The 144,179-nt window shown below is 44.3% G+C and overlaps 5 protein-coding genes and 3 non-coding genes across 8 annotated transcripts; 5 read left to right on the forward strand and 3 right to left on the reverse strand.

The window, feature by feature from the left end:
- Positions 1–17,226: 17,226 nt before the first annotated feature.
- LOC138768738 (achaete-scute homolog 2-like) lies at positions 17,227–17,733 on the reverse strand. The gene has a single exon (XM_069946693.1). It carries the CDS (start codon positions 17,731–17,733, stop codon positions 17,227–17,229), a length of 507 nt encoding a protein of 168 aa, XP_069802794.1.
- A 32,285-nt stretch (positions 17,734–50,018) lies between these two features.
- On the reverse strand, positions 50,019–56,919 carry N6AMT1 (N-6 adenine-specific DNA methyltransferase 1). The gene is made up of 7 exons (XM_069947845.1): positions 56,666–56,919; positions 56,170–56,302; positions 54,559–54,645; positions 52,737–52,827; positions 51,278–51,361; positions 50,964–51,105; positions 50,019–50,743 (listed from the first exon to the last, which is right to left on the reverse strand). Exons 1-7 carry the CDS (start codon positions 56,814–56,816, stop codon positions 50,631–50,633), a joined length of 801 nt encoding a protein of 266 aa, XP_069803946.1. The 5' UTR covers positions 56,817–56,919; the 3' UTR covers positions 50,019–50,630.
- RPL18A (ribosomal protein L18a) lies at positions 56,920–62,186 on the forward strand. Its single transcript, XM_069947846.1, has 5 exons — positions 56,920–57,028; positions 58,386–58,565; positions 60,282–60,411; positions 60,523–60,632; positions 62,045–62,186. Exons 1-5 carry the CDS (start codon positions 57,011–57,013, stop codon positions 62,135–62,137), a joined length of 531 nt encoding a protein of 176 aa, XP_069803947.1. The 5' UTR covers positions 56,920–57,010; the 3' UTR covers positions 62,138–62,186.
- On the forward strand, positions 57,431–57,562 carry LOC138770204 (small nucleolar RNA SNORA68). The gene has a single exon (XR_011359441.1). It is a non-coding gene; the product is annotated as a small nucleolar RNA SNORA68 (small nucleolar RNA).
- On the forward strand, positions 59,337–59,469 carry LOC138770203 (small nucleolar RNA SNORA68). Its single transcript, XR_011359440.1, has one exon. It is a non-coding gene; the product is annotated as a small nucleolar RNA SNORA68 (small nucleolar RNA).
- On the forward strand, positions 61,656–61,788 carry LOC138770202 (small nucleolar RNA SNORA68). Its single transcript, XR_011359439.1, has one exon. It is a non-coding gene; the product is annotated as a small nucleolar RNA SNORA68 (small nucleolar RNA).
- A 14,145-nt stretch (positions 62,187–76,331) lies between the features above and the next one.
- Positions 76,332–110,261, reverse strand: LOC138769495 (insulin-like growth factor III). The gene is made up of 4 exons (XM_069948012.1): positions 109,964–110,261; positions 83,391–83,565; positions 80,030–80,158; positions 76,332–76,812 (listed from the first exon to the last, which is right to left on the reverse strand). The coding sequence occupies exons 1-4, from the start codon at positions 110,012–110,014 to the stop codon at positions 76,799–76,801; spliced, it is 369 nt and encodes a 122-aa protein (XP_069804113.1). The 5' UTR covers positions 110,015–110,261; the 3' UTR covers positions 76,332–76,798.
- Positions 86,771–88,932, forward strand: LOC138769716 (uncharacterized). Its single transcript, XM_069948349.1, has 3 exons — positions 86,771–87,373; positions 88,452–88,697; positions 88,799–88,932. The coding sequence occupies exons 1-3, from the start codon at positions 86,851–86,853 to the stop codon at positions 88,849–88,851; spliced, it is 822 nt and encodes a 273-aa protein (XP_069804450.1). The 5' UTR covers positions 86,771–86,850; the 3' UTR covers positions 88,852–88,932.
- Positions 110,262–144,179: the final 33,918 nt, after the last annotated feature.

The following is a 144,179-nucleotide window of genomic DNA, read 5'->3' on the forward strand; positions in this document are numbered from 1 at the left end:
AAGGAGAAATAGCTGTGAACCATGGAGGGGTATCTTGGGATAGCAGTAAGAGTGTGGTGTCCCACCACTGGTGTTTCTAGTCTTTACACCCCTCGCAAAAGTCTGTACTTCAAAGTAAAAGTGGTAATGAAGTAGTACCTAACTTTTGCCACTAGATGTCGCTAGTATGTATATTGTGTACCTAGCTTTGCACAGCACTCTCTTCTCACCCACTCACAGCACGCCTTACACATGCTGTAGAAGGAAGTCACATGGGGAGAGGAAGCGTAGCCAGTGGCTACTAGCCACACCTTCTAGCTGTTGTAGAGGAAGGACGCAAGCCAGAAAGGTCCCTGTAGTAGCCAAGGAGGGCCCTGGCTTATGCCAGGTCCCTTGTGGACAGTTTTTTGTTGGTCTCTGTAGAGAATGGACGCACATGAGACGCCTTAGCACTTTCTTGAAAGCAGCACTTCCACACACTATGCAGTGCTGAACGCACACTTAGAGAAGTCAGGAATCACCCCAACCCACGCCAAGAACCAGTCTAAAAGTGCAGGACAGTATCCAACAAAAGAAAGGAACTGATCCGGATAGAGCAAAGTTGCTAGAAGCCTACGGGTGGTATGTTATAGCGGTGGGACGGCCAGTCACTTGCTAGATGGAAGGGTGACGCCACTTCTATGGTGGATGGCAGAGATACAGCCGGACCTTAAGGTTTTGTCACGTGACGCCAGTGCCAGGTGGGCACACAGGTGTGATAGCAGGCCTGCTTTTAAGGTGCAAGCCTGGTTGTACCCTTTTCCCTTGTGGTCGGTGTCCTGTCGTGTTGCTACCGGGTGCCTTGGGATAGTGTAGTAATGGGTGATGTAGTCATGGGTGGCCAGAGCGGTGTAATGACCCTCCCGGATAAAAGGACCCGCCACCCACAGAAAGGGGAGATTTCCCAAGGTTGTGGTGTATATGCTGTGCAGGTGGTAGTGAATAATTCACAGACTCTGTGCATAACGTTGACTTGATTTACTATTGACAAATTTGCAACAGGTAATACAGATGAGCTCAGGTATACACTTGATAAACTTCCAATAAATACTTGAACATAGAACCACCAGATCTGTGTGATGAGTGATGAGTAGGATATAGTAGAGTTGGTAGAGTTGTACTGAGATAGCGTAGCAGAGAGAAGGGTGCCGTGAGAGTCTCAACCCATGTAGCAATGTGCTCTGCCGGGATGTTGGAGTGTATAGAAGAATACTTTTAGAAGAAGAAGAATGAGAAAACTTGTGCCTGTGTATTGACCTTTCTAGAGTCTTCACACCACCTTATGCCCACTAGCGTTGGCTAAACCGTAATAATAGGTGACTAAGGCCTTGTTACCTGGGATGAGCAATGTGCTGAGGGTTCCCTGGCTGACACTCGCACTGCGTGATGGAGTTCATAGACTTTACAGTAACTTTCCTCCACCTGGATCAGTTCCTAGCTCTTTGGCTCTTTAGTGGATACTGTCCTGCACTGTGGTTACTCCTAGTCCTCGGTGTGGGTTGAGATGATCTGTTGGTTAGTCCTCTCCTGAGGGGTTTAACACTGCATCATGCAGGTTTTAGGCACTGAAGAAGTATGTAAGAGAGCACTGTCCTGCTTCCTATCCAGTGTGTAAGGCGCACTGTGGTTGGGTGGAAAGAGTGCAACAGAAGAGCAGAAAGAGAAGAGGACAGAAGAATGTAAACATCCTACTGGTTCACAGATTCTGGTACACATAAACACAATAACCATTTGAGACACTTCAGCTGTGCAGCTTCCACACTTCAATACATAACACAATGACATCTAGTGGTCATCTCCCAATACTTCTTTGGCTGCAATAAGACCACAAAAAGTACAGACCTTGGGTGTGAACAACAGTAACACCCCTAGTGGGACACCACATAGGCACTCTATTTCGCAGCGCGGGTGTCATCAAAGAACTCTGACCACTCTGCTCATCCCAGGTAAGAAGGTCTGGGGCTTGTGTCACCCTCCAGGATGGGTGAGCAATAGGTGGTGCAAAAACCAAAGAGTCAAAATAGGGACACAAGTATTCTTTCTACTCTCAAGGACCATTCTCCTTCTAAAGTTCCGGCAGAGCACATTTCTACCCTGGGTTGGGACTTTCTCGAGATCCTCCTCTCTACTCCTCTGAACCTCTTCTACCTCTCAGCACGACTATACCTCTCTCTAAACTCCCAGTATAGATGAGGTCGCTAAAGATTCAAGGATATTATCCTATTAAGTCAAGATCCTACTGTATATCACTGTATTAAGTCTTCCTGCAGTAAAGAAGAAGTTTATTTATTCTAATAGGTTATTTACTAAGCACCTACACAGCCATTGCATCTTCCTTGGGTCATCTCCCCTTTCTGTGGGTGGCGGTACCAATAGTCTGGGTGGGTCACAACTCCACTCCGGACCACCGTGATAAGTACCCAAGGGACCCCCAAACAGCCCGGCAGGTTACTTACCACAGGGGAAAGGGTATAGCCAGCCTATCTAAAATAAAAGCAGGTGCGCCACCATACATATGTGCCCAACTGGCACTGGTGTCATGACAACCTAACATCTGGCTGAGCTATATTCCGACCAACCACCATAGAAGTGGCGTCACACGTTGCCAGCTAGCAAGTGATTGGAAATAAGCAAAGAAAACATGGAACCATTGTTCCACAACTAGCTCCATACTCATCCTCAGGTTGTGTGTGGTATTACAATTCAGCACCATTTACTTTAATAAAACTGAGTTGTAAAACCCACGCCCCAAACTGAGGACATGAGTGATGCTGTTTCTGGAAGAAAGCGGACGTGTTTTTCTAAGCCAGGACAACCCCTTTAATTGAAAACCAGACCCGACACTCTTCACCCATTCTATCAGCAGGCAATGAGAGTTCTTGGTGAGAAACCTCCATTTTACATCAGTCCATGCACTCTAAAATCATGTTCATGTGTGTGTCACTGCAGTTTTGTGCCATGATATGACCCCTAACTTGACCTTTCAGAGGTCAAATTATTAGGCAGTCTTTAAATACGTCAGTTTTTCTTTTTTTCGCCTTAACATTCAGCACTGTGGTGACTTATTCCTCAAGTAAATATTCTATTCCATGTAAAGGCCCTATTACACTAAACGACTATCGGCCGCATTTGGCCGATATCGGCCAATAATCGTCTGTTGTAATAGAAGACAACGATCAGCCGACATGACCGATATTGGCTGATCGTATTGAAAGACAAACCACCAGGATAACAACGATATGCCGCCTTCGCTCTGTGGAATAGGAACGGCAGCAGCAGACCACTGCTATCTTCTATGGGCTGCCCGGACGATCTACCATTCACCCGGGCAGCTCCCCCGCAGCTCCCCACGCCCTCCCCCCCCCCCGGCTCTCACGCCCCTCACTGCCACCGCGTGTAATAGCGTCATCACAACTCAGTGGGAAAATGCCTTCTTGTGGGGGTTCCAAGGCCAGTCGTGCCACTCATCATGGGTGCGGGGAGAGGTAAGTTAGAACTAGTTAGTTATTACATTCTCCCTGCCCCTGCCAGATGCCCATTTTTGAAAATGGCCAGACTTCTCCCTTAAATGGTTATTTAACAAAAACTAGGCCAAAATGCAGAAATTGTGTGAGGGTAAGTAGCTGCCAAGTAACTGTTTATAAAAGGCCTATGATAAGTAGACATTGGCCGTGATTCATCAGCAAGTGTTTTCACCTCTATAAAGGCAGAGGTTTGGGCATTTTGCTGGTCTGGAGATGGCCTATTAATACAAGATATCAGCAAATGTTGCTGCGCCTAAAATTGTAAGAAGTTAAAAGGCTATTTGCAAATAATTTAAAGTCGAACGTTGATACAGCAAGAAAGATTATTCAAGACAGTTGGAAATTGTCCCAGGGAGGGTACTTTACAGTTTCACCACTAGATGTCAGTATCTCTTATATGTTTATGTTCTTATATGCACAGCTGAAGTCAGGAATGGGTTAATGTTGTTGTTATACCATGTGTTTTGTGTCAGCCAAAAGGAGGTGCTTTCTCTTCCTCTACCTATCCCTGCTCTCCGCACACACTCACCCCCTGTAGGAGGAGTTCGTTAGCTCCATGTGGGAGAAAGTGATTAGTCTAGTCTAGTTTAAGACACAAGTGTGTTCAGATGCAGCTACAGACAACCAGTTCGTTTTTTACTGATACTATATCTACTATCCAGTGCTAAGCACTAAAAGGGAGAAGAGTCCAGGAATACCCTTACCCATGCCACGAGCTAGTCTAAAAGGTGCAGGGCAGTATCCTAAGAACCAAAGGAACTAGCCAGGATAGGACAAAGCTACCAAGGAAGGTCTACGTATCCTTTCTCACAGTGCAGGTAACTGGGACACCCCCCGGGAACTTAGCTTCACCCAGGTAACCACGACTGGGGCTTGTATCACCCTATTAGGATGGGTAACTCAACACTGTAGGGCAGAAGGTGGTCAGGCCAAAGGCTATACATGGGTACAAGTAAAGTATTCACTCTGAAGTATTTTCTCAAAGTTCCCGCAGAGTACATTGGGTCAGGTCTACTTCTTCAAGCACCTCCTCAAGCACAAACGAGTAAAGCACAAAACACTCAGGACTATGATTACAAGAGCCCAAGGGACCCATCACAGCCTGGCAGGTTACCGATTTGGGGATTGCAGCCAGCCACAACACAAAGCAGGTACCAACATCACACCTGTGTGCTGGACAAGCACTGGCGTCATTAAAATACGATCTCTGGCTGAGCTGTCAGACAAATACCATTCAATGCCACAAGTGAAAAAAAACAACCAGAACACCACACATGGATGCCCCAGCAAATTTACCCTAAAGTCAGACTGTGCAACTCTCAGTAAAATTGCAAAAACTCCAAGTTCTTCAGACTATGCAGGCCTCAGTTAGCATGTTACATGTTCAAGTTCACAACAGTACAAAAAGACAGGACAAGCTTGGCTTGTTCGGAAGGGTTGCCAGGAGAAAGCCTCATCTTTATAAAAAAATATATATATATATGGCAGCGCGGCTTAAGTTACGCCTGAACAAATCACATAACTGCTGGAACAATACGGACAAGGAGCTGCTGCACCTTACACCCATGGATGACACTAATGCCTCTCGGCTACATTTAGAAAACAACACTAGGATATTGGTATATAATTTGATCAAACCATATTGCCTCATGTACCACGTGCAGGTCCCCTGGCCCCTATGAGTCCCTACAATAAACCAACACTGTGTCGGTCAGCGACCGCCAACCCAGCAATGTGAGCGCAAGCAGGGAAGGGAGGCCATAGAACGGCCCTGCAACCCCAATGTCACAGAACCAAACCCCAAGGGCCCCCCAAACTCAGCAGCAGCTGCCGGCGGTGAAGGTGGCCACCAAGCATTACAAGTGTAAACAAGGTCTTACCACTTACCACTGCACCGAAGGCAGAATGGGAGAACTAGGAGGTACTTACCATGTGTTCACAGGTGCTTTCTGCTAATTGTGGTCACATGGGTCCTACCAGGAGGAGTGCTAGCCACTCAGAAAGGGGATAAAAGTAAAATACGGACAAGGAGAGAAAGGAGCTGCTGCACCTCACACCTATGGCTGATACTAATGCCTCTCGGCTACATTTAAAAACCAACGCCAGGATGTTGGTATATAATTTTATCAAACCATATTGCCTCATGGAACAATGTTCTTTTGGCAGATGAGACCAAAGAGGTATCGGCACAAACAGAGGTGGAGAGGTGATGAATTGGACATGTTTTGCAGCCATAGGACCCGGGCACCTTGCAGTTAATGAGTTGACTATAAGCTCCTCTCTATGAGTATTCTAAAGTCACATGTGAGGCCATCTATCCAAAAGCTGAAGGCTATGTTCACACACACTGTCAAAATGACAAATAACGTCCGCTTTTCGTATAACGGCCATTGTCATTAAATGATCAATAAATGATTGTCATTAAACGACTGATAAAATTATACAGAAAACCATTACTTCATGTTATTGCTGCTAAAGGTGGCTCTACAAGCCATTGATTCATTGGGTGCACTTAGTTTTTCACCCTTAGCATTTCCATTTCTGGCCTACTTTTGCTGAGTGTTGTTGTTCATCTGAGGTTGTCTTTAATCTTGTCCCTTTTTCAACATAATAATAAAATAAAAAAATTGCAAAAAAAAAAAAAAAAAAAATTGCATTTTTTTCACCTGTTCACACATTGTTGATATTATTTTACTGTGTGTGAACAAAGCCTAAATGTTGAGCTTGCCCATTATAACCAATTACTCTATGTGACCTCATTTAGTTCCTGAAAGAAAAAATACAGATGTAAAATTTAAAAAGGAAAAAAAATGTTTCAGCATATGCAATATTCTGTGTGGAATAAATAAGTTCCTGCAAAGGTTCTTTACGTAATACTATGAACAACTTCCCTCTGGCTAAAGTCAATATTAATATGATCCAAAGCATATTTTGCTCTAAGGGAATTTCATTGTTTAACAAATTCTGGCTCCAGTATGTAATTTGTGTTGAGACGTAGAAACATAAAGGGGTTATTGGAGTAATTTTGAGTTCATACAAAGGGGTTCCATGGGACAGAGCGCAAGAGGCTACCTAAAGCATCTCTTGCCCCAGCATGTTCATGTATTATCCTGACAGCACAATGATTTCAATAAAAACTGTAATGCTTCATTTCCCCTGTGGTGGCGCTTGTTTGCGATCGTTTATCGTTAAAAATTGCTTCGTCTAATAGGACCCTTAGAGTATTGTGTAACCTTGTATTGGTAAGCAACCATAGAATTGGCAGTGTATGTTGAGAAGTAGTGTAGCTGTGAACCACTTGAGCAGAGTGACTGTATGAGGTATAGGTAGGTGATGTTGGTATTTTTTTAGCATTACAGGGCAATCCCGCACTGGCAGTAGGTGTTGGGAGAAGGGGGACCGTAACTAGTGGGTATCATAGTAAGATTAAATGAGTACTATCACTTTAAAAAACTTTTGACATGTAGAGTTTTGATAGGTCAGGGTCTGGGTATTTTTACTGTTGGCTTAAAGCGGCACCACCAGCAGGTTCGGGCTAGTGAACCTGCTGATATGAACCAGACGCTATTTACCTCCGGATTCCAGGGCTGTAAGTCCTATTTCTGTGGGGTCCGATATAGTGGCGTTTTCTGGTAATTGCTAATATGCTAATTAGCTGTTTCGGACCATTTGGGGCGTTCCCCATTCTGCCGGAGCACCGGCTCGGCCGACCTAGCTTTAATGCTCAGATTATTATAATAAACCCTGTTGCCATCACAGCGCACACACACACACACACACACACACACACACACACACACACACTTGTTATCAATAGCAATTGAGAGGGTCAACTTCAGACCTTATACACCTTGTTGTGGTTGGGTCTCATGAGTCTATTGTGGGTGGCTCCAGCTCTGGTTCCCCAGATTCTGTATGGACAGAATAAACCTTATAAGGAGGCCACATTTTGAGGTTTGTTATGGAGGCTCCTGTACCCTAGGAGGGGAAGTTGAGGATAGTCACATTCATGTAAACAGTCAGTGGTTATTTGGTCTTAGCCTTCTAAGCATGTCTATGAAGTGTAATGCTATATCAATATGATTTTGTATTGTACATGAGCCAGGAGAGCAACATCCCCTTATTCATTGCTCTGCCCTATTTTCTGTATAAATAAATGCTCCTTATATTACAGAATTTGGTCAGAAGACAATGACTTTACTCCACATATGGCCATTGCTGTCATGGTCTGGTGTAAGGAGACTAGGGCAGTATGAAGACCCCATTGCGGTACCTAAAATGATAAGTTAAATTAAATTAAAATTATAACTTAGTTACAGATCAGTTTTTTTTAGATCAGCAAATCTTGACCACAATTTGAGTACTGGGGTCTGAAGAAGTTGGATGTAGCACTAGAGAGTCCTGGAAGCCTATGGTTGTATCCATGTTTTCCTGGCACCCTTAGAGCTGCATACAACTTCTTCAGCCACTGGTAATCAAATGCCCCATGCTCGGTTTCAGATGAACCCAGGTATGCACTAGGTTTGCTCATCTCTATTCGTCTTACTATAGTTTTACTATCACATATTGCCAAATGACATACTTCATTATACCATTTTGGAGGGGGCTCCTTTTAGGGCCCTTATTTATACGTCTGAGTGGACTAAAGAATTTGTTATTGCTCTAGAGGACATGATGTATCTGATAAGAAAAAAACACAGCTACTTTCTTGCAAAAACAGCGCCACCACTGTCCTCAGATTGTGTGCGGTATTACAATTCAGGTCCATTCACATCAATGGAACTGAGCTGCAAAACTACAGCCAAACTGAGGACAGGAATTAGACAATTCTTCTAAAGAAAAGTGATTGTCTAAAGTGGACAGCCCCTTTAAGGATCACAACCAATGGTGAGAAAAGAGAACAATGTTTTCCGCCTTAAAAACGCTACTGTTTTATAGTTTTCGTTTTCCAACTATCTCTTAATTTCTAGATTAAGAGAACACAAGTTATGATACAATAAAAAAAAAAGTTTTTGTTTTTAATTAGAAAAATAGCTTAATGTGCGGGTTAGAAAATCTGTAAGTAAAAAGAAAATATCTACAAATAAATAACGAGTTCGGGAATCGACGGGCATGTCTGTCGTTCTAGGCAGTATGACCTTGATCCAGAAACATCCATGTTTAAAGTGCAATCCCATCATGCACTTGGAGATAAAAGATGCTCAATGCCGATTCCCTGGATGTCAGACAGTTTATAGGCACAAGTCTTTACAGGCCAGGGACGAGGTCGGGGAAGTGAGGGTCCTCTCCTCATGTTCTTCTATTTACATAGAGAATTGTCTCCAGTTCAGACAGTTGCCATGATTGATGGGTTTCTACATTCTTCTTTTGAAAAAACCCCAGAAAGTCCAAATGTGCATTGTGGCTTTGGAGTAGGTGACTGAACAAACAACATACAAGTTTCAATGCAAATATATCTATGTCATAAGGAATCCCAAGGATCAGTGCTTTGACTAACAAATTACAAAGGTAAGTCTGGAGCGACTAGTACTAGAAACTGGAGGTAGATACGTATAAATATTGCATGACATATGGGCCATTGTTTGGCAGTCTGGGTCATTGGTTGGTAGTGGGTAGTGCATGAAGGAGTGAGCTATTATGGCTGGTGGGACATGCATTGGCCAGGTCCAGTAGAGGCACTTAGGGCCCTATTACACGGGACGATTATCAGGCTGAAAATCGTTAAATCGTTCGAATTTAAACGATAACCGCCCTGTGTAATTGCAGGCAACGATCCAAAAATAGTTTGTGCATCATTGATCGTTCATTTAGATCTGACCTTAGAATCATCGTCAAATGTTCGATGTAATTCCACATTTGTTCGCTAATCGTTCCGTTTAATTCCAAATCGTTCCTTCTTTTGCTGGGACCAGATGGAGTAAACGAGCGCAGTAACAATCATTGTAACGATCGTATCTAACGACTATCGTTCTGTGTATTATGGTGAACAATTTCAGGTTCATGATAAACGATCTTGTATGCGATTGTTTATTGTTAATAATCGCTTCGTCTAATAGGACCCTTAGGGTGGTATTACACTGGGTGATTTTTCGGCAACTAACGATAACCGATCTCAAACGACTGCTATGACGAATTATCTTAAATCGCTTACCCTATTACACCAGGCGATGATCGTGTTAGTACACCGATGTTCGAACGATTTGAAAATGATCAACGATGAAAATAGGTCCAGATTCTATCAAACAATCAAACGATTCTCGTTGGTTGTTTAATCATTGCCTGATATTACACAAAACGATGATCTAACGATTTTTTAAGCGATTATCGCCCCATGTTATAAGGCCCTTAAAGTATTGTGTAACCCTGTATTGGTGAGCAACCATAGAATTGGCAGTGTATGTTGAGAAGTAATGTAGCTGTGAACCATTTGAGCAGAGTGACTGTATGAGGTATAAGTAGGTGATGCTGGGCAATCCCTCACTGGCAGTAGGTGTTGGGAGAAGGGACTGTAACTAGTAACTAATGAGAACTATTACTTTAAAAACTTTTAAAGACATGTAGAGTTTTGATAGGTCAGGGTCTGGGTATTCTTGCCCCCCGCCGATCACTAAAACAAGTCTCTCCTAGTTCTATGCACATGACCAAGACGGACTACTCTATGGCCATCTCATATGACACAAACAGAGATTGGGGAGAAAAGCGCTCAGTCTTGCACTTCTTCTCACTCGTTGCGGTGATGAGTCAGGGTGTAAGCACAGAGACTCCAACCGATCAAAACTTTTGACATGTCCGAGAGACAGATATGGGAGTGTAATGGCCATAGACAGGCGGTGACTGGAAGTGCATATTGGCCAAAGAGTTGTAGCTGGTGGGCCATATTCTATCTTAGACTAGTGGAAGGCCTACTAGTGGTGAGAAGGGAATTATAAGAATTTTGCTGTAAATTGAGTGGCACTAATATGGCGGGCAGAGGCTTTAATGAAAAGGTTAATAGGTCACGGTGCACTTACTATAATCCGACAACCAATGCAATGGCCCATCTCTGTCACTGAGGTACTAAACCGCCAAAAAGGCTTTTTGATGTATATATTATTCAGAGATTTTCTTTGCCTTTTGCACTATACAGGGTCTGTCTGGGTCTGTTTACTCTCGTATCCATTAGGAGAATGAATATGGCTGCGAGATTCAGTCCTTTATGTAGCCTGGAGCGAGAGAAAGCTCTCAGCAAACAGTGCCTTTTCAGATCCATAGAAAGCGATGGGGATTTCAGTATACAATAGGTCGCACTTAAAAGCCCTTCTCCAAAGGTGGATTTGTGGTCCCTCCAAGTTAGAATCAAAGAGTACATAGTAAATACAAAGCCGCTTAAATAGGGGCTTACCACGCACCCCTCAACATACCAAAAATACTGATTTAACCAAACATATTACCCTCCTAATTACAAATAGTAGAGTCCATCGCCGGCAAACATATATGTACAACTTCACGCATAAATAACGGTCTCTATATATTAGCATTTTAAAAGTCCCACAAATTGGTTTCGCTCCCGATGAGAAATAGTGTTACAAAAATTTTGATTCAGAGCCGGATCTCACTATTGACCTAAAGGAAAGAAAAGAAAAAGAGTCATTGTAGACATGTAGAGGGCAACACACATTAAAGAACATCTTCCCCATACATAGATTCAAAAATTAGCTTGAACTGTAATACCACACACATCCTGAGGACAGATGTGGCACTATTTTGGCCATAAACATTTTATTAAAGCGTGTCACAGAGGGGTCCAGTCCTTACCGATCACTGGATAGAGTTGGGGGAAGTGTGTGGATGACTGTTTCTCTCCCCGGCTTGCTGCTCTATCCAACTCATTGCAGAAGTCAGGTTGTGCACTAAATTTATGGAGCCTGTCTCCTCCAATGAGTGTCATAGAGCAGTATGCTGGGTAGTGAACACTCAACTTTTGACATGTTTGTGTTGGGCCTTAACATAGCTACATATAGATGAATGCAATTTAGGATAACACTGCAATTTGTATATGTCTCTATCACTATGCCCCCCAAAAAATCAAGTACACCGAGACTGGTGGCTGGTTATGTGTGACTATAAGCCATGTTCTCCCAACCTTATTACAGACCGTTTACCTTTTTGCCTAAAGAATAAAATTCTTATTTCAATCCGTCAATCCAGGGCTGAGATATAAAATTTACATGCAAATTAGGAAATAAAGCCCACAGGGTGTTCCCTGGGCTGCAAAAGTCCAGCCTGTCAATCTAAACAGGGTGGACATAGGGGCAGTAGTTAGGAGGGAGAGAGAGGCTTAAAGGGTTATCCAGTGCTACAAAAACATGGCCACTTTTCCCCCTACTGTCTCCAGTTCAGGTGCAGTTTGCAATTAAGCTCCATTTACTTCAATGGAACTGAGTTTCAAAACGCCACCCAAACTGGAGACAACAGTAGGGGGAAAGTGGCCATGTTTTTGTAGCACTGGATAACCCCTTTAACCCCTTAACGACAAAGGGCATATAGGTACGCCCTATTGCCGGTAAGGGCATTCAGAGCGGGGCCGCACGGCGACCCCGCTCTGAACCGCAGCGGTCCCGGGTGCCGCTTGTAGCCCGGGACCGTAGGTATTATCGGGCACGGTCCGATCGCCTTGCCCGCTAATACAGTAATCAGATGCAGCTGTCAAACATGACAGCTGCATCCGATTACCGGATCCAGCGTCTCCCTGGTGTCTAGTGGCGGAGATCGCTCCCCCGGGATGTTATCCCGGAGGAGCGATCTCCGTTTCTGAAGCCGGCCGGGGACCGCTCCAAGATGGCGCCGTCCCCGACTCGGCACTCATTTACTTCCAGCTGCAGCAGCCGGAAGTAAGCGAGTGCCTATCTCATGGATCTCTGCAGCATATCTATGCTGCAGAGATCTCAATGAGAGATCAAAGTGTATATACTAGAAGTCCCCTAGGGGGGTTTCTAGTATATGTGTAAAAAAAAAATATATATAGTGTTGTTGTCAATAAAAAGCCCCCTCCCCTAATAAAAGTCTGAATCACCCCCCTTTTCCCAGGTTATAAATAAAAGTAAACAAATAAATAAATAAACAAACATGTTTGCTATCGCCGCGTGCGTAATCGCCCGAACTATTAATTAATCACATTCCTGATCTCGCACGGTAAATGGCGTCAGCGCAAAAAAATCCCAAAGTGCAAAATTGCGCATTTTTGGTCGCATCAAATCCAGAAAAATTGTTATAAAAAGCGATCAAAAAGTTGTATATGCGCAATCAAGGTACCAATAGAAAGAACACATCATGGCGCAAAAAATGACACCTGACACAGCCCCATAGACCAAAGGATAAAAGCGCTATAAGCCTGGGAATGGAGCGGTTTTAAGTGACGTATATTTGTTGACAATGGTTTGAATTTTTTACAGGCCATCCGATACAATATAAGTTATACATGTTATATATCGTTTTAATCGTAACGACTTGAGGAACGTGCATAACAATTCAATTTTACCCCAGGGCGTATGGCGTAAAAACACATTTCCCCCAAATAAACAAAATGCGGGTTTTTTTTTCAATTTCACCACACTTTGAATTTTTTTCTGGTTTCGCAGTATACTTTATGCAAAAATTCAGCCTGTCATTGCAAAGTACAATTAGTGACGCAAAAAATAAGGGCTCATGTGGGTTTCTAGGTGGAAAAATGCAAGTGCTATGGCCTTCTAAGCACAAGGAGGAAAAAACAAAAACGCAAAAATCGAAATTGGCTCTGTCCTTAAGGGGTTAACATTACTGGGCTTTATCTCCTAATGTGCATAAACCTTCTAAACCTCAGCACTGGAGTGATGGATTGAAATAAGAGTGATATCTACTGATTCAGGGTAAATACTGTATTGTACACTACCTTTACTTTAGTCAGCAAAAAGCTGATGACTGGTCCACTTTAACCAAGAAGGATTCCAAAAAAACGTTGCAATCCCATGGGACCCCAGCTCCAAATTTGTTTAGATGGCAGGTAAAGCATTCTATAATTCTTGCCTAGCACTACATTCAGGTGAGTTGCTGGGTTTTTCCAGGTTCAGAAAGTTATACATCTATAGATAGATATAGAAGAAATAGATGATAAGATAGATAGATAGATAGATAGATAGATAGATAGATAGATAGATAGATAGATAGGAGATAGATAGATAGATAGATAGATAGATAGATAGATAGATAGATAGGAGATAAAAATAGATATTAGGATAGATAGATAGATAGATAGATAGATAGATAGAGAGAGAGAGAGAGAGAGAGAGATAGATAGATAGATAGATAGATAGATAGATAGATAGATAGATAGATAGATAGATAGATAGATAGATAAGAAATTCAGAATGAATGCAGCACTCGTGTAGCGATGAATGTGGTGCCAGGTGGTATATACCAGTGACCACCCGGTATAAGTTATATAAATCAGAAGAATATCGCAGCACTCATGGGATAGAATTCAACACAACGTGTTTATTTCCCCAAACCGCAACCGTTGTGTTGAATTCTATCCCATGAGGGCTGCGGTATTCTTCTGATTTAGATAGATAGATAGATAGATAGATAGATAGATAGATAGATAGATAGATAGATAGGAGATAGATAGATAGATAGATAGATAGATAGATAGATAGGAGATAGATAGATAGATAGATAGATAGATAGATATAAGATAGATAGATAGATAGATAGATAATAGACGGATAGATAAAAAATAGATATTAGGATGAATAAATAGATAGATAGATAGATAGATAGATAGATAGATAGATAGATAGATAGGAGATAGACGGATAGATAAAAAATAGATGTTAGGATGGATAGATAGATAGATAGATAGATAGATAGATAGATAGATAGGAGATAGATAGATAGATAGATAGATAGATAGATAGATAGATAGATATTCTTGTTACACTGGCATCGGCAGCAGAGGAGCAGATACTGATATGGAGGCAGCAGAGGAGCAGATACTGATATGGAGGCAGCAGAGGAGCAGATACTGATATGGAGGCAGCAGAGGAGCAGATACTGATATGGAGGCAGCAGAGGAGCAGATACTGATATGGAGGCAGCAGAGGAGCAGATACTGATATGGAGGCAGCAGAGGAGCAGATACTGATATGGAGGCAGCAGAGGAGCAGATACTGATATGGAGGCAGCAGAGGAGCAGATACTGATATGAAGGCAGCAGAGGGCTTTCCCTGAGCTCAGAGATCCCAATGAGACTCCCAACCCTCAGAGACAGATCAGAGCCTGTGATTCACAAAGCCAGATTAAGAAAACAGAGAGATTCCTAAAGTCATGAGGGATAAAGTTCACAAATAAAGAAACTCTTAAGAATGAAGGCCGGGCGCATTAGAGTCTGAGGAGAAAGAAGATCAGTAAACAGAAGCAGGCTCCCAATAAAAGGAGGAGAGTGTCAGTAAACAGCCAGGACCTCAGCACATGGTCGGCCATGCTTACAGGAGATTTAGCTCCTCTACCAAAGGGATGATGCCTTACTGCCCAGTATCCCTGTAATTTTCATTCTTACAAATATCAAGTGCTAGTGAGATAAGAGAAAAGGAAAAAAAGAGAACCTTCCCCTTAGAGGTATGTGTAAGATGTGTAATAATACTATATAATGGCTACAGATGCCACAGTAAAGCACATAACATGTGATGGCGGTCAGCACCAGGAGAGATTACGTGACAATGTGCCAGGCTTACTACGAGCCAACCATTATCCATCACTGCTGACTGGCCAAATGGGCTAAAAAAGAGAAGAGACCTGCTACGTATGTTCATTGTTCTATTAGTCATCCAATTGCATCCATTATTATAGGGACCTGTATGGGTAACAGGTTCCCAGGGGGTATCCAGGATTAGAAAACCATAGCTGCTATCTTCCAGGAATAGCGCCACTCTTGTCCTCTGCCTGTGTGTGGTAGTACGGTACTATTTTACTGAAGTGAATGGAGTGGAGTTGTATTAGCAGGCCTTATTGGTGCCTTCTCCCTGCTTATAACAGCTAGTCCCCTCTATTGTCATTAAACCATCTGGAAGGCAAAAACTAACTTTAATATTACTCATGACCTGCAAGAAGATGACCTAAATGGGATCCCTCTATTTTCTAGTAGCCAAATTAAAGAGCCCCTGAAAAGAACAGCACCCCCTGTTGGTGGCCACAGTCATTCCCGCAGATGCCTATTGACCTCAATGCAGTAGAATTTTCCCATGCTGTGATCAGGTGCCCGTGACTTTCCCTTTAAAATAATCCCCCTCCTGTCAAAATTGATGATGGATGGATATGCTTAGATGAGTGTCTTCTAAAAGCGCACAGCCAATATCTACCTGTACGTCTATGAAAATCAGATATAAACGGCCTTGGGTTATCCTCTTGGCAAGCAAAGTGACAATGTGGCCACCACTCCACACATTATATTTGCCTTTCAGAACTCAAAAAGAGGAGAGCAGAGTAGGTTGAGATAGACAGATCGTGAGCATCCTGGGATTTATAGTTCCCCTCACACTGACTGGTATGTCAATATGACATTACTGGTACCATGCAATATCTCACCAATAATCCTTTGCAACATCTGCTGACACATTTGGGATAGAAGAAACAGCGCGGCTCTGGTTTGTAGTTAAGAGGGGTGCAACAACCTAGTATTGAGCAGAGTAACTGCAGTCAGATCTAATAGCCTAATGGTAGGGGATAAGGGACATCACCGTGGTATCTTGGTGGAGACCATTCCATTTTATAATGGCGTCATGGCCATCAGAGTTGGACTTTTGCTATGTTAACTTTTTACACTTGCATCGACATGGCATACTGGGAGTTGTAGCTTCGCTACATCAGGGGAGCTGTGAGTGTGGGACCACTGGTCTACAGCTATCCAGCATACATAGAAGAGCATGGGCTGTGAGCATGGGGAGTTCTTATACATTACATCAGTGATCCCAAAAGTTGTAGTTTTGCAACAGCTGGAGAGCCACAGGTTGGGGATCACTGGGTCACATTGATAGCCCAGAGATTTCTGATATAGGAGAACACACATGACTAGAGTCTTTGTAATTGTCACATGGTGCCATGTTGGACGTGCCACCTACAGGTCATCAGATACAGGACCGTCCTCCCTCTCGGTGGGAGATTTCATAATTCATCTTTCTCACACATACTTATGTACATGTCGCAAGACCGAGACGTTTTCCCATGGAAAAAAGTCAACCATAAGAATTATGTATGACCCCAGCTATTTGTGTACACACCCTTAGGGGTAATTTATGTGACATTTTGACTATTGTAGTCGCTACTGTTGTCAGATCTTGTGGAAAAATATAACTAAAAGGCTTCTCCATGACTGACAATTGAGGTATATTGCAGGTCTTACAAATTGTAATTCATACTTTGAAACAATTGGTCCCCAAGATCCGGTGTTGGGGCCACTGAAGCTAATGCTATTGTTGCATAGAGTATGCATATAGACTGATATCATATATAGAATACAACCATGAGCTGTGGTCAACCAACCAACCCTGAATCCTGTACTCTTACCCTCTTGTCCCAAATATCCAGGCAACCGATATGATGCTTCCCTAGGTAGGTGCTTAGTTTGGCTGCTGGTAAATGATGTTCTTACAGATGCACCTACCTCATAATGATGCTATCCCCAGCCATGCAACGTCAAGAAGAAGTCAGCATCTGACACACTGCTGTCCTCCCGGGAACACTCCTCTGATGAACAAGACCCCGGTGACAGAGGCATGGACCCTGAGTCCACCGAGCAGGTGCTGCCACATGGTGAGAGTCCATCAGAGTTTGGTCCTCCTTGTGTCTCCACTCCTGACTGCCTATCCAAAAGAAGGCTTTGTAAGGCACGTATATACTCAACAGCTGACCGTAGAGTCTCCACTTTACTCATCTTCTTGTTGGGACCCTGAGCTTGGGGTACGTGCTGTCTGAGTTTAGCAAAACCAAGATTGACCAACTTCACCCTATTCCTCTCCCTCTCGTTACGTCTTTCAGAGGTGGAGGAGACGACGGTCTTGGAGGCGCAGGAACCACTACGCCGTTGACACCTCAGCCTTTGCGGGGATCCTGAGCGTCCGCTACCTTTGCGCATAGTCCTTGGTTGGCTCTCTGGGCTTTTCTGCTCCTCTGAAGTCTCCATTGAGGTGAGGTAGAACAGGTGCTTAGCTCTTCAAGGAGTTTATCACACAAGGAATGAGACCTCTAGCTGCCTCCCTGGCAATGATCTGATTTGTCGCTCTTCTACCTGTGCTGAGTCGTATCCTGCAATAAGCCAGGATCTGCGGGGAGGAGGTAACACCCCTGTCAGCCGGTCATGGCATGTCTCTCGTGCACTTCCTTGTGCACCGCAGTGTATATCCCACTCCCAGCTCAATAACACCCCCTCCCACCAATCACCTTACACTACTTTCACTAGAGATTTCTATTCATTGACTGATCCCTCCTTCCTTTAAACTTTCTCAAGAAATCCCAGGAGGGGGGAGAGAGAGAGAGAAAAAAAGGAACAAACTCCCGCCTGTTAGAGCCGGTGATGGACAGCTGTGTTTGCAGTGGTGCACAATATGGTCTATGCTATCAATATCAGTTGTGCAATGTAACATCTGCTATACCCAAGATTATATTTATATTGTGACCATAAAATATCCACATGGGCAAGAAGTCGCCCATGTCCTCTTCTCTAGATCTATATGGCCACTAATAGCACTGCTACTTCTGCTCCCCCTGGTGCAGCTTTCCCAGAATCCTGAACAGCAACTTACAATGGCTGAGCCACCTTTCAGGAGTCTGAAGAAGATGGGTTACCATTCCTGGTGGGGGGTACATTGTATGAGTGGAATATCTAGTAAAGATTGATGAATAACCTGGGATTTGGCTTTATGGTATTGTGGAACTTGTAGTTCTACAACCACAGCGAAGAGGTTAATTGTCTATAAAATTTCATTTAAAGAGTACCTCTCATTTTAACAGACTTCTAAGATGAAGTTCTGATCTGTAGGAATACGGGTGCTGAGACCCTTTGGTCACTGAATTGAAGGAGCAGAAGCTCGCAGCTTCATACATTGTATCCCTTCTCATCTGTATAATTTCTGCTTTTCTTTGGAAACATAAAGCTAACAGTATACAGATTTGCTGAATGTTTCATAGACTTGCAGTTTTAGGCTATATTCCAATATAAGGCTATGTTCCCACTGCGTAAGTTTTGTAGCAACGGCCATGATTACTACAGTACTTACGTAGTGGTACCTTCTAAGGAATCCCGGGCGGAGTGTATACAGATAGGATACACTCCAGCCGGGATCCCTAGCGGCGCAGCAAGAAACTGACATGTCAACGCTCACTTGCTCCTCGTTCCCTGCTCACTGCTGGTGCTATTACACACGCCAACAGTGAGCGGGTAAGTGCGGGGGGAGCTGTGGGAAGCCCATATGAGATAGTGGCGGTCTGCTGCCGACGATTCTATTTTATTGAGGGTCGGCAGAATATCATTGCCATCATTGTCATTAGCCTTTCAACATGTTGAAAGACGTTGAAAAACAATGAACAGCCGACATCGTGCATTGTTACCTTTTATTACACAAATCGATTATCGGCTGTAATTGACGATATTCGGCCAAATACAAATAATCTTAAATTCGTGGAATAGGTCCTTTACTAATACAAACTTTTGATCCGTCACTATGATTTCTTTTGTCTCTTACTTTTCCAAGGCAATCCAGCTCATTATAAGGAGAAGGAGCGGAAACAAGGAGTAGCAGGTGGTTGAAGCTGTTTTTATGTACTACAAGCCCCATCATGCTGTGCAGAAGTGGAGCTATGTGAATGTCTCAGGCTCGTCAGTGCTGAAAGAATAGAAAAAATCTATTATAGATCATTGGATATGACATTACAGGATGCTTGGTTGGTCTAGAGAAGCCTGATAATAGCAGACTACACGCTTGTACTCAGCTGAATGGAGAACTGGAGAAGGGTTGGACAACCTTGAAACTGGTAGGTGCACCCCCTGAGTATGAATTGAGAAGGAGGGTCTCCCCTGGGGATTCTCACATTACCTAGTAAATAATTCCCTCCGCTACGCTGATATTACAGGGACAGATTCCAATTAGATGACTGAGAATAATTCCATGCAGAATGAACGTTATAGAATTCCTATGTACCTGATAAATAGTTTCTTCTCGTGGAAGAGAAATAAATGGGGGAGTAGCTACAAGGCATCCGGAAAGTCTTCAGTCCCTTTCACTTTGTGGTGCGTGGGTGTGTGCTGTGGACTTAGAAATAAAACAACAATTCTAGTTTTCCTCATCGTTCCGCACTCAGTACCCCAAAACGTAAAAACTGAATGGTAGAAATCTTCGCAATCTTGCATTGCCATAGGTATTCAGAGCCTTTACTCAGCGGATAGCTGAAGCCCCTTCGGCAGTGATTCCCACCTCCAGTCTTCTTGGCTATGATACGCTATCATAAGGTTTGTACACCTGGATTTGGGGATTGTCTAACATTCTTCTCTGCCGATCCTCTCAAGGTTGGATGGGGACGTCAGTGGACGCCATTTTCAGATGACTCCAAAAAAGTTTAATTAGGTTCAGGTCAGAGCTCTGACTGGTCCACACTGTCATTCACAGAGTTGTCCCTAACCCGCTCCCGTGTTGTCTCAGGGACATTGTCTTGTTGGAAGGTGAACCTTCGGCCCAGTATGAGGTCCAGAGCACTCTGGAACAGGTTTTCATTAAGAATATCTCTGTACCTTGCTTCACTCAACTCAGTGGCGGATTAAATGTACCCTGGGCCCCGGGCTGTCCACCACACCTGGGCCCCCCCCCCGGTCAATCCACCCACATTATAATCAACTACTGCCCCCCCCCCCCAATGCTGTCCCCAAAAAACACTGCCTGCCTCCCCTCCCTGCTGTCCCCAATAAACATAATGTTTGGTCCCTTGCTGCACAGAGGATGTCAGGAGAGGAGGGGGCTGATCTTATAGGGCAGGTCACAGCAGCACAGAGGATGTCAGGAGAGGAGGGGGCTGATCTTATAGGGGAGGTCACAGCAGCACAGAGGATGTCAGGAGAGGAGGGTGCTGATCTTATAGAAGAGGTCACAGCAGCACAGAGGATGTCAGGAGAGTAGGGTGCTGATCTTATAGGCGAGGTCACAGCAGCACAGAGGATGTCAGGAGAGGAGGGGGCTGATCTTATAGGGGAGGTCGCAGGGTCCCAGCAGCACAGAGGATGTCAGGAGAGGAGGGTGCTGATCTTATAGGGGAGGTCACAGCAGCACAGAGGATGTCAGGAGAGGAGGGTCCCCCTCTTCCTCCCTTATAGATGGTCCCCCTCTTCCCCCCCCTATAGATGGTCCTCCTCTTCCCTCCTTATAGATGGTCCCCCTCTTTCCTCCTTATAGATGGTCCCCCTCTTCCCCCCCTTATAGATGGTCCCCCCTCTTCCCTCCCTTATAGATGGTCCCCCTCTCCCCCCCCTTATAGATGGCCCCCCTCTCCCCCCCCTTATAGCTGGTCCCCCTCTTCCCCCCTTATAGTTGGTCCCCCTCTCCCCCCTTATAGATGGTCCCCCTCTCCCCCCCCCTTATAGATGGCCCCCCTCTCCCCCCCCTTATAGCTGGTCCCCCTCTTCCCCCCTTATAGCTGGTCCCCCTCTCCCCCCTTATAGATGGTCCCCCTCTTCCCCCCATTATAGATGGTCCCCCTCCCCCCCCTTATAGCTGGTCCCCCTTCTTCCCCCCCTTATAGATGGTCCCCCTCTTCCCCCCATTATAGATGGTCCCCCTCCCCCCCTTATAGCTGGTCCCCCTTTCCCCTTCCCTTATAGATGGTCGCCCTTCCCCCCTCCCCTTATAGCTGGTACCCCTCTTCCCCCCCCCTTATAGCTGGTCCCCCCTCTCCCCCCCCTTATAGCTGGTCCCCCCTCTGCCCCCCTTATAGATGGTCCCCCCTCTTCCCCCCCCCTTATAGATGGTCCCCCCTCTCCCCCCCCTTATAGATGGTCCCCCCTTTCCCCCCCTTATAGATGGTCCTCCTCCCCCCCCCCCTTATAGCTGGTCCCCCTTCCCCTCCCCTTATAGATGGTCGCCCTTCCCCCCTCCCCTTATAGCTGGTCCCCCTTTCCCCCCCTTATAGCTGGTCCCCCCTCTTCCCCCCTTATAGATGGTCCCGCTTCCCCCTCCCTTATAGCTGGTCCCCCTCTCCCCCCCCCTTATTATAGCTGGTCCCCCCCCTCCCCCCCCTCTTATAGCTGGTCCCCCCTCTCCCCCCCTTATAGCTGGTCCCCCCTCTTCCCCCCCCCTTATAGATGGTCCCCCTTCCCCTTCCCTTATAGCTGGTCCCCCTCTCCCCCCCCCCCCCTATTATAGCTGGTCCCCCCTCTTCCCCCCCTCCTTATAGATGGTCCCCCTCTTGCCAGCAGATAACACAAAAAAAAAAAAAAAACACAACTCACCTGCCGTTCGTTCCCCCGTTCGTTCTCCTTCTGCAGCCTCCGGCGCACGGGGCGCACAGGGAGCTCTCTGATGCGTGCGCTGCCGGGGATAGGACGGGACACCCCCGGCAGCCGTGCATCAGCAGGGGGACAGTACGGTGGCGGATTATAATGTGGGCGGCGTGGCGTGGGCCCCCCCGAGCTTTGGGCCCCGGGCGGCCGGCCCAAACCGCTCATTTTATAATCCACCACTGACTCAACTTTCCCCAACCCTGACCAGTCTCTAAGTCTGATCACTTTGCCCTAAAGCCCAGACTGGTTGAGGCTGCAGTGATGGTTAAACTTCTGGTAGGTTCTTCCATCTGCAAAAAGGATCCTTGAAGCTCAGCCGGAGTGACCCTTGGGTTCTGGGTCACCTCTCTTACAAAGACTCTTCTCCCTGATCACTTAGTTTGGTTGGGCAGCGGCTCTAGAAAGAGTCCTGGTTGTTCCAGACTTCTTCCATTGAAGAATTATGGAGGCCACTATGCTCTTGAAAACTTTCAGTGCAGCAGAATTTTTTTTTTGTCCCCTAGATCTGTGTCTCCATACCATTTTGTCTCTGAGCTTTACAGGCAGTTCTTTCCTCCTCATGGCTTTGTTTTTGCCCTCATATGTACTGTCAGCTGGGAGATCTTATATAGGCAGAGCTGTGTCTTTCCAAATCCTGTCCAATCAGCCGAATTTACCACAGGTGACTCCAAAAACATCTCAGAGGTAATCAAGACAAATGGGAGGAGCCAGAGTTAAAGGGGTAGTGCGGTGTTTAACATTTATTCACTAAATAACACACATTACAAAGTTATACAACTTTGTAATGTGTGTTATTTAAAGTGACACTGTCACCCCTTTTGTGCATTCTGACATCTCTACACAGGTTTAAAGGGTAAATTTTGCATTTTTCATACCTTATTTCAAGTAAAAAGTGTCCTTTTATCAACTGCAGATTGTATTAAGTGGGTGCCCCCTTGACGCCCATTGGTTGGCCGACGTAAAGGCGGTGGGGTCTAGACCTTTTGGCCAGCCTGTTCCAATGGCCGGCGAGGGGACGGGGCAACTGTGGGGTTGTGGGCGGGGCTAAGTGGCGCTAATGCCATGAGGCCCCGCCCACTTAACACAATCTGCAGTTGATAAAAAATGACTTTTTACTTGAACAAGCACCATGACGTATGATATAAAATAAGGTATGAAAACCGCTAAATTTACCCTTTACACCTTTGTAGAGATGTCAGAATGCAAACAGGAGGTGACAGAGTCACTTTAAGTGAATGGCCACCTTCCCCATGTTTCCCCCACCCGGAAGTATGGTGCAGTATACTTACTGAATCGCTGCCAACCCCGGCCGACATCTTGGGTCCAACATGTTATCTTCAGGAGGCCGGCCGGACTGCTCCAGCCCTCCCTCATGCCGGCCACCCTCTGCCGTGTCTTTAGCTGCTCAGCTGCGATTGGCTGAGCACTTCTGGGTAGGGGGAAACATGGGGAAGGCCATTTACTTAAATAACACACATTACAAAGTTGTATAACTTTGTAATGTGTGTTATTTAGTGAAAAAAATGTTAAATGCCGCACTACCTCTGGAGACTTTACAAATGTATTTTATGTGTGGAAGGGGGGAAGGGGGGGGGGGGTTTGGGGTGGTAGTCAAACCAATATAAATGGTAGAAGGGGGTCCAGTTATAGATTTTTGGACTGGGGCCCCAAAGCTTCCAGTTATAGGGAATGGGTTACAAGCAGGGGCGGAACTACCGCCGTAGCAGCCGTAGCGGAGGCCCCCGGAGCTCACATAGCCTGCAGCAGGCCTCCCGGGTGCTGCAGCTGTTTGAGGTGTCCCGGGCAGCACAGGTGACGGGCTCCGCCAGGGCAAGTACTTCCGGGGCAGGGAGCATCTCTAACAAGCGCTCCTGTGCCATGCCGGAAGTACAGGCTGGGGGCGGACGCTGAGCTCACTGGTAACTGTGTGAGATTGCCGTCCCGGCAGCACAGTTATCAGTGAGCTCAGCGTCCGGCCCCAGCCTGTACTTCCGGCACGGCACAGGAACGCTTGTTAGAGATGCTCCCTGCCCCGGAAGTACTTGCCTTGGCGGACACTGAGCCATGCTGATCACGTCACCTGTGCCCGGGAGAAGACAGCCGACGGTGGAGTTAGGTGAGTTGTGTTGTTTTTTTTTTAATCTGCTTTGCAAAGGGGGATATTCAGGGGGTCATCTATGGGGGATATACAGGGGGTCATCTATGGGGGATATTCAGGGGGTCATCTATGGGGGATATTCAGGGGGGCATCTATGGGGGATATTCAGGGGGGCATCTATGGGGGATAATACAGGGGGGCATCTATGGGGGATAATACAGGGGGAATCTATGGGGGATATACAGGGGGCAATCTATGGGGGATATACAGGGGGCAATCTATGGGGGATATACAGGGGAGCATCTATGGGGGATATACAGGGGGCATCTATAGGGGATATACAGGGGGGGAGCATCTATTGGGGATAATACAGGGGGGCATCTATGGGGGATAATACAGGGGGAATCTATGGGGGATATACAGGGGGCAATCTATGGGGGATATACAGGGGGCAATCTATGGGGGATATACAGGGGGCATCTATGGGGGATATACAGGGGGCATCTATGGGGGATATACAGGGGGGAGCATCTATGGGGGATATACAGGGGGCATCTATAGGGGATATACAGGGGGGGAGCATCTATTGGGGATAATACAGGGGGGCATCTATGGGGGATAATACAGGGGGAATCTATGAGATATATACAGGGGGGCCATCTATGGGGGATATACAGGGGGGGGGGGGAATCTATGGGATATAATACAGAGGAACCATCTATGGAGGATATACAAGGGGGACATCTTTTGGGGATAATACAGGGGGCATCTATGGGGATATACAGGGGCCATCTATGGGGGATAATACAGGGGGGAGCATCTATGGGGGATAATACAGAGGGGGAGCATCTATGGGGATAATACGGGGGGGAGCATCTATGGGGATAATACAGGGGGGGAGCATCTATGGGGATATACAGGGGGCCATCTATGGGGGATAATACAAGGGGGAATCTATGGGAGATATATGGGGGGCATCTATGGGGGATATACAAGGGGCCATCTATGGGGGATATACAGGGGGAGCATTTATTGGGGATATACAGGGGGGCCATGGACCAAGGGGGATGGACAACACACGGGGGTAATTTATAAGGGGCAAACACAGGTGGTATCAGTAAGGGGGAATACACATAGGGGCATATACTATAAGGGAGTCACATAGTGTCAGGGCTATCCACTAAACGAGGGTGTAAAGGGGCCAATACAGATGTGCAGTGTGTATAGAGATGAGGATGGGGCCAGAGTGAGGCGACTAATATGTCTGTCTGGCAGATTCTGTGGATTCGTAGCTCGGAGAAGTTCTTATAACGGCCCAGGACAGATGGAAAAGAAAATGAAAAGGAAACAACTCCGATCAGAGAAGACGTCCCATGTGAGTCACTTAATATAACTGTACTATAATTTATATGGTGTACAGAACCTGTGTAGAGCTGAGTGGGCTGATGGCATAGTGGTCGATTAAGTGGGGGGGGGCCCCAATCAAAAGTTTGATATGGGGCCCAGCCATTTCTAGTTACGCCCCTGGTTACAAGGAACAGGACACTGGATCACCAGGGAATAGCTAGTCAGTAGATTCTGCCCCTGGGATCAGAATCTACTGCCAAGTACTAACTTTGTACTGCAGTTGGATGAAACTGGCTATTTGACAAGTAGAAAGAGAACCTGCATCTAGCTCCCATCCCGCCTGTATGATGGCAGATCGCCAGAGCACTGATTAAACCAAAATAATAAAAATAAGATAACGTAAGAATTCAAAAGAAATTCTGAAGAAATTTTTTTTTTGTGGGTGAAAGTCACAGAGACGCGTAGTAATTAGGGACTCAAATGCAATACTAGTCCTAACACAGTACTTGAATAATTCCTACATGGTGGGCCCTAAGCTCTCCTATTCTGTAAAACACTGCATCCTTCCACAATGGTTCACGTGGGTATCTATGTTGTAATTTCTGTTCCATCATGTGCTGGATCCATTATATGATGGATGCTGATGGCGCCCAACAGGGCTCATTGACTTGACAGTAGGATCATCAGTTCTGTTGTTTTTACAGAAAGGGTAGCACTACACAATGTGATATTCTGCAAACAAAATGATGGAATCTAGAACCGAGACACCAAATGGAGCCTAGAAGACGGTTCATCAGTGGAACCAGAACAATGATCCCTGATCATATAGGCTAATGCTGGGTTTACACGGAACGATAATTCGCCCAATCGAACAATTAACGATTTTGAAGCAACAATTTGGTTTTTATAACGATCAGGGTTTAGATGAAGAAAAATGTTAGAAGATTCGTAAGAAAAATCGTTATTGCGATCGTTTTTAAGATCGCTTAAGCCCATCTTTTACATAGGGTGAATCTTTGAAAGACTGTTTACACGAAGCGATCTGCGAATTTTTAGCGAACGACGATTTGAGAACATGTTGAAAGATCAAAATGAACGATTTTTCGCTCATTGCTTGATTGTTTAGTGTGTTTACACAGAACGATTATCGCTCAAATGCGATCGTTATTGCGAAAATTCGAGCGATAATCGTTCCGTGTAAACGCAGCATTACATTACCTTATGGCTCTCGGATATTGGGCAGGGAGGGGGTCTAGTGGCGTCTATTCATCTGGTGTTATTAGGACAGCTGAAAGATGCTCCTAGTAAGTTAGTTTCTGATAAGTTGCTTTGTCTCTGGTCCTAAACTTATTGGTTTTACTCGAAATCCACAAAATGGAACAGCTGTAAAGTATATTGTTCAAGTTTAATTTCTCAATATCAGGGGACATATAAAGGGATATTTAAAGTGAAACTGGCTCAGTTGCCCCTAGCAACCAATCAGATTCCACTTTTCATTTTCCAAAGAGTCTGTGAGCAATGAAAGGTGGAATCTGATTGGTTGCTAGGGGCAACTGAGCCAGTTTCACTTTACATTATGTTTGATAAATCTCCCCGATAGTATTTATTTGGGAACTGAGTTGAACTGGCAGAATCCTATGACAAGCCCATGTCCTGAACCAATAATAGGCCCCTAATTGTTATAAAACAGTATAATATAACATAATTGTAACATAACGCATAGCATGGAGGACCTAACCTAAAGATGGATTTCACTGCAAAACCTCCACAGCACTGCCCAGACCATCAATCTAGGTGTCATCCTCTCCCTGACACTGCTTTACGTAATGTATGAGGGCATACTGCTTGAATGCACATGGAAAGGCAAGGCCACCATGCTGTGAGGAGACGCAAGAGCTAACAATAAGAATGCGGGTGACAGGACAGCAGGATACATCCTGTGTGCAGCTAATATGACAATAAGACACTCCATGACCACTTAGAATCTCCCATGAGAAACCTCTAAACTCTGCAGCTATAACGCCCCCTCTTACCCAATGTAAGCCCCCATAAAGTAAAAAGGGTCTACATTAAAAATATCATATTGACTCATTGTAAGGATATGGGTCACCAGGGCAGACCCCTATAAATGAGGACATGATTCAACTGTGAAAACCTAAAAGATGTGACCGGGATTGGGGTTCATGGTAATGTCTGAAAACTCATACTTAGCACTGTTTATATGATATCAGCCAAAGTAGACAAGAAGAGGACCGATCAGCCTTTCATGGTCTTCCGTCTTAGTTTGATAAAACCAGGCATTTTAGATATAGGTTCTAGTGTAACCTAACCTCTAGTGTAAGACCTAACCTCCACTACTGTGCTTGTGACCTCATCACTTATGGCATACCCTGCTCGGTCCTTACGATGGCCATATGCATAAGGTAGCTTCCAGTTTAATATGTATTTGGCCAACAGCTAGCTCTCCCAATTTTCCCATAGACACTTGGCTTGGTTGAGCTTTCAGATGTTCAGAATTGAACACAGGAAAATTGCTGCCAGGCCCCTCTGGCAGCGGCTTGACTCTCTGACAACAAAAGGATTTACCACTTAAATTTCAACACTCAATATTTCTTTCTTCTGCTGTTCAGGAGGTCAAGTCGGCTAGCCCAACTTAAATTGGCCCATATGGCGGATGCATGTATAATATTATATTTGCGTATGTGGGGGTCTTTAGTTTTACCTCCTGTTTCTGGATACCTTTTGAAAGCCTTGTTTAACCAGGCCAAGAAGTTTTTAGGCCCAATGCAAAATCTGTAAAAGGTCTCAAACTTCCTATTATGTGGAATTTTTTGTGCAGGTGTCTTATTATATGACCGAGGGGTTTGGGCTCGCTTACGGTCCATTTACACAGAAAGATTATCTGACAGATTATCTGCCAAAGATTTGAAGCCAAAGCCAAGAGGAGAAATCTCAGGCTTTCCTTTATGACCTGTTCCCTGTTTATATTCTGTTCCTGGCTATAAATCTTTGTCAGATAATCTGTCAGATAATTTTTCTGTGTAAATGGACCCTTAGAAACCAGGGCCCAGGTGTGACTGCTACCTGTGCATCCTATATAGCCATCCTGCTGGCCAGAACCAGTCTTGTGGAGGCTTGGAAAGGTTCCTCTTTTATAACTTATGTTCCTATGCGTTGTCTCTGCAAATAACTTCCACTAAAACCATTCAACGACCTTGCCAATGTTTCCTTATACACAAAATCCAATGCAGCGAGACGCAATTTGTACAGACTCATAGGGATCCATGATGTTCTCAATTTAGGTTATTAGATTCACGGTCGGGCTGGGACCTGCGGCCATATTACCCTTCTATAAGGTTAGGTTCACAACTGTGTTCATGATTTTTATTTATCATAAAAAAAATTATAATAATTGTGTCCCATTGATTACTATGGGCCTCAGATACTTGGTTTATCCCCACATGGATCAGTAGTGAGACCTTTTCCTTGTACATAAGAAGCCTCTGTAGCAGTGTATACTGAGTCAGCATCCCCAGCACGAGTGTCACTCACTATGAAGTAGCTCCCCTAGGTCCCGTTCATCACTATCGCTGTTATTAGAGAATAAAGCCACCATTAAAGCGTGCATTGTGATTATTCCATTTCTGCTCAGAATTACTAACTAGTGTGTGTTCTTTCTTATCTCCGCACACGAGACCCTTGACCTATGTAATTAGTGTCCCTGTTCTCCACCCTGCTGTGCCCTTAGGTCTCCCGTTGCTAAGGAGGCATTGAGGGCCCCAGAAGCTAACAGCTGGAGTTCCGCCTTTTGCAAAGACTTCCAGCCTAATTGTTTTAATGAAGGTGGTCCGGGGGCTTTGTTCAGAGTGCCAGCACCAGACTGATACATGGTGCCTTCCACTGTGTGCAGCTATTTTTCAAGCACGGTTCATTTATCACTGTAAATGTGAGCCCTTCTAATCCAAAGGAAGAAAATAGAGCTGGTGCACATTGATCGGATGCATATGGTCCCACCCTTCCCTTCTGTTCCATGTGCGGACAGGCTGAGCACACCGTAGAGACCATATTGGTCCGAGCAGTCCTGGCTGCATTGTGGCCGATGTAAAGCTTCAATTCACATGAACACTTCATCATTTCTACATAAAGGGACCAATGTATAGCGTGCAACTGTAGCATGCAAATAGAGGCACAATGAAGGGGGCCTGGGTGCCCCACTTTACATATTATTGCTAAGATAGAACAATAAATATAGGAATATAGGCCGGGGGAGGAAGAAAAAGGAACAAAAATTTACATGAAGCACAGTCGGTGGTGATGGGTGCTTCCTAGTGGTTGGACGGGTTAGACTGGTCTGGGGGATATCTCGGAAACTTCCGATAAATCCTACTTTATTGGTGACCCCTGGCTATAATTTACTCTGGTCCAACTTCTAAGCTGATTTGCAGGTGGAGTGTAAATGGTTTTATCCGGGCTGGGTCTATAATAATAAAAACTAAGGCCTTGGCCCTGGTATTAGAATTTAGGAGCCTTAATGGAATAAGGAATTTACTTACTGTGCAAAAAATTTTCATTCTTCAGCCATATCCTAGATGGGCAAAAAACAGCATTTACTTTCCACAATCTAAGCAAATCTAAGGGCCCGTTCACATTACGGAATCGTCGCAGCAGCGTGAGTGAGCCCTAAGCTGGAATTTTTCTCCTGTTCTGCTACAATGTATCAGTGCCGAAAAGACTCTGTTCACATCGGAAAAGAAAAACAAACTAATGCAATGACATATGCATTGTATGACGGCACCAAATATCTCTGACTTATAATAGAGGTTTATCAGGTTCCATCATGGAGTGTGTTATAATGATGGGAACAGTGTTGATGTATGCTCTGCTATTCTTCCAGTCCAGACAATCCAGCACAGATGTGAACAAAACCTTAAAGGGGTTAGAAAAAGCACAGCTACTTTCTTGCAAAACAGCACCACCTCTGTCCTCAGGTTATGTGTGGTATTACAAATCAGTTCTATTTACTTCAGCACCACATTTGTTAGGCTACGTTCACACAGAGCAAAAGGAGCGGATTACGCAAGGAAATATTTCCGCCTGAAATCAACTGACGCTGAATTCCGAGCAGAATATAAGCAGAATGCAAGCAGAATCCCTGCTTATTCTGCTAGGAAAGTGTTCAGCTCGTAATCAGCTCTTGACAAATTCAGCGCGGAATACTCGAGGAATCCGCGCTGAATCCGCATGCATTCAGCGCTGAAATTCAGCGAGTATTTGGTGAGTAAACTAGACTATACCAGAACATATACTAGAATCCTCCTCCCCCCCTTTTCCCCATTTCCGCGCTGATTCAGCGAGTAATTTCCGCTTGTATTACGCTTGTATTCCGCGCTGAATCCGCGCTGAATCCGCGCTGAAACAGAAAATCAGAGCCCCATTGATTTGTATAGGCTTCCGCTAGCGGAAGAATGAACATGTTCATTCTTCTGGCGGAAAGCGGATTAGTTCAGTGCGGAAATTCCACTGTGTGAACTGCAGAGCAGAATTTCCATTCAACACAATGGAAATTAGCTCTGCACCTATTTTAACGGCTGAAATTTCAGCGCTGATTCAGCGCAGAAATTCAGCTGCTTTTGCTCAGTGGGAACGAGCCTTATGGCGGTATTGTATGGGCACTATATATTACTATCATCTAAGCACAGTATGGCAATATTATTTCGACACTATAGGCTACTCTCATTTAAGCTTCAATATTAAGGCACTGTAGGTTATTATGGTTTAAACACAGCATGGTGGTATTGTATGGGCACTATATGTTACTATCATCTAAGCACAGTATGCCAATATTAGCACTGTTTGGCAGTATTATATGGGCTCTATAGTCTACAACCATGTAAGCACAGTATGGCAGAATGCAATGTTATTTGTGCACTATACTAGAATATCATCTATGCACAGTATGGCAGTATTACTTGGGCTCTATAGTCTACAACCATGTAAGCACAGTATGGCAGAATGCAATGTTATTTGTGCACTATACTAGAATATCATCTATGCACAGTATGGTAGGATTATTTGGGCATTATAGGTTACTATAATCCAAGCACAGTATGGTGGAAATTACTTGCAAAGTATAGGTTACTATCATCAAAGCACAGTATGGCAGTATTACACGCTATAGGTCGTCTATGTCCAGTATTACAGTATTATTTGGGCACTATAAGTTTCTATCATCTGAGCACAATATGGCAGAAATTATAAACTATAGGTTACAATTAGAGATAAGCGAACCTCGAGCATGCTCGAGTCGATCCGAACCCGAGCGTTCGGCATTTGATTAGCGGTGGCTGCTGAAGTTGGATAAAGCCCTAAGGCTATGTAGAAAACATGGATATAGTCATTGGCTGTATCCATGTTTTCCAGACAACCTTAGAGCTTTATCCAACTTTAGCAGCCACCGCTAATCAAATGCGAACGTTCGGGTTCGGATGGACTGGAGCATGCTCGAGGTTCGTTCATCTCTAGTTACTATCATCTAAGCACAGTATGGCATCGATATTTAGGCACTACTGATAACTATCATCTAAGCACTACATGACAGTGTTATAAAGGCACTATAGGTGGCAGTAATATTTTACATTAATCACACATATAATTAATTATGGAGGGAAATGCTCTTTATTTTGTGTTAGTAAAACCATTAAAAAAATCATCATGAACTTTTCCTATCCAGTGGAATTCCCGTGAAATAATGGGTCTGGAGATGAATGGGACCACACTGGTTGGTAACTGGCTAATCAGATCATTAAATGTCAGTTTCCCTTTGGTAAAGGCCATAATATCACTGGTAAACAGTAGGACAAAAGTGGAGCTAATCTAATAAGTTCTAGCGGCCTCATCCTGCGCACTATTCACAAGGCTGCTCTGCACTGGGATGAATGGGATTCTCAGCGGTAACTGCAGAGACAGACGGCTTCCTGGACCGCTCTTTGTTCTGGGTGACAAGTGCAGCGCGGCCTGGCTGTGTGCTAGCCGTCCTGCTCTCACAAATAACAAACCCATAAATTGCCTGGAGAATACATACAGTCCATTTCCATCCAAACCCTATACAGCAGAAGCCAGAATTTCTTAATACTGATTATTGAGATTTTTTTTATTCTGTTACGATATAGTATAAGCTAGGCTTGTGCCATCACCTGGTATCATCCACTGTTGGACTGAGGTGCCAATCCAGTTGTAGAATTGAGGGAACACCCTATAACTACATGCGAACATTACCTGTTTATTTTTTATTACCAGTGCAATGCGCACTTGGTGTGACATATATAAGAGTGAGTTTAAAGGGGTACTCTGGCTAGGGGCCTTGTTATTATATGTCTGGGGATTGGTTCTTTGAAAATAATAAAGTGCACTTACCTCCCTGACTTCCTGCTGTGTAGGGATGGTCTGAACCTGTCGAGGTTCGGGTTCGTACCTGAATTCTCTGCAATGATTCCCGCTGTCTGCCCGCTCCGTGGAGAGGGTGGATACAGCCGGAGGACCGCCTGGAAACCTGGGATACAGCCATAGCCATAGGCTGTATCCCAGTTTTCCAAGTGGTCCTCCGGCTGTATCCACCCTCTCCACGGAGGTGGAAGACAGAGGGAATCATTGCCGAGAGTTCAGGTTCGTACGAACCCGAACCTCGACAGGTTCGGACCATCCCTACTGCTGTGCCATCACTTTTTTATAAAAAAAAAAAAAAATTATATATAATTTAGAAAACCAGCAATCCTGGTGTTTTCTTTTTTTGTTTATGCTGTTAAACGTGCAGGAACAATATTGTTATATTATAATAAATCGGACAATTCCACACAATACAATATTTTTTTTACATATTTTTATTTGTAAAATGGAAGTAGGGGTGAGTTAAACTTATATTAAAGGAGGGGTTTTGCCATGTTTTTAAAACGTTATTTTTTTTTCATAGGTCCCCCTATCAGTGATCTGCGCATAGAGTCCGCCTGTCATTGTAAGTCAGTGTAAGCTATTAAGAGCCCCACAGTCACACTCTCCTGTGTCTGTTTATATACCCTGAATAAAGGAAGCATCAGTGCTGGATCTCTGCTGCTGTGGATCCCTGTCTCTTCTTCTGGAGGTTCTGACACAGTTAAACCCTATAACTCATTCGCACCTTAAAAAGGTTCCATAGAAAAATACAACCTGCTCTGTAAAAAATCTCTCCTACAGCTACGTCAGTGGAAAACATGTAAAAGTCATGGCTCTTGGAATGCTGTAAGGGAAACACAAAAAATAAAATTGCTGTAACATTTAAAGGTTAAAGGAAGACTCCGGGCAAAACCGTGTCACGGTGTAAGGAAAGCCGTGCTGTGGTTGATGTGAAGGAGAAGACCACTACCTGTAGTGATAGGTGAGGCCCATAGGGTTCTATCTAGTGCAGAACCTGTGGGTTTTTGTCAGCGTTAAATTTTAAAGGGTTACTTTAATTTAAAACATACTTTTTTATATGTAATTTCTAAGGTTTTGATCAATGGGATTAAACTGGGAGAAAAAACAAATAGGGAGAAGCATTCAGCTAAGTGCTTCTCTCCCTGCCATCTCCTCCCAGCAATTCTATAAGAAGTCTATGAGCCTGTCTCCAGGAGACAGCAGAGAGGCACATCACTTAGCTGAGTGCTTCTCCCTGTTTGCTTCAGGAACCATTGGGGGTCTGAGCTCCCCCACAAATCACTTATAGAGACTGATGTCTCTATAAGTTCTCTAAGCTTGTTTTTAATGACAGTAACACTTAAAATCCGCAGTGTGTCAATCACTGTTTCAGATTCACTGCAGATGTTCCCTGTTGACTGAAGTTGGACGTATTTGAACCTTAAAGGGGTACTCCAGTAACATGCTTTTGCTTTCAAATCAACTGGTGTCAGAAAGTTATATAGATTTGTAATTTATTTCTACTTAAAAATCTCAGGTCTTCCAGCACTTGTCAGTAGAGATAAGCGAACCTGCCGGATTTCTGGTTCATACGAACCAGAAATCTGGGCATCTGACTCCCGCTGTCTGCCAGCTCCATGCAGCGGGTGGATACAGTGTAAGGAACGCCTAGAAAACTGGGATACAGCCCATGCCATAGGCCCGCTGCACGGAGCCGGCAGACAGCGGGAGTCAGATGCCGAGATTTCTGGTTCGTACGAACCAGAAATCTGGCAGGTTCGCTTATCTCTACTTATCAGCTGCTGTATGTCCTGACGTTTGAATCTGCCAGAATTTGAAAATTAAAAAAAAATAAACTTAAAAGGGTACTCCAGCACAATGTTTTTGCTTTAAAATCAACTGGTGTCAGAAAGATATATAGATTTGTAATTTACTTCTATTTAAAAAATCTTGTCTCCTAGTACTTATCAGCTGCTGTATGTCCTGCAGGAAGTGGTGGATTCTTTCCAGTCTGACAAAGAGCTTCTGCTGCCACCTCTGGCTGTGACAGGAAGTGCTCAGAACAGTTGCAAATCCACGTAGCATCTCTCTTTCTCTGGACAGTTCCTGACCAGGATAGAGGTGGCAGCAGAGAGTACAGTCTTGAACTAGAAAGAATACACCACTTCTTGCAGGACATACAGCAGATGATAAGGACTGGAAAACTGGAGATTTTGAAATAGAAGTAAATAACAAATCTAGATAATTTTCTGTCACCAACTTATTTGAAAAAAAGTTCCCCTTTAACGCGTCCGTTCTCAAATCTGCACGATTTGCTGCTGCAGAAATGCTGTGAAACGTCCGCTGTGGATAATCCATTTCCTCTGCCTCTAACTCTTTCCACATAGTTGTTGGGGAGTCTAAGAAACCTGATGCCCCTAATCATCCCGTCCCGTGTATTATATCCTGAGTCCATGCAGGAATTCTGTAATAACCAGTTAACAGATCACAACGTTGGATCCCAGACTCAATTATCCTTTAATCCTTTTACAACACGGGGGTTTACTGCATTTAGAAGGTTCTGGGGTTGTAATTGCGGGGAAGGTGTGGTGAGAAGGGCAGATTAAAGAAATTAGTACTACAGCGTGACAGGGAGGAAGGATTTCAGGAGACAAGATACTGTGACTGTCCGCAGAATAAGTTAAAAATGGCACAGGAGCTAGAAAAGGCCAAAAAAAACTGCAGTTTTTTTTTAACTGTAAAATTCCAGCGATGTAAACATAGCCTAATACTCCATCAGGCTGGTCACAGGTGCACAGTACATGTATTTTCTTATGGCTTCAGCAAATAAACATTTTCTATATCATGATACTATATTATTATACTATTTTCTTATTGACTTTGGCTGTCTAGGCATGATGGGAGTTGTAGTTTTGCAATAGCTGGAGAGGCAAAGGTTCCCCATCCCTGCATTATATGGTCGGCAGGTATATGGTTATCCTTGGGTAGAGTCTATATTAAGGCCTGCAGCTCCCTGGCCTGACTAAAATTCTAATCCATCTGATCTACAGGTGAAAACACATGATCAGGTTGCAATACAGTTTCTAATATCACTAATGATTAAAATAAAATCCCATGTAATAATAATCCCTGATGATATATTATAAAACATTTGTTTAAATAATACAGTGGTGCCTTGGATTGCAAGCATAATTCGTTCCGGGGCCGTGCTTGTAATCCAAATAATTCTTAAAGCAAAGCAAATTTTCCTATAAGAAATCATTAAAATGCAGACAATTGGTTCCACACCCCAAAAATGATTTTTTAAAATTCTGAATAACATGTAAAACAAATGAAACAAACCGTTAGAAACCGCTAAATATGTCATATTATAAGATATTTTACAGAGGTCTGTGTGGTCATATGACAGTAATAGAATTGGGTGTGTGTTCAGCATGGACCAATAATAAAGTGAGAATCACAGAACTCTGCAGGAGGACAGTGATAAAAAACTTTTCTATACAGCAGTGTGTATAGCTGAGTGTAAGTGCAGGCACATTATAGCAGCAGTGTGTATAGCTGAGTTTAAGTGCAGGCACATTATAGCAGCAGTGTGTATAGCTGAGTGTAAGTGCAGGCACATTATAGCAGCAGTGTGTATAGCTGAGTGTAAGTGCAGGCACATTATAGCAGCAGTGTGTATAGCTGAGTGTAAGTGCAGGCACATTATAGCAGCAGTGTGTATAGCTGAGTGTAAGTGCAGGCACATTATAGCAGGAATGGAGAGGATGGGAAACACAAGGATCGACAGAGACTGCAGGGAGCATGAAGGAATGAGCAGGGCAGATGGGGGTGCATAAATGCAGCATTCTCTGTCTGGAAAGAGAGGGGTTACAGCTATAAAGAGATTATCTCCACCTGAAGTGGATCTCCTGATTTGGAAGGAGAGGGATACTTCCTGGGTCAGAGTACAGTGCTGCAGATGATGTAGATGTAGATACAGACCATGACCACCCCCAATCCCCCTCCTACCCAGTACAGGGAGCTCTTAAACCAAAGCAATGCTCTTAAACCAAGTTACAATTATGAAAAACTGTGAGCTCTTCTTGCAAAGCTCTTAATACAAGTGACTCTTAGACCAAGGTACCACTGTATATGGAATTTTCTGATTATCTCTCTTTTTCCTGGTAAATTCAGGCGTTTTTCTACGTGTTTGTTATGTTTTTGTTCGGCACACAATGACGCCACCTCCGCCTGTGCTTAAAAACCTCACAAAGCTATGACATCCAAGATCAACAAGGAGGGGCCGTGTTTATTTAACAGACATGCTGCCTGTGCAGACACACCTTCAGAGCATTGTCCCAGTGATGATCATACATCTGTGTCATGGTAAGTACACGAGAAGCTGAATCATTAGAAAACACACCAATGACTTGTAAACACGAGCTCGATTTTCCCTTCCCTTTTTCATGAAAAATGGGAACTGATCCTAGCAGAAGGAAGAAGGAAAAACTTAAATTGCACACAGTCTACAAAGCCCTTTGTCCTTTGACATAACTTAGATAAATGTGCATTAAATAAGCACTCCAGTTGTTCTTTTGCCTTATAATGCACGCCTACCACCATTATTCCTACAGTGCCATCGGTTTCATTCCAGCTCAGCTACATTTTCTTACTGTAGCAGGGTCATGTGACCAATACTCAGCCCAAAAGAAAATTACATGGTCTTATGTGTATTAGGAAGTGGTCTGTGCTGTGTCAGGTGACTTCCTGTGAACTACAATAGCTCTGAGACCCCTCCTGCTCTTTTTGCTGATGCTATCTATGTTGGATTAGGAAATATAGTAGTAGCTGAGTCCATTACGCTGACTAGCTGCAGAGTTATACACCTCCCCTGAAGACTTTAGAACTATGGTAAACACTTATTAGACTCATATGTGGGTTGGTGTCAGTTCACACCATATGCAGTTTTCATGCATTTTCTTATTCTAAGAGTGTTTTCGCTATGAAGAGAAAGTGATTTAAACTATAATCAAAAGTGAGGTGTGAGATCTGATGTCCTCAGGGGAGGTGTATAACTCTGTAGTAAACAGTGTATGGACTCACTTACCACTGTTTACCCTGATCCTATAGTGACTTAAGCAGCTGCATATGGATGGTGAACTGGTGGAAAGGGGTCTGTGAGCGGCCAAGAGGGAGGTGATATGAGATGAGGTAGTTTACAAGAAGTCAGATGACCCAGAACTATCCTCCGATACATAAACCCATGTCACGTTCTGGTGGCCTGAAGGTTGGTCACATGACCCAGCTCAGCTACAGTACTGTAATGTATGGCTGTATTGGACCAAAAGCAAGAACAAAACTGTGCCAAGACATAAAAATGGCTAAAGTACGGACACAATATCTCAGACCGCGGCTGATCAGGAGAATGAGCCTGGAGAAGTCCATGGGCAGTGCATTCACTCATGTGACCTAGACAGACTCTGGATGTAAGTCTACTGGGCCACCCAGGTGCCAGACACAGAGCGGGGAGAGGACTGAGTGGCAGCATGATTATCTCCCATCTCGTTCTGCCGATCTGTCAAGGTCTTAACACTGAGACCCTGACCAATAAAAAGTTTTGATATGTCTCTTTTTTTAATGACTGGTACTCTGTAAAGGGGAACTCCATCCAAATCTAAAACTCCAGGGCTGGCAGGGGTTGGGGGGAACATAATAATATAACATTATAAAGAATCTATACTTACCCGGACAGCCGGCAGCAGAGAGTGCACTGGCTGTGTGCATGTTTTCCAGCACTCCTGAAAACGTCATTCAACTTGTACACATGCCCGGAGTCAAATGCTGAGAGTTTGGGTTCACAGGACGTTGTCAAAGCTGAACAGTTCGGCACGTCGGCTCAACACAACTGGCGGCATGTACTGATGGAATGCTTTGAAAATTCTCAGTTCTTTTGATTTTACTATATTAAGAAACATTCTGTAAATCTTATTACAGATGTACATTTTTTTCCCGCCTAGTATCATTGGCTTTAAAAAGTAGGCTGCATTAGGCCTGGCTTAATTATTTGGTCAAAACCTAAGCCCACCATAGGTTCCTTTGATAAAATAGTTTAAGGGTACAATCAGATCTGCAACAGACTGCTGCGGAACCTGTACATGTGAATGCACCCTTAAGGGGTTTGTGGGGGGGGGGGATATTTTTTTTACAGTACAATAGACAGCACCTACACCTGCCCTGCCACCATTCTGTTGTAGTTGTTCCAACTGTACAGCAAGCACTTCCTGGCCTGAGCCTCAAAACATGGAAGTGCCCACTCAATGAACCAGTGTCGGATCCGAGTTGGGTCACTGCTGCGAGGGCACTTCCTTGTGTAGAGATTAAGACCAGGAAGTGCTGTGCACTGGGACCAAGCTCATTCGGGAGTATTAAGGTTGGTAAATACGTTTGTACGGTATAAAGCAGGGGTAGGTAACCTTGGCTCTCCAGCTGTTGAAAAACTACAACTCCCATCATGCCTGAACAGGCATGATGGGAGTTGTAGTTTTTCAACAGCTGGAGAGGCAAGGTTCCCAACCCCTAGTATAAAGTATTTCCTGGACATCAACACTCTGAACCCAAAGGTTCCCCAATTTAGAGGTTCCATTTAAAGGGGTTATCCAGCGAGACAAAAACATGGCCACTTTCTTCCAGAGACAGCCCCACTCTTGTCTCCAGCTTGGGCGGGGGTTTTGCTGCTTAGTTCCATTGAAGTGAATGGAGCTTAATTGCAAACCGCACCTGAACTGGAGACAAGAGTCGTGCTGTCTCTGGAAGAAAGTGTCGTGTCTTTGAAGCACTGGATAACCCCTTTAAGATGCACAGACTACAAGAAACCTGTCGTCTCCACTGTAGTCATAATATCGAGATCCTGGAAAACGTGCTCGGTTCTATTTAGCCTCTGTTCACATCAGTGTCACAGACTTCTTTACATTTGCCTGAAGAAAAAAAAAAACAACAACTAAACAATGGACTCCAGTATATGTCAATGGAGTCCATCAGGTATCATTTGGTGTCTGCTGTGTGACCAGTACTGCATCATTGTTTTTGTTATAAGCAGAAAACACAAAGCAAATGTGAACAGAGCCCAAGAGACTGGCCCATAGGAGTTTATAGGGGATGATAACAGTTTTCAAGTGTTTCCTCTAGTGACCAGTGTATTCTCTTCTTCCCATGCAGAAGTCATTGACCCTCCCTGTGAATTCTTGCCTCACCAGTGTCTTACAGGGCACGGATTCTCTTTATGCTGCTTTCGAATGCAGAATTGGAGTAGGAAAAGGATTCCTGGGTGCTGGAATGCCACTGACTGACACAAGCCATTCTTGTCTTTAATGGAGGAGATCAGGAATTTCGGAGACAAAAGGCTTAGTACAATTTGTGCCTTAGAGACCCCCGGCTCGGGCTAAGTGCTCTTATGGCCGGTGACAGAGATATCAGATTTAAACAGCATGCAAATGTGTAACCCTGGTCAAATACATGAATGGGGAACTTTCCCGATAAACAACTTGGAGATTGTGTAGTTCATGCAAATAATCAGGTGTGCCTGCCGCTGCCGTCCGGGATCTAGTGTTTAACTTTCACAGGCAGTTATTACACAATATAACATGATACATCTCATTTTCCATTCACACACAATTTGTACGGTATGTGAAGTACCACACTTTACAAAGCTCTTCTACAATACATGACTAGGCTGGGACAGAAGTTTTTTTTTTTTTAATGTCTTGGCTCTAAAAAATATAAAACAGTGCCACATCTGTCCACAGGTTGTGTGTGGTATTGCAGCTTATCTCCATTTGTGGTGACCCAGGCGTACAAGGTGTTGCGGCACTTGTTACGGGGCTCAGAGTTGTAGTAGCTTCCTCTGAGACCCATCACTCCTGTTAACCCCCTTCATGACCAAGCAATCTTCTTAGGTTTTTTTTATTTTATTGTCCCCTTTAAAGTGCCCTAACCTTTTCATTTTTTTTAGTCAGCATACCTATATGAGGGCTTGTTTTTTGCAGGACAAGTTGTACTTTCTATTGGCATCATCTTGAGGTACATATGACTTTTTGATTGCTTTTTTTTCCCTTTTTTTATTTTTAGAGCGTTCACCATGTGGGATTAATATAATAAGATAATATTATAGTTCAGGTCGTTACCAATGCAGTGATATCTAATATGTGTATGTTTTTATTTTTTATATAAAAATTATTTTGTAAGTGGAAATTGTGTAGTTGTATTTTTGGGAACTGGGGAGTTTATATATATATATATATATATATATATATATATATATATATATATATATATAAAAATATAAAACAATAAAATTATATTTTCCAAAACGTGAAATTTTACTTTTTACAAAAGGCAATCCTCAGCTCACTTATATATGACACTGTACTACTAGTATAGTGCAGTGTATTATCCTGTCAACACAATGTTGATAGGTGATCTAACCGACCATGCTGAAGACAGAACCGAGTACCGTAGGCACAAATATATGGCACACCCGCATCCAAGCAGTTGCATCACCCCAGTGACGGAAGAAACCACTTAAATGACCCTGACCCTGACTGACCCTGCTGTCATGCGGAATCCAAGTTCCCATGATAGTCCATACAGGAGACCAGTGCCAGGCTACTCTTTCCCCGCTGACAAAAGACGCATTGTGGTCATTAAAGGGGTTGTTCACCAAAAGTGTTTTTCTCAAGTCTTCCAGTAGTTATCAGCTGCTGTATGTCCTGCAGGAAGTGGTATTATTTCCAGTCTGGAGAGCAGTAAAGGAGACAGTTCCTGACATGGACATAGGTGGCAGCAGAGAGCACTATGTCAGACTGGAGAGAATACAGCACTTCCTGTAGGACATACAGCAGCTGATAAGTACTGGAAGACTTGAGATTTTTTAATAGAAGTAAATTACAAATATCTGGCACTTTCTAGCACCAGTTGATTTGAAAGAAAAAACTTTTGGTGAACAACCCCTTTAAGGGGTCTAAGGTTTTCCAGGTGCCAGGTATGAACACACAGACTCAAGGATAATTGTAAAATGGTAGCTTTTACTTTGCAGTCTCTTAAAGGCACAGCACAATACATTCCAATGACTGTGTTCACAAGATGCAGTTTAAGCTTGAGAGTTAATTTTGCCAGCGAGTTCCTTTTAAGAGTTTTCTTTTTTTTTTAGCATCCTGCACTAGCAGATAAGCTGAGAATAACCCCTACTCCCAGCTATGAGTGATCTGTCAATGCGGAGTGGCAAGTCCAGTTATATGGGTCCCAGGTTTGCTCGACTGAGCAGAGGTAGCCCCTCAACTAATGCGGAGGAGACCAAGCAGGAAGTAGCAATTTCTCCAAGCAGTTCCGATAAGTCCTTATACAGACTGGAAATTCTTGAAACAGACTTGATAATGACAAGGGAATAAGGACCAGTCTGTGATAAATGCATAAGGAGATCTGTTAGACAGGAGGCATCAAGACTGATCATAAAGTGCAGCCTTTAAAATGACTGTACCACCAGGCTCAGGCTGAAGCACTGGAGGTGGGCCGACCTACCCCCAGTGGGAAGAAACCCCAGCCCCTCCATGACGTGACTCCATTAGAATCAATGGAACCCTATCATAGAGGGGCAGGGGTTTCCTCCCACTAAGGGTGGGTCGGCCCGTCTCCAGTGCTTCAGCCTGGGCCTAGTGGTACAGTCACTTTAAATGAGATGGAGTCATAAGGTTCAGGCTCATACAGGGAATAAGGAAGCAGCGTCAGGAATAGTATATGAAAGTGAAGGGGACTATTGGGAGCAGCCTGAAGAGAGGGGGGCTAAGGAGCTGTCTGTGAGAGAGGAGGGGACCGCGGGGACAGTCTAAGGGCCCTATTCCACGAGACAATTATCGTTAAATCGTTCGAATCTAAACGATAATCGTTCGTTTGAATAGCTGCTAATGATTAACGACCGAACGAGAAATCGTTGATCGTTTAATAAGAGCTGGACCTATTTTTATCGTTGCTCGTTCACAAATCGTTCGCATTGAATAAGATGTCGTTTGGTCGTTTGCAGTAGTGACGAACGCAATAGCGACGACAACAAGAATGATCATAAGTAACGATTATCATTCCATGTAAATAGGTGAACGATTTCAGCTCTTTCGCAGTAGCGGTCGTTTGGATCTTTTATCGTTAATGATTATGCGAGGGATAATCGTCCCATGGAATAGGGCCCTAATGGTGCCTTTACACAGAGAGATTTAAAGTGACTGTACCACCAGGCCCAGGCTGAAGCACTGTAGGCGGGCCGACCCACCCTTAGTGGGAAGAAACCACAGCCCCTCCATGACGTGACTCATTAGAATCAATGGAACCCTATCATAGAGGGGCGGGGGTTTCCTCCCACTAAGGGTGGGTCGGCCGCCTCCAGTGCTTCAGCCTGGGCCTGGTGGTACAGTCACTTTAACTGACAGATTTTTTTAAGCCAAAGCCAGGAATGGATTTGAGAATAGGAGAAATCTCAGTCTTTCCTTTATGACCTGTTCCCTGTTTATAGTCTGTTCTTGGCTTTGGCTTCAAAGATCTGTCAGATAAATCTCTCTGTGTAAACGCACCATAAGAGGATTGCGTTATTCTCAGACCACTGCTGCTTCCCAGAATAAAAAAAAACAAAACACACAACTTACTGGTACATGTATCAAGGATGCTGCAGTGGCTTGTTCCTCCACATCTACAACCATAAACAATATGGCCTCCATATTGGCATCATGTGACAGCCCACATTATCTAGTCAATTTATAGATATGCCCCCCCTCCATGTATATTATGCCATGATTTATTGCTCTTCACTGCTAGGTTAATTCATGGGTCTTATAGACTTAAAGGCAGATTCTGATACTGTTATACCTAGTGGAGGGCATGTTCATGCACCACATTATCTGACCCGGCCTTAGAGTTTTGAATAGACTGTTCCTTTAAATGAACTTATTAAATATTTCCAGCTGGATAACATTTAGCTCATGCATTCTGTTTCGATGAAAGGGTTAACAGGTGCAGGATTAGTCATCTCTCATTCTAAGGACTGGGAAAATCGAGCCTGTATAAAAGACACGCAAAGCTATGCAAATCATGCAAATGAGAAAGACCTGGTGAATTTGCATGAAAAATCTCTCCTCCAAATAGATTTTAAACCGTTTGGAAACCTGATCCCCTCCACCCATGTTAGACTGTGACTGCACCATGAAAGAATCCAGCGACCCGGACAGCGAGATGTTACCATACTACACAACAATATGGAGACACTTATCAGGACTGACGCCTCCCAGCTGCTCCCCATGATATTTCCTTCATCAGCTGGTTTTTGTCTCTAACATTTTATGGGAGTTGTGTGAACTATTAATCTCTTATCGACTCTTCCTGGCCTCCAGGAACAGCTAAGAGGGGTAACATCACCCAACTACTATAAAGGGGGACCTTTTGTCGATCTTAGTAAAAAAAAAAAAAAAAAAATTCTGGCTAATGTTTTTTTCTTCTTTTTTTTTTTTTTTACATTTCTTTAAGTTAAACTATGTAACTTTATTGAGGAATGTGTTTTTTTGTTGTTGTTACATTTTTACATTGAGTGGCAGCAGTAAGGGGCAAAACAGGGGCCTGTTTTGCCCCTTACTGCTGCCACTCAATGTAAAAAATGTGCCATCAATGGCTGTGTCAGGAACTGCAGGGCTGCTAAAGCCCTGGTCCTGACACAGTTACATATGCATGCAGCAGCACTAGTGCTGCTGTGCCTTCCCTAATGTATGTCCTAATGCATGATAACATTAGAATAGACATTACACTTTGGGAAGCTGTGTGTGTCAGTAGTGCTGCAGGCTCTGTAGCAAAGCAAGCGGTGACATATCCTCAGTGATTGACTTCTCCTCACACAGGCTGCATCCTCTAATGTCTATTTTAATAACATTCAAGCATTGAAATAGATTTTAGGGAGGCACAGCAGCACTAGCACTGCTGCATGCATATGTAACTGTGTTGGGATCGGGGTTTGAGCATCTATGCAGTTCCTGACACAGCCACTGGGGGCACCAGAGGGCTAATTTCAGTAATTACTGCTGCCACTCAATATGTATTATAAAAAAAAAAAAACATTCTTTATCAAAGTTATATTAGAAAGTTAAAGGGGTATTCCAGGAAAATCACCTTTCCTGTAGATAGGGGAAAAGTAGGAGATTGCAGGGGGTCCTAGCTCTGTACCCCCTGCCGATCTCCATATTGGGCTGTTATGAATACAGCTGCAGGTAAAGCACGTGACCCATAGCTCTAATAATTCATTCATGGAGCAATGGAAAGAGCTGAGTACACCAGAAGAGCGAGGGCCCAATATGGGACAAACAGAGGAGCCGGGGGCCCAATATGGAGAACGGAAAGGGGTACGGAAGTCGGATTCCCCCGCGATCTCCTACTTTGGGAAAAGTTTCTTTTTCCTGGAATACCGTCATTAACTCTATTAATGCAGCAGTGCTAGCGATATGTGAAGGTTGGAATAGCGGCAGCAGCGAGCGGGGAACGAGGAGCAGACGAGCGCTAATAGCACTTTGCTCCTCTCAGTCGGCCCGTGGAATAGAGCCTTAACCCTGAAGTGAGTGCAAGGGGGCTGCATTCCTCCTGTAACTGGGACTAAGTGTATGGAACTTGCCTGCACCCCCCTACTCTGACAGGATACAATACAAAACAAAAAAGAAATATTGCCATCTTCAGGACAACAGGACACTGTCTGACTACTGACCTACCGCATATTTCGGCTCTCATGCTACATTTTATCCTTGCAGCAGTTGTGGCCTTTATGTCATTATATGGAAAAGTGCCTTTCCAAGTGGCTTGATGAATGTTCTTGACACAGACATCTATATAAATATCCAGACATAATGCTTCTATATTTCATAGGAGCAGATATTTTTTGTGTCTATGCAAAACATACTGACAAGAAATTCCTTTCTCTCCGTATAATGCAAACCAGCTTACCTATTTACAGGTCAAATGGCTGTACTGTTTTGGCTTTATTTCTGCTTGCTTTGGGGCTTCTAACAAAAGAACAAACGCGCAGTTGAAAGCACTGTACGTGTAAATGGACCCTACAGTTACTATTACCTGCCTGACTGGAGTAATTATCTCTACCCACCTATGAAGCAGAGTTTGGCTCATCTTTACAATACATACAAACTTTGCACTCTGCTTCCACCTGCTGGCCACATATCAGACTGCAGTACACCCTACAGCTCCAATTTACAAGACTTCCCAAAAATTCTGAATCTTACTACATTATTTATCTCGGACTGATCCGGTATCATACTCCAGAATCCTAGCAAAAACTATGGGGGGAGATTTATCAGGCAGTCCTATAATAGGACTGTCCTCCATAACAACCAATCACAGCTCAGCTTTCCTTCTGCCCCAGCTCAGGAACATATGAAAGCTGAGCTGTGAGAGATATATTATAATTTCCATATATAAAACCCACACGCTTGTAGCTAGCATATGTTGTGGAGCACGTACAAGGACGCAAAACATCATTAAAGGGATTATCTATGCTTTTAAAATGTACTGCTGGGTGTTGCAGCGCAGGGAAAAACTGGGCCAAACCAGGACTGCCCTTTTCAACTTCATGACATGATGAGTTGGGGTCTCAAGAGTTTGACTCCTCCACTAGTTAGACATTTACAGCAAACTCAGGTCATATACCAACACTTTCTGTAATGGGAAAAATCCTTTCAAGGTGTTATCCCATGAAAACCATTTATCACCTATCCTTAAATGTCTGATTTCTGTGGTCCCCACCACTGGGACCCAACACACACTGGTATATGTGTTTATAGCCCATAGATATTAAATGAGGAGAAGTGGCCGGCTCAGCTTCACTATTCTAGTGATCAGTGGGGACCCCATCCATTGGTCCTATAGAAAGTTTCATTGTATTTAGAGAGTCACTGTCATTTTTTTTTTTTTTTTTGCAGAAATCGATAGACCAGGCGGTTTTAAGAAACTTTGTAATTGGGTTTATTAGCCAAATATGCCATTATCTGCATTTAAAAAGCCTTTTTCCAGGTCCCTCCCTCCCTCCCTCCTCTTTGCCATCCACTGCAAAAAAATCAGGAAATTGTGACTTGTTGCATCAGACGTACCCTGTCTGTTCTAGGGAGAGGGGAGGGGGAAGGGAGTTAGCCGACAGCAGAAAGCAGATTACAGGCACGGAGCTGGGTGACAGCTGTAATCAGAGCTCAGAGAGGTCAGTGGTGACTGTCAGAGGAGATAGAGGGTGATGTATTTGTAGATTAACTCTTTGTTGTCCTGTTTTGGTGTTTTATTTAGCTCCCTCCATAGGAGAACAATGAAGACAGGGGAGAGAGCTTCAAACTGCTTTTTCATGATAAAAATGCTTTTTTTGGCTAAAAAACCCAATTACAAAGTTTCTTAAAATCGCCTGGAATATTGATTTCTGAAAAAAAAAAAAATGTCACGACAGTGACACTTTAAAAAAAAATAAAATAAAATGACAAAGAAAATAAAAACCCATAGTGGTTTGGAGAAAACATCTGACTTTAGCTTTTGCTGGAGAAGGAATTCACCCTCAGGGATAAAAATAAAGGAATCAACAGGAGAAAAAAATAAAGATAAAAAGACAAATTAAAGATAAAAAAAATTACTTAAAGGAGTATTTAATGAAAATCAACTAGTGTCAAAAAGTTATATTTGTAATTTATATTTATTACTTCTATTTACTACAGTACTTATCAGCTGCTGTATGTTCTGCATAAAGTGGTGTAATATTTCCAGTCTGACACAGTTCTCTCTGCTGCCACCCCTGTCTATGTCAGGAACTGTCTAGAGCAGCAGCAAATCCCCATAAAAAACATCTACTTTTATCGATCCTTTATTTGGGGTGATAAAAAATCTAAAATCTCTTACACAATCCTGACATATGTTCACTAAACTTGGCAGCGCAATTCTGTATTGTCCAGGATTGAGTCCAATGCTCCAAGGTACATACAGATACAAACTTGGCCTGCCACATGGCCTCCACTTTATCACTGCCCAATTTATTGCATACTCCCTATAGTTCTTTGCCCCCATGGGTTAAGGAAAACCCCCTCCTCATTTCTGCATGGAAAGCGTGGAATAAAATCCGTAAGGTTACTAGTCTTGACCCTTATTCCTCCCTCTTTATTACCTTGATAGGGAACCCAGACTTTCCAACAGGGTCATCCGGATCGTGTCTTTCACACTTGGCATGCGGGGGGTCTCTGTCTCTTTACACACTTTGTTGATAAAACACTTAACAACCACTGGCCTTGCAAACCCTAAAGGAAACTTACCCCACACTCCAGTTCCCATTCTTTGCCTATCTGCAGGCCCATAGTTACGTCACCAAATATGTTTGCGCCCTACCCCCCATGGAGTGGGACACCACTTTTCACAAAGCACTGCACCTCTCCTTCCTCCAGGCATCAAATATTACTATCCTACCGATATTTTGCCCCCTCCTTAGATTATAGGAACATGACCACCAGGTTAGCTTGTGGACCCAGGCTGATCTGGGCGTAGATATCCCTGATTTGCTCTCTACCCTAGATTACTCAGTAAAAACCCTACCCTCTGGCCGTTACATGGAGATGACTCTGCGGGTCTTCCACAGGACTTATATCTCTCCCATACAAGGTTTTAAAATGGGCATTTTGCAATCAGATGCCTGTTTAAAATGTGGAGAATCCAGAGCGGACATAACTCATTGCCTTTGGCATTGCCCAGTAATACAATCCTTCTGGAAAGTTGTGGAAAGATTCGTAAAACTCACACCTGGTAACTTTCGTACCCTATGAGGCCCTGTGGGGGATTTTTGGCTGGACAGACCCTGCTAAATACAAATGTGACTGGGGAGCTAGAAGACTTAGGGCCCTATTCCACCGGACAATTATCGATCGCATAATCGTTAGCGATTAACGATCTCAAACGACCGCTATTGCGAAAGACCTGAAAATGTTCACTCATTTCCATGGAACGATAATCGTTACTTATGATCGTATTTGCGATCGTTTTTCCTTCGCTACCGCGTTCATATCTATTGCGAACGACCAAACGACATCTTATTCAATGCAAACATTTTGCGAACATTTTGCGAACGAGCAGCGATAAAAATAGGTCCAGGTCTTATAAAGCGATCAACGATTTCTCGTTCGGTCGTTAATCGTTAACTGCATTACAACCGAACGATTATCGTTTAGATTCGAACGATTTAACGATAATCTGAACGATAATCGTCCGGTGGAATAGGGCCCTTACACTTTTTGGCTGCTGCAGCCCGCAAGGCCATCCTACAAGTGTGGAAGTCGACAAATTACTATTTGGACTAAGATGGACTGGATGGAGGCTTCCATTCTCAAAGAACATAGAGTCGGAAATTTTTTTACTGTTTGGGAAACCTTTATCCCTACATTACCTCTGCACATTCAGGGCAAAATCATAAAAACATAAAATTTCTTTTATGTTTTAATTTTCCAGTTATTGTTAAAAAACGAAGATTCGGTCAGCTTTTTGCATTTACCTGCCACATCTCTTTTTCTGACATGGCGTTGTTGAACGCTTGTACTGCCTCTGTGTTAGCTTTAAAAAAAGACATGTGTTCGCCTACTGTATTTCTATGCAATGCCCCTGGACACGGCCTTAAGTTCTATTTACAAATTGTCGTATTCTTATTTGTATGCATCATTTTTATGCTGTCAAAGCTCAATTAAAAACTGTTTTAAGACAAAACATCTACTACTCTGGACAGTTTTTGATACAGGAAGAGATGGCAGCAGAGTGCATCATATCAGACAGGAAAGAATATACCACTTCCTGCAGGACATACAGTAGCTGATAAGTACTGGAAGATTTGATATTTTTAACCAAGTAAATTACAAATCTGTATAACTTTCTGGCACAAGTTGATCTGAAAGAAAAAAAAATAGCCAGAGTCCCCCTTTAAGTAACAAAGAACAAACAAGTCGTTTTACTATGAAAAAAAGTTTTAATTAAATAAAGGTGTTAAAATAAAATATGAACATTTTTAGTTTTATCATAATCATAAGAGCCAGTAGAAGTAAGCCTCTATTCTCATCATTAGTTTGGCCATACACTTGGTCTACATACTAGGGGTGGGACCTCTCATATATACCTTGGGAGACATGTATGAAAAGGTGTAAATGCCTTTTTTAGGTGCAGATGGGGCAGATCAGCGTAAAAATATTTGCAAATGGTATTTCTGTGAATATTTTTTTCGCATGTGCCCCATCTGCGCCACCTTCACTATTGGGGCGGAGAGGGGGTGTTACGGGGGGTGCATGTAGGGGCTCTGTGCGATCAGGATTTATGTAGAGGCAATGCGCGGAGCAGTCTCCACCTACTAAGATCAGGGACAACTAAAAACTATAGACTGAGCCTACAGAGAAGGAAAACTGGTGAAAAATACCATACACTATATACATTATATAATGGCCAGAGATTGTGCTCCTCTTCATATATACATAAAGCAGCTACCTGAGAGTTCAGGTAATATTTAAAATGGACCTGGGGGGTGACAGGTGTCCTTTAAGTCAACAAAGCAGACTATTTAGTATATTCCTCTTAGAGGATACATGGCAGCACATCACTGCATTCAGTGTCAGTCTGTGGATTTCCAGAATTTTAAAACAGTGAGATGTTCTCTTCCCGCTTGTCTAGAGAGCACTTTGGATCCCTGTAATCCATAGGAATTCATTTTCTCCAGGATGTCATCTGAAAGTGGAAATAGACCCCGTAAGTAGAAGTGTGCAAAGCTAACAGTGGGATTTCATAGGAACTACAATTCCCATCATGTCTGGACAGAGAACACTTTAGCTGGCATGATGGGAACTGTAGTTTTGCAACAGCTGGTCTAAATAATTGTAGCATACACTAAGCCAATACAGGTGATAGAATAAAGCCTTATGGGAAAATTACAAGTAAAACCTCTCACCTGGGTGGTTCTCTTTCAGAACAAGTAAGTAAAGCAAGCCTTTCAAAGACAGGAGCTTAGGAACCACAGGAAGGAACCTGTCTATAACTTCACGACCATTTTTACCTCCAGCCCAGGCTGCCTCGATTCCATTACTTCCTACCTAAAAGAAAAAAATAAAATAAAATAAAAAAAAAAAATTATATATTTATATATATATATATATATATATATATATATATATATATATATATATATATATATATACACATATACCAGATGATAGAAATTTTTTTAGATGTGTTTCATTCATTGTTGTTTTGACATATATGCACCTCTTCTGAAGGGGTCACCACATAAGGAGGGTTAAAGAGAACAAGGTCAACTTGTCCCTGTAATCGTGGAAGTAATCCGTTGACCTGCAATAAGAACACACATTAACATAGTACGAGCGTTACTTTGTCATGCCTCTATAGTGGGTACATCTGTTGTGAAGATTCTTATTATTATTATTAATATTATAATTAAAAATAACTCAGAACAATGTTGGACTTATTTAACTACCTTACATGTATATCATGGCAGTATTAAGAAAAGCATGAAGCCGGATCAGAAACTGAGCCCACTCCATACATGGCAGGTGCAAGATGTAAACGTAATAGCCACTCCAATTTATTATATCTTGTAAAGAAATATCATACATACCTTAACAGAAACTCCTGCAACGCATTTTGATCAACAACATGGAGTAACAGCCAAACAATTCAAACCAAAGTCTAGACGCAGCCCTCTGAGCGACAATGCTGTTACAGTGTAGAAGCCTCCTCGTCACGGCAGAAAACAGAGATGGCGCTCATGTATAATTTTTCCATCCAAGATGAAGATTTAATAAAGTGACTTTTATCATTACAAGCGAAAGTTGGAACTTTTCACTTCGATGCAAGTGTTGTAGCTCAGACAGTCCACAGGTTTCCTAACAACCTGGCAGCATTTTCAGCCATAATAAAGTTGCATGAATATGGTTCATGCATTTCTACCTTGTGTTTAAGCTGTCACCTACAAATGGCATGCACCACCACAGGCTGTAATCGGAGATAACTCCAAACCCAACAGTTTAACAACTTAGAGTCAAACATCTAGGTGTTCTGGAGGGCCATTGTCTTCATCTGACTGTAGGGTTCTGTGGCACTTACATGGCAGCTCAGTGACAGCCTCCAGGTCTGCCATGATAGTACTCCTATATTACCCTATCAGAGACAGGGCGTACTAGGAGATCAGTACAATGATGAGACACTGCCATACATTGCAATGCTCTGTACAAGTGGCCAAGCGATCACATGAAACAAATCTCCAACAGTTTTCCTTAAAGTTATGTATGTTATTTGTTGACTAAAATAACCACTAAAGATATTCAGAATCTTTTACTGCGGCCCACTGGAGCACTGTTTAATAGGAGTCTATGCATTACGAGTATTACGGTAGCATAGCTTTGATCATGATTAGTGATGAGCGGACTTTCCAAACTCTTTGGGTTCTGCAACATTATCTGAACCCAAACGCTTAGCATTTGACTCCCGGCGGCTGGAAAAGTTGGATGCTGTCCTAGGGAGTCCTGGAAAAACATGGATACAGCCATAGGCTGAAATGCTGACTGTTCGGGTTCAGAGAACATTGCCAAACCCAAACAGCTCAGCAAGTCTGCCCCACACTAATCATGACAGCTCTAATCCTGAGGAAACAGTGCACACAAGCTTGCGGTATGCACTTATATATTGTATTACAAGTGTTGCTTACCAAGTCAGTAATAATGGTGTCCATGTGCACTGCGTTGGCTCGGGCGGTCTCCACTGTACATAAAGCTGCAGTAGGATTGATATCTGTACATCTGAAGTCAGAATAAGAAAAATAAAAAGGACTTTCAAAGACTGAGAAACTCATTACATGTCAGAAAATTTTACGTCAACCATGAACAATGCATATGTGCACAGACCTGTGATTACATAGTGTGGGTACTGTTCTTGGGATAGGAGTTTCAAACCTACTCAGATCTGGATCAGTTTCTTTAGTGTAGAAAAAGGAAATCTGTGTTTCTTGCCCACAGATCCAGCCAGAGCTCAGCTGTTATATAATATTACAGTATGGTTGGCCGCTATAGGCAATAACCTGATTTATTACTACAGAGAGTATAAATCCCCAATGCACCTTCTGAATACTCTTGGCATCTCTAAGCACTAGCTAACAGAGGGGGGTCCCGAGTGTGTCCTGACCATCTAATATAACATACAGACAACCCCTTTAAGAAGTTGACTATGTGCCCGACCCTGTACAGTGGCAGACAACCTATAGGTGTGCTGTGATGTAGGATGTAATGGAACAAGGCACAATTATTATCTTTAGGATTTATAGGACATTCCTGAATTATCCAGGAACAGTCTAAGGGTGCCATACAAATCCACAGAATTCATAATATAGATGTGTGCATGAGGCCGAGCATTGTTTTTTCTGCTATGTAGCTAAAGTTGACCAAAGTGATAGTACAGGAGCAGTGAGTTTTACTCTATAACAGAACATAGGATGACTGCAGATACCATAGTCATATGTTCCTTAGGGCCCTATTCCACGGGACTATTATTGTTCGCATAATCGTTAACGATAAACGATCCAAACGACGGCTATTACGAAAGACCTGAAATCATTCACCCATTTACACGGAAAGATAATCGTTACTTATGATCGTTCTTGCGGTCGTCTTGTCGTCGCTATTGCGTTCGTCACTACTGCGAATGACCTCTTATTCAATGCGAACGATTGGCGAACGAGCAACGATAAAATAGGTCCAGGTCTTATTAAACGATCAACGATTTCTCGTTCGGTCGTTAGTCGTTAACTGCTATTCAAACGAACTATAATCGTTTAGATTCAAACGATTTAACGATAATCTGAACGATAATCGCCCGGTGGAATAGGGCCCTTAGATTCAGTGAGTCCAGTGTAATTTATATTGCCACATGGATGAAATGTAATAGAATGAACACCGCTGTCTATCGAGGTCCAGCAGCCAGGCTTGGGGCATCTTAAAAGGTATTATTCAGGATTTAAAAAAGCACATTTACTTTCTTGTAAAAACAGCACCACTTCTGTCTTCAGGTTGTTTGCGGTATTACAGTTCAACACCATTCAATTCAATGGAACTGAGCTGCAAACCCAAACCTAACTGAGGACAGCAGAGGAGCGGTTTGTGGAAGAAAGCAACCATGTTTTTCTAAGGCTAGAAATACCTCAGTGTCAGGCAGGTGCTTAAAAGGTGTTGTCACATCAAAAGCCACTGCTTTAGTATGAGAGATGAATCCTAGGACCCCCAGCACACAGCTGACTGTGCCATAGAGGAAGCTGGGATCCGCTGCAGCAATGACTATATTACATGTGTTAGTGTGTCTTGTATTATAATATATAGCCACTCACTCATGACGTATATTGCCATTTGCTATGTATTATAGAAGGCAGTGACATCTGACCGTCCTGATAGGGAGCACTCTCTTTATGACATTAGGCACAGTCTTGTACCTCTGTCCATAAATAATGTGCATTTGTTCATAAAGAGGAAAATGACACTCACAGATACCAAGCTTTAGGTCCAATAAGCGATGCAACGAATGACGATACCACTCCAGATCCACAGCCGATTTCTAGGCAGATCTCAACTCTGGAATAAAAGTAAAGAATTAAAGGGGATATCCAGGCCTAGTACAACAGCACCACTCCTGACCTCAGTTTGGGTGCAGGTTTTGCAGCTCAGTTCCACTGAAGTAAATGGAGATGAATTGTAATACCACATACAACCTGAGGACAGGGGTGGTGCTGTTTTTGCAAGGAGGTAGCTGTGCTTTTTCTAATCCTGGATTTCTCTTTTAACATTTTTGGTGAATTTACCTTAAGGCCACATTCACACACTGTGGGGGACATGTATCAACGGGCGTACAGAGGTTATTAGGCGGAAAGTGCCGATTTGCGCATTATTTTATTCGCAAATGGCCGATTTGCGAATAAAATCGTCACTTTCCGCCGGGTACACCAGGGGGCGGGGAGGGGGTGTGAAGGGGGCGGAACAGAGGGCGCGGATTCACCATCCGTTCCGCCAAAAGATACGCCGAAAACCTACTCCAGTCCTCAGCTGGCTTAGGTTTTCGGCCGTGCGCACCGGATTTATCTAGAGGCAGTCCGCCTCTACATAAATCCCTGTAGTGCCGGAGATGCAGGGACATTTTTAAGTCCGGCGTAAAAAACGTCGGACTTAATAAATGTCCCCCTGTATGTTTTGCATAAATCACGGCCATTGTTGCAATTTGCAACAACAGTCGTGAGTTATACAAAACATACGCTCTATTTGAATGAATGGAATCCCGGCCAGAGCATATACACATAGTATACACTTCGGCCAGGATTCCATCCGGCCGCACAAATAACTAACATGTCAGCTCACGCAATGGAGAGTGCGTCTCCAGCCGCATGCTCCATTGTGTGCAACGGTGAATTGGGATGTGGGCGCATACGGGTGCACCCGCATCCCAATTCAACATAAATGAAAATCATCCGGCCGGTACTGTATTACCAGCCGGGATGATCTTCTCTGACACTGGCCGTTCACAGGTACAGGATCCACAGCAGTTTTGATGGCCCAGACTTCAAATCTGTGCCTTATTTGGGTTATGGAACCAATTGTCTGCATTTCAATTATTCCTTATGGGAAAATTTGCTTCGATATATGAGTGATTTGGATTACAAGCACCTTCCTAGAACAAATTATGCTTCTAACCAATGGTTTCACTAGAAGTGCATGGGAGAAGGGGGGAGGGTGCATGAAGTGTTTTTCAATGCAGGCTGAGCCTGTCTGCCTCCTCCAGATGGTCCATACTGTGCCTGAAAGTTAAATCAAATCTTCCCTCATATCTCACAACCCATACAGTTCTATATACCCAATGCTGCCTCCTGTCCCCTCCCTTTAGCTCGTAGTCACCACCAACAGTTCACTGCATAGCGTGGGGTGGTGATGTAACCCCTTCTTTGCTGTGATCCTGTTTCTGTGGTTCCTTTTGCTCACATAGCACCTTGCAAGGCTAGTGCATTCATAACATGCGCTGATCTACAAGATCAGCAGTCATTTACAGCAAATGCTGGGCTATATGACAGGCCTTAGTAACATTATTGGGTGACCATCATTTAGTATTACCCAGATCTCAGCTCCTCCGCCTCCTTCTCCAAGGCATCAATAAGAAGGAAGGTGTCCTCAGCCGGGTCATAGACTTCGGTAAAGGCTCCTCGGCCGACATGGGAGTACAGCGGGGTGGGGAGCATGCTGCAGTCTGAAAGGTCAATTCTGAAAATCAAATCACTGACAACTCCAGATGTCACAAAACTACAACTCCCAGCATGCCCTTGTAGGCTTCTGCATTTGCAGCCCTCCTCCACACAAGAGCTTATAATTTTATTGAGTAAAAAGCAGTAGATGGATGTTGTAGAGTCCCCCAACCTGCAGCTCTCCAGCTGTTGCAACACTACAAGTCCAAGCATAGCCAGGCATTCTGGGAGTTGTAGTTTTATAATAGTTGCAGGGCCATACGCCAATGCAGAAAGCATTACACCCATACGCTTCATACAAACTGTTCTTTCTAATTCTGGCTGAAAAATACTCTAACTTCTGTGAATGTCCTATGTAAACCAAGTACCTTGAGTGTCCGGGGGTGGACAGAACCCTTTCCGGGTCAGAGAGTACCCGAGGATGGCACTAGTGGCATCAAAACCCCGCCCACCCGGTGCCGTCCAGCTCCCTTGCCGGTGTCCAGACTTGCTTGCGAAGTCTCGCGAAATCCTGCGCATGGGCAATGCTCAGTTGAAGCCGAGGCAAGTACACCTCAAGATACTGCGCATGTGTAAAGAGCCAGCGACAGGAACTGGTGACGTTTAGAGTTGTCACGTGGCTCGGGTGGCCAATCCGGTGTAGACAGCGGGGTGACGTATCGCGGCTCCGGCCTTGGGACTTCCTTTCGCTCTGCGGCAGGGATCGAGGCAGCATGAAGGCGTCCGGCACGGTGAGGATCCTCCGGTGTACGGGGCGGGGGGATGGATCTAGTGATGGCGGCCGCTCTATGACGGCAACGTGTCTTACTGAGAGGAGCTGTGTGAACAGACCTCTGCTTCAGATGCGGTTTATACGCCTTTTCTCCCATGCGGCCTACATCATGGCGGCTGTAGCTGAGCCATGCGGCTGTGGTGGGGGGCTCGCTGAGACGTATGGGGGTAACTATAGATGTGTGTTGGCTGCGGTACCGCATTGACAACCGCAGCCCCCGCCCGCACCCATGTGTAATGTAATAGGCGCGGAGAACGCCGTGCGGTTTTGTTGCGTTTCTCTTATAATTAAATTCTCATGTGTCTCAAGCAGTTCACCAATTAAAAACCGCATAATATGAACAGTGATGTGCTTAGGCTGCTCTGCACACATAACCCAAAGACCCCGGTGCTGCCTCCCTGGTGGTCTTGTCTGCTGTGCACATAGTGACAGGACCTTGTCGCCTTCCATGGGCTGCGGTGCCCCTGGCAGTGACCGAGAGGGTCCGACACGTCCGCCGCTACGTTATATACAGAGGTAACGGGTCAGTGAGATGGCGCTATAGCAGTATTATACCGCACTATAGTGATGGGACTGTTCACACTGATGCAGCTGCTACGTTATATACAGAGGTAACGGGTCAGTGAGATGGCGCTATAGCAGTATTATACCGCACTATAGTGATGGCACAGCCCCCGGGGACTGTTCACACTAATGCAGCCGCTACATTATGTACAGAGGTAACGGGTCAGTGAGGTGACGCTATAGCAGTATTATACCGCACTATAGTGATGGCGCTGCCCCCGGGGCCTGTTCACACTGATGCGGGTGCTACATTATATACAGAGGTAACGGGTCAGTGAGGTGACGCTATAGCAGTATTATACCGTACTATAGTGATGGGCCTGTTCACACTGATGCGGGTGCTACATTATATACAGAGGTAACCGGTCAGTGAGATGGTGCTATAGCAGTATTATACCGTACTATAGTGATGGGACTGTTCACACTAATGCGGCTGCTACGTTATGTACAGAGGTAACCGGTCAGTGAGATGGCGCTATAGCAGTATTATACTGTACTATAGTGATGCCACAGCCAAGTCTTTAACTTGGGGAAACGCCAGCGGATAAAACTACAACTCCAAGGAGGGCATGCTGGGAGTTGTAGTTTTGCTGCAGATCAGAATTCATTATTAAAAAAAAATTAAATATATATATATATATATATATATATATATATATATATATATATATATATATATAAAAAAAGTTATTATATTTATCTAAAGCTTGTGCGTGCGGAGCTGAGATGTGACTTATGTTTTCTCTTTACAGCTGAGAGAGTACAAGGTGATCGGGCGCAGTCTGCCCACCACCAAGGTGCCCATTCCACCCCTCTACCGGATGAGAATCTTCGCACCCAACCATGTGGTGGCAAAGTCTCGCTTCTGGTACTTTGTTTCTCAGCTGAAGAAGATGAAGAAGGCGTCTGGGGAGATTGTGTACTGTGGGCAGGTGAGTGGTCAGAGACTGCGAATTGAAGGGAATGGCTGGGGTTATACTGCCCCTATCTCAGCACAGTGGTGGGCGCAATTACATATCACACACATCGTCCTGTGCAGCTATAACCAGGAGGGGTCACGTGTCTCCCACTAGTCGCTGACAGCTGTCTGCCAGTCATTGGTGGCTCCTGAATATTGAGAACCTTAGTATCCTCCATATCAGGATATCAGAGAACAATGTGAATAATAGTTCAGTGTCCCCAGGTAGGGATTCATAAACCCAGTGACTGTCACCAGGACGTGGCAGGTTACCCATAATGATCATGAGATTGGGGCTCACTTGCTGCCTGAGTGACTGGAGTGCACACTCGCCTACTGCTCTATTCACTTACTATGGCTGCCGGATACTTGCCGAGCGGCGTTCTTGTCTAGTGGTGAAAGCTGCGGCCGAGCATGTGTCCTGCTGCTCCATTCATTCAGGGAACCTCTCTTCACGTGATTGGTGGACGTCCCAGTGCTTGGACCAGCTAGTTAAAGGGGTTATCCAGCACTGCAAAAAACATGGTCACTTTCCCCCTCTCTTGTCTCAAGATTGGGTGGGGTTTGGAACTCTGTTCCATTGAAGTGAATGGAGCTTAATTGCAAACCACACCTGACCTGAAGACAAGAGAGTGTGGAAAAGTGGCCATGTTTTTGTAGCGCTGGATAACCCCTGTAATGGTTCTATACTATACCGGCTTATAATGTGAGGAATCCTGCCTCCATGCTGGGTAGATATTGCAGGAGGGCGCACATAACCCAAAGATTATTACCTTCCCATGTAGTAATCTTGTCTGGTGTGCCTAGAGTAAGGCTGGACCTTGTCGCCTTTCAGGAGCTCATGTGCCCATGAAAGTGAAATTAAAGGTCCTATATTACTTCTAATGCTTTCCTGCATGTGACCTTTAGAAGGAAAGGTTGTGTGGGTATCTGTCCCTAACAGTAGCCCTCAATGGTGAGAGCTGGGCTGATGTCAGGGGAGGGAGTTTCTTACTCCAGGTCACAGGTGTCAGACCCGCTGCCCTCCAGCGGCTTCAAAAATGTCTTCCACGTGGACCTGCAGCTCTGTGAGTCTGCCCCCCCCCCCCCCCCCCCCCCCAAATCCCTTGTTCACCAGCTGTCTATATCGTCAGCCACCTGGACTGTCACAACTTCTCTATTCTCAATGGGGAGACTGCTCCCATGACATTGTAGACTGCAGCTATGTCTATAGACAGAGGCAGTCACCGCTACTCACAGGTGAGACCTCCCAGCTGACAGTCTAGGACCTCAATAGTATATCGGGTGCCAAAACTAATGGCACCACTAACTAGTGAACAAGAGCCTGGGATAAATGGCACCCAAATCCACAATTGTCTCTGCAGAGATGGTGGGGCAGAGGTTTTTGGTGTCCCTCATAGATTGTATCTGGAAACCAGAATATACGGTAGTGTAGAAGTCTGTAAACTGAAGCAACTTAAGTGATCGGCTTGGTTTAAGGGGTTACAATGTGACTCTCCAGCTGTTGCAGACTGACTGCCAGTGCATGATGGCAGTTCTGTGTGCAGCTCCCTGCATCGAGTAGCTTTTTGATGTGACCGATATTGTGAAAGTCAGTTCCTATGTTAGAAAACAAACTCTTACCTCTTTAGCCTAGTATAGTGCTACCGACCAGCTTTTTCTTAACATTGTTGTATATTACTGTTTGTAGGTGTTTGAGAAGTCTCCTCTGAAAGTGAAGAACTTTGGCATCTGGCTGCGTTACGATTCCCGTAGTGGAACACACAACATGTACAGAGAGTACAGAGACCTGACTACAGCCGGTGCTGTGACCCAGTGCTGTAAGTATATGGAAACGTTCGCTTTTAGGCTTTTTTTTTTTTCCCCTTTTTACATACCGTATTCTGGTTTGTGGTTATGTTTAGCATAATACTTTCTTTCAAATCTTACAGACCGTGATATGGGTGCCCGCCATCGTGCTCGTGCCCATTCCATTCAGATCATGAAGGTTGAGGTGATTCCTGCCAACAAGTGTCGCAGACCCGCCATTAAGCAGTTCCATGTAAGTATCGCTCCATTGTACATGCCAGAATTATTAGCTACAGATTATGGCCTGGAGATTCATTTCCATTTTAACATTGGGGATATCTGCTACTGTCTGTTGAAGATGCCCAAACAAAACTTACTTTCAGATCAGCTGGTGCCAGAAAGTTATACAGATTTGTAATTTTACTTCTATTTACAAATCTCCAGTCTTCCAGTACTTATCATCTGCAGTATGTCCTGCTGGAAGTGGTGTATTCTTTTGTCTGACACAGTGCTCTTTACTGCCACCTCTGTCCGAGACAGGAACTGCCCAGAGCAGTCGCAGATCCCCATAGAAAAGTACACATGTTATGTGACCTGAAACTTGTTTCATTGGTCTTGTATAAACCCCTGAGAATGCACATGTGTCCCAGTAGAAAATCACAGGTATGATATTGAGATTGCAAGTGATAAAGTTGATATAATTACTAGGCCTGACCCCTGTCATGTTAAGTTCGTACAATGTTTTAAGGTAGAACTAACAGAAAAAATACCTAATCACCTAAGAGACTTGTGCTGTGGCTGCTCCTTCCTCCTTAGGGTCCATTTACACAGAAAGATTATCTGCCAAAGATTTGAAGCCAAAGCCAGGAACAGACTATAAACAGAGATCAGGTCATAAAAGAGAGCCTGAGATTTCTCCTCTTTCAAATCCATTCCTGGCTTTGGCTTCAAATCTTTGGCAGATAATCTGTCAGATAATCTTTCTGTGTAAATGGACCCTTAGACATGGAACCTAAATCACTATCTGTATCTTCAGACATTGTGGTCGCTCCATAGAAGTGTCTGTCATATAGCTGGTGGAGCATATGTGCTGCTGCTCCATTTATTTGGAGGACGTCTGGTCTCATTGGTGGCTGGACATGCACCAGTCAGGTAGCGAATACCTGCAAGGTTTACACGCTATAATCTCAGTATATAACCCCTTTTAATGGTTCTACAATTTATTGCTCTATAATGTATTAGGAATCCTGCCTTCATGCTGGGTAGATATTGCAGCAGGGCGCACATAACCCAAAGATTATTACCTTCCCATGTAGTAATCTTGTCTGGTGTGCCTAGAGTAAGGCTGGACCTTGTCGCCTTTCAGGAGCTCATGTGCCCATGAAAGTGAAATTGAAGGTCCTATATTTTGTTGCTTCCAGAAAGGTCACCTATGGATTGTATAGAAATATATTTACTGCTTTGTAATATGTCCGCTGTGCGGCCTGTATGCCTCAGCTGTAAGAGTCCTGTGGGTCCGAGTATGAGGGGGACCCATACAATAATAGGAAGATTGTAACTGTCAACCTAATCTTAATATATTGATCTACTGGGGAGGCACAGGCATCCCAGCTTTTTATTGTAGGAACATTTGTAATTTTTTTTTATTTTTTTTGCATCTTTTAGGACTCAAAGATCAAGTTCCCTCTGCCCCACAGAGTTCTGCGCCGCCAGCACAAGCCCCGCTTCACCACCAAGAGACCAAACACCTTCTTCTAAGCAAGGCTTTATCCTTGTTCTCTGGTCAAATAAAATTCTTATTTAGAAATGTGTTTGCAGTTTGAGTCTCTATATTCAATGTTCCTTCATGATGTGCGCTGCTGATATATTCTTATCATTTCTTTACATTACACTTGGACTTTTAGGCATAATGTCCACTCTTCCGTTGTCTTGGCTAGATTATATTTCTCCCTTAACAGCAAATACAGTAAAACAAAGTATAGTTCACGTATATACAGGGAGATAGATACAGGTATATTATACCAGGGTTTCTCAACCTGCGGTACGCGTACCCCAGAGGGTACGCGGCGCAGGTTGAGGGGGTAAGGGGGGAAAAAATTTAATTTAGTTTTCAGTGCCGGGACACTGCTATCACTCAGCAGTGTCCCGGCACCGATGCCCGTGGCGGCTCCGATCTCCCTCCCAGCTGCAGCAGCTCTGTACACTGGTGATGCTGCTGGGAGGGAGGAGAGTAGTGAGAGCAGTTCCATTTAGCCGGCGACCACGCGATGCACCGGCAGTGACATTCCCCGGACCCCACTCAGCTCGTGGTAGGATCCCGACTCCCCTTCCCTCCCGGACCCCACTCTGCGGATAGCGGCAGCCCCCCCTCCCCCTGGCTCATTATCGATCAGGTCCCGGGATGGAGGGCGCCGGTGCTATGCGCCCTCTGTGTCAGGAGCGCAATCACCGAGCGCCGCATAGCACGTCCGGCGCCCTCCATCCCGGGACACGATCGATAATGAGCCAGGGGGAGGGCGGGCTGCCGCTATCCGCAGAGTGGGGTCCGGGAGGGAAGGGGAGTCGGGATCCTATCACGAGCTGAGTGGGGTCCGGGGAATGTCACTGCCGGTGCATCGCGTGGTCGCCGCCTAAATGGAACTGCTCTCACTACTCTCCTCCCTCCCAGCAGTACCACCCACCCGCGGGTGCTATGGGGCGATTGCGCCTCCAACAAACCCTCTCCTCCCTCCCCCACTCCCTCCTTCACCTCCTCTCTCCCCCCCCCCCCCCCTTCTCCTCCTCTCTCCCCCCCCCCTTCTCCTCCTCTCTCCCCCCCCCCCCCTTCTCCTCCTCTCTCCCCCCTTCTCCTCTTCTCTCCCCCCTTCTCCTCTTCTCTCCCCCCTTCTCCTCTTCTCTCCCCCTTCTCCTCCCCTCTCCCCCCTTCTCTTCTTCTCTCCCCCCTTCTCCTCTTCTCTCCCCCTTCTCCTCCCCTCTCCCCCCCTCTTCTCCTCTCTCCCCCTTCTCTTCCTCTCTCCCCCTTCTCCTCTCTCCCCCCTTCTCTTCTCTCTCCCCCCCTTCTCTTCTCTCCCCCTTCTCCACCTCTCTCCCCCCCTTCTCCACCTCTCTCCCCCCCCTTCTCCTCTTCTCGCCCCCCCTTCTCCTCTTCTCGCCCCCCCTTCTCCTCTTCTCGCCCCCCCTTCTCCTCTTCTCGCCCCCCCTTCTCCTCTTCTCTCGCCCCCCCTTCTCCTCTTCTCTCGCGAGTCACTAAATGATGTTTTTTTTTTTTTTCTCGTAGAAAGCTATTTAGTAGGGGTGCCCCAAGGTAAAAAGAAATTTCCAAAGGGTGACCCCATCACAGACCTCTCTGTTCAGCATTAATCAATAGCAACATCAAATCAACCATCAAAACATCTGGCTACATAGCGAGGTATCTGACTACAGGGGGGGGAGGTATCTGACTACATGGGGGGGAGGTATCTGACTACATGGGGGGGAGGTATCTGACTACATGGGGGGGAGGTATCTGGCTACGTTGGAGGTGTTATTTGGCTGCAGGGAGACATATCCAGCTCAATGAGACACATCTGGCTAGCGGCAAATCTGGCTGCAAGAGGCATACCTAGCCAAAAGGGGCATATGTGGCTGCAGGGACATATCTAGCTGAAATGGGCATATTATTAATTGTCCAAGCTTCTGCCTGCTTCCCTAGCTCCCAACTTATTGACTGCCTGCTGCAGCCACTGATCTGTGACCTGCGAGACTGAGAAGCAGGTGGGAGCATTGTCAGGTAAGTATGATCTGTAAGGCCAGGCAGCTAATACGTTAAATAGGCAGTGGCTACATTCTCGTAATGGAATGAAAATCTGCTGCAAAAATGCAAAACTATGGGCCACAACAGTACAGAGTATTGTAGTGGATTTTGCTGCAAAATGTATGGGTGTATCTACCCTAGGGCAAAGATTATAATGAATCGTATCCTTGGGGGTACTCGGCTGGAGCTTCTTGTCGCATGGGGGTACTTGGCTTGAAAAGGTTGAGAAACACTGTATTATACTACTCACCCTGAAAAATTCATCCAGAGACAAATGCATAGGTGTCCAAAGGGTGCACAACAAATGCCAAATCACATGTTACACGGAGACTGCTAGAAGTTGGACCTTCACTTTGTTAGCTTTGCCTTCTGTAAAACAGTAGGGTCAACACTAGAGACGAGCAAATGTACAGTAGGAACAAAGCAAAGCGCCTCCTTCCTCTCTGCATTCTGCTCATCGGGCTGCACAGCACCATAGGGCTTACTGTAAATTACTTTAAACCTGCAGAAATGGTATGTCCTTTCTTGTGCAATGGCTGAGTACTCAGAGAATGTAATTAAATATAATGTGAGAACACAAGCTAAAAGCAGATATGCCCTACATTAGGAACAAGAGGCATGAGTATGGTGGTGACTGCTCATTGGGGGCAAGCTGCATACATCTCATGCGTTTGGACATTTGTTTAGTAACCTTTATTCAATATCTTTATAGCCCTCCCCATTGGCACCGCATATGCTGAAGAGGGCATCTGTTTACAATGTGACCCTCCACCTGCTGGTACACTACAACTCCAAGCATGCCTTGACACAGGCATGCTGTCTAACAGAGCACTAGGGGTTTACAGCAGCGTGCACATGAAAAGGGAGTGTTGAGTTTCCTCAATTTCTTGCAAAATAAAAAAAAAATAAAAATTATTACCTGTATGATGAAAAACACCTGTCCACACACTCGGTCAATCACACTCCAACCTCTCCATGGCAAAGACCAAAGAGAAGTCTAAGGTCACCAGAGGCAAAACAATACCTGCACAAGGCTGGGATGGGCTACTGGACAATAGGCAAGCAACTTGGTGAAAAGGCAGCAACTGGTACAATTATTAGGAAATAGATGATTACTTAATCCTTGGTCTGGGGCACCATTCAAGATCTTGACTTCTGGGGTAAGGAATGATGATTCTAAGAAAAGGTTAGGAATTGGCCCAGAACTACAGGTGGGGGGGACCTGGTCAATGACCTGAAGAGGGCTGCAAAACAGTGTCAAAGATTACAGTAACACTATGCCATAGATAAACACTGAAGAACACACAAGGTTCCCCTGCTCACCCCAGCACATGTCCAAGCCTATTTGAAGTTCATTAATGACATCTGGGTCAGTGCTTCTCAAACTGAGGCACCCCCTAGTTGTTGGTGAGGCCCAGCTGGGGAGCCAGTTTTCACAAAAGTTACTATGATCTGCACAGTCCTTTTACTGTTTGCAAAAATCTCCATTTTAGCAACATTATTAATTTATTTTGTAGTTGATTTATTAGTATATAGAGCTTGGGAGACGGGTGAAAGGTAGCCCTAGCATTATTTTTAGCCTTTAAATGGACTTTCACCACAGATGGTGAGGCTCAGGCACCCTCTTGGTCAGTCTGGTGAGGCCCAGGCATCCTCTTGGTCAGTCTGGTGAGGCCCAGGCATCCTCTTGGTCAGTCTGGTGAGGCCCAGGCACCCTCTTGGTCTGTTGGGTGAGGCTCCAGTAGAAAAAGTTTGAGAAGCACTGAAGTAGGTTGCCGAGAGGAGGCTTAGGAGAAGGTCATGTGGTCAGATGAGACCAAAATAGAAGTCTTTGGTATCAACTCCACTCAGCATGTTTGGATGAAGGATGAGTACAACCCCAAGAACACATTTCCATCTGTGAAGCATGGGGGGGGGGGGGGGGGGGAAATATACTTTGGGGGAGCTTTTCTTTAAAGAGCAAAGGACGACTGCATCGTATGGATGGGGCCATGTATTGAGATTTTGGTTAGCAACCTCTCTTCCTCAGAGCATTTAAATGTCATGGCTGGCTGTTCCAGCATGAGGGTATGTGCACACTGAGAAAATTTGATAGAAAATCTGCAGCTCGCGGACTGCGGTGGGTACGCGTCTCCGTCCGTGTCATAGACTCCATTTTATGCACGGGCAGACTCCTTCGTCGGTCCAAAGAATGAACGTGTTTGTTTTTTGGACAGACGACAGAATCCACCCGTGCATAGAATGGAGTCTGATACTGGCGGAGATGGATTGCGTGACGGATTTACCTGACTCCCAGAGCTGTGCGGGCTGTGGCTGCTGGAGAGGATGATGGTAGAGAGATGCTCAGTGTCCCTCCAGTACCCTGTGTCCCTCAGTGTCTCACTGACTGCTCTGGGAGTCGGGTCGTGACATCACCATGTTATCCAGAAAGTGAAGCCTTGATGCAGTAGTAAGTGCAGGGGGAAAAAAGCACTTTATAAGCATTTCCTGTAATAAGTGTATATTGGTGATTTGTATTACTTTTGGGGGGCAATGCAATACTTTATTAAAAATGTTTGCCGGACTTCTCTTTTAATTCATGCAATATATTGCAATTATTTTTTTTTTTTAAATCACAATGTGATTTCTTGTAACTTTTTTTATACATTGTCTCACAGGTACCTATGATAAACATTACTCGCCTTTCCATTCTTTGCAGGTGAAAAAACTTGCAACATTGCCAGTTTATCAAATACTTATTTTTTCCAATGTACATGTGCCCCAAATAGTGCACTTCATAGAGCTACGTCCATGGTGAAATAACTATATCTGGTCAAGAAGGGGGTACAGATGTCCGAATCTCTGCATGAAGCTTGCTCCAATGATACCTTTTAGAAAGTGTTGTGACTTTTGTTACATAGACATAAATATTTGGAGTGATCTGGTCTGGGTGTACAGACCCCAAACTGGGTGGGAGATGCCCTGCTGCACATTTCTCCAGGCTATACATAGGTTCTGTTCTCAAATCTTAACCAATGAATGCTGTGCACAGTTGTGACAGTAACACTTCTATTGTTGTGACCAGCAGGTGGCGGCATTATACAGGTATAAATGAGCGTAAACTTCCATATATGAACACAGAGGACACACTTCTTGTACTGGCGCCCTCTGGTGTCAGGATCCAACCCTAATGGAAGCATAACTGACCCCTCTGCAATGTTCAGCTACCATAAAATAGACATTAGTTCACAGAGGATAACAAAACCTTAGCTGTGACATGTCTAAGGACACACTTGCAAGGAACAAAATAGATGAAAGCAAATCCTCTGAATCTAGGTTAGAAATTCTGGGATTTCTGATATGGATTTTCCTTCAGTTTTGGACAGAGCTGTGGAGTCGCTAAGACGCGACTCCGACTCCTGAATTTTATCAGGACCGACTCTGACTCCTGCTCGTTTATAAATAGCCAGTCATATACCAGGGGAGTTATTTATCACACTGGCTCAGCAGCTTCTCCCTAATGTCCTACATGATCCTGGGGCGACTTCTGAGGGAATAAGGAAAGATGCAGACAGTCTCCAGCCACCATGTCCTGAACAACTCAGAACTGGAGTAGATGGAGCAGGTGGTCTTTTCCTGATGACAATCTTCTATGTTTCTAACTAAGTATTCACCATACACACAGAAACACTGCTAACAATGCCAGATACCTGTGATACAGAGATCAGCCATAGTGATATACAGGGGGTCACACATAGTTATATAGAGGTCACACTGTGATATAGAAGGTCACTGTGGGGGCACGCAACAGCATGCACACACACAGCCTGCTGTAGCCATAGCACGCATACACACACAGCCTGCTGCAGCCATAGCACACACACACACACACAGCCTGCTGCAGCCATAGCATACCCACACAGCCTGCTGCAGCCATAGCACACACACACAGCTGCAGCAGCCATAGCAAACACACACACACAGCCTGCTGCAGCCATAGCGCACACACACAGCCTGCTGCAGCCATAGCACGCGCACACACACACACACACACAGCTGCAGCAGCCATAGCAAACACACACACACAGCCTGCTGCAGCCATAGCGCACACACACAGCCTGCTGCAGCCATAGCACGCGCACACACACACACACAGCTGCAACCATAGAACACTGAAGAAAAACACAATCTTCTCCCAGAGAGAAAACACCGCACTGAGGACAGAGGACACTGCTGCTCATAGACAGTCATCCAGCATCCAGGAAGAGAACAGCACAGATCTCCCCCCACACAATGGACTCTTCCAGCTCAGAAACAAACTGCCAAATAGTGACCGACAACTTTTCCATGACCCCCCCTTATGTAATAGGGCCAGAGTCCTATTAAACTGTTGCTCATAATATATGTTCATGAGCAAAAATTCAATACTACATTTTTTTAAGTTTTTTTTATAGCTGGAGTCGGAGTCGGTACATTTTTTTCCGACTCCAGCCAAAACTAGCTCTGACTCCGACTCCACGACTTCGACTCCACAGCCCTGGTTTTGGACAGGGTTAACCCCATAGGGTAGCAGTAATCTGTGTCCTGACAGACTGTATGATAACAAGGAGATCTTGCCCACAATATGAATCGATGTGCAGAATTTTCTTCCTGGTCCTAAATACAAACAGTCATGTAATAGTTCTGCAGATGATATTCTACAGATCTGTTCCATTTTCAGCAGAGGAAAGGCTGAAGGGGTGGGGCTTATTTCAATGGGTGTGGCAGAGGGGGAGGCTCCTGCTGCAGCCAATTGTGGGGAATTTTTTTCCTTTTTTGGGGGGGGGGGGGAATATTTATAACATCACTTGTGGGCTGCATTAAAAGGGTACTCCAGAGAGTAATATTTTTTCTTTTTTTTATACATTGCTTGAATAAAGTTATACTATTTTGTAACACTATGCTATCATTTTACACTGTGCGGAATTTTGGGATCTGCTGAACAGTAGCAGCCTAGGATGAAAAATGGTCATGGAGTGGTTGGAGTGTGTGCAAGTACTTAAAGAAGCTCCTAACTCGGCAGTGTATCAAATACTTATTTTCCCCTCCGTAGGTTTGTGTTGCCCAGGTGTATTTTTTATGACTGATGAAGGACCTAGGGATAGGCCAAAACGCATTGCAACGTGCCTTTTTCCACAACCTACAACAAGCTGTATTAAGGTTAGTCTGACCATGATCATGGCTGGACAGTATGAGAGAACACGGAGGCTGAAGTGTTAATATTGGATGTGATATTTCAGCCTCCTGAGGCCGGAGCACTGCCCCGGGGACAATATTTGCTGTGGCTATTTTTATCTAAAACAAAGTGTGCCGTGTCACTGGTAACTGGAATCTTTGTACTGTCCTGTCTGAGCAAACAGAGCAGCGGCGGCTAGAAACGCGGTCTCCAAATACTAAACGCTTCATCATCAGAGCGGGTCAAGGAGATGCTGTAGAGAAGTGGGAGCTGCCACCGATTTTGCACTTATACCCTTTAACGAATCATGTGACACATTAAGCCACACCCCAATTCTGGGAAGTCCAAGCCCATTTCTAGTCCCTGTTTGTAAGACAGTCCAACAAAAGCAAGGAAAGGTCTCTAGTGATGGCATGCCACATCTGACTCCATATGGCCACCTCTTATTGTAAAGAAAACTGCTATTTAGTGGACTAGAAAAATAACCAGTAAAAAAATTTTTTTTTTTTCAAAATTCTAAATAAAATGGCATAGTTCATTATAATACTTTGATTATATATATATTTTTTTATTAACTGCAATCTGGTTGCTATGCGTAACCATCCTACTTTACCTTTGCAATAAGTCACTCCATTGAGTTGTCCTCTTCTGTGTGTCTCGGAAGCCAGTACCGTTCCCATTATTATGTTCACACATGGTGAATACACTGCAGATTTGTGAAACACATCATTTTTGTCATACATCCCTTTTTCCTGTATAAATGCTGTAGCACGAGTTGCTGGGACTGGTATTGAACCTGCTGGTGGGCTCTGGTATTTTTGGGGCTACTTGTCACAGTGGTCAGGAGTGGTAACACCCACCCCCGGACACATGGCAACTAGACCCTGGTTAGGGCTAATGTGAGATGCGGAGTCTAGGTGCAGGCGTGGCCATAGAGATGACCGAGTCCCACTTTAAACATCATTCAACTTTACTTAGAAAAGGTATCTTCAGTGCAATAATGGTAACAAACAGCGCTCAGGGGCTCAAAAATCAATAACAGCAACAGGACCTGATAGAAGATGAGGTGATAGAAGAATATAGCAGTAGCAGGTGTCAGGGACTGGATAGGAGGGCCCCTTGCCTAAAGTAGTAAGTACTCTGCCGAGATGTGGTGATGTGTCTAAATAGTATCTTGAAGAAAGTAATCGTATTCACGTATAGTTAAGTCTCGGTTATCTCAACTGACCTTCTGCCCTTCAGTGTCCGGTTTCCTTCCTAATAGGGTAGTACGAGTCCCAGATCTCTTTCACTGGGTGGAGCTTGCTAGTAGTATCCTTTCTACTCAGCAGAGCGGCTAACTTGCACTGTGCTCTACTGGGGTACAGCCTTAGTGTTCCTCTACTTTCTTAAGGTGGTTTGCTGTTCTGAAACTAGAAAAATCCATTGCGTAAGTAACATCATGCTTTGGGGCTGTTTCTTTGCAAAGGGGCCAGGACGACTGATCCGGGTACATGAAAGAATGAATGGGGCCATGTATCGTGAGATTTTGAGTGCAAACCTCCTTCCATCAGCAAGGGCATTGAAGATGAAACGTGGCTGGGTCTTTCAACATGACAATGATCCAAAGCACACCGCCAGGGCAACGAAGGAGTGGCTTGGTAAGAAGCATTTCAAGGTCCTGGAGTGGCCTAGCCAGTCTCCAGATCTCAGCCCTATAGAAAACCTTTGGAGGGAGTTTAAAGTCCGTGTTGCCAAGCAACAGCCCCAAAACATCACTGCTCTAGAGGAGATCTGCATGGAGGAATGGGCCAACATACCAACAACAGTGTGTGCCAACTTTGTGAAAACTTACAGAAAACGTTTGACCTCTGTCATTGCCAACAAAGGATATATAACAAAGTATTGAGATGAAATTTTGTTACTGACCAAATACTTATTTTCCACCATAATTTGCAAATACATTCTTACAAAATTAGACAATGTGATCTTCTGGATTTGTTTTCTCATTTTGTCTCCCATAGTTGAGTTCTACATATGGTGTCAATTACAGACGCCTCTCTCATCTTTTTAAGTGGTGGAACTTGCACTATTGGTGACTGACTTATATAGTACTCATGAGCTGCTGTATGTTATGAAGGAAATTGTGCACTGTGCTCTCTGCTGCCACCTCTGTTTGAAACAGGAACTGTCCAGAGCAGGAGACGATTTCTATGTGGATTTGCTACTGATCTGGACAGTTTCTGTCCCGGACAGAGATGTCAGCAGGGAACACTGTATCAGACAGGAAAGAATACACCACTTCCTGCAGGACATACAGCAGCTGATAAGTATGGAAAAGCTTCAGATTTACAAATCTATATAACTTTCTAAACCCAGTTGATTTGAAAATAATGTTCACCAGAGTACCCCTTTAATACACAGGACACAGACCCTCATAACCGCAAGAGTGCTCTGTTGTCTGTCTACCTTAGGCGTTAGGCGGCGGTCATGATCTTGCCGGCGTCAGGCTTTTCAGAAAAGTTAAACAAGCAAGGACGAACATTACATAATAACGCTGCGAACATAAAAAGTCTGGCTGCTCTCCAAAACCCGGTGTAAGGATCGTGAGTCACGGAGAATAGATTTGCTGATGTCCTAATGACTTACAAACCTCTTGTGAGGAAGTGTAAAATATCACAGTTTTCATCATCGATAAAAAACATGACATCAGCAAAAATCTTTAGAAAATCTAATAGATTTGCCTGGAACCTTAGAGATGTGGTAAGCGAGGAATATTTCAGTATTTTTTGTTATAGTGGACTGTCATAAAAAACTCCTGGTACTCACCCTTTGTTTTTCTATTTGTCCTTTTGTTTTTCTATTATTTGGTGCACTGTCAGCAACTTCTATATCCCAACAATTATTCTTTAAGTTCCCAGCTTTTATTTGATAATTTTTGTCTCCTATTACAGTATAATAGAAGCTGAGAAATATATTAAAAGGCCTTGTCTGTGTATCCCAGACGTTCCGTCATGCACCTCCACATCTTCCTCTTCACTGTCCTATGTCTGCCTGAAATACCACAACTGGCTGCAGCAGGAGCCTCCCCCCTATGCTTTGCTAGGATCGTAAGGTACTGCCTTTGTAGTGCTCCAGCACTAGGTTTCTTATGCACCTGTGTAAAGTTTTCTCTCAGGTTCACATAGTGGGAGATGGTCTTAGAGTATTCTGTTTTCCCCACTAGGTGTCAATACTGTGTTTTCTCAGTAACTTATTCTGTGCACAGCTGAGGAAAGTACTGGATCAATTGTCTTTTGTCACATGTTGTTTTCCTGTCCAGTTGTAGGTGCAGACTGATTTCCCTCCTTTTTCTGTCCTATCCTATCCCTTCTCTTTCACACACAGCACCTCTCACCAATCACAGGAAAGCTTAGTATGCCCCTAGGAAATGAGTCTAGTTCCTGGTGGGAGGAGTTAATTTCAGTCTAGTCTTGGTTAGGGGATAGAAAGCAGAAAGCAAGACAACAGACACAGTTCCTGCTGCAGTCAAGCCAGGGCCTGGCTCAGACCAGAACACTTTGTCAGGGACCCAGAGAAGTAATTTATTTCTTGAAGAAGCAAGCAACCCTCAGGAGAAAAAGGACGTCCTCCGAGGATTACCTTGTCCACCCCAGGGATACTAGCCACACAGTAAAGGGCAGTAACCTGGATCCAGTTAGGCACTGACCCCAGTGGAACTAAGCTGCAGTTAGCCAACGTATTCCACTGTGTAGCGCACGGCTATCCTGGAAAGTTTCGGGAACTGCTCAACCCAGCGCAGGGACCTGGGGCCTCGTACTACTCTCACAGGACGGGTACCTCGACACTCTAGGGCATTAAGCAGGTCAGTGAACGTGAGTATGAGGATCTTCTCTTCTTCTCTACTACACCCAGCTATGCTATTCCAGGCAGAGTTCACTGCTACCTTGGACAGGGCCCTCAAGACGCTCCACTACTCCACTCTCTTCAGTTCACTTTTTAACACTTCTTCGCTTTCCTGTCTGCACCTATTCTTGTTACTGATGTGGAAACCGATTTTTGTGTATTGCACTGAGTAAATGGACATTATTCTGGTTAAGTCATTAGTCTCTGTCTATTCATTTGCATTGCATACACACCAGCGTATACTTGGGCAATCTAAACCTGCGGAAGCCTAGCCTATCTGACCGGTGGTGGGTAACAACACCACTCCAGGCTACCGTGACAAGTGCCCAAGTGACCCTCACCCACCTAGCTGCCAAATCATCGTCAGAGCTACCCTTGTATTCAACCTGGCTCCTGTCCGGAACACCTTCTTGGCTAAGCCCCACCCGGTCCAGTTTTTTGTATTTGTTCCTGTGATTTCTAGATGCAGTTCTGACAATGTGACAATAAACAGAGGGTAGTGTGGCCTGCAGTATTTTAAGATCTAAACAGAGCTGCCAGTGTAAGGGCACCAGGACAGAGATTGTGTAATAGGCCGAGCGATCAGCCAACAAATGAGCAAACAAGCTTGTTCGTCGGCTGATCATGGAATTTTGAAAGATCTTTGTCTAATCGCTGATCTAGGAAATCTGCGCTTCTATAGAATATGTGTCAGCCCTTGTAATAGGTTCCTTACACTGACATTTTAAAAGTGTTATCCAGGGCTACAAAAGCATGGCCACTTTCTTCCAGACACAGCCCCTTGTCTCCAGTTTGGGTGGGGTTTGTAATGCTGCGTTTACACGGAGTGATAATTTGCCCGATCGTACGATTAACGATTTCGAAGTAACGATTTTTTTTTAGAACAATCAGCGCTTAGACGGAACGATATATCGTACGGAAAAACGTTTTGCGGTAGTTTTGCGATCGCGTAAGTCAAATCGGTGAACGACTGTTTACACGGAACGATCTGCGAATTTTTTGCGAACGACCAACGACGATTTGAGAACATGTTCAAAGATCAAAATGAACGATTTCTCGCTCGTCGCTTGATCGTTCGCTGTGTTTACACGTACGATTATCGTTCGAATTCGATAATCGTTCTGTGTAAACGCAACATAACTCTGTTCCAATGAAGTGAATGGAGCTTAATTGCAAACTGCACCCAAACTAGAGACAAGAGCGGGGCTACCTCTGGAAGAAAGTAACCATGTTTTTGTAGCGCTGGATAACCCCTTTAAGGCATTTCTACAAATACTCATTCGGTCCATATAAAAAGTGACAGCAATCATCTGAGGAGCAAAAAAACACCTGCTTACGACTGATTTGATCTTTTTGTGCTGCAGTAAAACCCATCATTATCGGACGCACATCACTCTGTGTAAACAGACATGCGGCCGATAACAATGAATGTTAATTATGACGTTTAAAGGCTCTGCCAAGCTTGCTGATCGTCGCTCATGTGCGACCTTGCACGGCCCCATATCAGCCTGTGTAAAAGGACACTTAGATAACTAAGTGGACGGTATTTAAAATAAATAAATAAAATAATGTGAAGCCCGTACAGAGCATTATGGGTTACTCAACAACAAGCAAATCCTTTGGCTAGAAGACACAAAAACTCTTGCACATTGAGGGGTCATACGGGGCCTTGTATCCAGATATGTTGCAGGAGACAATATTTTGCAATTGATTGTGTAATATCACAATTTGTAACGATTCTCACTGAACTTATTCTTATTTTTGTGTTACTTTTCAGAACTTCCTGGAATCGGCTTAAGCCTCTTTTCCCACAATGTAAAAATAAGGGCAACATCAGCTGTTATTTGCCTTTACTTTTACATTAAGGGAAAATAGCCTGAAAGTGGTGTGTAGAACACTCACCACAGTGTAGATGTGAAACAGGAAGTGAGAAGCTGCAGCTACACCTCCCTCCTCCCCCTCATTTCTGTGATATTTGTACTGTTTTATACCAGATGGATTTTCTGGGGACTGAAGACATTTATGAACATTTACAAAGACAATAGAGGTAGGAAAAGGAGAATTAGAGAGAAGACAAAATATGGTGGACTTTAAAACAAATAGAAGCTCCTGACTAAAGAATTTGGTGGCATATTGGTAGAATATGCCACCATTGTTGCTATATTACTGGCACATGCCACCAATATTCAAACCGTGGGTTACTACCCCAGTGACCCCCATTAGTCAGTGGAACAAAACTACAGCCCAACAATGCTAGGAAAGCACTGTCTATCTCATGTTAGCTGTCCTGCACTTTTTTCCCAATTTTTCCAATTCTAGTGATTGCCAGGGGTCAAATTAGTCAGACATTAGTTGGTTAGCATTGTTGGTATTGAAAAACAATATGTTATCCTTTAAAAGAGAAGACCAGTGGGGGGGGGGGGGGGGGGGGGGATTTGGGCTGGGGGTTGGCAAACATAAAAAAGAAGTTGTACTCACGGTGCCCGTGCAGCGCTGTGTCCCTGCTGTCTGTTTAGCTCCCCTTGGACCACATCGCGACCCAGTTGACGGAAGCCCCGCTCAGCCAACCCGTGATGGGGGGGGGGGGGTAAGCCACTGCAGTCACTGATTCGCTGAGCGGGCTAAATCCCACTGGTTTGTGATGTTCAACACGGGTCGTGACAAACCTGGAAGCCAGGAGAAGATGACAACTGGCAGGGTACGGAAGCCCGGTGATGGGACACAACGCGGGCACAGGGACAGGTAAGCATAGTGACTTTTTTACTTTCCCCCCACCCCCGGCCCGTAATGATTTTTTTGTCCCCACCGGACTTTCCCATTAAAGAGCTCTCCAACGTCACCTTTTTGAGGTATCTTTACCTTCAAGTCTCTGTTAAGAAGTCTTACAACATGACTGGGGACTCAAGCAAAGCCAGACAACTCTCTAGAAGGAGAGGTTACCCATCTGTAGACAAATATATTATAATATATTGATATCACTTCATAGCATGGTGCTGGCTTGACCTAAATCCCCAGTTTTAAAGGCTTTTCATTTCAAGTTATTTCATTCAACATCAACAGCAAAGAATCCAAATCCAACATTTAATGTATGGAAAATCTAAAATTTAATGAAAGTAGTTAAAAATTCCTTGGAATAGACAAATACAGAGGGAAGAGGTTAAGAAGAGAAGGTGAAAAAAAAAGACAATTGTAACTTTCAACATAACAATGGAATAAAGAACATAGTTCCACAGACATTCCACATATAAAACTAGGAATGAAGACTAATGTCATACAAGCTGGTCCAATAACTGGGTCACAGCCATCACATCACAAGTCCATACCGATGTGCATTCTATTCACTGCTGGATGTCAATCACCTGGCCAACGCACTTCACACACGGGGGTCACACGGCCTCAGGAGAATTCTCTTTTCCCTTTTTTTTTTTTTTGAGATTTCCCAGTTCCTCTCCCCATTTATTGCACTTATCCATGGCAGCAAAAAGTCCCTTTAGGCCAGATTTCTGGGATCATTCTCGAATCAACTTCAAGTAAAACCAATAGGTTTCTAAGATTTTTGTTCTGCAAAAAAGTAAAATAAAAAAGGATTAAATATAAACCCCCCAAGTCAGTTTTTTATTCTTTTACATTTTTAAAAGGAACTTTGTCAGCTTCTCTGTCATACAGGCATGCTAAAAGTTTTGATCGGTATGGGTCTGAGTGTTCAGAGAACGAAACGAGAGAAGACTGCGCTAATTGCGGTCCTCTCCCAGCTCTCTGTCACATGTCGAGTTGGGATCATAGTGCAAGTCTATGGAGCCCGAATCCTTTTTTTCTCACACAGAGCCAGGAGCAAGCACTACCAATTGGAACGCGTCTAAACAGACCCGGACCAATCAAAACTAAGGGCCCTATTCCACCGGACGATTATCGTTTGCATAATCGTTAACGATTAACGATCTCAGACGACCGCTATTGCGAAAGACCTGAAAACGTTCACTCATTTCCATGGAACGATAATCGTTACTTATGATCGTAATTGCGATCGTTTTTCTTCGCTATTTATTCGCTATTGTGTTCGTATCTATTGCGAACGACCGAACAATGTCTTATTCAATGCGAACTATTTGCGAACGTTTTGCGAACGAGCAACGGTAAAAATAGGTCCAGGTCTTATAAAGCGATTAACGATTTCTTGTTCGGTCGTTAATCGTTAACTGCATTTCAACCGAACGATTATTGTTTAGATTCGAACGAGTTAACGATAATCTGAACGATAATCGTTTGGTGGAATAGGGCCCTAAGACATGTCAAAAGTTTTCACCAACAGTGACACTTTCAAGGGATTATCAAGCAAAAAAAAATAAAAAATATGTCTTTCTAAGGCACCCTTCACACGTCCAGAAAAACCATCCGGATTTCCGGACCCATAGACTTTAATTGGTTACGGACACCCTTCCAGGTTTTTCCGGAAGGGTGTCCGTTCCGGAAAATAGATCTGGAAAAAATAGGACGTCCTATTTTTGTCCGGGATTCCGGCCCGGACGCCCCTATAGAAGTCTATGGGAGCGCCAGAATCACGGGCACTTTCCTGTACATCAGGAAAGTGCCCGTGATTACGGATGACTGAGAGCTCGCCGGCAACCCCCCCCCCCTCCCCATCGTGCACGGGCAACGGCAAAGGGCTGCAGGCCCCCACTGCCTGATCACCCCGCCGCGTTGCCCCCCCCCCGACCGTACATCAGCCGCCGCCTGACCCCAACCACAACCCCCTCCCTCCCGCAGCCTGTACTTCTGCAGCCTGTGGCCATCCAGGTACACTAGGGGCTGTGTGGGTACCTGTGATGTATGTTGGCATACTAGACCATATTGAGAACACTTTTTTCTCTCTCTCTCATCAGGAAATCCAGAAGGTTTTTCCTGATGGTAAAAATGGATTACGGTCAGGAAATCCTGATACTTTCCTGATGACATTTGAGGTCTCCTGATCAGGATTTCCTGACAGTAAAAACTGACACGGACGTGTGTATGGGGCCTGATCAACTGGTGTCAGAAAGTTATACAGATTTGTAATTTACTTCTATTTAAAAACCTCCAGTCTCCCAGTACTTATCAGCTGCTGTATGTCCTAATGTATTCTTTCCAGTCTGACACAGTGCTCTCTGCTGCCACCTCTGTCTGTTTCAGGAAGTGCCCAGAGCAGTAGGAAATTCCCATAGAAAACCTTTCCTGCTTTTTAGGACATACAGCAGGTTATAAATACTGGAAGACTGGATATTTCTAAATAGGAGTCATTTACAAATCTTTGACAATTTCTTGCACCAGATTATTTGAAAGATGTTTTCCCCCGCTAGAGTACTCCTTTATTAGATGTCTATTACAACTACAGTGTGGTCCCATCTACTCCATATTTCTCATTGGTGAAGAGATATATTATGTGGGTGGGTAGTATATTACTGGACAACAGGACATATTTACTGTTTGGATAATATTTTTACCCAGCATGCACAAAAGCAGATACAGATAAACAGCTGGGGGTCCAGGTTTATTACCTACTTTGGTCCCCAACAGCAACCATTGTGGCTCCTTCTGGCCCCTCGCTATGTGTCTCTTCTCCCTGTTTCAACATGTCTATGGACGACCTGCCTACACATCCATTCATTTGCCACAGTTTTGACCCATGTCAATCAGTGATTGGCTGAGCGGGCAGGTCCTAAGCCTAATCTCAGGAGACGCTACCAGTAGCGAATAGCTGAGGACAAGGAAACTCTGGATCAGGAGCTGTGGGGAACCAGGGTGGGTATTTAAATATTGCTTGGGGGAAGGGGGGGATATACAAGTGTTTTTTTAATCCCCAACTACCCCTTGAACAGGTCAGAAATTTAGGGCTCTATTACACGGGACGATTATCGTGCAGAAAATAGTTATATTGTTTCAATTTAAACAATAATCGTACTAAGTAATTGCAGGCAACAATCGGAAAATCGTTCTTGTGTTGTTGATCATTGATTCATTGATTTAGATCTGACCCTGAAATCATTGTTGATCATTTGCTAATCTTCGCTAATCGTTCAGTGTAATTCCAAATCGTTCCTTCTTTTGCTGAAATCAGATGAAGTAAACAATGGTTGTAACGATCGTAACTAACTACTATTGTTCTGTGTAATATGGTGAACGATTTAAGGTCAACAATAAACAATCTCGTTTGTGAGATCCAACGTGTATTTGGGTGCCAGCTGTGTAAGGTGTATAGCCTTCTAACATTCTCGTTGAATGGTGGTTTTAAAATCCCAACCACAGCACTTTGAACACACTGTGAAATTCAATATTTGGCAAAGTGCTCTATAAATATTTAGCTTGGTTCAGTTTGGCAAGAGCCAGCTGATAGGCTCTTCAGTGCCGGGTGCCAGATAGCAAACAGTATTCCATCCAAATATATAATGGTTACACATTGCTAAATTTACCAAGTGCACCAGGTCGTGTTGCTCCAAATCACAGACGCGTCAGATGGTGGCAGGGAGTTGGCGGCAAAGTTAAATTTAATAATAGAGTTAGTAATATCCCTCACTTTGATCACTTTACATCCCATTGTTTGGTAAGAAGATATTAAAAAAATAAATAAAATTGTTGGATAACTAATGTAATATGGTAGACTTATGGGTCTTCATTAGGCTTGGGGTTGCCATCTTTAATGATTAGCACCCAATGCTTACCAACCCTTGTCTCACCAGAACATACTCTTTTTGACCAGTCTGACCCTGAGCTCACATCTCATCTGATCATGGGCTCTGAGACTTACCTTCTCTGTTAGTAGTATTAGACGTAGGAGCCGCACAGTATGATTCTAGTATTGCAAAATTACATCCACAGAAACAACATTCCTCCACTATCCCAGGCCGGGATCGGCTGCGCACTGAACCAGGTTTACCTATGGAAAATGAGAATATCATGTTAGATATTAAACATTAGACCAATTTGGTGGTTAAAATAGAACATAAGCAAATGTTTTCTACAAAGTGTCTAGATCTAACAGTATAGTTTACATGCTCTCTTGTAAGGGCCCTATTACATGGAGTGATAATTTGCCAAATCTGCCAAAAACAATGATCAGCAGATGATCGGCTGATCGTGTCTTTTGGTCCTGACCTAAAATCATTGGCCACAGACTGCAGTCTTCAGCTGATGAATGTGTAAAAAAAAAAAATAATAATAAAAACTTATATATACACCTCTCCACACTCCTGGCAGTGTCTAAAGTGACAGGCCGCTCAGCCAATCACTGGCCGCAGCACTGTCCCCGTCATTGGCTGAGCAGCCTGTTACTTCAGACACTGCAGGGAGTAGGCCAAAGTTAGCAGGACATCAGGGAGGGCGAAGAGGTATGTATACTATGTTATTTTACAAGGGCTGCATGGATAAGGCTAACGATACATATATAGCCCTTGCCGCATGATTATCGGGACGTATATAGGCTCAATAAGTGAGTGCCGAAAAGAGCAGAAAATTAAAAAGCTCTGACCGCAAAAAAAGATATACTATGAAATAAGTCACCCCTAAAATTTTTACCTATTAAGAAAAGAAAAAAAAATTATATATAACATTTCAATACCAGTGAAAGGTCTGAAACAGCTTTCAAAGAGGTCATTCAGTAGAAAAACATGTCTGCTTTCTTCCAGAAACAGCTCCTCTCCTGTCCTCAGTTTGGGTGTGGTTTTTGCAGCTCCGTTCCTCTGAAGTGAATGGAGCCAAGTTGTAATACCACACCCAACCTGAGGACAGGGTTGGTGCTGTTTTGCAAGAAGGTAGCTGTGTTTTTTCATATCCTGGATAACACCTTCAATTCCATGCTTTTTTAGGCTACGTTCACACAACGTATATTTTCGTAAAACCATTACGGACTATTACGGAAATTTACGTTACATAGCCGTCTATGGGATCCCAGACGGAGCATATACACATAGTATACGCTATGGCCGGGATCCCTCGTGGCGCGGCAAAGAACTGACATGCTGCGGCTGTAAGCTCCATAGTGTGCTGTGGCGAGTTCTGATGCGGGCGTGATCTTTCAGAGACCGGCCATTCCGCGACCACCCGGCCGGGTCACGGAATGTCCGGTCTCTTACTGTATATGAACATGGCCTTACATTGATAGTTTCCATGTGTTCCAAAAAAATGTACAAAGAAAAAACATGGAATTAAGTAGTAAACTAAACAAACCAGAATATATTATATGTTATATTATATGATTAGATTCTTCAAAGTAGTTTCTTAGATGACAACTTTGGAATCTCTTGACATTCTCTCAATCAGCTTCATGAGGTAGTCACCTGGAATGGTTTTCAAACACTGTTGAAGGACTTCTCTTAGAGGCCATCTCAGTAAAATACCTCCGTCCCCTCCTCCTTTATCATTTCGCCATTTCACAAAGACGTCAATTGGAACCAGAAGTCTCAAATTTTGACCCATTAGACTAAAGTACAATTTTCAACTGGTCTAATGTCTACTCCTTGTGTTTTTTGGCCCAAGCCATTCTTTCTGTTGTTGTTCCTCAGTAATGGCTTCTGTGCAGCAATTTCATTATGAAGTCCTAATTCTCACACTGTCCACTAAATAGTTGATCTTGAGACAAGTCTGTGCTTGATCTCTGTAAAGATGTAGGTTCTAATCTGAGGGGCTGGTACCTTGCGATTTCTGAGGCTGGTAACTCTAATGAACCTATCCTCTGCAGCAGAGGGAACTCTTGGGCTTCCTTTCCTGGGTCTGTCCTTCATACTGTAGTGTTTGATGGTTTTCATGACTGCATCGGAGGATACCTTCAAAGTTCTTGCAATTTTCTAGACTGACTGACCACCACGTAACAATGGTCTCAAACACAATATAAAGTCAAGAAATTGCACTAATTAAAGGATAAGTCCAGCAATTTTTTTAATTAAAGTATTATATTGCCCCCCAAAAGTTATACAAATCACCAATATACACTAAATACAGAAAAAGCACATAAAGTGCTTTTTTTCCTGCACTTACAACTGCATCAAGGCTTTACTTCCTGGATAACATGGTGATGTCACTTCCTGGATAACATGGTGATGTCACTTCCTGGATAACATGGTGATGTCACGACCAGACTCCCAGAGCTGTGCAGGCTGTGGCTGGTGGAGAGGATGATGGCAGGGGGATGCTCAGTGTCCCTCCAGTGCCCTGTGTCCCTCAGTGTCCCCCTGCCATCCTCCTCTCCAGCAGCCACAGCCCGCACAGCTCTGGGAGTCGGGTCGTGACATCACCATTATATCCAGGAAGTGAAACCTTGGTGCAGTAGTAAGTGCAGGGAAAAAAAAAACACTTTATGTGCATTTCCTGTAATAAGTGTATATTGGGGAGTTGTATAACTTTTGGGGGGGGCAATACAATACAAAAGTTTTCTACAGACCTCTCCTTTAACTATTGAGAAGGCATAGCTGTTACTTGTTAACCATTCCAGGTGACTATCTCATGAAGCTGATTGAGACAATTCCAAGAGTGTGCAAAGCAAAAAGGGGCTACTTTAAAGTCCACCTGTACGCGGTACTATGACCTGATCAGCGTGAAATCCATTCTGACACAGAAGTTTGGTTATTGCTGGATACAACCACGCCGAGTCACTACTGTGCACGAGTTCAATTGGATCAGCATGAGGGTTGCGAGAAGTACTGACCTAGCATGGTCGTATCCTTGGATACCCAATCCTCAAACTATTGAAATTTTTTGGGATATAGTACTGGGATCACCACCAACCACCAAAAGGAAAATAATCCCTTTTAGCTCCCATTGACCGCATTTATCTTCACATGGGCCACAGTGACATAATATGTTAGAGGACAACCTCTTTGTTCTTTAGGTTTGGTGGAGGTCTCAGTGGTAACCCACCACCCTTTTGATATGCCCTGAATCCATGTATCTCCTACAGGGTAAATGTTCTGCCCCCTTTCACCCAAATCTAAGAAAAATCATAACCCGTTCCGGGCCCTCTTTTTTGAGAATAAAATGTAAAGCTGTGCCCACAACGTGCAGCCCTCCTGGTGTTCACACTTTACATAGCCCATGGTTTATTGTGATTCTAGCTACCAAACAGCTTAAGGTTCCTAGAATGAAATCAATGTAGAACATATTAAAAAAATACATACTGACATGGAAGCCTCTGGGACCACAGATGAATTGCAGCATGTCCACCAGTTCCGAGCCACAAAGCATCTCCCTAGAGCGAATCCTCGAGCAACGTGCGTTGGCAACTCCCACGTACAGCGTAAACACCAGAGACAGACACAGTATCATCTGACTGATAGTGAGCGGCGCTACCCTCTAGGAAAGGTGAAAAAAGTCAATGTTATAGGTCAACATATTGAGGCAATGGTTTTCCAATAAATACATTGATCGTTTCACACGCTCTTCATTACGTCGCTGTCATGTTCATCTTACAACCATATGCAATAACTTTTACAGTTTATTTACTGGTTCTCAGTTTAGTGTTATTACATTTTATTTTTTTTTAAGTTCTTTGTTTTTTTTTATATTTAAATAAAGTTGACAGCGCTAACATAAAACCAAACATTCTGCCTTTGTTTCAATAATTTGTGTTTCTGGACATTTTGTTAAGAATTGCTTAAAGTACTTACATGCTGTACTTTGTACAGTATGCATGCACGCCGACACCCTGAATGATCTATACACCTGCACCGGTCTGAAGAGGGATTCCCTGGTCTGTTGGTCCCACGTGGATCACATAACCATATCTCTATACACCAACCTACAGTGTATGCCTTGTGAAGCCCAACTCCATCTTAGCACAACTCCATCAGGCGATTGGGTCAAATATATACCTCTCACCTACGTTATTACACTAGGAATCGCCCAGCTCCCTTGTTTTTCACAAGTGTACTTGGGTATTTTTATTACTTAATCCACTATGTTTTCAGCTATTTTTTTTTTAGCATTACGCACTTTTTTGATAAAATATATAAAATTGGTCTACATATACAGTTACATTACAAGACACATACAAGTATTGCGCTCATATAAATGGGTAAATGCACCAAAAATCACTAAAAAGATCAGTGTTGGTCAGCAGCTATACTTTGCCAGTATGTGTCGGGATACCTCTAAATATTTATTCCAACATATACTATGGTTTGCCCAGGATATACCCATAGGGTACAACAGATGAAGCCTAGTGTACCGTGTGTTTTATAGCAGTATATATGCTTTACCAAAGCATGGTAGACTATACTTATGTGCAAATAAAACATACAGTCACAATCATACTACCTTTGGTCTATCAAACCCCATAAGCATGCAGCAGGCACCTTTTTGATGGAATAACCAAAATGGAATGTGAATAAGAAAAAACTATGGGCCAGTGACCCATTGTAGCTCTCATGTTCTGGTAAATGGTGGTCACAGAAGGGCTGACTTTTTTTTTTTTTTAAAAGGAAATGGCAATAGAATTGCAGAGCACCCAGCAGGGGTTGCTAGAACAATATGGAGCGATCTCCGGATTCAGGGCTAACAATAACAGGCTAAGCAAATGAAGTACGCCACTATCGCTGTGACAGAACACAGTGAACTGAAGAGTATTGGTCATTGTTCTTCTCTCCTCAGTTCGGGTTTCCCCCTTGCCTTCTCAGAGCTATAGCGCTTTGATTTTTTCACCAACAGGGCTGGTTGGGGCGGCCTTTTTGTACGTCACAGTCTCTAGTTTTATATTAGTATCATATTTTAAAAAATTTTTTTTTCTCCTCTCGCCCTATGACGGCACCCCTGGAGAGGACCACCTCCTCCCATTGGACAGGAAACAGGACCACTGGACCTTTAAAAGAAGCATCTCGCCCCACTCACGCCAGTTTCTGTTTCCTGTCCATGGGAGCAGGACGTGCAGGAGTGTATATCCTCCTGCTTGCTGGTTTTTTTTTTTTTTTCCTTTTCAGAAGCTTTTAAGACTGGGGCACCCGGCGTACCTATAGTGCCGTCATCCCGGCCGTATAAGTCTCCGCTGTAGGAGCCACGGCCAAGTCTGCCCTCCGCCCCAGCACCTCCTGGAGAGGGTCCCCGTGTGACCCCGGCGCTCCAGTCCCGAGCAGCGTGGTCTCCTCTGGTGCTGGGTCCTGCTTGGGCCTCTGGGCGCGGCGGCGCGCGCGCGCCCTGGTGGTTCCTGGCAGCCGCCGTCGGCGTGCGTGCGGGACGCGCTTACGTCACGACGCAGGACGCCGGCGCCCCGAGATGACGTCACGCGCTGGGGCCTGTGAGTAGGATATCCTGCGGCCTTGCCGGCAGCATCCGGGCCTCGGCCTGTCGGGGGTGGGGTTCCACACACACGGGAGGGTGTGCCGCATCAGCGCCGCGGCAGGGGGCGGAGCCAGCCGGTCTTCTATCAGCAGGTGCCAGGAATAAAAGCTGGATTCTGTCGCTGAGGCAGTGTACATCCAGGAGAGCTTGCTGCTAGTACAGGTGTACTCAGCCACTGTTTGGTGGTTGTTTTCTCTTTACAAACTCCCAAAAGTTCCAATAAGAGGAATATCATGGAGTCACAAGGCGCTGAACAATCGGATAATCCTCAACCTGAGACCATTGCGGTATGGTGTGGGTAAGAGGGGTTCCCCCCAATGAAGTCTTGTTTCTTATTAGAGTCTAAATAGGTTTTTTTTCTCTCTCTCTCTCTGTATATTAATCTAGGAGGTTGCTAAAGCCAGGGCTAAACCTAGGGATTGCCCTATATGTAAGAAGAGACTAAGTAGTTCCTACACAAAGACCTTATGTGGGGGCTGCATGAATAGAGTGCTGGATGACCAGGGACCAGCATTCTTGAGAAGTATGAAGGGATTAATTAAAAGGCAGATTCGGGTAGGTGTGTTAATTCCTATTTTTATCTTTTAAAAAGAAAAAGAGAGAGAGAAGAGAATATTTTATAGTACATTTTTTTCTGTGTATTTCAGGCCTCTCTCCCTTCCACATCCACTTCTACTCCCCCTGCAGTAGATCCCGTGGTGGAGATCCCTCCTAGGGAGATCCCAGGTCCTAGTGGGGAGGCTCCGAATATTCCCTATGAGGAGGTGGAGGATGAGGAGGAGGAAGAGGCTGAAGGGGATGAACAGCTATCTGGCCTGGAGGAACCAGGAGAGCTTTCACAGACCATAGAAACCCAGGGGGAAGATACGGCAAAAAAGCTCATGCCAGTTGAACTGGTGGACAATATTGTAAAGGCTGTCAGGCAGACCATGGCCATAGAAGACAATCCACAGCCTAAGTCCATTCAGGACATTATGTTCGAGGGTCTGGCCCCCAGACAACGTCCAGTCTTTCCTATACATCAGAGTCTAAAGACATTGATTACAAACGAATGGGCTCGCCCGGATAGAAAGTTCTTTGTTCCTCGGGCTGTAAGTTCCACAGACTGTGGGTCTCTCCTTTTTTATACAAAGGATACCTTATATTATTCCTTGTACTTATTTGAATTTTTTCCTTTCTTAGTATAAGAGAAAATATCCGTTTAATGCTGAGGAGATATCAACGTGGGAATCAGCACCTAAGATTGATCCTCCGGTGGCAAAATTAACAAGGAAAGATGCTTTGCCCTTTGAGGATTCCGCATCCATGAAGGACCCTATGGATAAAAGGGCAGAGGTCTATTTAAGGAAGAATTGGGAAGCAACTACTGCCACTTTTAAACCTCTCGTAGCTACTACCTCGGTAGCAAGGGCTACAGAAATCTGGGTGGCACAACTAAAGGAACAGATTAGATCGGGGGCCACTACAGAGGAATTGCTGAGCAAGTTTCCCATCATAGAGGGTTCGGTTTCCTTCATGGCAGAGGCCTCTGCGGATGCTTTAAGATTGTCGGCCAGGTCGGCAGCCCTTTCTAATTCTGCGAGGAGGACCCTATGGCTTAGGGACTGGAAGGGAGATGTCACATCCAGAGCTAAGCTCTGTGCGGTCCCTTGTGAGGGCAATCTTTTATTTGGCTCGGCCTTAGAGAAGGTACTAGAGAAGGCCTCAGATAAGAAAAAGAGCTTCCCACTAGTCTCTACACAAGCAACCAGGCCTTCCAGAGGTAGAGGCAGAAGAGGCAGAGGTGGCACCCAAGTAGGAAGAAAGGACTGGAGGCCCCCTAAAAAAGGTAGAGGTCTTATGTTTTCAGGAGGGGATACCTCTAAGAAACAATCACAATGACGCCAGATTCCTGTGGGAGGGCGATTACAATTTTTTTGTTCAGAATGGTTTGCGATTTCCAACAGTTCTTTTGTGTGTGACATAATAAAGTCTGGACTTAAGATTTCTTTTTTGTCCTCCCCAGGAGAAAGATTTATTATTACTAATGTTACCTCTAATCCCGAGAAACATACGGCCATGGTGACGGAGGTCAGGTCATTAATAGATAAGCGGGTCCTTGTTCCGGTACCGGAGGACCAGAAAGGTAGAGGGTTTTATTCGACCCTCTTCTTGGTTAAGAAGCCCAATGGCTCCTTTCGGACCATTATCAACCTCAAACCCCTTAACCAAGCTCTCTCCTACGAAAAATTTAGAATGGAGTCCATCTCCACGGCTATTCTAAACTTATCCCATAATTGCTATATGGCCACGATTGATCTTCGGGACGCGTATTACCACATCCCCGTTCATCCAGATCACCAAAAATTCCTGAGAGTAGCAGTGAATATAGAGGGATCGGTGTTTCACTATCAGTACACGGCCATGCCATTTGGTATTTCCCAGGCACCTAGGATTTTCACCAAAGTTATGGCTGAGGTGATGGCCCATGTCAGGGAGAGAGACATTATTATTATCCCATACCTTGACGATTTCTTTTGGTCGGTGAGTCCATGGCCTCAGTGACAGCAGACATCTCCATAGTGGAAGAGGTGTTCTCTAGGCTAGGATGGGAAGTAAATGATGAAAAGTCTAATAAGACCCCATCACAGTATTGTAAATTCCTTGGAATATGCCTAGATTCGGTTTCTCAAAGATCCTTTCTGCCTGAAAATAAGATACTGTCGGTCATCCAAAGGGTCCAGGAACTAATAGACCACCCGGAAGTCGCTATTAGGGGAGCAATGTCAGTGTTGGGACTTTTTACCTCCTGCATCCCGGCAGTTCAGTGGGCCCAGTATCATTTAAGGACCTTACAATTACAAATATTAGAGGTATGGAATAGAGAGACTGACAATCTAGACGATGTGTTTGTTTTATCTCCACAGACTCTCAGGTCGCTATCCTGGTGGACAGAAAGAAACAACTTGAACAGGGGTATACCTTGGAACATACGAGAGTTACTAACGATAACTACAGACGCAAGCCCATACGGTTGGGGGGCTCACTCAGAATCACTAGTTCTTCAAGGGGTATGGAACCCGGAGCACTCCAGACAGTCACAAAATGTGAGAGAACTAAGGGCAGTGTTTCTGGCACTATCACAGGCACTTCCAGTCATCAAGGGAAGAAATGTGAGAATCCTCACGGACAATGCGACAGCAGTAGCCTACCTAAACCACCAGGGGGGCACCAGGTCAGTGGAACTAATGAGGATTTCCCACTTTATATTCAGGCTGGCAGAACTTCACCTTCTCTCCCTCTCAGCTCTACATCTCAAGGGGGTAGACAACTGCAGAGCGGACTTCCTGAGCCGACATCAGCTGCACCAGGGGGAGTGGGAGTTAAATCAGGAAGTATTCCAGCAGATTTGCCTTCTATGGGGCTATCCACAGATAGACCTGTTCGCCTCCCGTCAGAACAAGAAGACCAAAGTATTCTATTCCCTATGCCAGTCGGACAAGCCACTAGCGCTGGACGCGCTTGCACAATCATGGCAGAGGGGTCTACTCTACGCCTTCCCGCCTATTCGACTCCTACCACGAGTCATCAGGAAGATCAGGCAGGACAAGGCACATATAATATTAATTGCTCCATTTTGGCCCAGAAGGGTATGGTTCACTTGGCTCCGCAAGATGTCTCTAGCGGATCCCTGGGTTCTACCAGAACGAACGGATCTCCTGAACCAGGGCCCAGTATACCATCCAGGAATCGGGAGCCTCCATCTGACAGCCTGGCTTTTGAGAGGCAGTTACTGAGAGACCGTGGACTCTCGGACGAGGTAATATCTACTATGCTGGCTAGCAGGAAAAAGGTCACTTCGGACATTTACTTCAGAACCTGGAGGACCTTTCTCCGATTCGTTGGTCATCCCGTTAACGTCCTGGAACCACCCAACATCCCTCTGGTTCTAGATTTCCTACAAGAAGGTCTCAAAAAGCACCTCAGGCCAAGTACTATCAAGGTACAAATTTCTGCCCTCAGTGTACTGTACGACTTTAAGCTGGCAGAGCATCCTTGGGTCAAGCGCTTTGTTAACGCAGCAGTAAGGCTCCACCCGTCAGTGAGAAACAAGCTGCCGCCATGGGATTTAAATCTGGTGCTCTCAGGACTAACAACATCCCCCTTCGAGCCAATTGCAGAGATACAGATCAGATTTCTTTCCTGGAAAGTGGCATTCCTTCTAGCAATCACTTCCGCTAGAAGAGTTGGAGAGATCAGAGCTTTCTCCATCACTCAGCCCTACATGGTTATTAGAGATGATAGAATCACACTCTCCCCTGATCCGGCCTTCCTTCCTAAGGTAGTATCAGAATTTCACAGATCTCAAGAGGTTATCCTTCCTTCCTTTTGTGTAGATGCATCTAACGATATGGAGGCTTTATTTCACACGTTAGACGTTAGGCGTGCTATAATACACTACCTTGAAGTTACCAGGGAATGGAGGATAGATAACAATATCCTGATAGCTTTCCAGGGGAAGAATAGAGGTAGGGCAGCCTCTTCACAGACGATATCTAGGTGGATTAGACAGGCCATCAAGGAATGCTATAGAAGTGGTAATAAGGAACTTCCTACTTCTATAACAGCACACTCTACTAGAGCAGTCTCTACTTCATGGGCTGAGAGGGCCGCAGTGTCTATAGAAGAGATATGTAGAGCAGCTACCTGGAGTTCCCCGCATACATTCTTCAGACATTATAGGTTGCAGCTCTCTCCTTCGGAGGATCTTAGCTTTGGCCGTAGAGTCCTACAGGCGGTAGTCCCTCCCTAGGCGGATATTCCTAGTCTACTCTCCAGGGGTGCCGTCATAGGGCGAGAGGAGAAAATATAAAATTACTAACCGGTAATTTCTTTTCTTTGAGCCTATGACGGCACCCCGCCTATACCCACCCATTATAAGTTATTACACTTAATTTAGTTTATGCACATAGAAAGATAGTTATATATTCTAAGATACTTTCACTTGCCTAGCACACATGTGTTACACTTGTTGCTGTGTGTCCTTTTCTACATGTATGTTTGTTAAGCCTTCGCTCCTAGGTTCTTGCTAACAGACTGGCGTGAGTGGGGCGAGATGCTTCTTTTAAAGGTCCAGTGGTCCTGTTTCCTGTCCAATGGGAGGAGGTGGTCCTCTCCAGGGGTGCCGTCATAGGCTCAAAGAAAAGAAATTACCGGTTAGTAATTTTATATTTTTTTTTTATGATAAATAATGCGTCAAAAAATCTGCAATCCTGTTGCATTTTTCGTCTACCTCTACCCGTCACCGAACGGGAATATTATTGTTATAGCCGAATAGATTGGACAATTGCATGCTACGATATATAATAGTATTCAATTTTTTAATGTGCTTTATACATAAAATGGTAAAGAGGGGGGGCTATGTCATTTATGGCATAGGCTGTATCCCAGTTTTCTAGGCGTTCCTTAGGCTGTATCCACCCGCTGCACGGAGCCGGCAGACAGCGGGAGTCAGATGCCGAGATTTCTGGTTTGTACAAACCAGAAATCCGTTAGGTTCGCTCATCTCTAGTCATAGGCTGTACATTTTAAATTAGATTTTGCAGCAGAAGCAACATGGTAGATTACCGGACAAACCTTTTATACAGGTAGATCATCAACTGCACATCGGCTTCTGTAAATTGGTGACGTGTGGCAACTCTGATGCATTTAATCGGCCAGTGATTGTTCCTGTCGATCAGCGACAAGATTCAGCCTTGTTAAGGCTTTGCAAACTAGCGCCGATCAGCGAGATCAGTCAGAGGCAGCCTGCACGTTTGCCCATGTAAAAGAGCCCCAAGGATACTCTTCCATCTAAAATACCTTTAATAATTCTTGCCCCCATACCTTTTCAAATTTTACCACCTCCAAAACTGGCAGCTAAGTAGTTAAAGAGAATGCCTTCTGGAGGAATTAGCCAGGAACCTACAACCAAGCGCTAAATTCCCCTGCAGCGCCACTGCTAGGAGAATGCTTTAGAAAATTTGCTCTATAGTTCACAGTGTAAGGTATGGGAAGCCATTCCACACAGTTTTCTCACGGATTCTGATGCGGAATCTGTGTGGGAAAAAAGTCTAGGCAACATGGCTAGATCCTCCTATAGTGTATTCGAAAGAGTTGTATATGGAGTTTATGTGTCACTTTATTTTCACCCAGAATAATGGTAACATACCAGGAACATAAACATCTCCCTTATCTATGGACCTTACGTGTTGTCTTGCACCTGGTTAATGCCTCACTAAAAACAAAGTACTGGAAAATACGGCATTGTTGGCAGCAATCGCGAAGCACATGTGATATGCACGGCCAATCGAGATTCTGCATCTCTCAGCCTCTGGACAAATATTGAAGTGTTTGTTTGGCTGTGTTTGGAGTGAGGGGTTGTGGATGCACAGCTGTTCACGGGTAGAGGAAAAAAAGATAATGGATCCTCAGGCAGGGGGGAAAAAATTTCGGCACACAGACCAAACACAAACATTGGCGTATCCATTACTATTCTGGAAACAAAGCAGCTGTAACTAGCCGTAAACATTGGGGTAAGAATTCCAATACCAATGGGGTCTTATGTTCCATATAAAAAACTTATTTGGGTTTTAAAATGAATGGCTTATCCTCAGGATCCTCAGGACCAACCTCACAACCCCAGTTTTAAGCAGTCAAGATACTTGTGGGCATCTTCAAGTAAAGTCGTCTTTTACTTGGGAGTTGTCCAATTTTAAAGCCAGAATAACAAAAAATAAAATAAATAAAATTTGGTGTATAGTTCGAATAAAAAAAAAAGAAATAAAAACTTTCCATATGTGTGCAGGCAATGGTCTACTAATCATTTGTATGACGTTGATGGCATCTTTTAAGCTGACCATAAAATCATTGTTAATCGTTCGCTAAATGTACACATCGTTCATTCTTTTGCTGTGATCAGATGGAGTAAATTATGATAGTAACGATCGTAATTAACTAACTATCATTCTGTGTGTTATGGTGAACGATTTCAGGTTGTTCCCAAAAGCGCTCCTTCGTTGCAATCGTTTATCGTCAAAAAAAAAATAAAATTGCTTCATCTAATAGGACCCTAAGGGTCCCTTTCAGACAATCTTTGGCTGTCCGCAGTGCTTTCAGATGGCACAACTAATCAACCGGCCAGGCTGCACAAATGATCACTGTATTGTTTGTTTGGCCATTTAATTATAGCCATGTAGCCATCACCTGTTTACACATAAAGATGTGCAGATGGAAAACGATGATTTTAAGGCAAGCTAAAAAGATGACGGCTGATCGCTGGCTTTTTTATGCCGATAATCAGCCTGCGTAAAAGCATCCTAAAATTACATGACTAGAGAAGAGCAAATTTACAGAAGAAACGAAGTGGAGCGCTTCATTCCTATCTGTATTCTGCTCATTGGGCTGTGGGGCTCTGAAGTGTGCTGCTCGTCCCGCTCCTCCGCAGGTGCTGGAAAAAGATGGATCAAGTCCTGGGAAACTGGAAGAAGTTTTCTAGGACATGATCCATCCTTTCCCAGCACCTGGGGAGGAGCGGCACGGAGCAGAGCAGCAAACTTCAGAGCCCGCAAAGCGCTCTGCTTTGTTCCTACTGTAAATTCGATCACCCCTGTACATGACCAAACTTTGTATCATTGCTAAATAAGCTCAGTGCTTGGTAAAATATTTCCCCCCTATCATTACATATAGGTCTCACCAAATGGTTTCTAAGAACAAAAGGGGAAAAGTTTCCCATTGAAGAGACTGTCATTAAAGAGTTTCTACGCCTTGGCCAGCTTGGATCCACTGCACCTGCAGCCATAAGAAGAATAAATTCTGTGTATGAGCACTTTATTTTTCACTGAGTATCATTCTCCAGATGAGGGCGCACCAATGTATTATAAAGTTTATTATCATGTCCCTGTTCTATGAGTCTAAAGGGAACCTGTCACAATAAAAAAAGGCAGTCTTAGGGTTCCTTTACACAGCCAGATTTATCTGACAGATTTTTGAAGCCAAAGCCAAGAATGGATTTGAAAAGAGGAGAAATCTCAGTCTTTCCTTTTTGGCCTGTTCGCTTTTTATAGTCTGTTCCTGGCTTTGGCTTCAAAAATCTGATAAATAAGTCTGTGTAAGGGCACCCTAAGCTAAAGGCATCACCTTACATAGAACAGGAGGAGCTGGTTGATATCTACAGCTCTTAAAACAATAAGCAGACCACTCCAATCAGCTTCTCCACGTGTATGGCGGCCATTCTATTCCAGTGCTGGTTAAGCAGGGTGGGGAGGAGGGGCAGAGAGGTTGTACCAGCCTAATGCATACACAATCTAAGCCCCGGCCGTTGGGCACAGGGCTGCAAGTTTAAAAGTTGTTTTTTTAGAACAATAACTGCATCACCTGCCAAACAAACCTCAGGACAGATCTTAGATTAAAAGCAGCTATCCGAAGGTACAAGTGGTTTTGGGGGGGGGTCAGATTGTGGGTACAGAGTCGCTTTAAACTCCATCCCAGACACACCACATTCTACTTTGATGATCACCTAAAACCAGTCTTATTTTATGAGAAATACCCTAAAACCCCACTCCTGTGTTCATCACTACATTTTTAAACTGCTGACAGGTGAACATTTGCTGTTTTTTCGACTGATCACCATATCTGTCTAATTCTGTGTAATAGGGCCTTAAAGGGGTTATCCAGTGCTACAAAAACATGGCCACTTTCTTTCCGAGACAACACGACTCTTGTCTCCAGTTGAGGTGCGGTTTGCGGCAAAACCCTGCCCAAGCTGTAAACAAGAGTGGACATGTGTCATGGTCAGCCCAATCCCCAGACCTGAACACTCATTGAAAACCTCTGGAACTAAAAGAAAGAAGAATGGGCACAAGGAGCAGAATAAAGTTATTCAAGTACAATGTGAAAGACTGGTGGAAAGCATGCCAAGATGTATGAAAGCTGGGATTAAAGGGGTTATCCAGGATTTAAAAAGCATGGCTAGTTTCATATAGAGACAGCACCACGCTTGTCTCCAGTTCAGGTGTGGTTTGTAATTACTCTCCATTAACTTTAATAGACAAAACCAACACCAAAACTGGAGACAAGAGTGGTGCTGTCTCTGGAAGAAAGTGGCTATGTTTTTCTAACGCTGGATAACCCCTTTAAAGTGTAACTACCATTTTTAAAGGGAACCTGTCACCCCCCGTACCGGGGTGACAGGTTCCCGACCCCCCGTTAGAGACCCCTATACTTACCTCATCCCGCCGGGTCCCGCTTCTGGATTCGGTCGGGTCCCGGAGATCTCAGCCGCTGCAGCCCGGCGCGCGCGCTGAGAGAGGAGTCCAACACCCATAGAGAATGACAGGAGAGTCCAGCGCTCCGTCATTCTCTATTGGTGTTGGACTCATCTGTCAGCGCGCGCGCCAGGCTGCAGCGGCTGAGATCTCCGGGACCCGACCGAATCCAGAAGTGGGACCCGGCGGGATGAGGTAAGTATAGGGGTCTCTAACGGGGGTCGGGAGCCTGTCACCCCGGCACGGGGGGTGACAGGTTCCCTTTAAACACTTCTGACATGTCAGAAGTGCGTATCAGTCCCCGCTAAAGGAAGGTATATTCCGAAGATTGTTGTATTAGCAGGCTAAAGAATTCATCTCCCTGTAGCAGAGATGAAGGGTCAGAGGGTGTGCTCCCACTCACCTGCCCCTTCGTTCTAGTGATCAGCGGGGTTCTCAGCAGCCGGGCACCGACCGATATGCACTTCTGACATGTCAGAAGTTTTTAAAAATGGTAGTTAACCTTTAAGAATCCAACAGATATTAATTTTAAGTTGAAATATTATCTTTGACATAGTATGCTGTTCTGCAATCTATTATCTACATCCAGACCCTTCTCTACAAATTCCACTCCCCCTAGGACATATGATGACCACCAAAAGGATCAAAGCCAGAGATTCAAATGGGGGCAACAGGTCAGCCAGGCTAGGTTAATACCAGGGGGTCACGTCAGGTCTGAATCATCAGACAAGGCAGAATACCAGGACAGGATACCAGGAAAGCTGAGTGCAAGGAAAGCTAGTGATGATTGACAGCTTGTTGTCTAGGCTACCAACCACTCCTCTGCTCTAAAATCAGTGGTCAGACGAAGAAAATAAAATAAAAATTATATATATATATATATATATACACACACACACACACACTACCGTTCAAAAGTTTGGGGTCACATTGAAATGTCCTTATTTTTGAAGGAAAAGCACTGTACTTTTCAATGAACATAACTTTAAATTAGTCCTAACTTCAAACAAATACACTCTATACATTGCTAATGTGGTAAATGACTATTCTAGCTGCAAATGTCTGGTTTTTGGTGCAAAATCTACATAGGTGTATAGAGGACCATTTCCAGCAACTATCACTCCAGTGTTCTAATGGTACAATGTGTTTGCTCATTGGCTCAGAAGGCTAACTGATGATTAGAAAACCCTTGTGCAATCATGTTCACACAGCTGAAAACAGTCTAGCTCGTTACAGAAGCTACAAAACTGACCTTCCTTTAAGCAGATTGTGTTTCTGGAGCATCACATTTGTGGGGTCAATTAAATGCTCAAAATGGCCAGAAAAAGAATACTTTCATCTGAAACTTGACAGTCTATTCTTGTTCTTAGAAATGAAGGCTATTCCATGCGAGAAATTGCTAAGAAATTGAAAGTTTCCTACAACGGTGTGTACTACTCCCTTCAGAGGACAGCACAAACAGGCTCTAACCAGAGTAGAAAAAGAAGTGGGAGGCCGCGTTGCACAACTAAGCAAGAAGATAAGCACATTAGAGTCTCTAGTTTGAGAAACAGACGCCTCACAGTTCCCCAACTGGCATCTTCATTAAATAGTACCCGCAACACCAGTGTCAACATCTACAGTGAAGAGGCGGCTGCGGGATTTTGGGCTTCAGGGCAGAGTGGCAAAGAAAAAGCCATATCTGAGACTGGCCAATAAAAGAAAAAGATTAAGATGGGCAAAAGAACACAGACATTGGACAGAGGAAGACTGGAAAAAAGTGTTGTGGATGGATGAATCCAAGTTTGAGGTGTTTGGATCACAAAGAAGAACGTTTGTGAGACGCAGAACAAATGAAAAGATGCTGGAAGAATGCCTGACGCCATCTGTTAAGCATGGTGGAGGTAATGTGATGGTCTGGGGTTGCTTTGGTGCTGGTAAGGTGGGAGACTTGTACAGGGTAAAAGGGATTCTGAATAAGGAAGGCTATCACTCTGCACCGCCATGCCATACCCAGTGGACAGCGCTTGCTTGGAGCCAATTTCATCCTACAACAGGACAATGACCCTAAACACCCCTCCAAATTGTGCAAGAACTATTTACAGCAGAAGCAGCAGCTGGTATTCTATCATAGGTAATGGAGTGGCCAGCGCAGTCACCAGATCACCACCCCATTGAGCTGTTGTGGGAGCAGCTGGACCGTATGGTACGCCAGAAGTGCCCATCCAACCAATCCAACTTGTGGGAACTGCTTCTAGAAGCGTGGGGTGCAATGTCTCCAGCTTACCTCAACAGATTAATAGCTAGAATGCCAAAGGTGTGCAATGCTGGAATTGCTGCAAAAGGAGGATTCTTTGATGAAAGCAAAGTTTGATGTAAAAACAATGTTATTTTAAATACAAATCATTATTTCTAACCTTGTCAATGTCTTGACTCTATTTTCTATTCATTTCACAACGTATGGTGGTGAATAAGTGTGACTTTTCATGGAAAACACAAAATTGTTTGGGTGACCCCAAACTTTTGAACGGTAGTGTATGTATATAATATAATATAATATATATATATATATATATATATATATATATATATATATATATATATATATTCTCTCACAGTCTGAGCACTGATTTTAGAGCAGAGCAGTAACCTAGACAACGAGCTGTCAAAAATTAAAGGAAAAGAGCAGCATAGCAGGAGGAGGCAAGTTTGCTAAATAGATAGATTTTCTAGAGATCAGCACAACTGGAGCATGCTCGAGTCTGATCGTTTGCCATTTGAATACCGGCGGCTGAAGGAGTTGGATGCATGCTCATCTCTAGTATTTACATACATTTCATTTATGTTGAGTTGAGATTGGGAACTCCCTCTATTAGTAGAACAGGCTGCTTTCTTCTAAAACACTGCTACATCTGTCCATAGTTTATTTGCTCACTCCTCTTTACTTGAATGGCACAGACCTGCAATACTAGAAAGAAAACCATGGACAAGTGTGTTGCTCTCTTTCTCGAAGATAGCAGCCATCATTTTCTAATCAGGTATAATAAAGAATTACTGCCATTTATATATACTTTTGACATGTAGGGTAGCTTCACACACACCGTATCGCAGTGAATTATCTGCTGCGGATACGCAGCAGATTTGATGTAAAAAACTGAACACAGCATCAAATCTGCACCATCCAATCTGCTGCTGATCTGCTGCGCATCGGTTGTGTGTGTTAGCACCCGTAACAAGTTTTGGCTGGTCAGGGTCTCAGTGCTGAGGATCTAGATATAGGTGGGAGCAGTGGCGTCGCTAGGCAGTTTTATTCGGGGCTCAAGCCCCGAATAAAATGCCTGCTGCCCCGGATCTCTTCTGCCCCGCTCTTGCGAGCCAGATGCGGCTCTTTTGATGGCCGCATCTGGCTCGCAGATTGCAGCTGCTGCTGTCCTCCTTACCTACTGGCCGCCCGCAGCGCCCGGACACGCTCCTCCATCCAATCAGCAGAAACCGGGAGTGTGGGGCCGCTGCGGTGGGCCGTGGTGCACGCATCCAACTAACGTGTGCGCCACGGCCCACCGCAGCGGCCCCACGCTCCCGCTCTGAGCTGATTGAGTTGTAGGAGCACCTCCGGCCGCTACGGTAGGTGAGGCGGACAGCAGCAGCCGCGATCTAGAAGGAGGTGAGCAGGCACGGGGGGAGAGAAACGGGCGAGAAGCACAGGGGGAAAGAGAAACGGGCGAGAAGCAAGGGGGGAAGAGAAACGGGAGAAAAGCATGGGGGAGAGAAAGAGGGGAGAAAAGCATGGGGGAGAGAAAGAGGGGAGAAAAGCATGGGGGAGAGAAAGGGGAGAAAAGCATGGGGGAGAGAAACAGGGGAGAAAAGCATGGAGGAGAGAAACAGGGGAGAAAAGCATGGAGGAGAAAAGCATGGGGGAGAGAAACAGGGGAGAAAAGCATGGGGGAGAGAAACAGGGGAGAAAAGCATGGAGGAGAGAAACGGGAGAAAAGCATGACGGGAGAAAAGCATGGGGGAGAGAAACAGGGGAGAAAAGCATGGGGGAGAGAAACAGGGGAAGAGAAAGAGGGGAGAAAAGCACGGAGGAGAGAAACAGGGGAGAAAAGCATGGGGGAGAGAAACAGGGGAGAAAAGCATGGGGGAGAGAAACAGGGGAGAAAAGCATGGGGGAGAGAAACAGGGGAGAAAAGCATGGGGGCGAGAAACGGGAGAAAGTAACAGAGGAGTGAAATGGGGGAGAGAAACAGGAGAGATAACCATGGGGGAGAAAAGCATGGGGGAGAGAAACAGGGGAGAAAAGCATGGAGGAAAAAAGCATGGGGGAGAGAAACAGGGGAGAAAAGCATGGAGGAGAAAAGCATGGGGGAGAGAAACAGGGGAGAAAGCATGGGGGAGAGAAAGAGGGGAGAAAGCATGGTAGAGAGAAAAATGGGGGAGAGAAACAGGGGAGATAAGCATGGGGGAGAGAAAAATGGGGGAGATAAACAGGGGAGAAAAGCATGGGGGAGAGAAATGGGAGAAAAGCATGGGGGAGAGAAAGGGGAGAAAAGCATGGGGGAGAGAAACAGGGGAGAAAGCATGGGGGAGAGAAACAGGGGAGAAAGCATGGTAGAGAGAAAAATGGGGGAGAGAAACAGGGGAGATAAGCATGGGGGAGAGAAAAATGGGGGAGATAAACAGGGGAGAAAAGCATGGGGGAGATAAACAGGGGAGAAAAGCATGGGGGAGAGAAACAGGGGAGAAAAGCATGGGGGAGAGAAATGGGAGAAAAGCATGGGGGAGAGAAAGGGGAGAAAAGTATGGGGGAGAGAAAGGGGAGAAAAGCATGGGGGAGAGAAACTCAGAGGGCCCGGGCCCCGGATGTTTTAGGACCCTAGCAACGCCCCTGGGTGGGAGAAGCACGCCAGGATTTTATAATGTACCTAGGGCTCTGTGAATTAATGCAGAACCCTACATCATAAACCCTAAGGGTGGGTTCACACTGAGGAATTCGACGAATTGAAGCAGAAAGTTTTCTGCTTGAAATTCCTCACCTATTCAGCTCTGACAGAATAGGAGCAGAATTTGAGCGGAATTCAAGCAAAATTTCAAGCAGAATTAAAGCCCCATTGACTTCTATAGGATTCCTCTAGCGGAATCCGCCCAAAGAATTGACGTGTCAATTCTTCAGGCGGAAAGCAGATCCGCGGCAGAATTTTCAGCGCGAAAATTCTGCTGTGTGAACAAATAAGCATAAAGCCCATTAAAGCCAATGTACATTCACAATGTTCATTCTTTACAGGTGGAATTCCGTGCACATTTTTCAGCGGAATCTGCCTGAAAATCTGCGAGAATTCCTCAGTGTGAACCCACCCTAACTATGACTACAATGAGAATTTTAGACCAGGTTTTAAATCTAATAAACTCAGAGGTATATTTTCCCAACCCCAAAGAACCATCTCTTCACAGTACTAAAACACACATTAATAAGCTTTATAACCTGATATATGACCAGAAATTCTCTTATAATTTCCCGATACCACTATGCAAAGATGGGTGATGCAGAACATGCAAAAAATTTTAGTTTTTTGCCTTTTATTGCATATTCATACTAAAACTAATCTGATACAAGAACATTACATTGAGAGCTACATTACAGTATATAATATGGAGGATTATACTCAATATTCTGCAGCAGTAGAAGCCAAGCATAGTTACTGGGTTATGGGGCATTCAGAAGCGGTGTTCAAATGAGAAAATGTTTTTGTAATATTGGGTTTTAGTCTCTAGAATCTTGTGTTTTATAGTAAGTTACTAAATAGGTATTCAAGACCTCAGCCCTTTCTTATTTGGTGATGCTAGAAATATAGGGACACCTTTCTGTTGAGATGATACAGACCAACTATATCACAGGTAAAACTTTTGAAGGGGTTGCTTGATTAAAACTTACTTGTCCCCTAGCCTGAAAAAGTAAGATTGCGGGGTGTCTGACCTCCATGCCCTACAGCGATCTCCAGATCGGCCCCTTTGTTTTGAATACAGATGTGGGTCGGCACATGACCCGTGGCTCTCTTGGGGGCCGATCTGGAGATTGCTGGGGGGCACAGAGATATCTGGCTATCCCGTGTTTTGAGACTCGTAACTCAGGCTCCACGGACTCTTTGTTTTGCATATTTAAATTTTTGGGGGCATCAGTGGAGACTCTTGATTGAGTACTTCATTGGAATTTTTTTCGCTGTTCTCCTTGAGTTCAGTGATTACTGTGTTTTGTTGGTTGATTTTTCATTGCCCCAACTAGCCAGAATCCTACCCCACACTGATGAGGGGCAAAAACCCCGAAACGGCTGTCTGTGGGTGGAAGCCTGCCTTTGCAAGCCCTTGTCATGATCGCAATACTCGCACCTTGAGTTAGACATTGACAAAAGGGGCCACCCTGTTGTTTCCCTGTCTATGTTCCAATACTCGCAACCGAGTGGGACTTAAGGGGTTATTTATCAGGGTGGTGTGGTGCTCTCCCCATCATGGAGGCACCCCGTTGGCAACAGGCTAGAGATATCTGGCTATCCCGTGTTTTGAGACTCGTAACTGAGGCTCCACGGACTCTTGTTTTGCATGGGGGGCACAGAGGTCAGACTCCCCGACTTCTCTTATTTGTTCCCTATCCTGTAGATAAGTTTTAGTCCCCGGACTCTTCCCGGTCTGGAGAAGGAACTTGAGAGATGACAGGCCTGCTGAGCCATTCACAGACACAGATAAAGCTGCTGAATGGCTGAGCAGGCCTAGTCTCATCCCAAGTTCCTTCTCAAAACCAGGAAGAGTCGCTGGATCAGTCATCCAGTAGTACGGTGCTTCTCAATTCCAGTCCTCATGGCCACTGACAGGTCATGTTTTGAGAATTTCCTTAGTATTTCACAGGTGATATAATTATACTAATAGTCGTTTAGGTCTATGGGATATCCTCAACTCCTGACCTGTTGTGAGGCCTGAGGACTGGAATTGAGAAGCACTGCTCTATTACATGAGAAGAGGTATGTAATAGGGCCCTTACTCCCTCAGGGTATTGGTGTGTTGGGTGTGTTGAGACATCTCATTACAATGAAAGGCAAACTAGTAATAGGGCAATTATGTATTTAGCACACAACTGGAGATCGGAGATTATTACAGCACTAAAAATCATGTTGTCCTATCTGGAAACATGGCCATGATCCAGCATAGCATTTCCCAATGTGTTCTGCCTGGGTATGAGCCTACCTTTATTACTTTTTCTGTTAATACTATAATAGCACCATAGATAAAACATTTCCTTCCACCACCAATACAACTATTACTCTACAACATATGCTCCCACCTTCCTTTCTATTACAGTCTCAGCTGTTACAATGACTTATAGCCCTGATATCTATACCACTAGGTATACATAAACTGGGACCACTAGTTCATCTACCATGAACCATGGCTCATCTACCATGTACCAACATTACAACCAATGCAACACCAGCAGCTACTATACCCTCTGCTAATGGTTTCCCGTACCAAGCGGTACTACTGTTCCTTCTGCTGTCAGCACTCATGCTGCCAATTCCCTTATTACAGTCACTTATACCAGTCATGTTGTGGTGACCGCCGGATGATGTGGCGGTGGGACGGCCGGTCACTTGCTAGATGGAAGTGTGACGCCACTCCTTGGGGTGGATGGCTGAGATACAGACAGACCATAAGGGTTTTGTCACGTGACGCCAGTGCCTGGTGGGCAGATAGGTGTGATGGCATGCCTGCTGTTACAGAGTAAGGCCGGTTATACCCTTCTCCCATGTGGTCGGTGTCCTGTCGTATTGCTGCAGGGTCCCTTGGGATACTGAAGTCACAGGTGTTGTTGTCACGGATGGCTAAAACAGTGTAGTAACCCTCCCGGATAGTAGTAGGACCCGCCACCCACAGAAAGGGGAATGTCCCAAGGTTGTGGTGTATATGCTGTGCAGGTGGTGGTGGTGGTGAATAATCAGATTCCATTGATAACATTGACTTTGTTTACTACTTGTAAGTGTGCAGCAGGTAATACAACGAATCCTGAGATACACTTGATAAAGTTCCAATAAATACACAAATATAGAACCACCATATCTGTGTGATAAGTGCGGAGTAGGATGTAGTAGAGTTGGCAGAGTTGCACTGAGGTAGCGTAGCAGAGAGGAGGGTGCCGTGAGAGTCTCAACCCAAGTAGTAATGTGCTCTGCCAGGAGGTTGGAGTGCATAGAAGAACACTTGTAGAAGAAGAAGAAAAAACCTGTGTCTCTGTTTTGACCTTTCCTATAGTCTTCACACCACCTTATGCCCACTAGCTTTGGCGGAACCGTACCAATGGGTGACACAGGCCCCAGACCTAGTTAACTGGGATGAGCGGAATGGTCAGAGTTTTCCTGCACTGTGCGATGGAGTTAATAGACTTTTAGTAACTTTCTGTCCTGCACTGTAGTTACTTCTAGTCCTTGGCTTGGGTTAAGTTGATCTGTTGGCTAGTCCACTATTGAAGGGTTTGACAGGGCATCACACAGCATGTTTAATCCTTAAAGAAAGCGGTTGGTAAGGGGCTCTGTCCCGCGTCCTACCCATGCGGGGTACTGACTAAGACTGCAACTGTTGAGGGGACCTGGCAGAGGGCCAGGGCCCAGGTAGAACCACTGTGAAGAGCTATCTGAGCTGCGTCCTTTCTCCACCGAAGCTTAGCTAAGACTCCTCCTTCACCCAAGGGACTAACTTCCTAACCAGCGTGTAAGGTGCGCTGTGGTTGGGTGGAAAGAGTGCAACAGAAGAGGGGAAAGGAGGAAGGTGATAGGACAGAAGAAAGGAAAGATCCTACTGGCTAAAAGAATCTGGTACATATACATACAATAACCCTTTGAGATACTTCAGCCATGCAGCTTCCATCCTTTATGTACTTAATACAGCAACATCTAGTGGTAATCTTTAGTAATACAGTAGCTGCAATAAGACCACACAAAAGTATAGACTTTTACGAAGGGTGTGAATAGGAGCAACACCTGTAGTGTGACACCATTATGTCATCATCTCCACCTTCACTGAGTGAATTGGGCAATGTTGCATTTCCTCTCACCCCTCTAGCTGTTGCAAAACTACAATTCCCATCATGCCTGGACTTTTGCAACAGCTGGAGGGGCAAAGGTTCCCCATTTCTGCATTAGGGTGCGCAGTGGTTAGTAGGATACACTGGAGATTCCATGAATATGTCAAAGAAAACCCTTTTCGATATATTTTTGTTGGTGGATTCAGGTTCACTTTGCGAGGAACTACGGACTGGACAAGCTGGATCTTTTAAGATAGGAGTCAGAGGATCCCTGGAATTGCAGATCAGACTCCAATATGATTCCCCAATAACATGATAATTACTGGAGAGTTTATTGTTGTATATGAACTTATACAGTATTTACTGCTTTATGTGTAAGACACTGCTAGAGAACATATAACCAGGGGCGGTCTTGGCATTTCTGGGGCCCCAAGCGAAGTTATGTCTGGGCCCCCCCCCCCCCTCGACACGCGTTCCAAAACAATAGACCGCTGTGTGTTGCCCCCAGTAGTATATACCCCTTGTGCGCTACCGCCAGTAATATATACTCCTTCTGTGCTGCCCCCAATAGTATATACCCCTTGTGTCCTGCCCCCAGTAGTATATACCCCTTGTTTGCTTACCCCAGTAGTATATAGACCCCTGTGTGTTCCCCCAGTTATATATAGCCCCCCCGTGTGCTCCCCCACTTGGATATAGACCCCTGTGTGCTCCGCCAGTAGTTTATAAACCCCCTTTGTGGTTCCCCAAGTAGTATATAGACCCCTGTGTGCTCACCCAGTTATATATAGACCACCTGTGTGCCTCACAAGTAGAATATAGACCCCCTGTATGTTCCCCCAGTAGTATATAGACCCCCTGTGTGCCCCACCAGTAGTATATAGACCCCTGTGTGCTCCCCCAGTAGTATTTAGCCCCCCTGTGTGCTCCCCCACTTGGATATAGACCTCCTGTGTGCTCTCCAAGTTGTATATAGACCCCATTCTGCTGCCCCAAGTAGTATATAGACCCCCTGTGTGCTGCCCCCAGTAGTATATAGACCCCTCTGTGAACCCCCAGTAGTCTATAGCCCCCCTGTGTGCTCCCCCTGTTATATAGCCCCCCTGTGTGCTCCCCCCATTTATATAGACCCCTGATGTGCGCTCCCCCAGTTTAACAGACCCCTGTGTGCTCCCCCTCCCATATAGTATATAACACAATAAAACAAACACTTATACTCACCTGGGTCCGGGCGTCTTCTCTTCTCTTCACTCTTGTGGCCGCAGGAAGGGTTTTCCCTGTGATCACAAGAGGCCGCACAACCCTTTTCCTGGCGCCGATGCTCCAGTGATGTCACTGGAGCGCAGACACCACAAGGACAAAGCTGCCACTTGTGACCGCAGGGAAAACCCTTCCTGCGGCCACAAGAGTGACTGACAGGAAGGGAGCCAATGTCTCCCGCCCTGTCAGTGCTGCTGCATGTTACTATGAGCGCTCATTACGAGTGCTCATAGTTACAGTTCAGATGGCAGCAGCGAGCTGGACCCTGTCCAGCCATCTTGAGCACAAGAGCGGGGCGTGGGGGCCCCCCTGGATGTTGGGGGCCCCAAGCGATCGCTTGGGGTGCTTGGTGCCAAAGACCGCTACTGCATATAACTCACTGCTTACATATGTTAGAGATGAGCGAGTACTAAAGTGCTTGATACTCAAGATGAATATTTCCCGATGCTTGGGTGCTTGTTTCGAGTAACGAACCCCATTGAACTCAATGGGAAACTCGAGCATTTTTGCAGGGGACCAAAGCTCTGCACAGGGAAGGTTGTATGAAAACCTGGAAACCTCAGAAAATGATGGAAACAACATGGAAATGGAAAGGAAACAGCATGCATAGATGCCAGATCCCATCCAGCCAAGAGAATGTCAGCAACAGGACAAATTGACTACTGACAGCAGTTTTGGGGGTAGTAGTATAGAGTATCTGTGTAACTGGTGCTTTTTTTATTTTAAGGCACCACGTGCACAGGACACAGCACAGTGAGGATAGGTATAGCTGAACTACAGATCCCAGCCAGCCAAGGTAATGTCAGCAACAGGACAAATTGACTACTGCAATTGACAGCTGCACTACAAGTCCAAGCCAGCAGCCAAGAGTAGCAAAAAAATATATATGTTTTAAAAATTTTAATCCTTAGAAGGACTGTTGGGTTCTTGGTGTCAGATTCCTGCCTAACCGCACACTAATTCCCTGCCTAAGGGTGGGTTCATACGGAATTCTCGCGGACAATATCAGCGGAATCCCGTCGTGTGTCCGCGCGCACGCCTTTCCGCCGGCTCCATAGAGACCATTCTATGGGCCGGCATATTCCGCTATCCGCCGAAAGACATGTCACTTCTTTCGGCGGATACTGGAATATGCCGGCCCATTGAATTGTGTCTATGGAGCCGGCGGAAAGTCGCGCGGACATACTGCGGAATTCTGCAGACATTGTCCGCAAGAATTCCATAGTATGAACCCACCCTAACACTCTCCCTGACAAACAGCGACTCTCTCCCTGTGCTCATCCATCCTGCATCTGAAGCGAGCATTGCGGGACCTGATTCTTATATGCCCAGGTCATCTGATCTGGCCAGCCAATCGCTGCTATCGACATGTAGGGTTCCCACATGATGCTACGAGCTCCCAAAGACTCTCCTGCATGATGATTGGTTGAAAAAAAGCCACCAAACATGCAGGAAGAGGAAGATGCCATTGTCTTGAGTATCGCGAGATGCTAGTCCAAGTAACGAGCACCATCGAGTACCCTAATACTCGAACGAGTACCAAGCTCGGACAAGCATGCTGGCTCATCTCTACATATGATCCATGGTTTTTGATAAATGATGTGAATGCGTTCAGTTCTCAGTGTTCTGCCTTTACCAGATCGGATTCAGAGAACTGCACGTTGCACTGTTTGCATACTGATTGCTAAATATTAACCTCACGTTATAGGTGAATGTTGGCATTCCATGATATTTATTTCAGTAAAGTGGGAACAGCAGTCAAATGAGGCAAAGCTCGGCTCTGTTCAGTCACATCTAACACTTGTAAAAGTTGTTTGCGTGAGTAACCTACAAAATGAATTAAATGTACCACTAAGTACACCGCTTTTGTGGGTTTTACATGAATATACCAGAGCTGGCACGGGGATGTTGGTGGCACGGTCCTATTTTTTAACCCTTCCCCGGTTGCCATGCACAGTGGCGGGCCTGAAGCACTGGAGGTGGGCCCACCCGTCCACAGTGTGAAGAGGCTCCATTTACATAAACAGACCGCGGTGCCTGTCTGTTCATGTAAAAAACAAAACCTAGTGGTACATTTGCTTTAAATAACACTATGGGGGAGATTTATGAAATTGGTGTAAAGTAGAATTGTCTTAGGGCCCTTTTACACAGAAAGATTATCTGACAGATTATCTGCCAAAGATTTGAAGCCAAAACCAGGAATGGATTTGAAAAGAGGAGAAATCTCAGGCTTTCCTTTATTACCTGCTCTCTGTTTATAGTCCATTCCTGGCTTTGGCTTCAAATCTTTGGCAGATAATCTGTCAGATAATCTTTCCGTGTAAAAAGGCCCTTAGTTGCCCCTAGCCACCAATCAGATTCCACTTTTCAAAGAATCTGTGAGTAATTAAAGGTGGAATCAGATTGGTTGCTAGGTGCAACTGGGCCAATTCTACTTTACACCAGTTTGATAAATCTCCCCCTATATGTGTTATAGCTTTTGAGGGTGCAAGGTAGTACAGGGGCTATGGCTGTTAGCTTACAGATGTATCATATCTGGCACTGTGCTCCCATTTTTAATATAACATAAAAGCTGCCAAAGTGGCGGCTACACAGACATTATATGCAGTTTTTTCCCTATTGACACACTGCATGGTTTACATACAGCCACATTTTACCACTTGGATATTAAAGTAAACTTGTAAACTTGAACTCCCACTAAATAATTTGAACTGATACCACGATATATATGTATTCAAATGTCTCAGGGCCACATAGTTAACAGACAAGAGAGAAAATGACATATCTGAATATCCCATCAAGTGGTGGGTGAGGGGGCTTATCTTTTAGGCTATGTCCAGAATATGGCCGCCATTCTGAAAGGTGCCATTATGGATCAAGGGCAAATTCTTCCAGTGGGAAGGTGGTCATGTAGCATATCAAAGAGGACCAGAATTGTCTCAGAAACCGATTACAGCAATCATATATGCAATATCTCTAGTGATTCAAAAGTTATCTAAGAATTCATAATTGAAGCCAGTGCCTTTAGCTCTGTTTTCAGCACCATGGACAACACATTGAACACGTCAAATAGCTGTGCATTACAGAACGTTCCAGGTTTTTGTTGCAACTTTTTGTGTTGATAACACACACACACATTACACACCCATACACTTTAAACTCTCAAATTTAGAGATGGTATGAACCCGAACGCTCGGCATCATATTCCCGCTGTCTGCCAGCTCCGTGGAGCGGGTGGATATAGCGGGAGGACCGCCTGGAAAACTGGGATACAGCCTATGGCTGTGGCTGTATCCCAGTTTTCTAGGCGGTCCTCCCGCTGTATCCACCCTCTGCACGGAGCAAACAGACAGCGGGAATCATTGCCGAGAGTTCGGGTTCATACGAACCCGAACCGAACTCTGTTCGGACCATCCCTACTCAAATTATCCACACAAATAGTTCCACATACTTCCCTCTTCTGCAGATGGCCGTAATATCCTAGCAGTGTACAGAAGGTGTGTGAGTAGAGTACAGCTGCTCTCTGCAGACTCCCCCTCCCTCTCATGTAGTCTGGACAGAGCTGCTGTCTGGACCAATTTATAGTAGTGGTGGAAAGATCTGGCTCTTGTTTAAAGCATTGGGAGAGGGAGGGGGAAGGAAGGGCTTATAGACCCCCCCCCCCCCACTCTGCACCACTCCCTAGATCCCTACTAGTGTTCATTAGATCTGTCAAAATGGACTGTCAGGAAAACAGGATGGCTGCATCCATGTTTTCCAGGACTCCATAGGGCGGCACCCATCTTCTGCAGCCACACAATGATTGTTCGGGCTGGGTAATGTTGCCGAACCCGAACATTTTGTTAGATTTGATCAACACTATCCCCTACCTTATTGCACTTGGGCAATTTTTTAGGAAGCCCCCGACTTTTGCTTCTTTAATGCATATGATAATTCCTTTATTTATACAGCGCCAACTTATTCCATAGCACTTTACACAGCCTTTCGTCACTTATATCGGCCCCTGTCCCCATTGGATCTTAAAATTTAAATGCACCTTTCTGTATGTTATGAGGGTTGGAAGAAACACACACAAACATGGGGAGGACATACAAACAGGTGTTGTCCTTGGTGGGATTTAAACCCAGGACTCCAACAAAAATGTTGTCAGCAAGCAATACTAAGAGATTGTGCAGAATGGTGAATGCACTGCTGGAGTATAACACAGACAGAAATGTAACAGAATTAATATACTCAGCTCCTTAATTCCCTTTCTATAGTGGAAATATGCATTACAATAAAATGTTACCCAAAGAAACCAACGCCATAACTTTTGCTGAAGCAATTGAAGACTATATAAGAATAAAACCAGTGGAACTACAACTTCCAGCATGCAGGCTTCCATGAAACTATAGTTTCTGACATTCTTTTGAAGTTTATGAATGTTTTAACATTACTGAAAGCAATATCGATCCTTACACGACACAAAATGTTAAAATATGCCATATATAATAAATGCTATGTAAAATAGTATTCCATACAAGGACTTAATATAAAAAAAAATATTATATATATTTTATTTAAGGCATATTGATCAAACAATGTAGTGTAGGCTGTCGACCCATTTTCTTTTTATTAACCCCACCACTGCCAACAGCAGCAAGGGATTGCAGGGGTTAAACATGTTCAGCGTACCAGCACCAGAAAGTTATTAACCCTATATAAATATGGGACTGACCTGAGTTTTTTTTTTTTCCCCTGCAACAACCAGAATCAGCAGAATGATTTAGCGAGCAAACAGGGTTAAAGGGCAGCATAGAGGAGGACTAAGAAATGGGAAGTAAAATGAAGTTACCTTTCTTGTCAGCACTGGCCTTTTTTGGTTTCGGCAGTCGTGGAGATACATGACTGTCAGTGGCCTGTATTATCGACTGTATGAAGGCATGCAAAGGTTTTAACAGCTCACAATGCCACTGACAGGACTTTGCACTGTGGGATCTCTCAGGCCATGTAACAGCCAGCTCTGATGTCCAGGAGCTGTTTGCCTGGGAGAGAGAGAAGTCCATGAGAAGGAGAGAGGGTAACAGCAATATACAGATTTGAAAGGTGGAGGAGGATCCTTAGTAGCTGTCCAGCTGGGAGAGACAGAGGGGGAAGGGGATTCCTAAACCTAAAGTTCAGCGCATAACCCAAATATTGCCTTCTCCTCCCTTCCCTGGTGACTCTCTCATAAGAGTGAATGTGAAAATAACTAAGCGTAAGTTCACATGGGGCAGATTCGCAGTGAATATAAAAAAGGCAAGTTTGCAGTGATGCAATTTTCCCTGTAGATTTTGGAAAAAGAAAAAAAAGTTAATATGCAGTTGCAGGTCTGCAGATAATTCAGACCAAAGTTTGCACAATACATGGTAGAAGTGGGACATGTTGTTCACCTCTTCTGGGAAGAAAAGAAAAGAGTTTGCCGCTGCATGATGCATGGTATACATTGATCGGTCACAGGACGTTGCATCCAATGGCCATCAGAATAAATTCCCGGATCAATGACCCTTCTTCAGACTCTAGTGACTATAGCCTGTAATATTATTACACTCCAGAAAGGCATCCAGGTCCCTTTGATCTCTTTTTGTGAGTTCACCATGACCACTCCCTCTGGCAGAGAATCCCACAATCTCACTGCTCTTACAGTAAAGAATCCATTTCTGTGTTTGTGTAAGAACTTTTTTTTCTCTAGGTGTAAAGATCATCTACTGGTCTACTACTGGATATTACTGGTTTATATCCTCCTCAGTGACTGAAAGTTACCTGTGTATAAGTGTCTATAGAGAGAGCTGTCAATCACTGACAAGGACCGCCCACTTGACTACTTAGCCAACAAAACTATATATCAATCTGCACAGCTTCTCTTGCTCTATAATATGCTGCCTGCAGATTGAACCGCATTTTTAGGCTATGTTCCCACAACATCTTTTTTTGGGCCGTTTCACGATTTTGGCCGGCTATCATTTTGGTGCTAAAACATGTCAGGTTTATGCAAATTGGTAATTTGCATAAAACTGACACATTTTGACACCACAATGACAGCTGTGTGAAACAAGACCAAGAAATCGTCAAAAAAGATGCTTTGGGAACATTGCCTTAATATGACAAGTAAAATCAATAATCTTCCTGACTAGGTCAAGAATATATTTAGGATTGTATTTGAAATCTATTTTCTTTTCCCCTAAAACAGGAATGTATCCTATCAGATAGGATAAGGAAGATATATTCTTGGGTGAACGAGCCCTCAGGAGGTTTAAATTCATTAAATCTGATGTGCGTTGTAATCAAAAACAAACACATAAACCTAAACATCAGAAAAAGTGACCCTACTGTGACTTAAAGGGTTATTCCCACCTCCCCTTTTTACCTTGCACTTCCTGGTTTCCTCCATGAACCGGCTCCTTCACTGTAATTGGTCCTCTTCACCAGCAGCACTAGGGCTGTCATCATGGCTGCTGGCCTGTGCTCTGCTGTTCTGTGCTGAGCTCAACTACACCAACTCTGACAGCTCAGGAGCTGGGGACTGTCAGTGTGATGGATTATTGCAGATAAAGTGACCAGCAGGGGAGGCTGTACACTGATGCTTACTCAGGGTAGGCCACTGCTGATAACAGTGGTTGGGAACCTTGACAACCAGCTGGGTCTAACCTGCTGAGAGCCCCTTTTAGCGAGCAGGGGGCCGAGGAGGATGGTATGTCTCTTACCTTACACCTCTGCGCCATTCCCATGCTATTACCAGTGTAATCCTCGTCCCAAAGAACCGTTAGGAGCACTGTCCCGCCCTCATCGTGCAAGCCGCCCAGCTCCTTCTAATGATAATCAATGAAGTGGCAATCTGAGGGCAAGGCAGTGCTCCTAACTATGCTCCAGGCCGAGGAGTAAACTGCTAACTGCAAAGGAACGGTGCTGAGGAGGAAGGTAAGAGACATACCTTCCTCCTCTACATCCTGTGCGCAATAGGGGGCTATCAGCAAGTTAGATTAGTCTAACGTTCCGATAGTTTCCCTTTAACTTTTAATTCCCTAATGTTTTAGATATAGTTATGGAGATTAGGATGGCCATTTAAAGAGACCTGTCGCCTCTTCTGTCAACTGTTCCCAGTAAATGTCTGTTGAGTTGTGTTGCTCCTCTGGTATTGCTCCTGGAAATATATAGTGTACCAAAAGCATCAGATTTGTTACAGCGATATGTGAGATGTATATCAGTGGGGGTCCAGGTGCTGAGACAATACTACAATGCTATCATGAAACCTGACCTGGGCAGCATTGTTCTCTCTGTCAGGACTGATTTTCATCCAGGTCAAGCACCACTTTCCGCCAGGTCAAGCATCACCATTCTACAAAGGACCTGTTAGTGCATTGTTGTCCGATTTACATGATGATCAGCAATGAAAAGATGTATTGGAGAAGTTCACTGCCTAATAAAATATAGAGTTAAAGAGGAGTTGTGGCTCAGTGTTTGTGCCTATAATAAATAGCACAATACTTAGCAACTGAAGTTGCCAATTTTCATTTCACTTTGAGCAGCAAAACTCCTTCCACAGCGATTTGGGAAAGCAAACCCTGTAGTTCAAGATGATAGACACATAGGGGCACATTTATCTTTCTCTTTGCACCATTATTTTGGCTAATTTGTTTTTGGGCACAGCGAAAGATTTTGTCCAGCATTTATTAAGTCGTTTGTGCTATCTTTGAGCATTTTATCCTGCTGCAACATTTTTCAATTTTCTTGCTCGGAGGGGCCACGGTTTTATTTTAGCTACTTTGTTAGCACATGTGATTTGTTGTAATAGGGCTCTAAAGGCCCTATTCCACCAAACTATTATCGGCCGTATTCGGCCAATATCGGCCGTTATGGCCGATAATCGTCCCGTGGAATAGGAGGCAACAATCAGCCGACATTGTTCATGTCGGCTGATCTTTGAAGTCGGTTGTCTTTTAACATGTTGGGATAGCAGCGATAGCAACTGGGATAGCAGCGGTATGCTGCCGTCGCTCAATGGAATAGGAGCGGGGGCAGCAGACTGCCGCTATATCCTATGGGCTGCCTGAACGATCAGCGATCACCGGTGCAGCCCCCCCCGTAGCTCCCCCTGGCTCTCCCAGGACTCACCCGCTCGCTGCTGCCACTTGAAATAGTGGCGCCAGCGACCGGGGAACGAGGAGCAAACGAGCGCTGATAGCGCTCGTTTGCTCCTCAGAGTTGGGTTGTGGAATACAGCCTTAAGAGTAGAGAGATTGGGGGGGGGCAGAGCTAAAATAATAGCAGGTAAACATTAGGCTGGCCATATATTATAGATATCTACCTCTTCCAATCCCACATAGCTTAGCTCAGTATCTATACTATATTGACAGGGGGTGTAAGCCACTGCTAGAGACCTATAGCAGCAGCTTTACTTTCAGAGAACAAACGGATTGGGCATTCAGTATGCCTGATTGTTCTCTCCCCTGACATGTCCATGGGGTAGAGTTATTTTGTAGTTTATTACAATCCACCATGAAAATACAGTACACCCTATACCATCTATCTATGTTGCGCAAGTCAGTAGGATTACAACAATAGGCAACTTGTATTACTTATTTTATCTGACTGCTTTTAAAAAATTACAACCTTTTTAAAAAACTGATGGGTTTAATATTGCTCTATTCCCATCTTTGTAACGCTTTTTTTTTTGGTCTGTAGGGTTTTGTTTTTGCACCATAATCTGTACTTTCTATAAGTACCTTGCTTGCGTATATGCGACTTTTTGATCACTTTTTATTACCATTTTTCACTTTGGCTTTTTTTGTACTTACGCCGTTTATCATGCAGGAATGTGATAATTTAGTTGGGGTGATTCCACACATGGCAATACTGAATATTGGCACATAGAAAAAGTGGAAAAAGCGGTGGTTTTCCTTGCGCAGTACGTCTGACCCAGGAGTCTAATGTCTGGATCATTAGGTTTCCTCAATGTTACTGGACACTGACTCCAAGTTCTGGTGAAAAAGTTCACACGTAACTGATCCACAGCGAGATCCGCTGCGGATCCCTGCCCTGTACACTCTATGGGCAGACAAACTCGCTGCAGGATGCACATCCCGCTGTGAGTATGTCAGCAGCCCGCCCCGTTAACAACCCCCCCGCCGCCTGAGCGAGCGTATACCTCACCTTCGCTCTGATTGGCCGAACGGGAAGTACCAAATAATACCAAATGTTTATTTATTTATTTTTACTTAGAAACTTAAAAAAGAGGGGTGATTTAACTTTTATAATGGGATGGGATTTATTACTAACGTCCTTCTTATTAACGGCTACTGGAGCCCAGAGCAATGGAGTGCCGAGCCGGGATCAGAGTCATTACAGCGCAGAGCCCTGGCCCGGCAACAAGCACGGATTGCAAAACCGGGGGGAAGGGAGGCGGATCAGCGATCCCTCCACTATTCCACCACCGACAGGCTTTACATAGCATATAGATGCAGCTGTCGGCTCCTGGCTGTGTCTCTTTTAGTAAATACGTGTAGTCCCTGTAAAATAGCTATTCTAGTTTCTTCTTTTCTTAAAATTCTGTATTGTGTTGTTCCTTCGTTATTCTTCTTGAAAATGCATAAGTTGACTGCTATATGGGCTCGCTGTAGCTGTGAAGTCCAGTAGCTTCTTGTTATGGGGGCACTAAGGCATGGAGTCTGTTATGGGGCAGATGTTTTGAGGTGCTCTCTATAAAATATATTTTGCAAATATTTGCCCAAAATGACAACCTTCACAGGCAAACCGTGAACGACAAATGGGTCAGAAAATAGCCATCTAGGATGCAGTGTCCTAGTACCAATCACCAAGCTTTTTTAGTCTAAAGGTTGTAGTGCTGTTGTAGACCGAATCCTTATGGCCACTTACCTCCTCTTACCAGTGCTGGTCTTCTGACGCTTATATGCAAATTAACTTGTTAGGAGCCTTAAACCCCCCCCCCCCCCCCAAGAAACTGAGTTTAACATACGTGCAGCGGGATAACAATTCCGCTGTGAGTATGTAATCTCATTGAAAGTGACAGTTAAGACATTCATATCGGATTTCGCTGCGAATTCGCAGTGTGAAATCTGCTGTGGATCGGTCCGGTGTGAATCTAGCCTTAAAGGGAATCTGTCGCCTGCAATTCACGTTCCAAACTGTTGACACTGTTAGATGTCTGATAGGGTCCATTTACACAGAAAGATTATCTGACAGATTATCTGCCAAAGATTTGAAGCCAAAGCCAGGAATGGATTTAAAAAAGAGGAGAAATCTCAGGCTTTCCTTTATGACCTGATCTCTGTTTATAGTCCATTACTGGCTTTGGCTTCAAATCTTTGGCAGATAATCTGTCAGATAATCTTTCAGTGTAAATGTACCCTTAGATCAGGAAGACACGTTACTTTTCTTATACCAGTCTATGATTCCAGAATGTACAGAAATGCTCTTAAAGGGGTTGTCCAGCGAAAATCTTTTTCTTTAAAATCAACAGGTGTCAGAAAGCTATATAGATCTGTAATTTACTTCTATTGAAAAAAATCTCAAGTCTTCCTATACTTATAATCTGCTGTATGTCATGCAGGAAATGTTTTATTCTCAGTCTGACACAGTGCTCTCTGCTGACATCTCTGGCCGAGACAGGAACTGTCCACAGCAGGAGAGGTTTTCTATGGGGATTCATAGAAAACCGTCTCGGCCAAAGATGTCAGCAGAGAGCACTGTGTCAGACTGAAAATAAAACAACATTTCCTGCAGGACATACAGCAGGTAATAAGTATGGGAAGACTTGAGATTTTTTAATAGAAGTAAATTACAAATCTATATAACTTTCTGACACCAGCTGATTTGAAAGAAAAAGATTTTCGCTGGACAACCCCTTTAAAATATAGTTGTCAGGACTGTATCTTTGCAGAGCCTTATGCGTCCCTCGGCTCGTGCTGTGCGGCCAAGAAGGTGCTGATTTTCTTGTATTTGTTCTGTTTCTGTGTTTTGTTTTGCATTAGTCTGAACACTGGTTTATTTTCTCTGCTCACTTGATTTAATGGACACACCCAACTTCACCTGTTTCTGTCTGGCCATGTCAGGGTTAATCTGTGTTTTGGTTCTTTCTGTGACGGGCAGGTCTCCCTGCCAGTGGATGTGTTTTGTTGTCAGGTGTCTGTGCTTGGAGATCAGGGGGATGGTCCAATTGTATTCTGGACCAGACCAGTGGCCTCCTATATAACAACCCCAGTCTGTGTACTGCTGATTATTGTGTTTGTCTCTGCCTGCTTCTGGCTCTGCTATTCTGTGTTTTAGTCTGACCCTTCTGCTTTGTATTTCTGACCAACCCGGCTTGCTGCCTGCTCCTGACCATATTGCCTGTTCTCTGGACTACGCCTATTGGATCCTGATTTTATACTTTTGCTGCCTGACTGCTGTGACCTGGATTGCTGACTATTCTTATTGTGTTTGTTCGTCTTGTCTTGTATTCTTGTTTCACGTATTCAGGCCAGGGACCGCCGCCCAGTTGCCCGCTGCCATTTTAGGGCAGATAGCGGCAAGTAGGCAGGGACAGTGGGTGGGGCTGAGATTAGAGTACACTGTCCGTGTCTCTCCTGCATTTCTCTGTGACCTGAGTTATAACAGAATAACCAGCCATACATAATTTTTTTTTTTTTTTTTTTCACCTGGCTGTGGTCCCTATGATATCTCTGAGCAAATGCAATGTCTCAACCAGCTTGTGCTGGACCTTGCACAACATGTGCAGCAGGTAGTCTTTCCTGGGCCAGAATGCCATGCTATCTGCTGCTGTTCCCCCCCCCAGAACCCCCAGTGCAGCTTCCTGAAAGGTTCAAAGGTGATAAAAAGGACTTTCAGAGATTGATGTAAGTTGTGTTCCCTTTTTTTTTTTTTTTTTTAAGACTTCTTCCCAGGTCATCTGGGAATAAGAGCCAGAGAGTGGGCATTATGTCACTCTTACAAGGACCTCTGCAGAAGTGGGGCTTTTCTTTGCCTCCAGATGCCACTAAATTAACTTCTGTGGATCAGTTTTTTTTTTGTTTGTTTGTTTTTTTTTTGTTTTTTTTTCTGCATTGGGATTTCTTTGATAACCCTGACAGGGCAGCAGCAGTTGACAACTTTGAGGCAGGGGAAGAGACCGGTGTAGGAGTATAATTCCGAGTTCCGCCAGTGGTGCGTTCCATCTGGGTGGAATGATCCTGTGCTTAGATGCCACTTTAAGCAGGGGTTGTCTGATGGCATTAAGGATGCCTGGACAGGTCATTCAGATCCTCCAACTAGCAGGCCATGAATTTGGCCATTCGCATAGACCGTAGACTCTGTGACAGACATAGGGAGAAAGTAGGCTCTGACCCTTCTAAAATCTCTGTCCCCTTCTCTGTCAAAAACCCTATAGTTACCCCTGATATTCCTGAGGATGAGCCCATGCAGCTGGGACAATTGGACGCCAGGAACAGACGAGAGCACCGGAGATACAACGGTCTATGGTTTTACTGTGGTGACAGTAGCCATTACATCAGTTTCTGTCCCAAGCGGCAAGAAAACCTGCACCCAGATCATCAGCGTTCAGGTGACTCCCAGGAAAGTCACTTGGGCGCACAGGTACCCTCCGGCGAAATCAATATTTCAAGTTCTGCTGGACATGTTTTTTCTGTATCTGATGTGAATGTTCTTCTGCCCGTCCTATCAGTAAGCCTGTTGTCCATGCCATGGACTCTTCTGATGAATAGGTGAAGTTTAGTCCTGTGAGGGTCCTGAGGCCCTTCTTAAAAGGGAAGGGGGGGGTTGTACTGTCAGGACTCTATCTTTGCGGAGCTTGATGCGTTGCTCGGCTCGTGCTGTGCGGCCGAGAAGGCGCTCATTTTTATTGTATTTATTTTTTCTGTTTCTGTGTTTTGTTTTGCATTAGTCTGAACACTGGTTTATTTTGTCTGCTCACTTGATTTCATGGACACACCGACTTCACCTGCTGAGTTCTGTCTGGCCATGTCATGGTTAATCTGTGCTTGGAGATCAGGGGGATGGTCCAATTGTATTCTGGACCAGAACCCCATGCCTCCTATATAACAACCCCAGTCTGTGTACTCCTTGCTGGTTGAGTTTGTCTCTGCCTGCTTTTGTGTTTATTCTGACCCTTCTTTGTATATCTGACTTCCCTTGCTTGCTGCCTGCCAGTGACCATATTGCCTGTGTTTTGACTACTCCTATTGGATCCAAAATTTTGTACTTTTGCTGCCCGACCGTTGTGACCTGGATTGTTGACTATTATTTGTTTGTCTTGTATTTTTGTTTCACGTATTGCTTGTGCTGGTTGGAAAAAAAAAAGACTAAACACAGGAATTCCTGTCACGGCCCAATATGTCTGACAATGACTGTCTTCTCTCTGTGAACACTCATATGGCCTGGGGAACACAGGACTTCCTGTTTTTTTTTCCCTCAGAGTCAGAAAACAGGAAGTGCCGAGTTTTCCATGAAGAAAAATGAATGTAAACTGCAAACTTGCTTAAAATCTTGTTTTTTAGATTTTGAAAGTTAAGGTACCCTTTAAGTCTTCCCAAATGTATCAGCTGCTTTATGTGCTGAAGGATGTGGTGTTTTTATTTTCAGTCTGAAACAGTGCTCTGCTGCCACCCCAGTCAGAGACGGGAACTGTCCAGGTTCTCTGAGGATTTGCTGCTGCTCTGGACAGTTGTCTCAGACAGGGTTGTCAGCAGAGAGCACTGTGTCAAGACTGCAAAAGAATACACCACTTCCTGCAGGACATACAATAGCTGATAAGTACTGGAAGACTGGAGATTTTTTTAATAGTAGTAAATTACAAATCTGTAACTTTCTCAAATCAGTTGATTTGAGATTTTTTATTTTTATTTTTTTCCCTGCTTAATTGTCGCTACAAAAAGTTGTGTGGGCTACCAGTTCAGCCAAATCATAACTTCTGTAACACAAGGGACTACTAACCCAGCTGGCCTGCACACAGGGGCGGATTAACTTTACCATAGGCCCCAGGTTGTTCACTTAGCCTGGGCCCCCCCACTGTAACTGTGGCAGCACTAGCCTGGCGTTCATAGTACAGGACAGATGATGTCCTGATTTGTGCAAAATTGCCTAAAAAAACGGATTTTTTGCAAATCATGGCGGAAGTGTAGCCAGGAGACAGTACACCACTGAAAGTATAAGTCTTTTTGGGTGGTCATGGGGCCCCCCCCCCCCCAGGAGCTCAGGGCCCCGGGCTGCCGCCCTGAACGCCCCTATTATAATCCGCTACTGCCTGCACTCCTACTCCAATCCTCCTCATGGACATCACTATAATGTCTGGCCAGCTGTAGTTGGATACAGCAAATCCTTTGTAAAATTGTAAACCGCTAACATATAGCAGTGTGTGACTGAGCCCTATGGGAGTTTGCCTTCTATGTAGACCTGAGAGGATGACTATATTGCACCTGTGTATTTGAGCACAGGCCTGAGTAATGACATCGTATTAGCGGCGCTGGAATGAGGCTTTATTTCCTTTCCCTTTCTATTGACTTTATGGCTCAGGGCTAGCAGCTCACACAATAAATTGGCCAAACAAATTCCATCTGGTCACACTGCCCGCCCTAGGTAAACAAGCACTTGTTTTGGAAGAGGATCCTCCAATGACGGCCAACTGACTGCCGGAGAAGTGGAGGGGGGGGGGGGGGGGGTAGAGGGAAGATGACATTTTTTACATAGCAACAACCTAGACTTCGCCAAGCAGCCTGACTGGGATTGTGCGCTCCATTTACAAGACACTAATGCAACTCATATATCCTAGATGGCTTCTAATAGCAGGGGAGCCGACAGGTCAGCCACAAGTGGGAAGATGTAAGTCTGACTGGTGTTGAGTTAAATGTTCATATGAAAGGGCTCTAAGGGTGTTATTACACGGGCCGATGGGGGCCCGATAATACCTGTAAACGAGCAGTGATCTGCTAGATCGTTGCTCGTTTACTGGACCTATTACACAGCCCGATAATCGTTAAATAAGGGCTGCAGGGACATCGTTAACAATATACAATACCTATCCACGTTCCAGGGCTGCTGCGGTCTTCTCCACGGGTCCCGCGGGCTCCACGGGTCTGTGATTGGCCGGACGGCCTGTCAGCTGACAGGCCACTCTGAAGCTAGAGCGCACAGGACCCGGGGAGAAGACCGCAGGAGCAGCCGCGCACCGCTATTACACATAATGGTGCGCGGTCGGCGCCCAACGAAAATAGGTCCAAACCTATATCAACGATCAGCCGATGATCGTTGTCATCGGCTGATCGTTGTATTTATTACATGGAGGGCAGCTGAGCAGTGACTGGTAATAGGATCATTTGTGTCCAAGACTTAGTGATGCACATGGGGAGTGAAGGCTAGCCCATCTGGTGTCATCCCACAGAAGAGTTGCTGTAGAGAGATGAGCACACCTCTAGCACTCTTGGATTTGTCTGAACCCGGAGCATGCAGCATTTAAATACCGGTGACTGAAGTTGGATGCAGCCTTAAGGCTGCCTGAAAAACATGGATACGGCTGTATCTGTTTTTAACTTCACCAGTAATCAAATGTTGTATGCTTGGGGTCAGACGAATCCGAACGTGCTTGAGGTTCACTCCTCTTTTGCCCTAATACAAACCACCGGCAAAGTTCTTGCTAGCTATGATAGAAAGGTGTCTGATTACACAGAGCATGGCTATGTTCACACAACACTTTTTCAGCTCACTTTAAAATGCCGTCTGTCATTTTGAGTCTAAAATAACGGACGTCATTTAGCAGCCTGGCCTCCCCTTAGTTCAATGACAACTGCTGGTACATTATTCTAGTTTATGGTGCGTTTACACAGACAGATTTATTTGACAGATTTTTGAAGCCAAAGCCAGGAACAGACTATAAACAGGGAACAGGTCAGAAAGGAAAGACTGAGATTTCTTCTCTTTTTAAATCCATTCCTGGCTTTGGCTTTCAGAATCTGTCAGATAAATCTGCCTGTGTAAACGCACCATTAGGTGGACTAATTGACCTTTGGGTGCGGCTTAATTGGAAAGTCCATTGAATTTTAGTAAAAACAGAACGGTCACTAAAGAGAAACTGTGTGAACTAATAAAAAAAAGTCTGCTGTTTGCAAAAGACGTCCGAAAATAATTGTCGTGATCTTTAGTTTGACGTCTGTGACAATGTCCGTTATTTAATACATGTGTGCATTGGACATCTGTCTTTCCATTTACTTCAATGCATTGCACTGCAGTCAGTTAAATCGCGGCAATAAGGGACGTTTTTTTAAATGGCAAAAGCGACCGCCTTTACTCTTATTTTTGATGTGTGAACATAGCCCATTGCAGTTTATTGTGTATAGGGCTGTGTAGCTGCAGACTGGTCAGGGTGTCCATACTACACTCACTGCAGTCAAATGTACCGACATTAGGTAAGTGATTAGCAGAACTGGACCATGGACCAAAGGCAAAAGGTGACCTGGTCTGATGAATCACATTATGTGGATGGCCGGGTGCATTACCTGGGGAAGGGATGGCACCAGGATGCACTATAGGTTGAAGGCAAGATGGCGGCAGTGTGGTGAGCAATGTTCTGCTGGAACCTTGTGTCCTGGTGTCATGTGGATGTTACTGTGACATGTACTATCTACCTAACATTGTACAGTCAAAGTCTTCTTCATGGCAGTGGTATACCCGAAGGGTAGTGCCCTTCTTTACTAGGATAATGCCCAAGTTACACTGCAGAAATTATTCATGAATGGTCTGAGAACAAGACATATTCCCCAGATCTTAATCTGAAGGAAAAGCTTTGGAATTTGTTTAAAAAAGTCAGATCGAAAGAGGCCACATCTCACAATGACCTTATTTAAAGGGTTTGTACAGGATTAGAGAAAAACAGAGCCACATCTGTCTACAGATTGTGTTCCTGCAGCTCAGTCCCATTCACTCCAATGGTTGCTGCAACACCGCACACAATCCATGGACACATGTGGACTAAAGGATCTGCTGCTAATATCTTGGTGCCAGATAGCACAGGGCACCCTTGGAGCACACGTCACAGCTGATTTGGTGGCACAAAGGGGATATACACAGTATATACTACCCTTGATTTAATTTGGAGGTTTTAGCAGGTGAAGAGGGATTATCTGCTTTAGACTACCCCTTCTACCAAATCTCCACCTTTCTTTAGAGATGGACATAGATCTCTAAAGGAGAGAATATATTTTCCACCGAGCCATTAATAAGGTGACAGATATGGCAGCCGGAACTGTCTTATATCCAGTGTAGCATTTTTATAGTCATATATAATTTATATTTTTATTTTGTCTGTAAGTGACATTTATAAATTCTTAAACTGTGCTATATTAGAATTGCCCTCTAAGCCCAGGGGAGGGGCAACTCTTCAAACATGGCTTCCTCGAGGTTTCCTCCACAGAGGGTTTTTCTTCGCCTGAGTGCTGGAGGGTGACTCTTAGTGAGTTGGGAGTCTTCCATTTTGTTCAGTGTCATGTGGTTTTTAATAAAATTGGCCCCATTTGACAACTCACTACAATGTGCCGTACTTTTATTTTGTGTTCTTTGGTTTCATTTATTTTGCTTGGGAGTTAGGGGTTCTCATTCTATGTTTGGCAGGAGACCAGGCGATGTCCCTCTATCAGCTAATCATCAAAACTGGAAGGTCACACCTTTTATCTGTATGTGTGCTATATAGTATTGGTGCAACTGTTACTTTACATCTATTGCAACATCCAATAAAAGCCTACAGCTTTTCCAGATGAATGTATATATTGCCTATTAAGGCAGGATGGATTTCTGTTAGGCCGCAGCTGTCAAACTGTGGCCCTCCAGCTGTTTCAAAACTACAGTTCTCATCATGCCTGGACAGCTAATGCTTTGGCTTGGACTGTCTAGATTTTTAAAGGGGTTGGGGTGCGTGCACACTACAGAATAGCGTAACCCGCTGCGTACTTTGTCGCTCGTACGCAGTGGCGCGCGTTTCCGCCTGTGCCATAGACACTATTCTATGCACGGGCGGATTACGAATTCCGCCAAAAGAAGTGGCATGCCATGGTTTTTGTAGCGCTGGATAACCTCTTTAAGTCTAATGGTCCTTTTACACAAAGCGATAATTCGCCCAATCTATTGTTTGATTTTGGAGCAACTATTTTGTTTTTATAACTATCAGCGTTTAGATGAGAATCATTAGTAAAATAGTTATTGCAATAGTTTAAGATCACTTAAGCCCATCTCACACACAGGCTGAATCTTTGAAAAACTGTTTACACGAAATGTACCAATGACTATTTGAGAACATATTGAAGTATCACAATGAATGATTTCTCGCTCGTCACTTGATTGTTTGCTGTGTTTACATGAGCAGATTATTCCGTGTAAACGCACCATAAGGGTGGCCCTGGCTGTGCCCATGACACCCATTTACATGATTTACTCTTTGCCAGAACAGCTTCATTCCAGCAAAGCCATGTCTGTCTATGCAGCTCCCAACTGGACTAAGCAAGTACTGTGTGCTTCCAGTTACAGCAGTATGCATGTTCATGACAAAATGTGGACAGGGCTGATGCCTGTGACATGTACCTAACATAAAATAACATGAAACCTAAGAGATTCCAGGGATTCCCTGTGTAACTGGGCAGGCTGGATGCCTATGATTTTTTTTTTTTTTTTTTGTGTGTGTGTACATGGGGCTTAAAGGCAGTGTTTCTTGTATGCTCTGGAAGGGGTTAAGTAACATTCTAGTGAGGTCAAGGAGCCAAACTACATCTGTACCTGTCTGCAAGGCTTGCAATTTTTAGCCCCTCTATTTCCAGAGGATACAGCTTATGGTGCTCCTACATGTTAGATAGCTGGCGGGTGAACAGAGGTGAGCGTTCATGTGTTTTCTTTAACAAAGGTGAATAAGCTGCTGTCAGACTCCTTTTGGTGAGGACTTATTTCCTTTGAGAACCAACCATAAGGCATGAAGCTTAAAATTCAACAAGTCAGATCGATCTTCGTCCTCCATATCTGTCCCTGGAAGAGCCAGGCCAGCCCAACCCATAAGGAAACCACAAACCTCGAATATGTACTGACCACTATACATAATGTTCAAACAGTGTATGTTTGCCCTTTGCTACTGAAAAATGGGGCAAAATAAGCTATTATTGAGTTTTATTAAACTCAATAGCACACCAGCCATTGTGCTCACACACACACACATTGGCTTTTCCAGCCATTAAAAAGTAAAAATTTTAATTATACACACCATGTGAACATGACCTTAGAAGGAACAGTGGCGATTTAAGGCTAAACTGTAACACTTGCATAATTGATATGCCATTGTAAATAGAGCAATATATCTGTCTTTGCTGCTGCCTGTGGTCTGTCTTCCTCTTTAAGGCTGTATTCACATGTCCCGTAAAATTGTCAGTGGTCGTGGATCTGCAACCACGGACAATTTTAGGGGCCATTGAAGTGAATGTATTCACATGATCCATGCTGCAACCCGCACCTCTCCTTCTCCCAGCAGTGTAGTCCAGGTCACTACCAGTGAGAGCTTGTAGCCGGTCTGCACAGGTGGGGATCAGTGCCGTGGTTCTGCTCCAGATCGCGGCACAGATCGTGTGAATAAGCCCTATGACACTAGAATTGTTCAGATAGGAAGAGACTTCTTTAGGAAGAATGATACTTTACTTTCAGGAAATTGCCCATTGCAATGTTTTTAAGTTTTGTAGAGTGGCCAAACAAGGTCTCCACACCGGTTGGGGATATAAAACAATCACACACAGCCTTTCCTGTAACGAACTCCTTTATTTGTCAGGGTCACTAAAGGTGGTGTGTTCATTGTCCATATTATGCTTATTATGCACCCCACCATTATTTTATATTGCAGTCTTTCCCCGGTGCTGTCAGGTCTTGCAGTAGGCTTGGAGGTCATAGAGTGTGCAAGATTGATGACAACACTTGTCAACTATACCAGTCTTCTTGTTCCGGTCTGTAAACCGTTGAGATGCAATTGGAGCTGGACCTGAGGAGATATAGTTGGAGACATTACATTATTGGAACATAGTAGTGGTGGTTTACAATGTCTTGGGTCAAAAATATTTATATAAAAATGTAATTGTGCCTAATAGTACCCACACCACAATGTCAGCCACACGGATTCTGAGTGTTGATTTCTGTGACCCAGTCACATCTTCTCAACATTGAGTGACAAACTAAATACAACTAAAAGTCAGACTTAGTAAGACCAACTAAGTTGTGTTCTAAAGCGTTGGCTTATAATACTAATGTATGAAGTGAATACCACTTAAAGGGGTACTTCAGACATTAACCTTTTCTATATTGTAGGGGCTGCATAGAAAATAATCCATACTTGCCTATCCCCGGGTCTTGCTGTGATGCAGTTGGGTTCCTCTGCTGAATGCTTTGGATACTACTTCCAAGATGGCTGAGTCAGCTGTCTTTGGTAAATCACTGACTGAAGCAGGACAGCGTTGTGCCTGGAAGTTGTGGCCAGAGCGTTCAGTGGGGAACCCAAAGGCGTCACAGGGGATGAGTGTTAGGCAAGTATGGGAGGTTTGTTGTTTTCTATGCAGCCCCAGCATCCTGTAGGAAAATATCCGAACTACTCCTGTAAGACCAGTTTGTAGCCTTTTCCTACAAAACTATGACGCTCTTGTCTACAATACTCAGTTAACGCAGTAATGTACTGTGGCACCAATATAGATTCTATAATATACAAATATATATAATACACACACACACACTATCAAAACATACAGCAAAAAATGATACCAAAGCAGAAGCAGTGTTTTCTTGGATTTGATTTATTCTATACTGAGGGACTTTTACTGTTTTAGTAATAGTCAAGCAAAACAGTCTGGAATCAAGTAAATATCACTACACAGATCTTATGAGCTATCAATTACATTAAACTGCACCAGCCTTATAACCCTATACCACCCAGGAGGGGAAAAAAAAAAAAAAAAAAAAAAAAATCAAAGCTGTTCTAAGTGTTTTTAAACAAATTGAGGAGCAAAGCAAACACTTTACAATGTGACAAGTACTCAGTGTGACTACCTCAATTTACAAACAATGGGAAGACAGGAGATTCATAGTGATACATCAAAGTGTGAGCTACCTGCACTTACTGGGAACTTCACTACTAAAACAGGGGGATTTACCAATAGTCACTTACATTGACATGACAACCCTGTTAAGTGTGGATTCTGGAACTGTATAAGGTGATGAAGTATCTTACCAGCAAAACAAAAATAACTAACCTTTATGTGAAATGAATGGGAGCCAATTTTTTACCTTTAAAGTTTCTGTAATATAAGCCCTTCCCTTCGCAGACTAGCAATAGAGCATCCACAAGCTGAATACCGCAGAGCCGATGAACGTGTACCGCTTCACTTTCTGTTATACAGTACATCAGCATGAGAACAATTGCAGCCTTGCCCCATTTTCCTTGGTCCATACTCTGGGAGAATGTACCTTGGGGTGCTGGATCTGTAAATAGGATTAACATTTTAAAGGATAAACATTTTAAAATAAAGTCATAGTAATTTTTCATGCAATTTTATCTAGGCTATTAAATGTGTCTATGTAAAATAATGGATGTTATTTTATAATGACAGACCGCCCCTTAATAGAGTTCATTATTAACAGACATACTTTCAGCCTAAAGCCTTTGTAATCATGTTCATTTATTAACGGCCAGCATTATTAAAAAAAAGTCTGAACATTTTGAGGCTACGTTCAAATACTTTTTTTTTTTTCTTTTTTAAATGACGGACGTTAATAATGAACATGATCGTTATTTACGGCAATCATTTTAAAATAACAGCCCTTTCTTTGCCTAACAAAAAAAAGACGTTGAAACATAGCCTCAAAGTGCATCTCTAGCTATAGAGCCTCTGAGAGTTGGGGTTTGCCAAGAACCCAAGTAATAGGATGAAGAGGTTGTAGCGGACTTTACCATCTTCATATGGAGAAATCTAAAAGATGGGCTATAGACTGTAATACAGACTGTCCCTCTTCCAATAAAATTTAAGGGAAACTGACTAGTGTTTCCCTACTGGTGTGGTCTACAACACATGGAGAGAAAAAAAATTTTTTAAATAATTTAATATTTTTGATCCTGCAAACAGATCACCCATTAGGGTATAATAAAAAAAAAAAACAGTCCAATTTATATTTTCATGGCCATTTTTGCCTGTTAACACAACATCTTCGTTAGGCAAAACAGCTATTTGATAATGACTGTAAATGTTCAATTACGTCTTATTTAAAAAACATCAGCCGATTTTGCATAAAAAGACATTGTGTGAACACAGCCTAAAGAGGTATCTTTAAAGGAACTATGAGGCATCAGTGACGCTTGGTCAAGATAACTACGCATCCCAAACTCTCATAAGCAGTCATTGCTCAGTAAGTATGCTGGAGTCTCGTTTCTGGGGTGCCTTCCTTACCTCTTTTGTGAAGCGATGCACAGGATTTTGATGGTGGTTTTTGCAATGTCTGATGGAAGGTCTGGGAAATGATCCCTGAAGACCCCAGCAGTGGTCTCTTATACTGTAAGTCCTGCCCCCACTTCTATGAATATTAATGACTTTGGGCAGGTGAACAATCAGAGGACAGAGGCAGATACAGCTTATCTCTTACACTGCTGGAAGTAATGAAACACATAGGTGATAAGCGGCTCCCATACAGGAGAGATCTCCATAAGTTATTTTCTCAGGTTTCCACTGAAACACATTGTTGTCCATCAACCCAAAGAATCAATGTATACGCAGAAACCTTGGGAAATTGTTGTTCCCTGAAGCGGACGCTGCCTAACCTTGGGTCATTGACTTGTTTGACTCAATGGATATTAATCCCGCAGCCAATGCTTATCTCTGGGGGGAAAAAAGCAGAGAAACATACAGATTTGTCCACATCTCTGCATAGTTTGAACCTATAAACATACTAATTATTTTTCTTACAATATTAAAGTCTTATCTTTAACCATTTTATCGTTAACCCAATCTATTTTAACCATCAATTTTGCTGGCAGTCCTTTCTTGCCGCCATACTTCCACTCCTGTTGGTTGCAGTACCAATGCGTTTCCTCACTTGGCCCGACTCAGTACCTCCTATTTCTGGCTGCTTCTTTCCATAACATGGTGTTTGAGCAATAAGGTTCCCTAGTCTTCCTTAGCGAAGGGGTTTTATTGCATTCTTTTCCCGATTCCATGTACTACCTCTGCCCATTTTCCCAACTCGGCTCGTGTCAGCCTCTGTACTTCGCATAACATGTCTACAGAAGCAAGAAATCTCTGATCGCCTTTAGGGTAGCTTCACACGGGCGGGCTCGCAGCGAGATTCTCGCTGCGAGCCCGGCAGGTCCTGGCAGTTCCCATAAACTACATACTTGCTGCGGACCGCAGCGAGTATGTAATTGTACCGCGCTTAACCCCTTCTACTCCCGCCGGCTCCCCCGCTGTAAGCAGCATACATTACCTGTCCTTGCTGCACGGGTCCGGCGTCCTGCTCTCCCGCCCGGCCAATCAGTGGCTGCGGCTGGGCAACACACTAATTGGCCGGACGGGAGAGCAGGACGCCGGACCCGAGCAGCAAGGACAGGTAATGTATGCTGCTTACAGCGGGGGAGCCGGCGGGAGTAGAAGGGGTTAAGCGCGGTACAATTACATACTCGCTGCGGTCCGCAGCAAGTATGTAGTTTATGGGAACTGCCAGGACCTGCCGGGCTCGCAGCGAGAATCTCGCTGCGAGCCCGCCCGTGTGAAGCTACCCTTAGACGGCACAACTAATCACGCGGCCAGTACACATTATTCCTGTATTGGTAAACGTGCAAGATTCAGGAGCTGTTCAAGAGGGTTGGCCACTTTATAGTAAAAGTTTTGTGTAGTATAAGTGTATTCACATTAACTACTGACAGCAGCTCCCTTTTGTACCTCAGAGCCATAATCAGCCTCCCCCCTCCTCCAGGCTGTGGTTAGTCTGTCCATAAGATGGCTGACTTAGAGAAGCATGTGACCACGCCCCGCCTCCAGTGTCCTCCATAGGAATATACAGGTTCAGTGGTGGATACTTGGGGGCGGGGCATGGTCACATGTTCCTCCATGTCGGCTATCTTATGGACAGACTCTCGACAGAGCAGGATGGCACAGCCAGGAGGAAAGGAGTCTGATTTCAGCTCTGAGGAGCTGCTGTCAGTAAGAGCAGTGAGTACAATAATATTATACACTGAACAATTTTACTATAAAGTGGCCAACCCCTTTTAAAAAGCACAAAGGCCCACATTTTCTATTTTGGTGTACTGTACTTATATAGGCTTTTTCTTAATGTGTCTTCATAGAAGTGGATTTACTATGGTGGCACATGGGCTATGGTAGTTCTAGTGCTAGCTGTCTAAACTTGCCATGTGGTATATTGATCGATAGTTACGTGCCACAGTCTTGACCATTTGTTTCTGACTAGAAATTAAAAATATAACCCCCCCCCCCCACCACCACCACACTGACATGTCAGAATTGTGGCACCCAGATGTGGCAGAATAGCTTGTACACCACAAAAGTACCAAGAACCAACCAAAAGTGTGGTGTAGACATAAATCTGGGCCAATGTAAGAGTCCAAACAAGAGGGGCATACAAAGACTATGATGAGACTTGTGACTAAAGTTTTCCTTTTTAAGAAGTTATCAATGCACAGCGGCCATTATTTACTTTGTTCTGTCTGGTTTTGGGAACGTCCTGTACATGAATTTCCAAATAAATGATCTTTAATAAGAAGTTACCAGATACAACCTGTACTGGGTTATTAACACAGATAATCCTCAATAAAACATTAGCATAGCAGAACTACAATGTTAGAATTCTGGCATAGAGATTTTCACCATAATGAGTCATGGTATATTGCAAAGGTGGTCCAGTCATTGGGACCTTCACCCATGAGCAGAATGAATGGGTGAGATGGGGATACACAGCAGCCTACCAGTGTACTTTGTGTTTATGTGGCATTTATATAACTCTTTTGATCAAACCACAACCTAATGTTTGTCCCATAGAGAAATGGAAGGGCCAGTAAACAAGAGATTGTTGTCCAATTCCAACAAAGTGGGTAGGCTCCCTTTTTATCCCTGAATAGCCATAACACCTTGAATAGCCATTGGCCAGCTCTTCGTTCTGCCAACAGCTATAGCTCTTGATGTTCTATGGCACATGAACTTCGGCATGGGTGGGAAAGGGGGGCTCAAACCATTGTCTGCTTGAGAAAGCGCTGGCGACAGCTTCTTTCACTCTCCCGATTCTTCTGTCTCACAACAATCCATCGAAGGAGAGTCAGCAGGCCCCCATACACTTTTTAGACAGTCCGTTCCAAAGAAGTAGGTGCCTATACACTTTATACACCAACAGTATAAAGTCCACCCACTTTAGTCCACCAACAGTATAGGATTAATGGGGGGGGCTCCGGACTCTTCACTGACTATTGGTTTAGATAGGAGTCTATTTGGATTGTTACTGCCCGACTTTTGTTCTCAGGAAAATAAGCCACGCCAGAGAAGTCTAACTCCTCCGCATAGACAACACAAGATCATTCAGCTATGCCAAATGTTCATGTGTATGGGAGGACTGGAAAGATAACTGTCTGTTTACAGGTATTGAAGGTATATACCCCTCTTTACAAACTTATTAAATTTGGGGGGACATGAGGGGTCTATGTTTTGGGCAGATACAGAGTGATTGAGACCAAAGAGTTGTCCAGTACAACAAACAGTGTTATTGTTCATTGGGTTAAGTCTGTGTTGTAGTGATTGGCATTGTAGGTCTTAAAGGAGAATGGACTATTTTCTGGGGCTTATCGGATTGTACTAGTTGTGGTGTCTGCAACCTACACAGTTGTGGAGTGGATTTTGTAATTCTCACTTTCACCACTTCCCTATCCCCATCACTTGGGGTTGTAACAATACTACTTTAAATTTAGCTGCATTTTATAATCTTTGTTCCTTCCTGGTGAGAACAGCTGATCACTGGGGAATGAGGGGCTGGAGCCTGGCTTCTATGTAAACAGCACTAGTGTTTGTGAAACCACCTTGTTGGGTTACTTTCACACGAGACAGATCTGCAGAAAAGCCACACCAAACCATGCAGATCTGCTGCAGACCACAGAGGATGTATAGGTAAAAACATGTATTTCAAATCCACAGTGGACGCAAAACATACCACTTCAGATTTCATTCTAGATCTGCACTGCTGGCCTATCTCATTAAAATCTCAGTTTCTGTACCATAATACATTGCATATTTTCTACACAGCTCTGCTGAAGAAAATTTGTTATTCCAGGCAAAACAGATTGAGCAATGCCAAATGCACTCAACAGATGTATGGAGCCGTGATTTTTATAAAAAAAAAAAAAAGGCTTTATCATAGTGTACCCTAGTGTCTACATATGAAACAGACAAAATCCTTTAAAAATGTCTAAGCAAGCAAAGTATAAGCAAATGTAGTATTGAGATACAAATTAATAAAAATTCAGAAATATGACAATTTAAAATGGTATTCAATTTGGATTTCATTGTACTTAAGACCTTTTCCTATTGAATTTAGTGGCAAAAATGGACCCAAGTAATTTATTTTAAGGCTTGTGCAATTGCAGCCATAAAATTAAATCTTGTACTTGTTTAGGGTAGTCCTAAATCTGAACAGGTGGTGGGTACGACCGATGAACGTTTAAAGGGAACCTGTCACCCCCCATGCCGGGGTGACAGGCTCCCGCCCCCCCCCGTTAAGCACCCTATACTCACCTAATCCTGCCGGGTCCCGCTTCTGAAGGTGGTCGGGTCACTGAGATCTCAGCCGCTGCAGCCCGGCACGCGCGCTCCTCAGATGAGTCCAACGCTCATAGAGAATGACGGATCGTCGGACTCTCCTGTCATTCTCTATGAGCGTTGGACTCATCTCTCAGCACGCACGCCGGGCTGCAGCGGCTGAGATCTCCGTGACCCGACCGGATCCAGAAACTGGACCCAGCGGGATTAGGTGAGTATAGGGGGCTCTAACGGGGGGGCGGGGGGGGGGGGGTTCCGGGAGCCTGACACGTGAGGGGGAAAAAAAGTCAGTGCCCGACCCCTTTGTTCTGGGAGAGTTGGGGTGCTCTCAGCAATCCCATGTCAATTCTTTGAGCAGAGGCGTGGAGAGCAGAGGTTTCCTATACTTAACATTGAGACACTGAGGCAGGCGGAATTCCAAGCAGAGTCTGCAGGGAGGATGTGGGAACTACCGCCCAGATCGCTCAGCCATCAGTTATTGGAGTATAGTAACCTTAAGAGGTACTTTAGATATTGAAAAAACACAAGGCTATTAACTTTTTTAAAATCTCTTATCCACACTATAATCTGTTAAATTTGGGGTGAGTTTGCCGCTGCCAAAATTCCCCTGCAGAAAATCCATGGCATACCTCGAAACTCTTCATGATCCCATAGCATACACAGCTATGCCCTTACTTGCATCAAGTCTATTATGTAAGTCATCGTTTGCGGTGTAATATAGCTGGGTGCGGTTTATGTGGAATATATTACATTGTTCTTGCCATGAAAGAAAAAATATATCTATGCTTATCCCTCATTTGAACATCAGTTGTGATGCACAGTATTTAATCTCTATAAGGCGGCTCCACTGGGCATCCAATGTGGAGAATACGCCCTACAGATCAGTCACTGTCAGCAGATTAGGCATGGGAAGGATCAATTAGAATGGGGTGCCTCTTTACTATGACCTCCCTCCACAGAAGTGCGTTCAAGATTAGAGATGAGCGAACCTGGAGCATGCTAGAGTCCATCTGAACCAGAGCGTTCAGCATTTGATTAGCGGTGGCTGCTGAACTTGGATAAAGCCCTAAGGCTATGTGGAAATCATGGATATAGTCATTGGCTGTATCCATGTTTTCCAGTCAACCTTATCCAACTTCAGCAGCCACAGCTAATTAAATGCCAAACACTCTGGGTGAACTCTAGCATGCTTAAGGTTCGCTCATCTCTATTCAGGATGTTATAAACATTTTGGTCTACATTGGATCTCAGTCTTTTCCCCCCACCATAGCGATAACTAATATCCATAAAACTCAACTAGGTGTGGAGATTCCCCGCAGTTATGTCCTTGCTGACACATAGATCCTGGACAGGTAACCTGGGACATAAGAGAAATAAATGCCAACCCACATAACCCAATAGACCAGGGTTGAGGAACCCTTGGCCCTCCAGCTGTTGCAAAACTACAATTCCCATCATACCTGGACAGCCAAAGATAAAGCTGGGTATTGTAGTTTTGCAACTCCTGAAGGGCCAGAGGTTCTCCATCCCTGCACTAGACCAATGTTAACATATAAGATATATAACCTCTAGACACTAGGGATAATACTAGGGGATTAAAGATTTTATTTATTACTAGCCCTTTGTCTTCTCGTCTCTCAGTTTGTTCATTAGAACAAGACAACTGCTACTGATATGGAACAATCTGGAATCCGCCATTGTTAGGGCCAAACCAGGGCTTTATCAGTGTGTTTTCCACCTCCAGATAGCTATCTGAATAGGCTGTACACCATTGTATGCATGTGGGAGAAGAATCTTCCAGAACCTCGGCAGGCCATATGGGGGGTCCCACCACATGGAGTTCTTCATTGTATGATAACACCAACACTTCAGGACATGTGATGGATGAATAGGGAGCCCAGGAATGACAATTGGAGCAAACAGAATCTTCCAGAGCTTAATTAAAAGTCCATAAAGAAATTGTGACCTTCAGATATAAAGGTGAATGGAGACGTTATCATGTAATCTTTGTCTGGAGTGACAGCTTTATGGTTTATTTAGCAGCCAAACAGTGGAAGACAATCGGGACGTGTCACTGACAAGATAGGAAATATGCAGACACTCAAGTATGCTTCTTCACACCAATGTCCTGTGAGTACAAATATATACAGGGACATCAATAGACCAGCTTCTGAGGGCAGTCACGTCAACAGGGCTGCCCCATCCAACTGATGGCCAGAGATGCATTCCATAGACTTATTATAGAGTCTGTATCCTACTGTGGTAACCCAGGGGTTGCTAGTTAATTGCAAGGGCAGGTGTTGCAGTTTATGCCCTGAGTGGTGTATTCCCTCCCTGGATCCCAAGCACTGTTAAAGGGAACCTGTCACCCCCCGTACCGGGGTGACAGGCTCCCGACCCCCCGTTAGAGACCCCTATACTTACCTCATCCCACCGGGTCCCGCTTCTGGATTCGGTCGGGTCCCGGAGATCTCAGCCGCTGCAGCCCGGCGCGCGCGCTGAGAGATGAGTCCAACACCCATAGAGAATGACAGGAGAGTCCAGCGCTCCGTCATTCTCTATGGGTGTTGGACTCATCTGTCAGCGCGCGCGCCGGGCTGCAGCGGCTGAGATCTCCGGGACCCGACCGAATCCAGAAGCGGGACCCGGTGGGATGAGGTAAGTATAGGGGTCTCTAACGGGGGGTCGGGAGCCTGTCACCCCGGCACGGGGGGTGACAGGTTCCCTTTAAGGTAGGAGGTAGTACCTATGTCCTTATGGAGTGAAGTTATGATGCGCTTATGATGTAGTCCTAAGGAACCACAGAGTCTAGCAGTCACTTTTACTTGCGATACTCTTTACAGGCACAGTACATGGTAGTAACAGTCTTTTGGTAACAAGGTGCCATACAGGTAGTTTGAGAGTTGGCTGACAGATTCCTTGGCAATACTTTAGGTATTTGAATCATTGCTTTGGCAGGTATACTGGAGAATAGTTTGGGCATGAGATGGATCACTGTCCTTAGCAGGTATGTTGAAGGAATTATCTTCTAGAAGTTTAGCACAGAGTGCCTTTTAAGGAGGTTGCTTGGTTGTACTTTAGACTTTGTGTCAGTGGGCTACCCAGACCTACTAGACACTTGGTACTTAGCTGTAGGGGCTCTAACCACCTTGAGTCAGTGGCAATAAACTTTAAAAATACCTGTCAATGACTATGAAGATCCGCCTATTGTTGAGGGCACTAAGTGACACGAATCCAAGAACACAGGCCCCACCTTGTGGATAAAGCTAACTGTCTGAGTTCTTTAGGTCAAAGCAGTTTTTCAGCAGAGTTCTCAGCTTGAGTTGCTCTTACCCAACTGCTGGCTACTAAGGCTACTGTCCAAGTTATAAGGGCACTTGATAAAAAAAAAAACGACAAGAATAGTCTCTCAATGTGGATAAGTCCTTAGTCCCAGTCTACAGTAGCCCTTCCCCAGGCGTTACTAGCCCAGCCTGGTAACACAGGAACACTTGAGAATAAAATAAATCAAGAACAGCAGACGACCCACTCCCTAGCTAACCTGAACACATGGCATGCTTCTACCAATATATAAGGGCCTCCAGTGGCTAGCCGATTGGTGGAGAGTATATAGGAGACTGCAAGTCTGCCTTGTGATTTGTTTAAGTAGGGGAAGGACTACTATGAGGTACCCTCACAGCAATTGTTTTCAACTAACACTCAGCTGATGGCAAAACAGAAACAGTGCATGACTCTGGTCACTTCACCCTTACATGAATACCTTCAGCTGTGCCAGTTAATAGATGCACTGTAGACATCTAGTGGTATGAGTTCAGTATTACACTTTCAGCCCAGAATATACACTTGTTAGTACCAACCTACAGTTAGTACCAACCTACAGAAAGGACAATGAACAGCAATGGCACACCTGTTCTGGGACATTGCACTACAATCAGCTAGGCAGTCAGGCATTCTTCACCTGGCTATAGCTAACATTTTAAGGGGGGGGGGGTCCCAGTATTGGAACCCAATCAGATATTGACTTGTCAAAACTTTATTTTAAATTACAGTGACGTTTTAAGGCTACAACTGGGTTTGCATGCATGGTTTGCACCCTAATTCCCCTCATAAGAAAGTACACACTTTGCTGCAGGGTGATCCCAAGCTTGCAGCCCTCTGAACAGTCACTAGTTGTCACAGTGATGGCAGAACTGGAACATGGAGACAAGACCAGATCAGAAGCAGGAGAGAAGGACTTGGGGTGTTAGACTAAGCTAGATCTCGACCAAGTAGTCAGCAGGGAACAAGCAAGAAGGCAGAACCCGATGGAGAGCCAAAGAGAGGGTACATGAGCAGTCAGGACAATGAATAAGGCAAGACTTAAAAAACATGGCCACTTTCCCCCTACTGTTGTCTCCAGTTCAGGTGCAGTTTGCTCCATTTACTTCAATGGAACTGAGTTTTAAAACCCCACTCAAACTGGAGACAACAGTAGGGGGAAAGTGGCCATGTTTTTGTAGCGCTAGATAACCCCTTTAATCCAGGTGCACGCTGGGTTTCTACCAGGAGAACAAGGTAACGTAGATTCCAGGAACCAGAACCAGGAATTAGTTGTGGGCTCTGCAAGTCCCCGTTTTCCCAGTATCTAGGGAGGAGTAAAGCGTGGAGGTCCCTGGATGCTGAAATAGACTACCAAATAAAATAGTATCTATTTGCCATCTTTACCTGTAATCACTGGACTTAACTGCACTGTAATCACTTATATGGTTTGCAGAGTGCCTTTGCTTGCCTGCACAATATGCCCTGATTCTAGCAAGGTCTGGGGTCCGATCCTTTTAGAGGTCTGGTTTCCGGTAACACACCAGTGTTTAGCCATTTGTTAATCTATCCTAAACCAGTAAGGGTAATGGTGCGTTTACACAGATTTATCTGACAGATTTTGGAAGCCAAAGACAGGAATGGATTTGAAAAGAGTATAGATCCCAGTCTTTCCTTTATGACCTGATCCCGGATTATAGTCTCTTACTGGCTTTGGCTTTAAAGATCTGTCAGATAAATCTGTCTGTGTAAACGCACCATAAGGTTGCGCTTTTAGCCATTAATTGGTAGGAAACATTTCTTATTTTACTAAATATATGCTGTGTACCATGTGTTTTTTTTTTCCTACTGGATCCCTATGTAGTCTACTACAGTAATCTATATGGCAAAAAAGTGTTGACTTTTTATGAAGTATCATTAGTATCTTTCTCGATTGTGACTGTACCATTCTGCCAGAATATTATAGTGGATGCAGTCTGTATTTTCAGAGGAATGGGTCAATATATTGCCACCTGGTGGAGAAGGTTGCTATTACAGCTTTGTTTTGTTTTTTTCTCTTCTATAGTCAAGGCACAACTTCAGGTTACTTACCATTTACTGACTAACTTATTACTATTACATTATTTTTCAGCATTTGTTTAAATACTGTATTTATTGTTACAATTACTGTGTTACTTTTTGTAATGAAAAACAGGTTTCAGTTGTCTTTTTACCAAAGTATTTCCTGCCAGCATTCTGCCATGACAAAACTGGGGGGGAGCTTGGGGACCCATTTTTGAGGCGGGGGCAGCACTACTGCCTAGGGCACCATTCCTAGTGGGGACACTAAGGGGGTAACATTACTAAGTGGATCAACACTTTAAAGGGAATCTGTCAGTAGTTTCAATTACCTTTTTGTTTTTGCCATCAGTGCTGTAAATGTGTCACAATCTTGCCCAACACATTGGATCCAAGTGTCAAAGAGGAGCAGTGGTGAGGCGTTTGTGCCGCACATCAGCTAACCTCACCAATACTTTGCACTGACTTCACAGTTCACGCCTGGGCCCTGGATCGTTCGGGTCCACGTGCTCCTATGTCCGGAATAACGCTTGTGTCGCAGTGCCGAGGAGCGGCGCAGATGTGCTGAGGACCTGAAACCAAGGCCCTTAGTTGGTACACAAAGCGCGCCCGCTCCGCTCCTCTGCACTAAGGCAAAAGTGTAATTCCGGACCTGAATGATCCAGGGTGCAGGCGTTAACTGCAAATGCGTGTCAGAAGGAAGCAGGGGGCAATCCAGAAATATGCATAAAAAGGGAGGAGGGAGTAGTGATGAGGCGTCTGACACTTTTGTTGGGTGAGATTGTGACACATCTACAGCATCAATGGCGAAGACAAAGGTAACAGACACAAAAGGGCACTCACAAACACTGCACTGCCAGCACCTTGGGGCCAGCCCAGGTGCTGACAGATTCCCTTCATTTTAATTTGTTGAATGGCATTATTATTGACAAGGAACACCATTACTAGATGGGGGTAATAAGGGTGCAGCAATACTGCCTTAGGGTACAAACACACACGGCATATACGCTGCGTATTTACTGCTGCGATGCGCAGCAGATTAGATCTAAATAACTGAACACAGTATCAAATCTGCTGCATATACGCTGTGTTTGTACCCTAAGGGGACAAAACTTGGTGGTGGGGAACTAAGACACTATTTTCTTTTGGGATATAAAAAGGTGTACTCTTTCTTTTAAATTAACTGGTTTCAGGAAGTTATATAGATTTGTAATTTACTCCTTTTTAAACATCTCAAGTCTTCCCATACTTATTAGCTGCTATATGTCCTGCGGGAAATGGTGTATTCTTTCCAGTCTGACAGTGCTCTCTGCTGCCACCTCTGTCCATGTCAGGAACTGCCCAGAGCAGGAGAGGTTTACTATGGGGATTTGCTGTTGCTCTGGACAGTTCCTGACATAGACAGAAGTGGCAGCAGAGAGCACTGTCTGACTGGAAAGAATACACTACTTCCTGCAGGACATACAGCAGCTAAGTGTGGAAAGACTGGAGATTTTCAAATAGAAGTAAATTACATTTACTTTCCTCCCGGCAATCCATCACCCAACTTTCCCATTTTATAAATAAAACAAGAACATATACCGTAGCATGCATAATTGTCCGAGCTATTAAAATAAACCAATATTGTTCCCACTCTGTGAACAGTGTAAACAAAAAGCAGTAAAAAAAAAAGCCGCCAAGATTTGATTTTTATAAATAAAAATTGATCAATACGTCCGATCTACACAAATATGGTACTAATAAAAACTGGAGATCATAGCGCAAAAAATAACACCCCATACGTGAAAAGAAAAGCGCTATAAGTCACAATAGGGCCGTCATAATCACACCTATTTGCAAATAAAATTTTACTGTTAGGATAGTAAAAAAACATTAGAAAAGCTATATAAACTGCATATCTGTGTTCAGACTAACCTATAGAATATATCATGTCAGTTTTTTACCATAAAGTGCCATTACGTGAACACAGAACCCCCCCCCCCCCCCCCCCCCCCCCCAAAAAAAAAAAAACAAAAAAAAAAAAACACAGAATAGTTTTTTTTTTTTTCACCCAATGATATTTTGGGGGTTCTGTCATACATGTTATGGTAGACTGAAAGATGCTATTACAAACCAAACCTGTTCCTGAAAAAAACACACCCTTACACTGCCCTGTAGCTGGAAAAAATAAGAGTAATAGCTCTTAGACTAGGAGGAAAAAATGAAAACTCAGAACTGAAAATTGGCCCGGTCCTTAAAGGGGTTATCCAGCGTGGGGGTACCGGGGAGGAGGTGGCTGAAATAAAAGACGTCCACTCACCTCCCCGGTTCCAGCGGCGGGTCACTCATCGCAGCGCTCCGGTCCCGGCCGCTTCCTGATGTCTGACGCCGCCAGAGACTCTACGTCTCAGGGCCGCTCAGCCACTCCCGCCTCCTTCCCTGAGTGGCTGAGCGGCCCTGAGATTGTCCGGTTAACCCTTTCCCACACGAGGATGTAACTGTACATCCTTGAGCAGGGCTGTGCGGCAACCCTGCTCTGAACCGCCGCGATCCCGGGGGCCTCATGTAGCCCGGGGCCGAAGCCATTAGCGGGCATGGTCCGATCGCAGTGCCTACTAATTAAGTCTTCAGATGCAGCTCTTCCCTGGTGTCTAGTATGGAGATCGCTCCCCCGTGATGTTACGGAAGAGCGATCTCCGTGACTGGTGCCGGCCAGGGTCTGTGCCGTAATGACTCTGATCCCGCCTCTGCGCAAAAAAATCCCAAAGTGCAAAATTGCGCATTTTTGGTTGCATCAAATCCAGAAAAATTGTAATAAAAAGCGTTCAAAAAGTTGTATCAATCAATGTACCGATAGAAAGAACACATCATTGCACTAAAAATGACACCTCACAGCCCCATAGACCAAAGGATAAAAGCGCTATAAGCCTGGGAATGGAGCGATTTTAAGGAACATATATTTAACAATGGTTTGAATTTTTTACAGGCCATCAGATACAATAAGTTATACATGTTACATATCATTGTGATTGTAACGACTTGAGGAACTTACTGTATATAACATGTCAGTTTTTCCATAGGACACACTGCGTGAAAACGAACCCCCCCCCCCCCCCCCCCAAAGGAAAAAAGTGTTTGTTTGTTTTTTTTTTTTTTCCCCTTTCCAATTTCACTGCACATATAATTTTTTTTTTTCTGGTTTCCCAGCATATTTGATGCAAAAGTTCAGCCCGTCATTACAAAGTTCAATTAGTGACGCAAAAAATAAGGGGTCATGTGGGTCTGTAGGTGTAAAAATGCAAGTGCCATGGCCTTTTAAGCACAAGGAGGAAAAAATTAAAATTAGCCTGGTCCTGAAGGGGTTACAATATAACTATTGTTCCCGCAGAGTAAACAGAACCCGACCCCCCCCCCCCCCCACACACACACACACACACACACACACAACCAAGATTTTTTTATCAGAAAAATTAAGCGATCAAAATTTCTGTTATACCAACATAATGATAAAAACTATAAAGATCATGGCGCAAAAAAATGACACCCGAACCAGCCCTGTAGGTGGAAAAATAAAAGCGCTATGGTTCTTAGAAGGGAGGGAGAACATTGTATTAATTTAACCTGGACATCCTGGCATCAATGGGCTCTGTCTTGAAGTTAAAATAGAACAGAAAATACCATGGAAGGGCTAATACTTCTGCTGAATCCAGAAAATGTTCATGTGCAATTCCAGCCGTATTGCTGGTAACAATTTCCTCAATTTGCCCAGTGTCTCCTATCTGTAGGAGCCTTTATGCACGCTCAGCAATTCCTGGTAAGAAACCCATCATTTCGCAAAAAGGGAAGAAGCACCATCAGCTCTTACATCTGTGTGGATTTTTTTTTTTATATTTTTTTAGGAATTTTCAAATTACATTTTACAAAGAACAACTAAATAGATACAATAACACCACAAGCCTTCCAGTCAAAGGGGCCAACTTTTTTTTTTTCTCTCCAACGTACCTTTAAAGTATAAAATAAACTAAACCTCAAACAGAACAATGAGGATGACTTGTGTCAGATCCACAGCACGTCGGACAATTATGCCGCCCAGCGTACCTCACTGATATGCTATTGGATCTCCTGCATTTTACTGGACAGATGTGAACAGGGCCTTATAATTGTTTTCACATCCAGTTTTTCTATTTGCACTACACACATACTGTATGCCAACTTGTGTTATATATAAAATATATATTTTTTTTTTATAGAAGCCCTCACACATACCAGTCACAATGACGCCATGCACTCAAAACCGCTACAGCGCCAGAGTCCCTTACCAGTATTTTGCAGCAGGTACTATCCTGCCAAATCCGGTTTACCTGGAGAGTCTCATATAGATGGACTTCATGGAAACCAAACAGATCCCCCAGTGATCAGCTGCAGTCAGTGCAGGAATCAGGTGAGAAGCGTTCATTTATCCTGCAGCGCCACCACTGGGGATTCAGGCTATGTTCCCACACAGTATTTTTGCAACCAGGAGTGGATTGAAAACACAAAGGCTATGTTCACACACTGTTGAAATTGAGTGGAAGGCCGTCATTTAACGGCAAATAATGGCCGTTATTTTAAACAATGACCAGTGTTTTGGAATAACAGCCATTATTTGCCATTAAATGGCAGCCATCCACTTAATTTCAACAGTGTGAGAACATAGCCTTTCTGTGTCTTCAATCCACTCCTGGTTTTGGTTGCAAAATACTGAGCAAAATTCTGAGCAAAAAAAATGTGAGAACATAGCCTAAGTATATGTTCACACAGCGTAAGTTTAGAATTAATCACTGGCATTTAAACAACTGCCATGATTAAAGGGGTTGTCCAGCAAAAATATTTTTCTTTCAAATCAACTGGTGTGTAAAAGTTATATAGATTTGTAATTTACTTCTTAAAAAAGTTAGTCTTCCCATACTTATTATCTGCTGTCTGTCCTACAGGAAATGTTTTTATTTTCAGTCTGACACAGTGCCCTCTGCTGACATCTCTGGCCGAGACAGGAACTGTCCAGAGAAGGAGAGGTTTTCTATGAGGATTCATAGAAAACCGAGACAGAGTTCCTGTCTCGGCCACAGATGTCAGCAGAGACAACACTATATAACCTTCTGATATCAGTTTATTTTAAAGAAAGATTTTCGCTGGACAACCCCTTTAATCATGGCCGTTGATTAAATGCCAGTGATTAATACTAAACTTCTAGCTTCACACGTACCGTATTGCTGCGTATTTAACGCTGTGTATTTATCGCTGCGTGTTTGGTGCGATTTTTTTTTTTTTTTTTTTTTTTTTTTTTTTTTTTTTTTTTTTTTTTTTTTCTTGCAAGTTTTGATTTTTCACATGAAAATCATGTGAAAATCAAAACTCGCATGTAAAAATTGCACCAAATACGCAGCAATACGGTACGTGTGAATGCACCCGAATACTGAACTTTCACTGTGCTGCCCTCTTTGGAATCCCGGCCGGAATGTATACGCATAGGGGGACATTTATCAAACTAATTGCACTTGTTTTTAGTCATATATCTGGTTTGCACTCAAAATAAATCTAATATGATTTATGAAGCTTTTTTAGACAAGACTATCCAAATTAGATGACCATTTGAATTATATTTATGTTAAATCGAAAGTGCGCCAGAATTTTTTTTTAGCTAAATTAACTGCGCAATTTTTTTTTTAAGTCGCATATATTGGCGCATCGCTACGTCTGCTCCGAACCAGGTGAATTTATTCCCCCATGGTATACACTTCGTCCAGGATCCCTAGCAGCACCGCAAGAAACTGACAACCTTGTCAGTTCACACAATGGAATGAGCGGCTGCAGCCGCATGCTCCATTGTGAGCAGCAGGGAATTCGTGTGCGTCCGCATCCAAATTCAGCGGTGGTAAAGATCACTGTAGTACCGGCCGGGTCACGGAACGGCTGGTGTCTTAACGTTGTGTGAGTATGTCCTAAGGGTAAAAACACCCACCAGATTTGCTGCGGATCCCTTGCCTTCCCTTGTCATTTTCAATGAGATTAGATACTCTTTTATGGGGACACACTATGGCACTGTTTATGGGAATATACTCAGTGCGGCACTGTTTATTGGGACAGTTTATGGGAGCACACTCTGTATGGCATTGTTTATTGGGGCACTCTGAGTAACACTGTTTATGGTGATATAATAGTACCTTTTATAAGCTACTCTGTGACAGTTTAGAGTAGCGCTGTGCTAAGTACTGACACTGTGGGCACTCAGGCTGGCATAGTATTACAGCTGCAGTTTGAGGAGTACTGGCACTCTTTATAGGCTACTCTTTTACTGGCACAGTTTACAGGTGCATTGGGTACTGTTGGGATCTCTTTGACTGGAAGTTTACATGATCAGTATGATGGGGGGGTGCTAGTATTGGCACTTTTATGGCAGCACTGATACTGTAAATAGGAGCACTGGTACTGGCAATATCTGAGGGCACTAACTGGCACAGTATATAGGAACGCTGGTAGTGGCAGTACTGGCAATGTATAAAAGGGCATTGTGAATGGCACCGTATATAGGAGTGCTGGTATTGGTATGGTAAGTACTGACACTCGTTATATGGGGGCACTCTCTAACTGGCATTGTACATAAGAGTACTGGTACTGGCAGTACTACCCCTGTTGTGCAATTTGACTGGCACAGTATATAGGAGCAGTAGTATTGGCAGTGGGGGCGCTGTGATTGGCAGAGTATATAGGAGCAGTAGTATTGGTAGTGGGGGCACTGTGACTGGCACAGTATATAGGAGCAGTAGTATTGGTAGTGGAGGCGCTGTGACTGGCACAGTATATAGGAGCAGTAGTATTGGTAGTGGAGGCGCTGTGACTGGCACAGTA

Source organism: Dendropsophus ebraccatus, chromosome 12 (genome assembly GCF_027789765.1).
Source record: "Dendropsophus ebraccatus isolate aDenEbr1 chromosome 12, aDenEbr1.pat, whole genome shotgun sequence".
NCBI lineage: Eukaryota > Metazoa > Chordata > Amphibia > Anura > Hylidae > Dendropsophus > Dendropsophus ebraccatus.

Bases quoted from the DNA above. Each gene is read 5' to 3' on its own strand.
- LOC138768738 (XM_069946693.1), bottom strand. From the start codon at position 17,733: ATGGAGACTTCAGAGGAGCAGAAAAGCCCAGAGAGCCAACCAAGGACT.
- LOC138769716 (XM_069948349.1), top strand. From the start codon at position 86,851: ATGAAGGACCCTATGGATAAAAGGGCAGAGGTCTATTTAAGGAAGAAT. The intron at 87,374-88,451 runs GTAGAGGTCTTA...TTATCTCCACAG, and splicing joins CTGGAGGCCCCCTAAAAAAG to ACTCTCAGGTCGCTATCCTG. The intron at 88,698-88,798 runs GTGAGAATCCTC...CTTTATATTCAG, and splicing joins CAGTCATCAAGGGAAGAAAT to GCTGGCAGAACTTCACCTTC.
- LOC138769495 (XM_069948012.1), bottom strand. From the start codon at position 110,014: ATGTATCTCCACGACTGCCGAAACCAAAAAAGGCCAGTGCTGACAAGA. The intron at 83,566-109,963 runs GTAACTTCATTT...CACCTTTCCTAG, and splicing joins GGCCAGTGCTGACAAGAAAG to AGGGTAGCGCCGCTCACTAT. The intron at 80,159-83,390 runs GTATGTATTTTT...CATTTTCCATAG, and splicing joins TCCCAGAGGCTTCCATGTCA to GTAAACCTGGTTCAGTGCGC.
- N6AMT1 (XM_069947845.1), bottom strand. From the start codon at position 56,816: ATGCGCAGGATTTCGCGAGACTTCGCAAGCAAGTCTGGACACCGGCAA. The intron at 54,646-56,169 runs GTAATACTAAAT...CTTTTATTCCAG, and splicing joins GCGGAGGAGCTGAGATCTGG to AGTTGAGATCTGCCTAGAAA. The intron at 50,744-50,963 runs GTGAGAGGTTTT...TTCCACTTTCAG, and splicing joins TCTGAAAGAGAACCACCCAG to ATGACATCCTGGAGAAAATG.
- RPL18A (XM_069947846.1), top strand. The intron at 60,412-60,522 runs GTAAGTATATGG...CAAATCTTACAG, and splicing joins CGGTGCTGTGACCCAGTGCT to ACCGTGATATGGGTGCCCGC. The intron at 60,633-62,044 runs GTAAGTATCGCT...TGCATCTTTTAG, and splicing joins CCGCCATTAAGCAGTTCCAT to GACTCAAAGATCAAGTTCCC.